At 32.2% G+C, this 144,179-nt stretch overlaps 3 protein-coding genes across 3 annotated transcripts in view; 2 read left to right on the top strand and 1 right to left on the bottom strand.

Annotated features, from left to right (window-relative positions):
- The window catches only part of LOC129230443 (UPF0602 protein C4orf47 homolog), a 12,446-nt gene extending 6,612 nt beyond the window's left edge, over positions 1-5,834 (top strand). Inside the window, exons 5-6 of the mRNA XM_054864842.1 lie at positions 446-622; positions 5,646-5,834. Of these exons, the coding sequence (XP_054720817.1) occupies positions 446-622; positions 5,646-5,834 (366 nt within the window). The remainder of the gene's footprint in view (positions 1-445; positions 623-5,645) is intronic.
- A 6,948-nt stretch (positions 5,835-12,782) lies between these two features.
- LOC129230445 (repetitive organellar protein-like) lies at positions 12,783-69,751 on the bottom strand. Its single transcript, XM_054864843.1, has 21 exons — positions 69,593-69,751; positions 69,005-69,090; positions 67,822-67,956; positions 65,050-65,145; positions 50,038-50,307; positions 47,711-47,875; positions 46,330-46,660; positions 44,970-45,142; positions 43,988-44,108; positions 43,299-43,450; positions 40,793-40,879; positions 39,239-39,368; positions 31,614-34,265; positions 31,389-31,508; positions 28,216-30,443; positions 25,080-25,190; positions 24,844-24,917; positions 17,929-18,088; positions 14,795-14,858; positions 14,658-14,712; positions 12,783-13,233 (listed from the first exon to the last, which is right to left on the bottom strand). The coding sequence occupies exons 2-21, from the start codon at positions 69,056-69,058 to the stop codon at positions 13,131-13,133; spliced, it is 7,281 nt and encodes a 2,426-aa protein (XP_054720818.1). The 5' UTR covers positions 69,059-69,090; positions 69,593-69,751; the 3' UTR covers positions 12,783-13,130.
- Positions 69,752-70,089: 338 nt separating this feature from the next.
- On the top strand, positions 70,090-79,830 carry LOC129230113 (BLOC-1-related complex subunit 5-like). The gene is made up of 4 exons (XM_054864516.1): positions 70,090-70,252; positions 74,043-74,239; positions 76,298-76,486; positions 79,439-79,830. The coding sequence occupies exons 1-4, from the start codon at positions 70,090-70,092 to the stop codon at positions 79,652-79,654; spliced, it is 765 nt and encodes a 254-aa protein (XP_054720491.1). The 3' UTR covers positions 79,655-79,830.
- The last annotated feature ends 64,349 nt before the right edge of the window (positions 79,831-144,179 follow it).

The raw sequence follows: 144,179 nt of genomic DNA on the forward strand, positions 1-144,179 counted from the left end.
TCATTTTGAACTCAGCTGCAGATAGCACTTTTGCGCTTAGCACGGCAGTGTAGTTTTATTTTGATTGTTGTTTTCTAACTATGATATATATATATATATTATAGTTTCAGTACAGTACTACTGGAGCTAATATTCTAGTTTATTGTTGAATTTTGAAGTTTTGAGAACGGTTTTTTTCATTTTATTATTGAAAAATAATGAAAAGATAAACGAAGAGTAAAATGGAATGAATTTGTATTAAAAGTATTTGTAGTTTCTTTCTTCAAAACTTTTTTGCTGCATGCTAACATCAATTAGTGCATTCAATTGCTTCTGGCAGCTCATATGTCTCTGATGTCGCTTTTAAATCGCTGATAATTTTTGTTCAACCGCTCTTTCAGCTACAAGAACTTGCGCAAATGAAATATAGTTTTAAAAAATATGTAGCATCTATTTTTCTTTACAGGCAACGCCAAAGAAAGTAGAACCTAGACCTTTCCCGCCTTATAGAGCCGGATTGTTCCAACAAGGTTTCTTTGACACTAACCCTTGGAAATGCATTGAAGAACAAGAAATAAAAGAACCCGCAGAGAAAGAAGAAAAAACATTCCGACCTTATATTCCTCCTGGTCCGTCCAAAAAGGTATCTAACTTGCTTTTTACGTTAAGTAGAAAAAAAAAATGAAATTTAGATGTAAGAAAAAGGTTACTAGAACCTCAACTTTGGATGTTTACGGGACTATTGTTATTTTTATTAAAACAAAATCCAATTTTATCAAAAAAGAATGTTTTACAAGAAACAGCTTCATTTTCTTTTATAATAAACATAATTCCTAGTGGCATGGGGAAATTCAAGAATATTCAACAATAACAAACATATACAAGGAGGGGCGGGGGGTGCATTTACATGAACATAAGATTTGCGAAGCTAGAATTTAGATTTCTCCATTTCTCATGCAGCTAGAATTTTATTCTATCTTGTGTCAGTATTTATTTCCTCAAAGCTTATTTAATAAAAAAGTCGAAGTAAAATCGGGAAAATGTTCTTATTTTCGATTGAGGAAAATCAAAATTCAATTCTTCCATTTTGAACTTTTTGAGCAATCACGAATTGCTTATTGTTTTCATTTGACTGTTGAATGATATCTCTCGATTTTTCCCCCGCTTTCCTCTGCAGCACCACCGTCGACCGACCCCTCCCGATGCTGCTCCTCTAGTGAACAAAGTCTCCAGGTTGCGTCCATACTCCATATCATACTCACACACAGTGGCGGATCCACGGGGAGGATTGGGGAGATCGCCCCCCCCCCCCCAAAAAAAAGGTTTGAGTTCGAAAAATTTCTGGGAGAAGGTCCCCAAACCCTACGCTCCCTCCTCCGAATACATTACAAAAAATCGCCTACAACGGTATTTTGCGACTTTAATACCAAAAAATTTCCAGGGGAGAGTCCTTGAATCCCTTCTTGCCAATGTCATCGAAGATCGTCAAAAATTTTGAATTTTTGTAGCTTGAATTTCGAAAAAATTGCAGAGGAAGATTTCTTTGAATCCCATACGTTTTTAAGACTCCAGTTCCAAAAAACTTCCGCAGGAGAACAACAAAACTTCACATTTTCCTAACGTCAATAAAAAAATTTAAGCAATGTTTTTGGAAATTGAATATTAACATATTCCCGGGAAGTGGCGCATCCAAAAAAAGTTTCTGGGAAGGTTTTTCCAAATTGAAAAATATTTTTTGCTTTCTTTCTCCTTCATTTAATAATGCGAAAATATTCTACAATACATTAAATCAAGTAGTTTCTGTGGCTTAATATTTATTCATTTATTTTATTTGCTCTATAATACGTAACTCGCATATTGATACAGTCGACGCTCAATATAACGACCATCTCCGACCCAGAGAAAAAGGTCTTTATAACGAGTGGTCGTTATAAGAGGTATAAATTTAAAAAATGTACACCGTCATCATGCATGCCCAAGTAAATGCCCAAATGTTTTTTATCATAGGAATTTTCAGAAAAGTAGTGTGCAAAATATTATGATAGAATATTAAACAAGTTTTAAAGTAGGAAATATAGGGAAGAAAATGTTACACACTTTCAGATCTGCTACTACTACTACTACCGCAACAATTTCTGAAGATAAAACCAGAAACAGAGGTCTGCCTTTTTAGCAGAAGTGATTTTTGCAAAACATTATTTTCTGTTTCGGATATAGGTGATAAATTGTGTTTCTCTTGCTTTCCAAAGAAACATTTAAAAGTCCCTCGAGAACCCCAAATCTTTAAAAATACTAGATTCAAACACCAAACTACCAATACATCTGTCAACTCCCTTTTCTTAGGAATCTGGAATTTTCTCGATTTTTCCTCCCATTATTTTTTCTGTGCTAGCTGTGGTGAATGGCAATTTCACCTCACCCCCTCTTAAAGTTGGATTTGACATTGAAAACTTCAGGCAGATGTCTGTAAACAATAATCAATGTCATTTTAAGCTACAAATTTGTTTTATTGGAAAGAGCACAAGAAATAGCGTCCGTTGATTCGGTCGCTGTATTGGATTAGACGATACAGAACGGTCGTTATAACGAAAGCAAATTAACATAGAGTTTATAGGAACAAAGTTGGGACTTCTACCACTGGTCGTTATAATGGGACGGTCTTTATAATGTGTGGTCGTTATAATGAGCGTCGACTGTATTACAATTACTATGAAACAAAAAAAGGGGGGATGCGTGAACATGCACAATGCAGTTTTAATTATCTTTATTGTAATTTTACATTCATTTTTCTTGAGGTCATTCAAAATATCTTTTAATAGATGAATGTCTTTATAAATGTCACATGCTAGCTAATAACTGTTTCGATCTTTCAATGAGAATTTGAAGGGAGCCACACAGAAAATATAGTGTGGTAGGGTTACTCTCTCTACGAAAAAAGTGTCTCTAAAAAAGATTTTGCAGCGCCGGAAGTGCTAATGAGTATGATCCCCTTTTGTGCTGTATTAAGACCATTGTAGTCCTCTTATAAAAGTAGGGGTGCTCATAAGAAAAATTACTCGATATTTAGAAATTGGAAGATGATTTGTGACTGTTTCCCGATCAATAAGCAGTAAAATATTTTGTTCAAACCTACCTTGCTTAAAAAAGTTTAAATACTGTTTTCCCCTCCGTGATTTTTTTGGGGCGGGTGGGGGAGAGAAATGAATGTTTTGCAGTTCTGGGAGGGGTTTTAACCCCAAACTCCTCTCGTAGCTGCGCCACTGTTTCTGAGAGAATTTTGAAGCTCATACCTCAATGTCTTTCAATAAGGCCTTCAATTACGTTTTTAGGACTTCTGGGGGAGAACCTCCGAGCCTGAGCCCTTCCCCTAACATCAATGAAAATCCACTAACATTGCGTTTTTTGTAGCTTATCGAAAAATTGAAAGATAGCTCCTGATCCCATCCCTTCCCTTAACGCTACCAAAGACGGCCAACCAACGCATTTTCAAGGCTCCTAATTCGAATAATTTCCGATGGAAAGTTCCAAACTATGTATCTTCCCCCAACGTCATAAAAGATGACTTATAACTGCGTTTTCAGGACTTCAATTTCTCATAATTTCCGGAGAGGAACCCCCATGACGTTCTTTTCTCATCTATCAACATCATTCAAAGATAATCTAAAATTGCGTTTTTCTACATCGAAACATTTTTGGGGAAAAGTTATGAACCCATGTGTTCTGCTGCGTTATCAAAGGTGGTGGTAGCCTATACAATTGCGTTTTTAAAACTTCAATTTCGAAGTTTTTTCCGGGGGAAAGCCCCAGAACCCCCTGGTTTTCAGCATGACTAAAGATATCTAAAATTACGTTTTCGAAACTGTAATTTCAAAACATGACTGAGGGGAATTCTTCAAACTGTTTGGATCATACATATTTGTCGGGGAAAAAATCATGTTTCAATTTTTAAACTTTTTTAAAATTTTATTTTCATTAGTAACACTCCCCCCCCCCTCCCTATAATGCATTACTCATTCGCACCTCCCAACAGGCTCATCTGGATCCGCCACTGCACACACAGGCCTACACGCATGAACGCTTACACACGCGTGCGTACATACACAGACACGCTTATGCACACACACACATGCCTACATACACATACACACGCGCACGTACATATATGCAAACGCGTGTAAACACACACACACGCCTCACAAACTCGTGATTGTGAAAAACAATTTGAATTCAAAATGCCAAAATTTCAAATTTCTTTTATAATTTTTCTTTGTCGTACTAAATTTCTTGACCTATACAAGACAAATGGAAGTTATGCTTTGCAACATTGACCTTCAATCACAGCTTGTCAACCTTCTTTATAGAAAGAAAGTAAATAAACATGCAGTTAGTATGTGATTGTAATAATAAGCTAATTATAATACGGAGGAATTAAATTAAAATTCTAAACATAGAATGCCCTTTTCAACGGAAATTGTACTTCTAAGAAAACGTCGCTTTAAGTGACATAAACAAAGTACTTATTTCCGCCTCACTAAACTGTATGAAAATTAAACTATCATTTAAAGAAAAAATTTTGTTGGTTACCCAACATGCGGGAGAGGGGGGGGGAGCTTGGCGGAAAATGAGTCATTGGAATTTAAAATTTTAAGGAATAGCTTGTAGGGATCTTTCTTTAGCTTTTCAAGGGGGCTTATCCGTGGGGGAGGGGGGTGTGGCGTTCCGTTGCATAAAGGGGAGGGGGGACATTGCTTTCGCGATAGACCCCCGTGTAATTAATCTAACCATTCATATTTTTTTTAATTGAGGGCCCTGAAAAAAATTTTCACCCTGGGCCCCGCAAGACCTAAGGCCACCACTGTTTTTAGGTCTTCCTCTTGATCCGCGCTTGGTAGATAAGTGCGAATACACGCCCGTCTATTGAGGGACTTCCTACCAGAATATTTTTTAATATTTCAGTTCAAAAAACTTTAGGAAAGGAAGAGTTGCTGCTCAGCCCCGGAAATGTTTTGAAATTAAAATTCTAAAAACACAACTGCAGTCTATCTTAGACAACGTTAGGGAAAAGCCTTGTATCCGGAAACTCTTTCTCAAAGATTTTTCGTAACTAAAGTTTCAAAAATGCAGCAAGCTATTTTCGGTGATGTTAGGGAGGGTAGCGGTTTGGGCCATCCTCCTGACTTTTTTCAAAATTGAAGTCATAAAAACGCAGTCGTAGACCAGTTTTTGTATCAAGAGAGAAAAATCAGGTTCAGGGCCTTTCTTCTGCCCTGGCAATATTTCAATGCAATTTTAGGCGATCTTCGATGATCTTATTTTATTTTTTATTTTTATTTTAAACCAATGATACCTTCGTACCTGCCATTTCTAGCTTAACCGGTGAAGGGTACCAAGAGTAGGATTCAGAGGTTTACTACAAAAATGTTTTGGAACTGAAGACCGAAAAATCATAATCAACATGTGTAAACTAGGATTCATAGTAAAGGATAAGCAAAAGAAGTCAATAGCCCCTATCTTAACAAATTTCTGTATCCATTTTTGTCATGTACCAACCGGAGTTACATTATATACCTTCAGGACTGTTCTCTCGACCTCTACAATCGCCATGGCACATTAATTTTGTCCTTTTAGTACTTATATTTATAGCAATTCATTAATGCATTTTAAAGGATGGTGGCATGAAAGCTGGTTGCTTTAGCCCTTTTCCAGAATGGGTTGGTGACCCCGTGCCTACGGTTGAAGGAGTACCTCGTGGAGTACGACATTACCTGAACGCTCAGAACCAGATGTTTCGTCCTGTTCCAGGTCCAAAGCCATACCCAGTCAAGTCCATTATTACCAAAAACATACAAAAGTAAGGTGGAAATTTCATTACATTTCAAAAGTTGACTAATTAGATGAGTATTTAAAGTAATGTTTTTCTTTTATTCCTACAGATCAATGAACTCGAAAAATTTTGCTACCACTAAAGGAGTGGTTTATTGTATAGAAAATCCAAGTAAAAGAAAAATCAGAAATGTATGAGTATAAACTTTTTTGCGAAATAAAATGAATGCATTTATACGAGTATGTTCTGGTTTTTGAGGCAGAACAACATATTGATCTCATTTTTATTCTCAGTGGACGATGCGTGAGTAAAGGAAATAATGATTCAATTCATAAGGATTGATTCACTAAAATTATTAACTATTTATCAACAAAAAAGCTCATCATTACATGTTGAATAAAATCTTTTTGTTTGAACATACATGATTATAACATTCAAGTTCTTTTTTGGGGAAAAGAGGGAATTAGATAGAGGTTTTGGGTACTTAAAAAAACAAAAAGAAAATGTTTTGAAGATGCGTTTTGCACACGTGAAATCAATTGCAAAATGAAAATTCATGTCAGAAGATGATCAATAGAAATGCAATTGGTTGATAGTTATTTGAATATGAAAAACATTAATAAATAAATAATAAAATAAATAAGCAGGCTTGAAGCAAAAACACTTTTTTATGATAGTACAATGTTTTAGAGACATAAAACTAGCACTGGAAGTATCCAATTTTGATCAACCAATGATTAAAAACTGCAACATGTACTTTAATGTAATAAAAATGTTTTAAATTTAGATAATTTAGCAAAAGTATAGAATACAAGTTCAATACAATTCATAAAAAAGCTCTTTATTTCTCTTTTAAGGCATTTTTATGCTTAAAAAGGTGTGCTGCATTTAAAATAAAGCTCAAAACAAGCAAAATGACAGCTTGATAAATGAACTACATCAGAAATTTTATACTCAAGCTTATTAAATTATTCTTTATGTATTGATAAATTTAGCATTGTAAGCTACAACTTTTTAATGAAAATTTCATACATAAGTTCTGGAATTACCAGAGGCGAAAAGACGAACCAAGTGCACGACATGGGGAACGTGTTTGAGAGTTGTCCAGAACACTTGCTGTTGTCCAGAAAAACCTGTTGTAAACAGTTTTACCATAGGTAGAAGACTGTGGAGATAAGTTCTTTCCTCTCCAGCCTCATATCCAGATTGTGTAAGTGGGGGTGACTGGTGGCACCATCTCTTGATAGTTAAGCAAGTCATCATAAGTTGGGGATAGCGATAGCCTACCTACTAGGTGTCCTTTTAGAAATTACTCAATCTGAGATATTGAAAGGATTAATACATAGCTAGCATTTATAAGCTTTCACATTATAGGGAGAAAGTGTTTTGTAATTGGAAAGAAACATTTCTTCACAGTAATGCGAGAGCAAGCTCCATTTTTAGCATCAATTTGTCTTTTCTGGTTCTAAAACACATGTAAGAAATGCTCATTGCAAATTTGAGCCAAACAATGTTGGATTTGTGCATGTATTTATCTTTCACAGAGCTAGTTATTTCAATTTCAAATATTACTTTACTGCATGCACATTGAAATACAAATAAAATGCAACTCGTTGTAGACTAAGAAGCAAGCAATCTTAAGAAGTAACTTTTAGAATAAAGACATGTTGTCAGGCAATATTTGCATGTTTATTAAATTTTATTGCAAGCAAGAAGCTTCTCTTTCATGCCTTTCTTCTCCTTACAAATACACAACTTCATTTTTGATTTTTAAAAATGTTTAACTCATAAGATTCATCCGTTTAATCATCTATTTTCTTTTTATTTATCAGACATGTGACTCAAATACAGTGAAAAATACTGAAATTGAAGGGCTCTTCGAGCAAACACAGCATCGTTAGTACATTGTACTACACCTGCAAGTTCACACATGGCTTTGTTCCAACATAGCCAACTATTTTAAATAAATACAAGTCATTCCATTTCAAATCAGGCAGGCAGGTATGAAAAGTGTCATATGACCATCACCGATTTTTTTGAAAAAAATACAGTAGTTACAACTAAAGGACATATGAAATATCCCAAAAGTATTTTGCACGAAAAATTTTTTTTCTTCAGTTACAGCCTATTAAAATTCTGCACAAAATCCGCCATTTTGGAAAAAAACGGCAAAACACTCCATTTCAAATGGACATTATTTCAAAAGTATTTAACCTATTTGAATAATTCTTTTTTCTAAAAATAAATAAGGACCCATATATCCTATAGACATCGTTTTTGAAAGTTTAGTTAGGTTTTTTGATAAAGAAAAAAAATCATTTTTGTCGCAAAAAAACTGCATTTTTACCGATTTTATGATTTTTTTTCTCCATGAAAAAAACGTTTTTTTTACTAAACGGAGATGGCAGTCTAAAGCCCTTATATGATAGTTTCATAACATATTTTATTACAATCCTTGGATGCATACAGCCTCGGAAATAAAATTTGAAATTTTGAAAATTTTCAAAAATTAGCGATTTTTGAAGTGATTTTACTCAAAAAACCCATTTTTTAAAAATCTAAAAATTGGCTCACTTGAACCCCATATAATGCTTAACAAGTGGGTAGACACCGCATCCCGTATTTTTTCCCATAAAATGTTTTATGATTTTTTGAAAGTGACCTTATCGCCCATGGCATGCATGTAAAATACAAATGTCTAATCATTTCAGTAACTAAAATTCTGGTTATATTAATGCCTATTAACTACAATAAAGGTGCCCTTTATCAGGAACAACTAAAATCTTACTAACTTTTCATACTATATCAGTAACAAACCGCTGTTGATGACGTAGTCAATTCGTCTTTTTGTAAGACTCTGTGTGTAGCCTTTAGGTAGAAGAAGAGCCTTTGGTGATTATATTAATGACTAATAGCTACGATAATGATGTACTTTATCAGTAACAGTAAAAATCTATATTTATATATTTTTTTTATAAATATTACTTTATTTTGTCTCCAAAGCTATGCATTCACCGTTACTTTCATATGCAGCAACGAATCATATTTTTTCTCTTTCAATTATCTTTCTCTTCAACTCAATTACGCGACAGGGGAAACCATCAAAGGGAAGAACAATACAATGCATTTAAAACGATTAATTTTAATTTCGTGCTTTGGTTTGACATTGGCGAATGTTGTCACATAATTTTTGGATCCTACCTAGTATGATTACTTTTATACGTGAAAATATGTATACTAAAGTCATACCGCAAAACTCACTTGTAGTTTAAGAATTTAAAAAGCCCACTGTTTTATGAGAGAAATAATTAATTGAACATGGTTGTAAGTTGAGGTAACCAAACAGATCACTAAAGGTAGCTATTATAGCCAGGGATCCAATTTCTAACAAAAGAAGGTCGGGATCCCTATAGTCTTCAGAACTTATTTTAATGCTTAAGTGGCCTGAATTCGGTCAAAAATACAAAAATTTGAATGAAACAAATATGGAAGTATGGGATCTCAGCTCGCATAACAATTAGGCGCTGATCAGCAGAAAAATATATTCATATAACGAAGTACAAAAAGACGAATTGACTGGGTCATCAGAAGCGGTTTGATACTGCTACATTATTAAAAGTCAGTAAAATTTTATTTGTTGCTGATAAAGTGCACCATTATTGTAGCTATTAGGTATTAATTTCATCAGAATTTCAGTGACTGAAATTATTAGAAATTTTTATTTTACATGCATGCCATGGGCGATAAGGTCACTTTCAAAAAATCATAAAACATTTTATGGGAAAAAATACGGGATGCGGTGTCTACCCACTTGTTAAGCATTATATGGGGTTCAAATGAGCCAATTTTTTGATTTTTAAAAAATGGGTTTTTTGAGTAAAATCACTTCAAAAATCGCTAATTTTTGAAAATTTTTAAAATTTCAAATTATATTTCCGAGGCTGTATGCATCCAAGGATTATAATAAAATATGTTATGAAACTATCATATAAGGGTTTTAGACTGCCATCTCCGTTTAGTAAAAAAAACTTTTTTTTCATGGAGAAAAAAAATCATAAAATCGGTAAAAATGCAGTTTTTTCGCGACAAAAATGATTTTTTTTCTTTATCAAAAAACCTAACTAAACTTTTAAAAATGATGTCTGGAGGATATAGGGGTCCTTATTTATTTTTAGAAAAAAGAATTATTCAAATAGGTTAAATACTTTTGAAATAATGTCCATTTGAAATGGAGTGTTTTGCCGGTTTTTTCCAAAATGGCGGATTTTGTGCAGAATTTTAATAGGCTGTAACTGAAGAAAAAAATTTTTTTTTGCAAAATCCTTTTGGGATATTTGATATGTCCCTTAGTTGTAACTACTGTAATTTTTTCAAAAAAATCGGTGATGGTCATGTGACAGACCCTGCCTGATCTGAAATGGAATGGCTCATACGTGAAATTAATCGATAGATCTTGAATTAAGCCTGCAAACTCTTTCCTGCATACAGTACTTCATTGTATGAAAAAATACTAAATTCGGTAAAAATACTGAAAAATCATGTCCGCTTTATTTACTTTTATGTGGAAAAAAAGCTCAATAAAATTAGCATATGAATACAGAGAAGGAAAAAAACATGGAAGATGTGCAGTACAACCTTCCAAGGGTGCATTGATGGAAGTTCATGGGAGGTCACTGTGAGCTCCCAAAAAAATTCTGATTCAGTATTTTGTCTGAGGAGTCGGCAAATTTGGAGATAGCATTACAATGCTGCATTGTTTTGAAAATGCATTTATAATTATTTATAATGTTATTATCATTAGATGTAGGCTTGTTACCATGCCCACACTTTAACATTGGTTAAAATTCGGCACTTTATTCGAAAAATCGAAAATTCTCCCTCTCAAAAATTAGAGTTAGGGGCGTCCCTGAGAAACTCATTATTTTGTACCTTAGTATATTGTGGAATTGTTAGACCAAGTATGCATGCCATTATGGCTTCCATTATTCTGAGGAATACAATTAAATATGCAACAAGAATTCAAAAAAAAAAATAGAATACTTATCTTTTTGGGAAAAAACTTAATATAAAAAAATATAAGTACAAAGTAGGTACTTTAAATGAACCACCTGTCTTAGACTTTAAAGTGACACTAAACAATTCATCTAAAGTCAGACCAAACAACGTAAGTAGAAGCACAAATTTGTAAATTACAGCAGACACGTGTTTCGGCGTTACAGGGAACGCCTTTTTCAATGCAAAAAATAATGAGCTTATGGATGAAAAGACATCCGACAAAAGCCTAGCTTTTGCTTTTGTCGGATGTCTTTTCATCCATAAGCTCATTATTTTTTGCATCGAAAAAGGCGTTCCCTGTAACGCCGAAACACGTGTCTGCTGTAATTTACAAATTTGTGCTTCTACTTACGTTGTTTGGTCTGACTTTACTATTCAGCACAAAGGTATTTATTTATCTTAATTCATCTAAAGTCAAGACTAAGTAGTGTAATTGGCTAGGGACTTCGGCTGGGAACCAAAACGTTGCTGATTCAAGCCCTTCCAGCTGAGTAATTTGTTTTTTTAGCATTAAAAAACAAAACTAAGGTAGTCGCGGGACTGGCCAATAGAAGCTTTGCTTTTTCTAAGGGTTAATTGGATGCCTCAGTTGCCAAATCGATTAACCCCACTTTTTAAAAAAATCTGCTTAAATACTGCTTAATCAATGCTTAGAATGTGAATTCATATTAAACTTTTGGTTCAGTACATTTCTGATCCTGCGATGGCAGAAAATGTAACACGAGGGCCTATTCACTTCTATGTTACGCTATCTTCTTTCATACGCTATCTTCTTTCATACGCTATCTTCTTCATCACTTTTCTTGACTTTTTGTTTTATGGAGTTAAATCTTTCAGCAAGTGAAGCATCCAATTAAAGGTGTGTCATATGATTGTGTAGCATATAATAAATAACCTTGATACATTGAACTATATTAACTGAAAATTAAATCAATTTGTTATTTCAATGCACCTGGAATATTATAAGCTTATGTTATTCAATCACCTCTAGTAAAAGCATAGTTTTTGTTGGCCAGGCCTATAATTACCATTTATTTATTTTATGTTTTACTCTGGGGGAGAGAAGGGTTACGTAACATAAGAATATAACAATTTGCATATACAGCAAGCATTTTACTTTTTCTTTTAAAGAACATCTCATCCATCATTGAATTGCATAATATGGTAAGGTTTTAATGGCATTGCACTTTCAAATGTAACAATTTTCAAAAAATTTTGACTGCGTTTAGTGAAGCTCAATAAAATGAGGGGATACTGAAATACATTTATTAATTTCAGTAGGTGGTGGAAACTGGAAAAGTTTATAGTTTATTAACTTGTAAGTAGTCAGATATTTTCCTATTAATAAAATTTCAAAATAAATAAATAAATAAATAAATAAAATAAAAATAATAATAATAATTTAAGGGGAGGGACATGGACTTATTTTTCCAAAAAAAAAAATTAATAATAATAATCTTGTACGCAGGAACATTTCTGAAACATTTGAGCAATTATTTTACTGTGAGCAGAAATTATTTACCCATTCTGGACACTTGCAACAAAATTATACTTCACTATTCTTAATTTTTCATATTTTTAGAAAAAAAAATCTGTTTCCTTAAAAGAAGCAAAGATAAATCTTGTTAACTATTAAACAATTGAGTTTTTACAGCATTCAACTTAGACACATGCAAAACTTATATACAAAAAATTAATTTAAAATAAAAACAATAAATATAAACTTAAATTCTAAACAACAACAAAAATAGTAAATAAACTAAAACAAACAAGTTGCAAAATTAGTTGCACATTTGATCATACATCACTGCAGAAAGTAAAAATTGGCATAGGTCAAAAATTCCATTTTTTTTTTCCACTATTACATTATCAAGCATTTTTGATAAGATTTTGTTTCATACATTAAAATTAGTAAGCAAAAAAAAAAAAAAAAAAAAAAACATATAATATAGGAACAAATCATAAAGAAAAAAATAGTATTTTGTTCGCCTGAAAAATTTAGCTCTTAGATGTATGAATATGATCTTTCGCACTTTCATTAACAATATGCAATGAAAGTGCAATAAAATGCACAGATATTTAAAATATTTTTCACAAAAATTACATTCATAATCAACACAAAAATAAATGCAAATTTACATGCAGAGATTAAAAATACAAGTTGCTGAATTTTTAGTTAAAAGCAATAACAAAAAATTAATTCTATCACAGAATACAAAATCGATCTTTTACCCTAGGAAAATATATTTATTTTTATGTTACAATTTGTTATCTAAAATATGCACATTAATAACCACACATGAATAAAAAATATGTAAAATAAATATATCAGCTGTGGATATTTTCTGCCTTTAATAGTTCTGTACAGGTAGTTCCTGAAATGGAAATAGGAAAAAAAATAATAAAATCATTTTTAAAAATGCATACAAATAAAAACTTTTTTCTCTTAAATGTAAAATATATTTAACACATCTGAAGCAAATAAATTTTTAAGTAATGAAGAAATTTGGTTTTGAATTTAATTAAAACCAAAAGTGTGCAATAAAAACTGCCTCACATATGTGCACACTACTTTTAATAAATGGCATAATATTTAACAGAAGATATAACCGTGGACGGAAACTAAAATGCAGTAAAAATGCATAAATGTAAGTGATAAAATCCTGAAAATGAATAGAGAAAAAAGTAAGCAGAAACTTCTAATCAATGATGGGGAAAATCTTAGTAATAACAAAAAATTCTAAAAGTGTAGAAGTTAAAAATTCTATTTATTGAAGATTACTTCCTTTAGATGATAAACATAGCTTGAACATAATAAAAAGGAGGTCTAGGTGAAGTTTTTTTAAAAATGAGGGTTCTCTTAAGGGGAAAACCAGTTTGGGAGGCTGAAATTTTAGTGTTTCTTATGGATTTTGTTAACAGGAAAGAAAGAATTGAAATTTGTTTAAACTTGGAGGATTATTTTTTCGTCTTTTGAAGTACACCTTGTTATATTTTCAAGTCAGTTCCACCAGAAATACTGTAGTAAGAAGCTGCTGTCATTGGGCGGTCACCATCAGAGCTTGTTGCTGGTGGGCATTAACGAAGCCACAGTTTTTATTTGTAATCATTACAATTTTTCTTCCTTATAAACAACATATTTCCTAAGAATATAAACCTAATTGCAATCAAAAAAGTTTAAAATTGCATGTTTTTGAGATGTTTGAATACAATGTCATGCTTTACCCTTTTCTTTTCACATTTCTTGCAATAAAAAAATATTTTTATTAATAATATCATCCCAGAGTTAGGTTCATATTGAGCTTAATTGAATAAAGAATATTCAGACAATTTTCCAGAACGATTGGTCAATACCACTTTGCGCTAGAATGTCCACCAGTTGAAAAAAGTTGTTTTGAGAAAAACGCGTTAGAAAAAAACTGCTGTGAACGTTTTCGAATCTCCAGTCACTTAAGTGCTCATAGCATCGGAACTAATTGGATTTTTTCACCGAAAGTTTGCCAGCACATTCTTAAAAAGTTTTACTAACATTTTATGACATTAAAAAAAGTAGATTTTTTGAGCTGCCTAAACTGGTGACGCCCCTTAAGATAATTTATGAATAAAGATCATTTCTCATGGCATTTTGATAAAATATATAATAATTTTAAAAAAAAATTTTGATTTCATGAAAATAAAATATGAAAAATTATGCATAGTATAATACATTATAATACAAAAATTATGCTCTAAATAGCATTTCAGTCTAATCATAACAAGTTATAAAAAATTTTAATTGCGTTCCAGCATATTTCCTTACTTTCGACCATTCAGCCATCTTCGAAATTTGTAGGCATGTGTTTTCACATTTCGACCTAGAAAATACAGAATTATTTTTTGAAGAATGCATGATGGAAATAAATCAAAAAATTCAAGTGTATTAGAAAAATAACTTACTTATAGAGAAGTTTGTTTCAGCAAATAACTCTGGTTCATCAAGATCTCCAAGTAAAATTTGATACTAAAAAAGCAAAATTACTTATTAAAAATTTAAATAATAATATTTTTAAAAAGCAATCTGCCTATGCAACAAAAACAACTTTTAACTGATTACTAGTGATGGCTGTTTCAATCAAAAAAAAAACACTATTATTAATTAATTCTGTAGTAACACTACAATCAGAAATGTAGTGGGACATTCATGGATATTCCCTGACAATGGCTGCTCTCAACTCAATGAATGTAGCTGGTTTTGGATTCTAACAACACACCCATAATACGAAATGCCTCAAAAAATGAGCTCTCCTCAAAGCTTGCGTTGACTTCTTGTGCTCTTGTGCTTGTGCTGTTGTGGTATGGAGGACAGCATCACCTAGTGACAATCCGACAAAGGCTTTGCTACGGCGATGGATCCAAACAATTCAAATTTAATTGGTAATTTCAAAATTAAAATTTAGAAATTAACCAATTGATTTCCAATCTCTATTAGTTTCTAATATTTTTGATAGATGGCAGTGGCCTTTGTACCAACATTGACTGGTCCTCGTTCCCGCATTTTGAGTTCATTTTTCCTCTGTGTTAAAGTGAGAAAGCGATAGGCATTCAGCATTACAGAGGCGTTGAATTTAAAGTGTTTGACATGTCTCCACAGAAAAACCCATCGAGGTCAAAACCAAAGACCTTAGGTGGGTTCATAGGAATTCATTGTCCTATGCAGATTTGGCTTGGCTAAACAAAATTCAATTCTCAAGTCATGATCATCTTCATTAAGAGTGTGCACAATTTTGGGAATAATATTTTTTATTGAGCATGCTTTGCACCGTGATGGACACTTGACCGACTCACCAGCGGCTTGCTGAATAGATTTCTAAGAGAACGAAGGAGCAATTCAAGGACTTTTTTTTCTCTTGTGAGGCCTTAGGATGATCATAGTTATCTGAACTGGTTCTTATTGACCTTCTTAAGTTCCTTTCTGCCTAAATTTTTTTCAGCAAATGAATAATTGTGGGATTTGTTGGTACATTTCCTTGAAAGTCTCTTCTGAATCGTTTTAGTCTTTTTCTTATATTCTCAGTTTTTCATTAGCACTTAAAAATGAATTTTCTTAACTCAAAGTTTAGTCTGATTTCAGACATTATTTTAAGCCTAACAATTGAAAAGAAGACAAAATAGTGCAGCCATTATAAATATTCAAAGAAGATATACTTTTTTTTGGGGGGGGGGGGACATTATGCTTAGCGAACCAACAAACAATTACCCTTCTTGAGCACTTGACACCGTGCATGGTAGAAATAAAACAAATGTACTACTATGAAAGATTTTTTACAGTGAAAAGTTTTTGAAAAGCCTCATCTTACAGGATAAAACTTTGAGCAGATTGGGATCTTCATAAAATGCAAGAAAAAAAGATGACAAGAACTGATAAAAGCTGAGATTATCATAAATTTTTCATGCATCATTTTGATTTAATTTCTACATTTCAAATGTAAAATATTAGAGGAAGGTTTCATAAAGTAGTATTTGATTATTTTAGCCTTAAAAGCATTTTATTTGTTCAAACCCTCATTGATTATTATATAAAGCTATATTTTTTTGAAAAAGAAAGAATTTTTAATATCTTTACTAATAATAAAGCTGAAAGTCTGGATCTCAGAGACAAGCATAGCGCTTAGACCACTTGGCTGATTTTCAGGAAATTTAGCACAAAATTAGTTTGTAACATGGGGGCGTGCACCTCAAAGTAATTTTTTGAAATTTTGATTTTATTCCCTTCCTATTCCAATTTTTAGAACAGTTTACTGAGCAAATTATCAAAACAAAGACGTGCAAATTACCATAACATGGGTGAGTAAATGAACATAGCAAATTGAAGAGAAATTCATCATCCATTATTTGTAAATATACAGGCGAACCAAATGACATTTTAATTTTCTGCTACGGGCAAAGCCGTGCAGGTACTGCTAGTGCATACTAAAAGTAAAAGCACCCAATAATGGAGTGTTATGGGCAGTCCCATTTGATTAAAAACATAAAAGTTTATAAAAGCTGTACAGGTATTGGGGATGAACTCAATGTTATAAGCATTCTTAATAATGGTACTAAGAATTTGATAAAGTGCCTTTATGAAGAGGGGCATGCCTACAAAGAGGACTTGTGCAGGGACAGTCCTGAATCTGCAATTTATTAAGGTCAAAACCAACAAAACTCAGAACAGGCAACTAGAGGAGCACTGAACTAATTTCTCCCTTCGTTTCTTAACAAGGCATGTGCAGGGAGTAGTTGGAAACTTATGCCTTCCAATATTATCCCTTTATTACCAATTCTAATTTCAACATTGCAATATGTTTAAATAATTTTCAACCAATAGGGTTGTTTCCTTCAGTCAAAAGTACAACTTTTAGACACTGAAATTGAAAGAATAAGCAAAAAAAAAAAAAAAAACATGGACTGGAGCTTGAAAAAAAACTTTCATTTTCCTAATGCTTAATTTTTTAAAATGTCCATTTTTGAAAATAAGGTATGGTCTATATGATGCCACAAATGATGTACTTTGGCGCATCTGTCTACCACGTTTCCATGTCATGATAATCAAGTAACGAATTAAATATTGAGCTCTACGCTTGCTATCAACCATATTGTTGCCAACACGTGAGTAAAGAAGCAAATTAAATATTGGCCTCGGCTAATGCCATCAGTGAATGGCATTTCATCATTTGTGATGTCATCGGCAGAAGCGTAAACAATGAAAACACACTGATTAAAGTTTTTTTTTTTAAATATTAAACTTAGTCAAATTATTTAAAAAATGGTCAGATCCTATGGTTTTAAACATGCTCTTTCAGAAAAAATACTTTTAAATTTCGGAAACGATCCCATTCGAAATCAATATTTAAATTAATGTAATTTGTAGTTAAGGAAAAAAACTTTTCATTTATAAATTTATAAGTCACGTTAAAACAAAAAACAACTTAACAGATGAAACAAATAACGCAAGCTTATATAATCCATTTTTCTTGAAAGGAAAATAAGCTATTCATATAAAAATTAAATCCCCCCTCCCGTGAATACATGTGGACAAAAGCACTTAATACCTCATCTGATGCTTTTGCTTCAATGTTTAAATGCTCTTGTGCATAGCCAAGCTCTTCTTCGATTTGTCTCTTTTGGTCTCTTTCATGAATGAGTGCTTGGTCTAAGGCTTCATTTGCTCTACGCAACTCCTGACATGTCTTCTCACTTTGCTGTAATCTACTTAAAAATACATAAGTCTAATTTCATTATCAAATAAAACGAAAATGAAAATATTATTACAAACATCCCATACAGTCAAGTCAGGGTAACTTTGAGCCTCGAGGGTTACTTTTACACCACTTCAAATTGTTTAGTATCTTCGACTTCAAAAAAAAGCTACTGCCCACTACTGCACTCTCCTGGGAAGGTTACAAAATAAATTATCTACTCTATTTTACAAAAAAAAAAGGAAATATTGTACACGGATAAGTGTTTGTTCATAAATGATGTCACACTTTTTGACCCCCCTCCTCTTGGTCACAAAGCGTCACACTTCATCAGACCTACCCCCTCCCCTTGTTACTTGTCACGCTACTTTTTATAACAACCCTTTTATAACCCCCCTTAACCCTTTTAAACATAGGGTTGATCAACCAGTGCATGAGCACTTAAGCGGAATCTCATTTTAAAAAATTCATAATACCGTTAAAAACTGCAGCATTTTACAAATATATAACAGCAAAAGCAAAAATAAGAAATAACAACAACAAAAATTGCAGATTACTACATGCACGTGTTTTGGGATTACAAGGAACCCCCTTTTCATTGCAAAATTCGCCAGCTTATGAATTAAAAGACATCCGACAAAAACATTTTAGGTGACATATGTAATTATAGTTTTAAAATTCAGAGAACTTTTATGGTTCTGTACTAGTTTTTTGTTTTTTGTTTTTTCTTTGAGGGCTTGGGTTAAATGAAAAAAAAATGTCCCGATCCAGTGAATGAACACCGCAACCAATTGACAAACACTACCTTTTCTAGTCGTTTTCTTTCCGGAAATGGGCAGAAGGAAGTGACTACTGCCAATTCAACTGAGAAAAAAGTCTTAAAACCTTATTTTTTTTTCCTCTTTTTAACGCATAAGAGGTGAGCTCATGGATTAATAAATATCCAACAAAAACTTTTTGTGAGATGTTTTTTAATACGTATCCTTACCTCTTTTGCATTTAAAAATGGAATTCCTTGCAATCCCGGAAGCGAATTTAGAAACACGACCGCGTACGCAGGTCGTACAGATGGCGCTACTATCGCATTTCATTTGGCGCGGTTCGACTCCTCGCGTAAATGCGCCAAGGAAGCGATATCGCTTTTGAGGTACTTGCGCGTGCGCAATGATGTGATGTCTGTTTATTTACATTTGTTGCTGGTATTTCATTGATTATGTGATATGAATGGGTGTGTGGTCAAAATCGGTTGTTTTGCTACAAACTTTGATGTTTTTCAACCAGCGAACAAAACTTTATTTACATCGTATTTCTGAAATATTCTTTTGTGAATTTCTTCTTTGCATCTGAAAGTTCTGGGTTGGATTGCCGTTGCGATGAAAATCAACGATGTTTCAGTTTTTAAACTGGAAATTGCTTAACATTAGAAATTAATTCTTCAAAGCCACGTTTTAAACTGCATGTATGCAAGAAAAAAATATTTGCAGATTTTTCATTAATTTAATTACTGATTCTTGCTTGGTTTATCAAAAGTAGTGATTTTATTCGTTTAAAGTGTCAACTGAAAGTAGAAGTTTCGGCAATTGAAGTATAATTGAGGTGTCAACAAAAAAAAAAAAAAGAAAGAAAAAATCTTAATCTAGTTTGTAGACATATTTCATTGGTATTTAAAGGTACTCAGCTGGTTATGTATATTGTGTACATTTCAGCAACAGCCTCAAATGATTTTGAATTAAAACCCTTAGTTGTATTTTAACTGCTTTCTTTTTTTACTGTTTTTTTGTTTGTGTATTTTTTAAGTAAAGTCAAATCTCGATAACTCGAAGTCCCAAGAGACCGGTAGAAAGCTTCGAGTTATTGGTAGCTTAAGCTATAAGAGGTTCCTACAGTATTCTCAAGAGTTTGGGGTCCGGTGAAAAGTTTGAGGTGAAGGGTATATTCAGGGGTTCCCATCCCCTAAGAGCAGGGGCGCACTCCCCTAAATATCGGGAAGACCCCTCTCCCCAAAAAAAGTGAAAACTATCCCTCAAAATAGCCCCCACCCCTAAAAATTTTAATGTCACACTTTGCGCCATGACCACACCCAAAACCCCCGCCCTAGGCAGACACCCCTGGTATATTCGGGTTATAACACTGCAAGTTATCGAGACTCAACTGTGAATAACTTCAATAGGACAATGAACAAGCATAGTGACAGTAAATAAAATGAAAATCGTTTGGTCAAGGTTAGAAATGGGCTGAAAGAATATCATATACAGTCTCGATAACTCGAAACTTATTACTCGAATATTCTTTTATCTCGAAGTCTTGAATGAAGTGTGAAGTGAAAAAAAGGGGGACAAGCACGAGCACTGAGAACACTGCACAATAAAAAGCATGTTGCAAGGACAAATGTTTCAAGGGAGGGGTGATTGATTTCATTACGTATCCTTTACTACACATCTTGGTAATCTCCCTCCTGTTAGCATCAAAGATAGCCTAAAAAGGCCTTTTTTGAACTTTTTTGAATATTAAAAATTTACCAGTGGGGATGTACCCCCTCCCTTGTATTTTTCTGTGGTGTGCTGGGACAGGCTGAAAGTTGTAGAGGGTACTTTGCTGGGTAGTCGAAGAAATATACTGAGAAGCTGTCTGCATCGAGATTTTACAAAGCACCTAGTGCTCTAATACTGCTAAAGAAATCCAGAACATGTTGTTTATGCTGATGCGGATTGCACTCTATTGAACAGTAATGAGATGTTTATGCTATAGTACAGCATGCTCTATGAATCCACAGCAACGAAAAGCCTTTGCTCTTTTAACTGTCCTACACAATGTCGCCCGCTACCTCTTTCATATGGCATATCTGGACTGTGATGCTGTTATATATGCCCTTCTGACCCTTTTCGAAACTTTTCCATATTCTTTGTTCACCTTGTATGTCGCATATCTTGTACCGTAACTTTACACCTCAGAGCCAGACTAACATGATTCCAAAAATTTGCAATCTTCACTTTATTACTGCATTGAATGTAGAATATCATTCCGTGTTAACATATGAGATCCTTATTCTATGAAAGATATTCCTTCACAAATATTTAGTTGCGTTAAAAGAGCGCAAGTCCCATCCTTTCTATGCCTTAAACAAACGTTTTCGCTCTCTCTTGAAAAGTAACGAAAATGGACTAACGCTAATCTGGCTCAGAGGAACAGATATTATCACCCTAAATTTGATTTGGTTGCATCAATACATAAATATCAAAACATTTTATTATTTTAGCATAAGCAGAACAGGTCACCAAATTAATTTTGTGTTCATTGTCTTTGGAAAGCATAGTCGAGGGTGTACACACACAAATATCATTAGCAGTTAACCTTGAACAAAATTAGCAAGTTGTTTTTTGCATCTTATGATATGAGGATCCCATTCTTTCCTTCTGTGCATCTGAGATGAAATAGTTTTTTTTTTTTAACTTCTCTACTCTCAAATAATAGATATCAATTAGAAACCTACTGCAAGTAGAATTTACACTTAAAACAATATTCCTTTTATCTCATACAAAATGGTTCTAAGAGAGGAAGGAAAAATAACTGTCTTAGAATGTATTAAAAATAAAGTAATAATAATAATAAAAATAAAGGGAGAAATGTGTTGTTTAATTTATATGCTAATCTTATAATTCCATTGAATTTTTCATTGAAATCCGTGTAATAATTGCACATAAAAGATTTAAATGCTGCATATATCTTGTATGATTATTAAAAAGTGCTTTTAGTAAATGTTAATTATGATTTAGAAAATTCTTCTTACCTTGCTTGCTTTTTGTATCTAATATATTTGTTTACGTTTTAAGTAATAACACATGTGTAGTTTTGCTTTTATTATGATCTGTAGCTCTAAAAGGGAAAAAATGTTTGAAAAATGTTCTATTCAGTGCACAAGCTAGTGTTTTGCAAAATTACTAAAAAAAAGAAACAAATAATAGTATTACTACATGCTTTTATTTAAAAATAATAATAATAATACAAAATGCTATGGATTTTTGCATTAGCTCTATTAAAATTTATTTTTTGAGTTAGATTACGATTTCTTTTGGCTTTATATTGTGCTTTGCACCTAAAGGGTCTCCCTGCGGGGATTCTGTTTGACCCTTTGGGCATTCCACTTCTTGAAATAGATGTCAGTTGTAGTTTTAATTTTCTACCTTTCCGTCTGTGTGGGAAAATTTTACTTATTAAATTTAATTTTTGATTCAATTATGTGCCCGTTTTGATATTTATCAAATAGCCAACTTTGTTAATTTTGTTTTGTCAATATTTTCATATGACACTAGTGGTTTTAATTCGTCTACAAATAACTGCTTATCTTCAGCTGAGGTATTAATAATTTGAGAACTAGTAGATGGTGCCTGTATTTCGTTTTTGATTTCTTGATAGTCAAGAGTGTCACTGATTTCATTGACTTCACTGTCTAATATGATATTTTCAAGTTCCATCTCAGAGATGATGTTTCAGTTAAGCCAAGAAAAAAAATAGGGGCTGCACATTTGGGACCTAAGCAATTTTAGCTAATTCATGCCTATCTATATAATTAAGTTTGGTACTATTAGGCAATATAAGTTCATTTTTATCCTGCAGCAAACATTCGTAAATGAAATCATTAGTAAAATAGAAATGAATTTGTAAAAAAGTTAGAAATTTAAGCGGCAATCGCGACTTGCGCTTGCGGCTCGAAGACTGGCGATGAATCCCTTCCCAAACGTTTCTCCTCGCCAATCGATCGTAGCGCCATCTGTGCGACCTGCGTACGCGGTTGTGTTTCTAAATTCGCATACAGGAACACTTGTCAGCAATTAATTTTCAAATTTGTGTGTTTCTAACATTGCTTTATTATTGTTTACATGACCAAAAAAGAATTGTTTCTTTGGTTTATTTTTGGTGTCAATCCCAGTTTCGTCAGCATAGGTGCACTTGCACATTTAATTTATCCTTGTTTGAACATCTTTAATATGTTCTTCCATCCCCTGTTGTTCACTCTTTTTTGCTTCCAATATTTTGAAAATACACTCTGCAAAGTTAACAGGTAGTTTTTATAAGTAAATTGAGCCTCTTCTAAAATGATTGAATACTAAATGTTTGGTATACCTAAATAAAAATAACATACCTTACACATCCTACTAGTCAGTCAAAATCTTAACTCTGTACCTTAGAGCCAGAAGGATGTAAATCCAAAAATTGTGATTTTCTGTTTATTAGTGCATTCTATATAGAAACCTATTCTGCATCGAGCCATGTGAATGTAATTCTTAAATTTTTTTTTTTTTCAATTTTTACAAGGGTGAAAAGAGTGCACGTCCCATCTTTGCATGCGTCAGAAAAAAGTTTTTCCTCTCCCCTGTAAAATTATCTTAATGAGACTTACGCCCTTCTGTCTATGAGGAACAGAACTGTCTAAAATATCTGGACACTTTACTTTCATAACAAAAAAAAAAATCCAAAATGTATGCATATATCATATCATACTCCAGGGTGCCCCGTACTTACCACTATTTGTGGTTTTACCGGTTGGATGAAGTCCTGAAAACAGCTCTGTTTTTTTTTATCTAGACCAGGAGCCAAGCAATCTAATCCCTGGTCCAGCACCCCCAGAGGTATTGACTTGGAGGACATTTTGACCTTGATATATTTAACATGTCCCAGTCACCATTAACCAACACACAAGATCTTCAACCGACTGACATCGAACCTGAGACCCTTTTGTTACAAGTCCCATGCCTTACCGATCAGGCCAGGACGGTCCTATATATACATATATGTGGGGAATGGCTCCCTGAATCCAACAACAAACCCGGCAGAAAAGCTGCCACAAGCGGAGCGAGATAAACAAAAAGAGTTGGAACAGCATATGAAGTGAGATAAAACTAATTCTAATGATCAACCTAGACACCAAACTATGATGATTATTTTCGTACTTGCAGGGCTGCCACTGAGCTATGGACCTAAAAATAGTCATTTTAATAGCATCTTAAATGAAAAATAGTCTGCAAAATAGTCGCCAAATGAGAAAAATAGTATCTAAAATAGTCCTCCAATATTTTTTAAATAGGATTAATATTAAATCATGTTACTTATACTTTGATGCATAGACATACCTCAGCTGCATAGTATATAAGTGGGATCACCTGGACAAGTAGAGTTCTAACCATTTACACATAAATGGTGTTCCTGATATGGTTTCTTACCAATCTTATTTCAATGATAAGAATGTGAAAGGTGTGCATACATTAGAGATATTTATAAAACAATGAAAACATTACAGCCAGTAATTTTTTTTTTTTAAGTCTCAAAACATAAAAGTTAAAAAAACTTTTGTTTTTCCTTCCTTTTTTCAACATTTTTTATTTTTTTTACATTTTTAGTAGCTTTTAAGCTGAAATAGTAGCAGTTTTTTTACAAAATAGTCGTTTTGTCTTATTTTTCTTATTTTAGGCTAAAATAGTCGTCATAGTTCGCAACTTTTCAATATAGTCACAATAGTCGCTTTTTTAGTCAGCAGTGGCAGCCCTGTACTTGTGATGTTTTTGTGTTTGTATTGTTCCTGTTTTCTGTATGTACTGTTATTGAACCTTAAATTTGTTTTTATATAATGTTTTATGCGTTAACCAAGTTTGATTTATATATATATATATATATATATATATATATATATATATATATATATATATATATATATATATATATATATATATACGTGTGAGTGTGTGTGTGTGTATATACAAATGAATGACTTACCGCTCCTGAAGCAACTTGATATTGGAATGACTTAGTTGGTTCATTTCAAAATTGGTTCCAGAGGGAGATTCGACCTGAAAAAGATTTTCAAAAGCATACCTGTAGTTTTTTTTTTTTTTTTTACATAAAACTTAAAAACATGCATTTAGAATAAAATCAATATCTTCTTCTTAAGAGTACAAAACACTTTATCATAAAACAAGCATAAATATGCAAAATATAAGTTAAATTTTAACCTCTATCGTCAGGCATTCAGACGACTGAAGGTTACTTTCATGTGATTTCTGAAGAGTATTTTGTTGACACTGTTGTAACCTCCACTGTAAGTTATTTCTTTCTTCTAAAAGCTGAAATAAAAAGGATTGAAAAGATTTCAGTACATGATTTTCATAATGAACTCAGGAATAAAGATTCAATTTATAACTAACGCACACAAACTTTATGATTATTAACCATGGCTATACTAGATGGCGATGACGCTTAACTGGCCTTGACAATTTATGGCCCTTACTTTTTACTTTTCTGTGTTAAACCGATGCAGTTCACGCATCCACCAATCAATGTTAATGTTTCAAAGTTTTTTTTTACTGGACGTCACCCATTTTGAGCGCAAAAGGCGCTGAATGGAACCCGTGCATACACCAATCAATGGCAACGTAATGGAAACAGGGGGTCCCTGTAGCACCCTCTTTATTGCCATAAATTTCAACGATTGTCACGGCCCAGAAGAATTAAGTGGGGTCATGTACTAACTTGATGAAATGAGTTTCCTTTAGAATAAATAGTTTCATTTATTGCCTTCCTGTGCACATACGTCAAAGCTATAATTGAGACAGCCCATGCTATCCTTATTCTGGTGGTAATGTTAACAGATGTTGTTATTCTATGAGCATTTTTAGGGGTTGTTCTTGTTTTGATGCAGACTTTTGGTGACTTAATATTCTTAAGGAACAGTTGTCTTTAGTCTACGGGTAACTTGCAGGGGCTAATAACCAGAATAGAATTAGGATTTTTAGGTTCCATTGCCTTTATTCTAACAATGATCTTAAGGAACATATTCTCATACTCTACTAGGGATTTTTAAGGTCTGTCTTCTGTTAATAATGAGGATTTTAAGAGACAAACGATTTAATACCTGAGCATTGATTTTGAAAAATATTTTTTACAAGTCCCTTCAATGAACCATCAAAATGCTTTTTGCACATACTTTATGGTTTTGAAATACACCTAACCCTTTTGGACATTAATAAATTAAGAAACAAGGTTATTGTCATGATTCAGATAGATTGCACAACTTGGTTAAAAATCAGATCACTTGAATTAGTTACATTAAATTATCAAAAACTCACAATTTACAAATGATAAATAGGAAAACCTATCTTAAATTTACTGCAAGACTAAATATGTACTCAAATGTTTCATTAAACTAGTATGTTGTGGCCATCACGAAACTTTCTTCTATATTTTTCTTTTTTTTTCTGATCCCTCCCCATGCTTGACGAGGAAGCAATGTTCCCAACAAAAACAAAATTACACATGCAAAGACGACTATCCCAATGTCTGAATTATTGCAAAAGCAAAGCAAAGAGCGAAAATTGAAAGTTATTTTAAAAGCCTTGCTTGAATTAATTACAAATATTTTATTTGTTAACAAACATAAGATGGCAACAGTTAAAAATTTTAAATCATTGAGATAATATTTCCTATCATTTCCATACAATTAAAATCACGAGAAATACGCAGACGACAATCTATTACGATTTATCTTTCTTATTGTTGCATTAATAAAAATATTTTCATTCGCAAAAAAAAAAAAAAATCAACACCTCTTGGAGCGATCGGCGTCAAAATTGAACCAAAGCCTGTTTACAAATGGATTCACATATATTCCAAATTTCAACCAGAACGTAGCATTACTTCTTGAGATAGGGCACTCAAAATGGAAAAAAAGAACGGGTGATTGCGCTACCCCCTTTTCAGCTGTTGACACAAAAATAAAATCAGTTCTTATACCCACTAAGGGCTACTTGCCGATAAATTTTTCTTTCATTCCGTTCATTATTTCTTGAGATACAGCAGTCACAATTGACGACAAAAAACGTTCTATAGCTCAGCCCCCGTTTGAGTTATTGACACCAAAATTGAATCAGCACCTGTTCCTGTTAATACCAACATATGGACCAAATTTTGTTTGATTCCGCCAGTTACTTCCTGAGGAATAGCAAGCAGGCGTAACTCGAAAAACGTCCCATTGCTCCACTCCCCTTGGAGGAATTCGCGCCAAAAACTAATGGGCACAAGTTCACATAGGGGCACATACGTGTACTAAATTTCGTTCGATTTCATGCGGTAGTTTTTGTTGTAGAGCGGCCACAAAAAACTGGTCACACACAGACGTGACACACATACACACACACACACACACATACACACACACATACAGACAGACAGACATTTTCCAAAAATGGTCGAAATGGACTCAGCACACCTCAAAACGTTCGAATCCGTCAAAATTCGAAATTCAAAAATTTGCACGAATCCAATACTTTCTTCTATATATTAGATATAGAAGAAAGTAAAAAGCATACTAACATGTTCTAATTTTTCCTAGTTAAATTAATTTTATCTCTGAACTACTTGTAGAGTGAAATACATTATGACAAATTTCAAGGTATTACAAATTTTGTTTGTTGTAAAGTTAATTTCGATGCAATTGAATTCAAACAGTGTAATGGAAATTGAATTGGGATTGAAAATTTATTTTGTTAAAATGGATATTTTGTTTTATTGGTATTTGTTGTAATGGGATTTTATTGTATGTTTATATCCCAATGAAACATCTGTTTAGCTATAAAAATGAGTTAATAAAAGAATTTTACAGAATGATAAATACATTTCAAACAAAATAAAAGTTGAATGAATGAATTACTAGCGTTTTAATGCACAAAAATTGTGAATTACTGCAGACAAGTGTTCAGCACGCCTTTTTTTTAATGAAAAGAGTATGAGCTTTCTGATGAAAAGTCATCCGAGGAACGCAAGATGGTGGAACAAAAGACAGTATAAATAGCAAAAAACAGAAATTAACAAAATAAACAAGACAAAATGACACCTAGAGCCGAAATTCATTACATAATTCCATCAGGAAAAAACATTTTTTTGCTATATATACCGTCTTCTGTTCCACCGAGTTGCATTCCTCTGATGACTTTTCATCCGAAAACACACACTTCTTTGCATTGAAAAAGGGGTTTTTTGTAACCCCTAAACACCATGTCTTCAGTTATTTGCAATTTTTGTGCATTAAAACGTTGATAATTCATTCATTTAATATTAAAAGGTATTTATTCGTTAAAATAAAAGTTGGTTTACCCTGCTGACTTCCACACTGAGCTCTTCACATCTTAGGCCTTGGCGATGTAAGCTGCTCATTGCTTGCTGCAACTCATTCTGCAAGTTTGCATCATTGCTGGGAACCTGCATTTTAGTGTCAAAACTTGAACTACTTTGCTGTGAAGCAACCAGTTGTTTTTCTGCAATTGATATTTGATCCCTATACACGCTTTCTTTGTTTTGAATGTCATTTTGCAAAAACTCAAACTTCTTATTAGTTAAGTTCAGTTCTTGAGTAAGTGAATTAAGTTTTGATTTCAAGCTTCGATTTTCCTCTTTAAGGTCATTGACTTTTTCTTCATACTGCTCAATCAAATCAGTTCCAGACAGAGATGCATCCATTACTGATTGCACATTTGATTGAGATCTATTGCTCATAGCCTCTTGTAACTGACAATTTATTCTGTCAATTTCATCAACTTTTTCTAGCAATTGCTGTTGCAAATACAATTTTTCCTTCTCCAGCAAATTCTTATTTTTTAAATACGTATCTCGCTCTCTCTGAATTAATTGTCGATCAGATTTCAATTCCTCGCACAAATTTTTAAGAGAAGTATTTTCGCTTTCAAGTTCATCAAGACCCCTCAATTCAATGCCTGTTTCAGCGACTTCACTTTTTTTAAGATCTAATTTTTTCTCCAATTCTGCTTTTTCTGCTACAAACTTTTCTTTCATATCAATTATTTTCTGTTCCAGCCCACTCTTTGCAGCAGTTAACCTTTCAGTTAAGCCTTGATAAGTATCATTGTCTGATAAGAGCATCTTTGTATGTTCTTGCAAATTCTGAGTTTCTTGTCTGAGATGTATGTTTTCCTTTTCTAACTGCACCAGCTGCAAATTTAACTCTGATGCTTTCGATTTGAAGAGTTCGACTTCCTCTGCTGCTTGAGCTAGTTTAGTTCTTAACCGTTCATTATCTTCTTTCTGAAGCTCATATGAAATACTACACTGCTCCCATGTGTACCTGTAATCTTGCAATTCTTTCCTCAATTTGCTGCATTCCTCATCCAGCAACATATTGCGCTCTTTCAGCTGGGAGACAATATCATTTGATTTATCAACCATCTGAAGTTGTTTCGCTTCCATGGCTTGCAGTTTACTCAAGAGCATTTCATTTTCACCTTTCAGCAAAGATATCACAGATTGCAAATCTTTTTCATTTTTGATTGATTTATTATACAAATGCCTAATTTCTTCATTTGAATCTTTTGCTGACTTCAGATCATCAGATAATTTATCTGTTTTATCTCTAAAAAGTTTCAACTTTGTCAACATTTTAGCACTTTTCAGCTTCAGAGAGTGTATTTCCTCTTTTAAAGATTCATTTTCTTTTTGATAATCAGGAAGTACAGGCATAGAATCTAGATTTTGTTGAAGTAGCAATTCTTTGTCCAATTTTTGGCTTACACCAACAGGTAAAATAACATCCTTTTTCATTTGTATTTCTTCAGACTTTTCATCACTATGCCCAACAGTTTCATAATTTTTCAACTTGCTTTGCAAAAGCTGAAGTTCTTCATTAAGCTCGTTATTTTTAATATCACATTCATCTGCATAAGCTTGAAATTTCTCTCTTTCCTCATCATGTAAACTTTTTAGCCTCATTATTTCTGAACAAAAACTGGTTATTATTTTTAGACTATCCTTATCAAACTCTGGGGGCAGATTTGCTAAATTGAAATCAAAATCCCTAATAGAATCAATTTGTGAGAAGGTGGACCACAAATCAGTTATTGTACATTTTAAAGATGTAACACTTCGCTCCAAAGCAGTAATTTTTTGTGACTCTCGAACCTGCGAGTCAGTTTGAAGACTTTTCAGCCTTTCTAACTCCTCACACAATTCTTCAAATGCCCTTGTACTCACTTGCAATTTGTTCTCTAAAATATTAACACTTTCTTCTTTAGCTTTTAATACAAGTTGTGTCTCCTCAAATGAGTTTGACAAGTTTTTATTTGTTTCTATCAAATCATCAAACTTCTTCCTCATCTGCTCCACTACTGCTTCTAGTGCAATCTTTTCATTGACACATAACTGCAACTGTGAATTAGAATTTTCTAAATGCTGAAGTAAAGAACTCTTCTGCTCTTCAATCAATTGCAACTCCTTGCGCAAGTTGTCAATCTCAACTTGAAGTCCATTACTGACATTATGAGATGATTCAAGGACATGTGATTCTGCAGTTTCATTCTGGTATCGTTTTAGCTCTGCAATTTCATTTTGAAGGGATAAAATTATTGTCTGTGAAACATCAAACTCTGATTGAAGACTTGTTAATGAATTATTTTTATTTTGCTGATCTTGTTGCAATTTGGTAATTGTTTCTCGATTTGCTTCAACTAAGCGAGAAAGTGCTTGTATTTTTCCTTCATAATCACTTATAGCACTTGATTTATTTTCAAGGTCAGTAGATAACAGTCTACAATTACTTGTAGCTTCACTTATTGCTACTTCAAGTTCAGAGACATGCTGTTTAAGCACATTATTTTCAGATATCAGTTCAATATTAGCTTTTTCCTGCAGTTCATTGAAATTTCTAATTTTTTGTTCACAATCAAAGAGTAATTCTTTCGTTTCTACCAGTTTCTGCTCCAATGAATTTTTCTCTTCTTCCAGATTTGCAATTTTACTTGCCTGCTTGGACAAAATATTGTTTAATGTATCAATTTTCAAATTTACTTTATCTAATGCATTAGTTTCAAACTCAAGAGAAGAAAATATTTGGCTTAATCGCTTCTCGACAAATTGAGAACTGGTATCAAGATTATCAATGAAATGTTGCAAATCTGATTGCAATCCTTTGTACTGTGTGTGTGACGTCAAATTTTCTGCTTTAGATAGTTCATATTCTCGTTCTATTAATTTATAATCAGAAACTGCATTCAGTGTTGTTTGAAGTTTTTCACCTACTGAAATTATTTGCTGACGGATTTCATCAGAAACTAATTTAGAATGAGCGAAAAAGTCTGTGCTTGACTCTGCATTATCCAAGCAAGTCATATCTGTATGTAACTGTAAAGACTCAGACAAATGCTTTAAAAATAAATAATAATCCTCCTTGAAATTCTGTATACTTTTACATTCTGTCTCTCTTTCTCCTAATGCCCTTTTTAGGTCAAGTAATGTACTTTCTGTTTTGTCAATTAACTCACTTTTCTCTTTTATTACATCTTGCAACTGAATATTGTTGCATTTTAATTTTTCATTTTCTTCTACGCAATTGCTCAATTTTGTCTCCAGCTCCTTAACAGAAGCAAAAAGCATATTCTTTTCTGAAAACAAATTTTGATACAGAATTTCAATTTCTGATTTTTCTTTCACAGAAATATTTTTGCAAACTTCTAATTCACTTTGTAATTTTTTAATATTTTCCTCACTAGTTAATACATAGTTATTTAACTTTTCCTTTTGCACAATAATTTCTTTTTCTAATTGATGAACAAGATTTTGCTTTTCAACCATATCTTCTTCCTTTTTCTGAATAGTCAACGACTGCTCGTCTGAAAGGGTTTTATACACTTGCAGTTCTTGCAAAGCTTTCTCATTTTCTTCTAATATTGATTTTTCATATTGGTGGCACTTCTGGTTCAAGACATTAATTTGTTCCATAAGTCCTTTACACTGATTTTCAAATTCTTTGGCAGCCAACTCGAAAGTATTGCACTTTTCAGTAAGTTCGGCATTTAATTTATTCAAACATAAAATGCTATTATTAGAATCAGCCTCTTGCTGTTTATATTTTTCAATTTCAGCAATGAAAGATGATATTTGATCAGAATACATTGCATTTTTCTGTTCTAAGTGATTTCTTTCCTCTGATATTTTTTCAATTTCGACTTTATAATTCAGTATTTGGCATTCAAGTTCTTTCTTCATATTTGTCTCATCATCAAAAGTTTTTTGTAAACAAATATATTCTTGCTCTAATTGCTCTTTTTCCAAATCACGCTGCTTTAAATCACTTTCAACCAAGCACAGTTTATTTGAAAGTTCGTTAGAATAAGTTAATTGCTTTTCATGAGTTGACACATAATTATTTAACTTCTCCTTTTGCACAATAATTTCGTTTTCTAATTCATGAATAACCTTTTGCATTTCAAGCATTTCTGTTTCCTTTTTCTGAATATCCAACAGCTGTTCTTCTGAAAGTGTTTTTAACTTTAAAAATTCTTTCTGACTGTGTTCCAATTCAACTGAAAGGTTTTGTGCAGAATTTTCACTTACTTCAATGGATTTTGTCAACACATCAATTTTTGAATTCAGCAGTTCACACTCTTCCAATTTGGATTTCAAAGTCAGATCTTTCAACTCGCATTCTTCAGTTAATTGAAGGAAATTTGCTTCGAATTTCAGCTTTTCTTCCATATTCTTTTTGTAAATTTCTTCTTTTTCTGATAAAGACAAATTAGAATGCTTTACTTCTTGTTTTAGAATAACATTTTGTTCTTCAAGTTTCTTGATGGTTTTTTCTTTGTTAAGAGCATCAGTTTTTATAATTTCAAACTCTGCAGTCAGATTTGCCACTTCATCACTTTTTTCCACTAAACATTTTTTAGTTTCAGAAATAGTCTGATTCAATGATGATAGCTCAACAACCCTTTCACTTAAATCACATTTTAATTGGTCATTCTCTTTTTTAACTATGTCCACTTCATCTTGGCTGTTTTTATATTCGAGCTCCCATTTATCTGCCAAATCAGATTTCTTTCTCAATAGATCTTCAGTTTCTTTGAAAGTTCTAGATAGGTCAGTTTTTTCGTTTTGTAGTTGAGCTATTTCACTTCTAGCTGCTATCAAATCTTTTTCTTTAGAATCTAAGTCAACTTGAATGCGAGACAGTTCACTTTCTAAATCTTCAATTTGTTCAAGTAATGAAACCATCTTAGATTTTACTTTTTCAGTTTCAGCAATCTGATCATTTTTCAATCGCTCCAACTCGTTACTTAAACTTTCCTGTTGCTTCAGAGACTGTGTCAGGTTGTCCAGCTGTTGCTGGACAGTTTGCGTTAAAGAAATCTCAGTAGCAATTTTACCTTGCAATTCTGATTGCAGCTTTAAGATGTAATCATCTTTCTCAGAATTCATGTCAGTCAGTTCTACAGACTTAGCTTTCAATGATAACAATTCCTCAGTGAGACCCTCTTGATGCTTCAATAACTGTTCCAACTTTTCTGACTGCTTTTGAGTAGTCAGAGTCAAGGAAGACACAGAAGAAGATTTATCTTCTAACTCAGACTGAAGTTTTGTAACAAAATTGTCTTTTTCTAAAATTTGGTGTTGAAGCTCTTCATTATGTTGTTTCTGAAGCTTCAACTGATTGACAACTTTTTCTTGTTCTACTTTTAAACGATCAAAATCCAAAGCAGTTCTATGCAAGTCATCAAGCTGTTGATTAAGAGCATCTAAATCAACAGTTCTACTTTGTAATGAAGATTCAAGCTCAGATATATATAAATCTTTTCTAGAAATACTTTGCTGCAATGCAATAATCTGAGAGTTGAATTCTTGAAAAGAGTTTTCCATTTCAGAATTTGAAGACTTAAAATGTTGAATTCTTTCCTCAAACTGATTAATTTGTTCCCCTAACAGCAATTCTGAAGAAGTTTTTTCTTGTAACTCAGATTTGAGATTAGAAATTTCAGTATCTCTCAAGACAATTATTTCGTTTAATTCCGATAAGTGTTGAGTCTGAGATTTTACATTATCTGCCAGTTTTTCTACTTCGGACATCAGGTTACCCACTATTTCTTCTTTAGATAAAAGTAAATTATTCTTTTCTTCAAGTTCTTTGACACAACTATTTACTTCAAGCTCTTTCTTATTAAGCTCACTTTTTAAAACTTCTACCTCTTCACTGAGCTGTTTTATTTGGTTTTCAGAAAAACTTAAACTCTGAGTCACAGTTTGTAACAGGTCTTTCAGTTCTAAATATTCTTTTTGCATCTGAATGTCAGGTTTACTTTCATTGTTGAGCATGTCTTGCAGTTGATGAATTTGAAGCTCTAGCTCTCTTCTAATTTTTTCATCACCTAGAAAAATGAAATCCTCAAGTAAAACTTTAACTAACAAATGCAGATGATAAGTTCTTGAATTCAGAAAATATAGAAGATACAGATTACTTCAATAAAATAAAATTTAAATAATAATAATACAGTGAACTTGGGATTATCTGCATGTGGTTTATCTGCAGCCTTTCACAACTAAAACAACGTTTCTTTTATAATTTTAACTGATTTTTTTTTTCAGCAATGATTCACTGAATGTAGCTACTTGCATGCATTTTAACTAAAGTGCAAAATCTATTTTTAGATTTTCCTATTTCTTTTTCTCCCTCCCTGTCAATGATGTCAAATCTTCCATGGTGACCAAAGCCTGAGCAGTTGAAACCAGATTTTTAGATCTACACTACTAACTGCTTTAGATCTACTGAACTGATTTTTAAGCACTTTTATTATGCTTGGCCTGATTGTCACGGAAAAATCTGAGGCCTGCTTTTGCTTACATCTCAGCAACTAGACCACTTAGAGACTTCAAAATTTCACTAAATGATTTGCTTAATCTTAAGGTACAACTTAACGCTAAAAAATTCAATTCTAAAATAAAATTGATATTTCAGTTAGGATGGAAAACAGCAAATTTCAAGTAATTTCCATATTAAATGTTTTTATATAAAACCCATTGTTACAAATTTTGTTGCCTTACAACAGCAATATTAATAGTAATCATAATTAAAAAAAATTAATTTGAATTTTGACATCTTGATCTCAAATTATGTTTTTCGCAATCACGAGTGTGTGTATGTAGGCATGTGTGTTTGTGTGTGGGGGTATGTGTTTATGTGTACGGGTTATGTGTATGTGTGTGTAGGCATGTGTGTTTGTGTCTGTGTGCAGGCATGAATGTGTGGGTAGTTGTGTGTATGTGTGTGTGTATGTTTTTGTGTGTGTGTGTGTGTGGGTGTCTGTATGTATGGGTGAGTGTATGTGTTTGTGTATGTGTGTGTGTAGGTGTACATGTGTGTATGTGTTTGTGTGTGTGTGTGCGTGCGTGTGTATAGTTGTGTATGTATGCGCGTGTGTGTAGGACATGGATGCAACCAGGGGAAACAGCTTTCGCTAGAGGTGCAGCATCGTGAGGAGCCCGTCGACGGTGATGGTGCGGAGGGTGGCGGTGGGAAAAATCAAAGGAACGCAAAAAACAGTCAAGTGAAAACAATAAGCAATCGTGATTGCTCAAAAAAATTTTGAATCAAGGCTTCTCTGGAGCAAGCATGAAATGTATCCACTATCATTGCTTTCTTAGGATTTTTATCCTCATGTATGCCAATAATCAAAAACGGGGCTAAGTAAAGAGACATATTAGGAACTTTATGACAAGTGACTTGTATGTTGTGAAATATGAATCAGTTTTGCAAGCCTTTAATATTTAAATGGTTCTAATTAAATTAGAACACAAATCCTAAAGGGGAACAAGAATTTTTTTTATCAAATGCTTAAAGTTTTAGACACATTTATAGTTTTTTCCCTTTTAATATGAAACATTTATACGAAAGAAAGGGGAAATTTTGTGATGGTAACATTATTCTATTTCTGAAATACATTTACATTACAAAGAATAAAACAGATTTTTTAAAAAATACTAAGCACTTTTTATAATTTACTCAAAAGAACAAAACTTTTCTGGGTCAGAAAGGAAAATGACTCCACAACTGAGGAAAAGTGCAACTCAAGTCATTTCAAACCAAACTTTCCCAGAAAAATATACATGTTTCAACACTCAAATTTATGACAGAAACTTAGATAATGATAAGAAATTCTTTGCCTAACTTAAACAGCACTTTTCCTTGTTTGTGGAATCATTTTCTTGGAATAATTGAAAACTACAGGAATACTTAAATCTTGTCCTTTCTAACGTAGAAAAGTTATTTTGTCCTTTTGAGTGCATTATGAAAAGTGCTTAGTATTTTTCGAAAATTCTGTTTTTAGATCTATACTACTTACACTCGCAAAGGACTGACCAAACCAGTCCATATGCGAAAAAATTCCCCTCCCCAATGTGCTTGCGGCATTTTCAAGGTTGTATGTATAATTCGTTTGCAATAACAAGCATTCAATTTTTGGTTTCTCTGTATCGTTTTGTTATCATTTTAGTTATAGTTTAAGTTTCAATGTATGTGAGTGTTATTGATCTTGTTAAACTGTTACATACACTAGAAACGTCTTTTACCCATTTTTCGGGTTATTCGTGAATTTGCTTATTTGCGGTTAGCATGTCACTCTATTCACTGGATAATTCCGAATTTACTGTACATATATTACTGCAAGAAATGCAAAATTATTAATATTTATAAAAGATAAAAACCAACATTATTAGTGATCAAAGTTTTTAAATTACTTCAAACACATGTTTCACAGTTGCAAAGAATGTATTTTTCTATGCACAAAAGGGACATTCCACGGGAAAGAGTAATTTTGTTCCGCACGTGACGCTTCATACATTTCATTAAAATAATAGGTTAAAAGGGTAATGAAAAGAAAATTGTTACTTAAGAAGACAGCAATGAATGAGTGACTTCTTAAGCAAAAAGTCCCGTTATTACCTTTTAAAATTATCTTTTTTATGAAATATAGTAATCGTCATGTGCAGGACAAAAAGACCATTTTTAGTAAAACCATTATTAGACCATATACATAATTTTTTTTTTCAACAGTTTAAATTATTATTTCTCAAGAAATGAGATATGTTTCCTTTAGGTTTGAACCTTAGCTGTCAAAACCTACAACTTAAAAGAGCAAAAATATTCAGCAATGCAACAGCAAACTACAAGAGGTTGACTTTGGATGTCCCGCATGTGACGCATACAAATGAATTAAATTTTAAGTAACATACTTATTTATTAAAAATGATACTGTGTCAGGAGTATTTTTGTATTAAATGTAAAGATAAAAAATATGCTTACTCCTGCTTAATTAAAATGCTAAGATCTATAACAAAATGTTGGTGAAATTATCGAGTCGGATTGTCCCGCATGTGAGGGTGGAATGGCCCAAAAGGTTTTGATGTCCTGAAGCTGCTAAGCAAAAGGTACCAAATATTTTCAAACAAATGACCGCTGCTTAGTATTTTAAGCTGTTTTTTTTCTCTTTTGTATCGACACACAGGTTCTTTGTAGCCCTAAATGATGTATACGCAGTAATTTTTTACTTTTAACAATCGAATAAGGAAGGCATTATTATTATTTTTTTACATTTTTTAAAAAACTGCTCAGCTTTTTTGAGAAATATCCAGTGATGTTCCCATCAATTTTTCTGAGGGTTATACTCCCAGTAATCCATTATGCATGATATGTGTATGCGATCATATATATAATATGTCCAGAAAATCTTGAGGAAAACCAAAGGGTGATAAAGATCTGGGTTTTCCAGGGAGAAGAAAAAAACTGGCAAAATTAGAGCTTCATATTTTTTTACATTTTAAAAATTAACCTTAAGTAACTACCACTGTAATGATTAATAACTACTCTTTATGTGCAGCCCTTGGTAAAAATTGTAACCAGTACATAGCTAAATCATTTCATTGCTTTAGGAAAATTTAAAAATGCAATGATAAAATCTGAATAATGAATGAAAATATTTGAAGCTTGAGAGTATATGCTATATGTCTAAAAAATGTTCGAGAGTATACGGCGCTATGGTTACACTCCTGGAAATATTAACTACAGAGAAAAAAATTCTCATTTTCTCTGATAACAGCCTTAATGTAACATGAATGTTTACTGCTGATTAAACCAGAAAGCTAAACAATGTGTTATCTTTTGAATAACCTAAAAAAAAAAGAGAACATATCAGAAAAGTTCGTTTGGAAATTTAATAGGTATCTAGAAGAAGGGCATAGGTCACAGTGGAAGAAGGGCATATGTTACACATGATCTCCGTTTATATTTATTCCTTCCTGTCCTAGAAGAAGGGTATACCTTGAATAAAAGTTAAATTTTTAATTTGTAAAATCCCCCCCCCCCCGAGGGGGGCATTCTAGAGACCCATTAAATTGAGTCTGCAAAAAAACATCATTGAGAAAAAGGAATTTGAAGTATGCGATGCTAAGACAAATATATACACAGAGGTATCAAAAATACATTCTTGAAAATTATATTAAGATGAGCTACAAAATGTTTTGGTTTTAATTTTAAAAGATTTGAAAGAAAAATTGGATTGGAAGCCAAATTAAAAGCATTTTTTAAAGTTGTTGTTTATATTTACTTACATAATAATAAATTAATTTCAGTTTATGCATAGCAAAGTTTATTCTGCATACATCGCTTGAATTCATCAATTTGATTGTGTTGACATTTGTTTTTCTAACCATAAAAAATATAATGTTTATTGTACTACCCATAAATATGTAATCACTGAATTACACTTAAAAGGATTTTTAAGTTTCATTTCTTATGTAAGAGTACATAATATAAAGCATTTACAAGAAAAACATGCCCAGTTCTTATTGATTATAACATATTTACTCGAACCTAACATACGTTATTTTTTAATTACAATTGATGGTGTAAACGAGCAATGTGATTGATAGCTAAAAAATAACTTTTATATTAAAAATAAGTAACAAGGTTAAATTAACACAACTAAGTCTTTTAAGTTCCATACGCGCTTATTATTTTTCATTGAAAAAATATATATATACTTTTTTTTTGTGAAGCTGAAAAATATTTTATTTTGTTAAAAGAAATAATATTCTAGTAAATATGTGTCTATAAGTGTCGGTCTATTTTTATCCAAAATCAAATATTTTAAGAATTAAAATTTTAAAACAGTACATTGTAAATGAATCAGAAAAAATTCAATAACCGTTTTTAAAAATCCTTGACATTAAATAATATTTAAAAAGTAATATTAAACGCTCATTTGAAATTTTAGAGAACTTTTTATCAAAGAACAACAATTAAGTAACGGCAACTTAAATACAATACTTGGCTCTTTTGTTTTCTTACTTTCTCTCATTTCTTCCAATTCAATGTTCTTCAATTCAAAAGAAACTTTAATATCTCTTAGTTCATTCAGTGTCATCACTGTTTCATTATACATATTCTCAAATTCACTATGAGACGATTTCAGAATAGCCTGGAAAAACATTAAGTATGAAATAAATTAGAAACACAAGGTATGTTAGGTTAAATCAAAAAAATGAAATTTCGGAGCCACATCATCAAAAAGGACTATAACATGTAAAAGAGATATTGTCAACTAGCATTATTATTCTCCAAAAAATTAAAAACAAACTAAGTCAACAAAATTGCTTAAGTGTAGATAAGCACAATGAAATAAAGCTAAAATTCATCAGAAAGCAGATGATCAAGAAGATCCATATGAAAACATATGAATTTGACTAAACAAAAAAAAAAAAGAGAAAAAGAGAAAGCGCTTTAGTTTTCAAAAATGAAATTTTTTTACTTTTATAATCACACAAAATTAAGTTATATACACTTCTTTAAGTACTTATTTTACTTCAGAACATAATAAGCAGGGTTCAGTCAAAAGAAAACATGTTCTTATTGAATTAATGAAAAAAATATATATATTTCTCTATTTTCATCTAACAAAATGCCATAGTAAATTTCTCACAAAAGCTGTATTGAAGCTGTCATATTACTAGATAATGAATGAACAATTATAACTTGTTTTATAAGTGGGTGTTATGAGATTATTGCTTTTGTTACTTTCCCAATGTTTTTTTTTTGTAGTGATTTTTATTTATTTATTTATTTTTATTTATTTATTTACTAGCTGCATTGCCCGGCTTTGCACGGTTTACCTCGAAAATAAAAGTTCTGTCAAGTGACGCATGTACAACAATCTGGCTTCAATTAGAGAAAAAAATTATTGTGAATTTCCAGTCAAAATAATCATTCTTTAAGAAAGAAAACGGCAAATCAAAAATTCCCGAATAAATTAAATGCAACACCTAAAATCCAAACGAAAAAAGAAAGAAGATAAATCGCCAAATAATAATCAAAAGGGGAAATTTTTGCTTCAAAACAAAACAAAATTTTATTTAGTCACGACAGAGGGAAAAAAATGGCAACCTTCTGAACGCTAATTTAAAATGAGACGGCACAAATGATAGTTTTCCCTTTACATCTTTTTTTTTTTTTTTTTTTTGAAATTCAAATAAAGTGAATGAACTCTATGGGTGTTTTTCAGTAACCGGAATCAAAGAAATCAGATAATTATTTCGAGTAGAAAAAGCCATTTTCTGGTAATAAAATTAACATTTGAACAGTTAGGTTCTTTTTTGGCATTTGAAAACCCCCCTACGTTCCTTCTCAGGTGCCCAAGTACCTACCTGCCAAATTTGGTCCAAATCCGATGAAAACTGTGGATTTGTATTGGGAACATACACACACACACACACACATATATTCTCTGATTTATTTATATAGATTTCATTGTTTTTGTAATGGACGTGCTATTCAAAATTTCTTTTTGATTAGCTAGTCATAAATACAAAAATGCAGAAACAATAATGATTATAAAAATTTACTAACATAATCTCTTTCAAGCTGCTTCTTCTCCATTACTTTTCGTTCTAGATTGTGTTTTTCTTCAGATAATCTGCTGAGATGTTCTTGAAGCTAAAAGAAATCATTACAGTAAAAAAAACCAAGTGAAAGAACCATAAACACAAAAAATTGATGAACATAAGTAAATACAGCATTAGATACCTTTAAACATAGTTACTAGTCTACCAATCCAAAGTATAAAGATAATCTGAGATGTCTAATATTAGCAGATGTGCAGCATGTGCAGCGCACATGGGCGACCAAAGCAAGGGGTGGCTGTAGGCCGCATAAAGTTCTCTTGATCAAGCAAAATTTCTCACAACAAAACTTCAAATAAATCAAATAGACTTTTTAAGCTGAATTTTAAATCTTATTAAAAAATTAAAGTAAGCCCCTATTTCCCAACAGCATAGCACAGTTTAAGAAAAACAGAATGCTAGTGCACAGTGAGTTGGTCTATTGTACATTAATGCATGCGCTTTACACATATCCTTAATTCAATTTCAAAATTTGTGAAACGAGCCTGCAATCAGGCATGGATACACAGGAGGGGCGATGAGGAGAGGACAGTTGTCCTCTCCTGAAACAGTAAGGTGTACCTTCTAAAAGGGGGGCTGAGGATGACAGCCACAAATGCTTTGCCCCAATCTTATACAAAAATTAAACAATCAGGGTTTTTAAAAAATTAAGGGGAAAAGAATTTCAGGAGGGAACTTCAACATTATTGGTCCGTAAACTTTCCAAAAAGTTCCCAGAATAGTTATTTTTGAAGGTAATTTGAAAGTTTATCTGTGGAAGGCTTGAACGACTCTCCGTTTCTGGTGGAGATCCTCTCGCTTCGGTCCTTCCTCTGATGCCACCGAAGACAGACTAAAATGCGTTTTTACGACTTGTAATTTTTAGCATCCTTTCTTCAAAGCAATAAATTGCACATAAGGAGTTTCTCACAATAAAACTTTTCTAACTTTTTATACATTCATCCTTTTTTTTTCAATTGGAACTTGATACAAAAATTTGAAAGAAAATGAATGAGGCTGTTAAGTATTACAGTTAAAATATGCGAAATTCTCCAGAGGGAGGCACATTAGGTCTTTGCACATGAGTGGCCAACACCCTAGGATCGGCCCTGTAAGTTAGCAAGCAGACCAGTGGTGGATTTACCATGTTGTGTATATTGAAATTGCAAAGACCCCAAATGTGACCACAGGGGAACTGAAGGGGACTCAAAAATGAAAATGATAAATGTTTTAGATACTTCTGTGGTTGAAAAGGAGGAGGCCCCCAAAAATGCATTGCTTTTTGAATGGACCTTAATGGGAAAATTTACTTTTGTTTTGTTGTAAAATAAACCTTGAATTATCCGGTGTGCTGGTCAACCTCGCTTTTTTTCGGTATGTCAGCTAATGTGGGGTAATACAGTACTATGCAATCTGTTAAGTAGTAGGACTATTTTTTTTTTTCAAAATGTGCCTCTTAACCCCCCCCCCCCCTGCACCCCACCCACCCACCCATCTGATTTTTGCTTGCTCCCCTTGTAAAAAAATAAAAACTCTTACATAATTGTCCTAAATATCATAAAAATATTTTAAAATTCTCAAACAGAAGTGTATCCTTTACTATAGACAAATATTTTGTGAAAAGTCCACATGAAATTATATGAAATGGCAGAATTCAATGCTTGATTCTACAAGAATTCAACAAGAAATATCAGAAAATCAGAAAACATTTCTCGTTTAAATCAGTAGGATTAGAAATTGTTCGAAAAACATTAACATATTAAACATCAATGGTTAAGTAATTTTGAAATCATGTGAAATATGCAATTAAAATATTTTTTTCCCTCAAAAATTTTTCAACTTCTTAATACAGTTGATAGACAATTGTTTGTTTCACAGGAGAATGAACTTGAACAAGCTCTCATCTTATGGTATTCGCTGTTTTTGGAAGAAGGTGAGTTTTTGCCATAAAAGCAAAAGTTTTTAAATGTTAAGAATAAAAGTAACAGCAGACAAGTTAAGCAAGTGATGTAGAGGACACTAAGGATTTTTGCACATTTAACAGTGCACCAAAGTTAAGGTTGTATCATTAACAAGCATAAGAATGTGTTCACTAAACATCCCATTGCTAAACTGAACTCTGCATCATTAGAGAAGGGGTGGCGTAGTGCCATTTTGTTGTGAACGCAGGACAGTTATAGTACTTTTGGTTGTATGAAAATTTTAAATTTCATTAAATATGCACTACCAATTGTATTAAGTAAAATAATTTTTAAAAATCACTCCAATAGATCTGACAAAATTATAAATATTTATTTTGAAAAGGATATTTGTAAAACATGATTTGTTGAAACTAAAAGTAGTAATAAAAGTTTAAACATATTCTGAGCAGAATAATGTTATAAAAAAGAGAGAAAAGTTTTTTTAATTGAATAATACAATCTTTCTGTTGGTACAATAGTCAAAAAAATAAATAAAAATCTATAATTGCTTACAAGGTTCGTATTTTCTTCTAATGACTGGAATTTCTTTTTCCAAGCATCATTATCAGCTTCTAACTCAGTTATTTGTTTTGTATATTGCTCTACTTTGTTCAAAGCTTCCTTAAGATCAGAACTTAGTTTTTCATTGTCATCCTTTATTTTATCTGCAAATAAATAAAGAAATGCAAAATAGAGCATACAATTACAGTATTTATTTGTAAAATATATTCAGCATCAATTGTTTTCTTAGGTATTTTTTTTAAATTAAGGATTATTTTTAAATGGTTTTAAAAATATTAAAGGACTTAACAATGAGAAGTTTTCAGTAAAACGTTTACAATACTGTAAAAGCACCTATTTTTGCGAGGCTTTAGTTTTCAGGATTCTAACGAAAATTTTGACGTAAAAATCTGAGTCTTGCGAAATGTTACAACTTTATACCTTTATAGATATAATAAACCTTAACTTCTGTCTGTACAAATTTGTGAAATTTTCAGCTTGTTAAATCACTGATATCTTCATCTTCGCGAAAATTATGGCTCATGAAAATAAATGCTATTACAGCCCTATAAATTGTAGGTTTTGTCACTTAAACTGAACAATAAAATGTGCTTTAAAAAGTTTCATAACACATTTTAGTTATTTCAGAAAATAAAAAATAATTACTATGAATGACAATGAATAAAGAAAATTAAGCATACCTAAAAGAATGATCTGTTCTTCATAATCCATTATCTTCAGCTGAAGCGATCCCTTATCTTCCTCCAATTCAGCAATATGCTGCTGCAGCTCAAGGATTTCTTTCGGTTTTTCTTCATTACTCTGCAAAAAGAAAAAAAATAGAGGAACAAAATTAATAGATTATACAATAAATCTTTGTTGCAAAAATATCCATTACAATGATAGACCAGGCTCTATGAATTCATGAATAAATATACCTTCAGTTCCCTAACAATAGTCAATAGGGCCGTTTCCATGGACACTTTTGACCCCGGAAAAAACCAGCTTTTCACAGCAATCCGGTTATTAGCAGGGTTTATGTGGAATCTTTCTACTCCTGCTAGCTTCTGGAGTGAAACCGGTGTTTTTACCCAGAATGCATTGCGTGAAACAAGTTCGTCTACTAGCCGCTAAGGATGCTGGTTAAAAACCGCTTTCTCTGATACAATGGGAGAACCTCTTTTTACATGGAAACAGGGAATTTTTCAATCTTTTTTTGTGGAGCCAGAGCGGGGATTTACCGGGTTGAAAAGTGCGTTATGAACGCGGTTATTAAGATTTAGACAAGAATAATATACAACTTTGCTTTGCATAAATCACTTTGTTGGACACATGTATTATGTCACTAGCTGCATTGCCCGGCTTTGGCTTTGGACGACCTACCTCTAAAATAAAAGTTATGTCAAGGGATGCATGTTCAACAATCAGGCTTCAATAAGAGGGAAAAAAAATCCCGAATAAATGAAATGCAACACCTAAAATTCAAAAGAAAGACGATAAATTGTCAAATAATAATTAAAAGTGAAAATTTTTAACCCAAAATAAAAACAAAATTTGATTTAGTCACAGTCGAAAAAAAAATAGTGGCAACCTTCTGAATTGTTTTCACGCTAATTTGAAATGAGATCACATTATAAATGAAGAAAGCTACATAAAAATAGAAAGATGTAAATAGAATTATACCTTTTTCAAAGCATTGAGTTCTCTTTCTAAAGCTTTGAACTTAGTTCTTTCCTTAACCCTGGCCTTTAATACTTTATTTTCTGACTGAGTATTGAATTCATCTAAAGACACTTGAAGATCAGCAGAATGTTTCTTCTCTGCTTCAAGACTTTTTTTCAAATTCTCCAACTCTCCTAAAATGAAAATTGATAAACAAATGGAATTCACTTTTAAAGATGTTACAATGCTGATAAATGAACATTATGAGTAAAGTTTGTATTTAATAACTTGAACTATGATGAATAAAGAATTAAACAATTTAATTTATTAAAGCGCTGGGAAGCGAAAAAGCCAGTTTTACTTTACCAGTACTACTAACATACTGCAAAGGTCTTGTATCAATATAAGAATTTCCTTTTCTCTCCAAAAGTACAAATGAACGCACCCAAGGTCAGACATAAACACAAAAAATTCTCAGAAAGTTGAGTTTGCCTCGACTCTTTTAATCCTTTATTCAGAAAATAATGCATTTTCTTACTATTCTTATTTTTTTCGTTACAATATTTAAGTTGAAATTTTTGAAGATGACCAGGGGCGGATTCAGGGGAGGGTCAAAGGGTCAGCTGACCCCTCTGTGGCATGAATTTTGTCATGAACATCAATTTTTTGATCCGAAAAAATAGTACATGAAATCAATGTTAAACGTTTTTTGCTTGGTTCTATCTACAAGGTATTTCTTCTCAGCATGTCATTTTTCGAAGGATTGACTGAGTTTGGTTACTGGGCTATTGGTCTTTTGAGATTTTTGTTCAATTTCAAAAGAAATATATTAAAAGTTTACGACAATGTGTCCAGCTTGTTTAACTAAAGAAATATTACTTTAACTGAAAATCTGAGGGAATATGATACATGGCCCAAGTTTCACAAAATTTAGTGAAGGAAGGGGGGGGGGGGGGTAATTTGAAAGGATAAGAAATTTAACCTCATTTGGGGGAATTGACTCTGAAACATATGAGAAGGTGTGCCTCGTCTCCTTGTTTGTAGGGGAGGGGGCACCCCTGCTTAACTGATAATATTTTATGTTGGATTTATAACGCTGGCCATTGAAACTTGAACCCCCTTAAAAAAAATTCTGGATCCACCTCTGATGATGACGTAAAGGAAATTTAGTCAACTAAATATGAAAGGAATTAATCAAAAATGTCCTTTAAAAAATAAACAAAAAAAAGGGTTTTTTTCCTTATTAGTAATAAATATTTTTGTATCAATATACTTTGCAAATAAAATATCAAAAGATTTAATGCAAAGACTTACCTGCATTGCAAAAAAATATTTTTGTGAACTTTCGTAACTAAAGTTCAAGTACTGTAAAGATACAAACCTTCTATTTCTTTGTTGTACATTTCGCACTGCTTTGCTGCACTCTCTTGAACAACAACTATTTTCTTTTGAAGCTCAGCATTTTTTACACTGAGTTCATATCGAGCAGATTCCAAGTTTTTGGCTGATAATTCAGTATTTTTTAGTTTCTTATTTTGTTCTAACATTTCCTTTTCCAGTTCTACTATGCGTGACTTTTGCTTTTCTAATTCATTTCTCCATTCCAGCTCTGTTGAAGCAAAATTTTCTTGCATTATTTTCATCTGATCACGGGTTTCATCTAATTCACTAACAACGGTTTGACCTTTCCTGCTTAGGTCTTCAGCCATCAACTGGTATGGAAAACAATGCACGAAATAAGTTTATACAAAATGTATGAATTGAAATAAAGCATAAAAAACAATAACAGACTCATAAAAGAAAATAAAACCTTTCAAATAAATCAAAATATTCCCATTTACTTTAAACAAAAAAAGTACAATTGGTAATGTGATTTCAACAGTTTGAAAATATTAAGTGTTTTGACCTATAATTTCCTTTACACTAAAAGTACAATTAGTAATATGATTTCAATACAGTTTGAAAAGAATATGTACTTTTATCAATAATTTCCTTTAATGTAGGAATGCAAGAAAAAAGTAAGGAAGTAGGAAGTACAAGAGAAAATATTAAAGAATATGGATTTAGACCTATTACAGTAGAATACCTTTATAATGCCGACCTATATAATGCAAATTCTCTACTAATAACTGCACAACTTTTCAGATGTAAACAATAAATTTTTGCCGTTAAATAAAAAAACCTTTATTCCACCTTACAAACATCCAAGGCAAATTAAATTTTGAAATACTTTTTCATCTTCCCATCCCAATTCGAAGCTTTTAGTGAAAACAAGTATTCACAGGAGGAAGGGGGGAATGCCAGATTGCACTAGAAAATACAGCTGTTACGCAAACCATGAAGCTAGCAGGGTAATTCACTTTCTTTTGATATTAAAACCTATTTTTATATTGCATAGTTAGTGCTTTAGTGTTCATTGCAGTTAGAACTTTTTTTGAAAAGCAAATATATAGACATATTTTGAATACCAGTTTCAAAATTTTGAAAATGAGCTATATGATGCATAAACCTGTATAATGCAAAAGCTCAGGTCCCAAGGTGTGCATTATAATGGTCTTCTACTGTACTGCAATCTGCTTTTTAAAAAATATTTTACATACATTGTGCATAAGTACAAGTACAAGCGTGATAGTTGAACACGCGTCACTTGACGTAATTTTTTTTTTTTTTTTTAAGGTTCACCGTGCAAAGCCAAGTGATGCAGCTAGTGTTAAATAAAGAAAGTTGAAAATTTAAATGAAATAAGGAATTGTTTAAAGTACCTGAACAGCTCGATTTCGTTGTTGCAAAACTTCATCTTTTTCTTTAATATGCTCTTGCAAATCCATTATTTGTTTTTCATGCTCTAAAATTTGATTATTAAGTTCCAGTATTTTTGAATCCTTATACACAATTTGTGCATACATTTCTTGAACATTTGACTCTCTCTGCAAAGTAAAACAAATATCCATTTTATTTTGAAATTTAAACAATACATCAGTAGAATTAATCAATTCATTTTACTAATTATTCTAATTAAATCTTCTTGTCAGTTACAAGAAAGAGCTACTGAATATAATACAGTGAAGCACATTTTATACGCTTTGAAGGGATTGTATGAAAAAAGCGTACAAATAAAAAAACGTATAATAGGTATAGGTTAATGAGTATTAGACTCAGCAGGGACCAATTTAAAAAACGTATGATTGATAAAAACATATAAGAAAGAAACGTATAAACAATGCTTCACTGTATAAAAAAATTTAACATGAATTAGCAGAGTCCAAAATCATGTCTCCATTCATTAAAATTTCGAGACTTTTTAACCACCATATCATTGGTAGTTGAGTAAATCAAATGATCAATACATCAATGAACAATCTATTTTAACAATAGTATTTTCGTTCAAACTGAGCTATAGGCTAATCAAAAGAATTTAAAATAGTTCAAGGGAATATTTTAATGATGGTACATTTAGCACACAAATATTGATGCAGCAAAAATCTTTTAATCACTCCCCACAGAATAGTGATAATGCGTACTACCAGCTTTCGGAAAAAATTCAGAAGTGTTAGTAATTAACAGCTTCAAAAAGTTGGATTCTAGAAATGTTAGTCATAATGTTATTAAAAGAGCATTATTAAAATTTATTTTATAATTTCATCATTTAATGTTTTAAAAATTAATAACTCAGTACAAAAGTGTAAAATCAGTTGACTAAGAGGGAATTTTCTTCGGTTTTTTTTTTCCATTTTGCAAATTTTAAAAACATTTTCCTTTTTTTGTCTTTTTGGGCCAAAGTTAAGCTTATGGAAAACATATATCATACAGCAAGGGATAAAACTCTCAAAAAACAAATTCCTTTTTAACATTTTAAATTAACATTTGCATGATATGTAGTCATAAATACCAGACTCAACTACTCATGAACTAATTGAGATAAGGACTTAACGCATAATTTTTCATATTTCCATGAGCTTTATGGGCGTATGAAATTGCAAGAAGTTATCTCTATCCTTAAAGAATAATTAAATACTTTATTTTCAATAGTCAGATGGGAAATAAGAAAATATTCCTATGCAAAAGGTATTTTAAACAACTAAAAATCAATCAATTAAGATATCAACACAAAACTTTGAAGCAACACATTGAGGTTGCTCATAAAAAAAATATTTAAGCAAAATAGCTTATGTAGTAGCATCTTATTTCTAAAAATTGACAAACTTTAATGCAGTGAAAATACTTTTATCATTATTACCCTTCCCTAGATGGCATCACAGGTCTGCCTTTTAGCAATGCAAGCAGAAGTTGCAAATATACTGTTAAATTGTAAATCAGTTAGAATTCTGTTAAGATTTTTTTTTTTTTTTTTGAAAAACAGGTAAAATGTGAACTGATTACTTTTGGACGATAGCTGTGAAAAAAAATCTTATACTGATGCTTTACTTGCACAAAACATCCTTAAGAATTAAAACATACAAAGATTTTCAAAGACAAAAGAATATTTGATCACAGTTAAAACAGATTTTGATGCAGCACAAAAAGAGATAAAAAACGGGAGATTGGTACTTTGCAGGAGTCAGTGGCACAACAAAGGGGGAGGGTGAAAACAACCCCCTGAGTCTTAACCCCCCCCCCCCCCCAGAGGTCTTAACATAAATTCAAATTTTAATACAGTAGTTTTTTCAAATGAAAGGGCTGTTCTGACAGAAAACCCCCTTCAGAAGATATTTTTGATCAAAAAACCCCTCCGGAATGTATTTTTCATCAGAAAAAACCCTTTCAGAACGTATTTTTCACCAAAAAACCCTCTTCAGTAGGTATTTTTCATCAAAAACCCTCTCCAGAAGGTATTTTTGATCAGAAAAATCCCTCCGCAGGTATTTTTCATCAAAAGAAACCCCCTCAAGAAAGTATTTCTGGCTGGGGAGTCAAACATGGAGTGAGGAATTTCTGTAAGCATTAATTTTCTGTACATGATGCTCACAAGCACGTTTGTGAAGTATAAAAAGACAAAAGTGAAAATCTTCCAGTTTCCACTACAATTTCATTTCAAACACACAAAACAAAAATAAATACAAATTCTGTGAGAGAAACCAAAATACTTTACTTTAGGAGATTTATCAACATTTTCTTGCTCTTTATCAGCTATATTTTTGTCAGCAAGTGAGGAAATTAAAATATTTTTTTCATTCAGCTGGGTTTCCAAATCAAACACTCGAGTTTCAAAACTTTCTGTAATTTTCTTCAGCTCTTCATCTTTTTTTTCTAGTTGCTGCTTAACTTGCCCCAATTGTTTTTTCAAAAAAAGAAGTTTTCCACGCTGACTTTGCTCAGAAGAATCAGAACTAGATGTGTCATCAAAATCACAGTCTTCTTTCTACATGTGAAAAAAATACTTATAAGTGTCCACTAGATTTGAATTAGAGAGGGACAATTTTTTTTAAAACTATTATTACATCATTATAAACAGAGACCCTAAAATTAGTTTTCAAACAAATCAATCTTCAACCATAAATGTAATTCTTTAATTCAAACAATTACTCATTAGATTTATCTTTTAAATTTTCCTTTCCATTTTTTTTTTCAGGATTTTTTTATGCTGGCTTATTAGCCAACATTTAGAAATATTGGCTAAAAAGTCAATACAGTGAAACTTGTGTATAACAATACTATCTGCAACAATAAATCTAACTATAATACCCTTTGGTTTAAACAAAATTCTCAGTTACTTAAGGTATTTTCAACTTGCTTATAGTGATAATCACATTTCAGGTGCACCAGTCTATAACGATAATATATACCCTTATTTTAAAGCACAAAACTAATTTATTTAATTATCACCGCTTTTTTTTTTTTTTTAAACTAAAAAAATGATGGGAGTACATTCATAAGAAATTATTTCAGGACAATTGGGAGAAAAGTTGAACTATACTGGCATCCAATGGATAGTGGATCAATATAAGTAAATTCAGATAAAAAATGTGGAATTTATTTGTCAACTATTGGTACTCTTTTTTTTTAATAGAAATAGTAGTGAGAAAAAGTAAAGTGGATACCAAACGAAAGCGACTGAAAGGTGCCATTAGTGGGGATGTTTATATCTTTTTGTAGTATGTAAAGACATTATCAAGTTTTAATCATATTAATCAGAAGTGCTAATATTACAAAAAGATTAAATTACCTATTATTAAATTATTAAGTTAGTTTAATTTTTTTTAAATAAAACTCGATACATTTTATGCACTCGACATGTAGGGGCAAAATGTCCAAACTGTCTATAACAAACACCTGTCTATAACAATGTTTCTTTTAGGTCCCAACAGTATCGTTGTAGACAAGTTTTACTGTATTTCAAAATGAAGGCAAGAAAATTCAACTTTCTGCTTGTGGTAGTGAATTTGCATAGTACTATTGAAAAGTGATATTGAACAGAGAAGGTGTGTCCAAAACACTGCAAGATGAACTATGCATTTCTTCTCATTGCGTTAAATCTTGAACACTTGCAAGCACCTTTTTTGCTGACTCGGTTTACCGTACTTAGAGTCCCTCTTTGCTGGATCAATGACTTTTCACCTCTCCCTGTCTCTCTTTCTGTATTAATAGCAAAAGAATAGATTCTTTAAAATAGCTTCTTTTCACTTTAAAAAGTAAAAAACCTGAAGAAATTTCCGCACACAGAAAATATTTTGATAAAATAAGTTTTAGTTAATATAAGGAATAAAAAGATAATTGATACTATAAAATAATCTATGAAAAACATAACAATAAAGTGATAGACATGACACATAAAAAATTGATGTTTGCTCAAACTTTCATTTTAACATTAAACAAACCATTTTTTAAACATTTCTTTATATATATATATATATATATATATATATATATATATATATATATATATATATATATATATATATATATATATATATATATATATACAAGCTTTTACCCGCGGCTTCGCTCACGTTGATGTAGTTTTTTTCAATCAATTCAAGTTAACGGTCAACACAGGCAGAGGTCAAATAGTTACCAAAAAATGGTTTGTCTCCAGTTTCGCTGACATTTCAAATTGCCTGCCCCTTTAAATGTATCAAAAGGTATGATTAAAACTGAAAATCAGGGGGAAGGGGGGGGGGGGCAAATGAAATGTCGGAGAAACTGGGAAGACATCCAAAAAATCACACAAAATGAATCACGAAAACGTTCAGGAGTTCTAAAGAAGTTAGTTTGGGTAATTAATTCTCAAACAATCCAATTCGAGTGAGGTCAACTATTCTTAAATAAAGTGAAACAGTTTCCTTATAATCCCGATCTCCATCAAATAATATCCAGCGCTACACCGGCTATCTAAGTTATTGTATAATGTATAGCTTCTTCCCTCTGATGATCTCAGTCATGATTATTTCCAAAAATCTTCATCAGTACAGATCCGATAGGATAAAAAAAACAAAAACAAAATAAAAGAAAAAAGAAAGAACAATATTCTCCATTGTCGCCATTAAAATAGGGACATTAATTCTACAAAATCCTAATTAGCATCATTAACCCTTAAAAATACATGCACAAAAAAAGAAAAAGAAAATGAAAAGTTTCATAAAAAATTTTAAATAATTCGCCAATGCACATAGTCGCCTGGTAAGACTGGGGATGAAAAATGAATTTGGTGGATTAATTTACATTTTAATAGTAGTTTTAATGTTATTTAAGAGTGTTGTTTCACTAATTTGGCAGATTAATTTTAACTTCAATACCTCATAGTACTTAATGATCTTTTTACCAAAATTAATTTGGGGGAATTTTGACATTTTAATGCAACTTTTGTAATGGCTGTAGCGTCAAAATTTTTGAACACTCATCCCGAACACGTTATCATAACTCTTCCTATCAAATAAGTTGTTAAAATGTCATTTTGTTAAGTTTCATTTTATATTTTTGCAATTAAAAGCTGCATTAAAATGTAAAATAATAAATCCGAATCCATTATTAATCGCTAAAGGACCACAGTACCATACATTCGCCAGAGACTTGCCAAGTTTATGAAACTGCGTAAAATGTTTGGTTAATCTATATTCATAAGACATGATTTTAATTCCGAATAGAAGATGCTATAAAGAAAATGTTTGCATGTATTTGGCCGTTCCTGGCGAAAAATAAATCTTTGTTCGATGGTAACTGGGGGTAGGGGGGCAGATTCTATTTCATAACTTTATTTAGTTGCCAGATAATTGTTACGTAGCAAAAATACCCGCCGTTGCCTGGGTCTGTAATAATTATAAAAAACAATTGCTACTTTTATTCGTTCTCTGCTGTAACTGAAATAACTCAAAACACACCGCTTTGATGTGATTAAAAATAGAGCTTCTTCCTAACCCATAAAAGTAAAATGGCAATAAGTATGAAGAACAAAATAGTACTCTTTTAGAAACGAAAAAACAATGTTTAAGCATATACAAATTTGAGGAATTTCCAAAATATGATTTCAACTTCACTTGTTTAAAAAGATTTATCTTTTTTTTTTGAGCAATCACATTGCTTATTGTTCTCATTTGACTGTTTTGAATTCCTATGATTTTATTTTCCCCCCGGCCTCCCTCTGCAGCACCGCCGTCGACCGGCTCGTCCCGATGCTGCTTCTCTAGCGAAAACAGTCTCCAGGTTGCGTCCATATCCTACACACACACGTATACACACACACCTACACACACACACACCTACACACACACACACCTACACACACACACACCTATACACACACACCCAAACACTCATGCTTGCACACATACACAAACACACACGCCTACACACGCTCGTGATTGCGAGAAACATAATTTGAATTCGAGATGTCAAAATTCAAATTAATTTTTTTTTTTCGAACATAGTCTAAAACCTTATCTATATTGCTATTGAAGTACAAACTTTTAAAAAACGTAGGCACCCGTAATCCTTTACTGCGATTTAAAATGTTATTAAATTTGCATTAATCGTCTTGGGATATCTTAAGGGGATATCACACGAGAGAAATTACGGGACATTGCAACCGCAATAGGAACCGTCAACGCTATCTGGAACTGGTTTTTCGGAAGGGAAGTTGCCTACAGGGTTGCTGCCGGTTGCGCGGACGGTTGCTCGATTTGTTCACAATGGGGGCTACCATTTTTTAGTTTATATCCATGTGCTTGCGCTTGTTCATCGCTTTTTGTCAATTCCGCATTTGCTTGTCACACTGCGTCGCACAGTGGTTCAAGGGTGGAAAAATAGCTATTTTTAAGTTTTAAGATAAAAAATATTTCATGCCGTAATTACTTAGTCCTTGAGTTGTAGTAATTTACTTCATAAGAGTTTTTTGAAAAAAAAATTCGTTTTTACAAAAATAAGCCGAGATTGTTGAACAATTATGTTTTTACTTTTTTCGGACGTACGCCTTATACTTCAGTTTTAATTCATTCATTCAATAAGGAGGACTAAAATTTAATAAAAGTCATTTCTGATTGGTTTTTCACACTTATAGGATGCATATTACATCGTAATTAAAAATTAAAAATTCATCAAAATTAAAAACAACCTGAAATAAAAAAACATTATTTTCTTAAAAATATAATGAAAAGTATTGTGGAATATACTTTTATCGGCGACTTCCGGTGGGCTAAAATTTACCTATATCAATAGTTTAATCCTTCCTGTAAATAAACAACAACATTTTAGCTGCGACCACCTGCGACTGCAGTTGTGGCAGATGCTTTTGTTTGATCTTCGCTATTTACGAATACCAATATAGTAAGCTAGAAAATAACTCGTATTGGTATGACAGGGGTTAATTGCTTTTTTATCAAAGAAATTGGTCATCAAATTTGACATGCTCCAGACTAACGTATGTCAGTTTCACTACTTTGCAGGAGAGTCTAAAAACGTTTGTTTACTGTTTCCGAAAGTTGGGCTCTTTAAACATTCATCAATAAATATAGAGGATTTTTTAAAGTAGATTTACGTTGTTATGGCGGCTTAATGCGAAGCATTATTCTACATGCAATCCAGTAGTAACCTGAAAATAACAATTTTCGGACCCGTTTAGCTTTAAAGAAGATACATATGAGAAAGAAATTTTTTAAACTCATACATAATTCTATATAAAAAGTTAAATAACCATTCTGTTTATAAAACAGTGAAATTAGAAAATCATTAAACGTTTGAAATTTCTGATTTCTTTTTCAAAACCATTCTAGTATAAAGCTGTTCGTCAACATTGCCAGAAAATATTGTTCGAGGGTATCAATTGCAATAAATAAACCTTGCGTGAGGCAAACGACTGATTTAATTTATGTTTTTCACTTAAAACAGAAATGAATTTGAACTACAGAGAAACCCCGATTTCACGTTTCTCAGAGACCTGAATCAAACATAAAATACATAAAATATGGGAAAATGTAAAATACGAGAAATGTATAAAAAGCAAAAATCAGATAAGGAAACAAAAATAGTAATAAAGGTAGCTACGACGACGCTTATAAAATGTAAAAATGCGATATTTTACGAAAAGAACATTATTGTACACACCAGTTTAGATCATTCTAACACATTAAGTAACAAATTCGGGCGTTTAGGTTGAAAATAGTCAGTAATAATGAGTTATTGATAGACCGAGATCTGAAGGGGGTTGAGCATGCATGGAAAGGCTGACGCAATATTATTTCTGATTATTGTTAGAGGCACGATGGTGATCATGAAACCACATGTCGTCGCTCCCCTGGGTGGTCGACAACCCCGGGGGAGGGGGAAAGCAGTGGGAGGAGCCGTTTGCTAAAACACTCATAACTCGCGAACTATTTGAGATAAAACACTGAAAAAAGTGGCAATCGACGCAACAAAACAAGGGCTTCATAAAAGCTAAATATGATTATGGACCTATCTTTGTTGGTTTCTGAGTAAAATTCCATTTTTCGCAAACAAGCAAAATTTTTGAATAAAATGCGCAAAACAAACTTTTTTTGACCAAAATAAATTCCAAATCAAAATTGTTTGATTTTTTTTTCAAATAAAGTCCTAAATATCATTATTCAGTTTGTTAAAACTATTTAAGTACTGTTAACGTGCCGAAAAACAAAATGACAGTAGCAAGCTCGAAAACGATTTGCAGTATAGTTCAGGATCTAAAGGGTTTTTTGAGCATGCATGGAAGACCTGACGCAATATTATTTCTGATTAATGTCACAGGCACTATAGTGATTATGAAACCACATGTCGTTGCCCCCCTGGGTGGTTGACAACCCCAGGGAGGGGGAAAGCAGTTGGGGGAGCCGTTTGGCCGGGGAACACTCATAATTCGCGAACTATTTGAAAAAAAACACTGAAAAAAGTGGCAATCGACGCAACAGAACAAGGGCTTCATAAAAGCTAAATATGACTATGATCATATCTTTGTTAGTTTCTGAATAAAATTCTATTTTTCGCAAACAAGCAAAAATTTTGATTAAAATACGCATTTTTTTTTCAAATTATCAAAATTATTTAACTGTTTTGGGAACCAATAAAATCTGAAATATCATTATCTAGTTTGTTTAAAATTACTTAATTATTATCAAAGCGTTGAAAAGTGAAATAAAAGCAAGCTCAAAAAGCATTTGAGGTAATTCACCAAAAAAAAAAAAAAAAAAACAAAGTTTGCAGAATGCACCTTGAAGACTCAACATAAACGAAAGTAAATTTTGTGGCTCTCCTGTTTTGGCGGTTTTATTTCGTAATATTATCAAAACAATGTCCCAGTTAATTATTTAACCTTTAATGCATTATAGCTGCTTTGTACGGGTCACAATGGCACTTTTTAAAAAATTAAAACATGCAAGTTTGCAAGTACGAAGTAATTACGGAAAGGATAAACAATCAGGATAACCCTTTTGCAGATTTTACACCTGAGTTATAAAACATAGTGAGCGAGGCTATTGCCACATAAGCAGCATAAAAATTTCAGTGGAACGTCAAAGAAAATGTGAATAGTCTCTTATCCAGAGAAGTCCTGAAATGGCAATGTATTCAATAGCAACTGCAAAACAGCAAAAGAAAACCAAAAAAAAAAAAAAAACCTGGGAAACGTTAGCTCAAAAGTGATGTTAGTAAATCTAAAAATCATTCCCATACAATAAGCCCAATGCTAGGTTCGGTTCATCAGAATGGTTCACTGAAGCAAAGCGAGAGGTTCGATTTCGTGAATGTAATTGAAAACGATACTTCTTGCAGCAAAACTCTAGAAGAAGCACCCTATTTTAAGAACAAAGTTCAAGTTATCGATGGAATGACTCTGGTCCATAATGTCCCAAACACAACTTTCAAATGTAGTGGTTTCGTGTCATAGCCATTTTTGAAAATAAAAAGAACCTTTAAAAGTACATTTCATAGTATGTAATATGTAACATATCGTTCCTGCATCCAATCAGCTTCTGGCGTCTGGTAACTCTGAAAACGAAAATGAATATTATTTAAAATCTGAGAGTCAAGTAATAAATTTCTCTGAAATGCCCGAGTCCAACCAGGACGAAGCACGCAACAGAATCTATCTTCCTGCATGTGATTCAGTGCAAAATAGGGGAAAAAGTAATTAATAGTTTATAGATCAGAAACTAATGAATTCTTATTGGCAATCTTTGCTAAAGGAAACAGAGGTTGGCATTTCATATGCTGGTGTTGTGGAAAGGAAAAGAGCTTTAGGATGGCATTTATCTTCAGGAGCACTTACGGAAAAAACATCTAAAATTTTGCAAGCTTTTGATGCATTTTCCAACTGCGATTCAACAAGTAAAATAGGAACAAAAAAGTATGCTTTCACTTTACCAAAAAAGTCGGAAATTGTTTTTCGTACATTAGAGTTAGCATTAAAACAATATGAGTGCTTCAGAATTTCAACTGTTAGAAGCTGTATTATAAAAAAAATGTCAAGAAAATAGGTATTTCTTGCGAATGCAACCATTACACACAATAATTTCTTATCATTTCCATAAGAAATAAATATAATATCAGCTCTCTACCATGCTCCTGCAATTCTTTCCAACATGTGCTAGGAAGTATTGCTCAACTGTACTATTGAATCAATTCCCCTGTACCTTAGCAGTGCCTTAAGATGTAACAAAGTTTGGGTTTCACTTGGATGAAAATAAAACAATAAAGCCCCACACCTTATGATGCAGCCAGTGTTACCAGAGAGTTTTAATTCCACCCTACGCAGGCAAGAACTGTAAATAATCCTGTAAATGTTTTATTAATAATTCATCTTGCTGTAATTACTGTGCTATTAATGCTAAAGCAAAAACACATAAACTACAAAATACTCGGAAGAGAACGATTCAACAGAACAATTACAAGTCAACAAAAAAGAGTATGATCCAGATTTCAGATATATTAATGCTTTATGTATGCATATTGATATTCTGAAATTATTTTTTAATACGCATTATTTTACTATTTTATTTAATTAGTTTTTTTTAGAACTCTAGTGTATAATTTTATATTTATATTCGTTTTCATAAAAGCTCAAAAATGCTTCTCATTTTTTATATTTATTTAGAACATATTATTTCTTGTATCATTGTTTTTTGTTGGGTAAATATAAAAAACAATATCCGCAAAACAATGCCGGCAATATTTCTTTGTGCAAATTGAAAATATAAATTAATAGAAATAAATTAAAATTATATTTGAATTGAAACTACTGTGGGCCTGGTTCCCTAGTTCCTCTTAAATGTGAAGCAGTATATAACAGAATAAAAGCCATAATTGAATACTTTGCAATTAAAATAAGTTTGTAAACTGAAGAATGAATAGTTCGTCATAAGGATAATAAGACTATTTTTTTCTCCTTACCATACTGCCGTTTTATTCAATGCGCTAACTTAGGCAGTGCTTGCATTTTCTATTTCGCTTTTTAACGCTCACGTTGGTAAAAATTAAGCAGTTTTAAACAAACTGAATGATGAAGTTTCAGATTTTATTGATTCCCTAAACGGTTAAATAATTTTAAAAAAGAACTTATCTTTAAAAAAAAAAGCTTTTCGTATTTTATTCAAAATTTTTGCATGGCTGTTAAAAAAGGAATTTTACTTATAAACCAACAAAAATAGAACTATAAACATATTTGGGCTTTTCAAGCCCTTGTTCTGTTGCATCTTTTGCCACATTTTTAGTGCTTTACCTCCTACGGTTCGGGAGTTATGAGTGTTTTAATAAACGGCATCCCCCTACTGCTTTCCCCCTCCCCCGGGGATGTCGACCGCCGAGGGGGGGGGGGGACGATACGTGTTTCCGTAATCACTATAGTGCCTGTAACAATAATCAGAAATAATTTTGCATCAGGTCTTCCATGCATGCTCAAAAACCCCCTTTAGATCCTGAACTATACTACGAATAGTGTTCAAGCTTGCTACTGTCATTTTGTTTTTCAACGCGTTAACAGTACTTAAATAGTTTTAACAAACTGAATAATGATATTTAGGACTTTATTTGAAAAAAAAATCAAACGATTTTGATTTAAAATTTATTTTGGTCAAAAAAAGTGTTTTGCGCATTTTATTTAAAAATTTTGCTTGTTTGCGAAAAATGCAATTTTACTCAGAAACTAACAAAGATAGGTCCATAATCATATTTAGCTTTTATGAAGCATTTGTTTTGATGCGTCAATTACTATTTTTTTCAGTGTTTTATCTAAAATAGTTCGCGAGTTATAAGTGTTTTAGCAAACGGCTCCCCCCACTGCTTTCCCCCTCCCCCGGGATTGTCGACCACCCAGGGGGGCGACGACATGTGGTTTCATAATCACCATTGTGCCTGTAACAATAATCAGAAATAATATTCCGTCAGCCTTTCCATGCATGCTCAACCCCCTTCAGATCCTGGACTATGAATCGAAAGTAAATACAGCGTCTTCCGGGGCTGGAACACTTTGCAAAGTTTTTTCCTGGTCTTTATGATAAAGAAAATAGTTTTTAACTATTATTAAGTTCTTAAATGCAGCATTGAAAGAAGAGACGAGTTGTGTTTCCTCTTCTTCTTGTTCGTCTTCATTGGCGCCGAAAAGTCCATAAGGTCAGCTACAGATGGAGCAGAAGCGTTTCTGTTTTTGTGGATTAACTTTCAACAGAGTGGATTATGTTTAAAAATGCACAGAGGGAAACACTTTTCTTAGTTTTAAAACATTTTTTCTCTTTTTTTTTAACTGCCAAGGGAAAGCGTAAAATGCGGGAAATTCATAAATAACAAACTTTCCATCTGGGTTAAATTAATATTATTAGTGCACGGAAAAACTGGGGCCTGATGATAAAAAACGTAAAACGTGGGGAAAAAGTAGATTCGGGGGACGTAAAATTGGGGTTTCGCAGTGAGTACGATTAGCAAGCATGAAGATAAATATTACCATGCAACAATTTTAACAATTTTCCAAAGCATTTTTTGAGAATATTCAAAGTTATTGAATTTTTCCGCTTTTTTGTCATTTTGAACCACTGTGCGTCGCTTTAATTTGACACTTATGGATGAAACTAGTAATCAAATACTTAATGCAACTCTTGCAGCTTTAGTTGAATGTGGGTTTGTGAAAAGATGGTAAAAAAAAGGGGGAAATGATCAAGGCAATGATTTCAGAGCTAGAGCATCAATTATTATTTCATGCAGTCTCCAAAGCTCCTCCTGTTAAATTCATATTTGAGTTTTAACATTAATTTGTAGAACTTATGGTGAAAATTTCAGAAAAACAGAAAACTTTTATTACTATTAATTGAATGTTTGATTTAAAGTGATACTCTTGTTACATTTAAAGAAGACATACAGAATATATGACTTCTCCAGGCTTATTTTTTCCCATAACTACTAAATTAAATCTTAATTTAGATAGGAATTATTAGTCACTTATTGACAGGTAAGAAGAAATTTTAATTCTAACAAATTATACTTAAATTCATAGCTAAAAACAAACATGAAAAAATATAAATAAAAAAAAAGCCAGCAAACTCTGATCAATAGGCCTTTCATAGTTATTTTTTTTACCTTCGAGTTCATAAATATATTGGAGATGTGCTAACACTTTAACCTACACAAATATAACGCCACTAGATACATATTGCACACAGGAAAATCTGTGGCCGAGTTTATTAAAATAGTTCCAGACATTTAAAAATAAAATGACGCTTTAAAAAAATGTAATGAAACGATGAAGCGCAAAAAAGTCAGTATTATTTAATGTACAATTTTGAAACTTTTTTAAAACATTCTTTTAGTCGATTAATAAAATCATTAAAATTTCAGTTAAATATGCTATGCGTAAATAACTGGGATTGCAGATTGAACTTTCAAAATTTGAGCTGCAATTAAATATTTTGCTCTGTGAATGGCGTTTCATCATTTGTGACGTCAGATGACAGAAATGTAAACAATGAAAGCGCAACGATTTAAGTAATTTTTTTAAAATATTAAACAAAAACAAATTTTTAAAAAAATGGTCAGGTGGTTAAGCATGCTCTTTCAGAAAAAAATACGTTTAAAATTTTGGAAACGACCCCATTGTAACATTTGTGCAAAACAATTTTCAAACACCCAATGAAACGAAAAGCACCAATATAAATTAAGAAATGCATAAAATTCGCACTGATGTTAACTAGCATATAAGTAGAAATTTAAATTCAAAATCAGATGCAAAACCAAAGGTGAAATGTCGCTCATCCGTTTTTAAAAGTGTAACTGAAAATTTTTGAAACATGAAATAAATAGAACAATAAAAAGGAATTCCCACATTTCTGTCGCCACGATTGCAAAAGTATTTTACAGTGACGCTGCCTGACGTCACGAAATCCCAGCGCCCAGATTGGTTCCTTCGTAACTTGCCCAGAATTAAAGGCAATTTTTTCTAGCGGAGGAAAAAATTTGCCCCTATACAAGCAACTGCGAATTTCCATAGCACACGAGAATTTTGGAGCGATCGTTTGTGGAAGTGAGTAGAAAAACCGGTTCCAGATAGCGTTGACGGTTCCTGTTGCGGTTACGATGTCCCGTAATTTCTCTCATGTGATATCCCCTTTAAATGAGGCTCCCTCTCCCTACTTTGTAAAACTGTGTGTTGTTACTAATTTTCATCGAAGAGATAGTGTCGCGAAATACTGAGATAATTCTGGTGATTATAAAATGTTGCTACCCGAAATGTTTCCAATAAATGTTTCCACAATAGTAAAAATTTGGCAAATGTTTGAAATTGTGCGCAAAGACAAATTAATGAAAAAATTGCCAAATGCCTTAGCTATTGAAATGATTCCACAGAAAAAGTTTGGCTAGATTCCTGCTGATTGATTAAATACCCAGTCCACACAACTAAATTTAAATAAAACGTAATAATTGCCTCAAAGTTGCATTAAAATGGAAAATAATCAGCCAAATCCATGTATTATTTGTCAATCTTGTGCAAAAATCTTACTTCTAAATTTTACTTGAGAAAAGCCTTGAACAGTCACGAAAAGCAAAGATAGTCAACAATACAACAATCGTCGCTATCGACAGGGAGTTGAGATGATACACTAAATACTGTATTGAGTTGAGGAAAGCCATCGAACATGGAACTAAAAAGCTTATAACTCGTTTTTTATTCTACTTAGAAATTTCGAACAGGTGCCATCTTCAGCAGAGAAATCTGAGCTTTCGATGGACACATAATGTAAATATGTGCAAGTATTTTTTTATCCCCATATTGGAGAATTTATACGAAAATTGTGTTTTATTGCCCCCCTAAGGGGGTTTTGTCCCCCATAATGGGACGAAAACTACCCTATGTGTTATTCCGATGCATAAGCTATATTATTGTAAAGTTTCATCAAAATCCGTTCAGTAGTTTTTGCATGAAAGAGTAACAAACATCCATACATCCAGACAAACTTTCGCATATATAATAGTAGTAAGATATATAATTGCTAGACTACTAATGGTATAGTCTAATAAAAACAAAAGACTTGAACATTACTTTTCTGTAAAAGAGGCAGACACTCATTCTTTGATCCCTGCTCCTGCTTTTTTGACATGATAATTCTATGCTCAGAAGTTCATTTTTTCAGCTTACAGAGACCAAGAGAGGTATATTATGTATTACTAGCTTATTACCCGGTGTTGCTTGGATGCTCATTAATGCAGCATATCTTATAGATAAATAAATGATGAATTCTATCCTCATGATCCTATTGCCTCGTATGTACAAACCCTCAAGAAAACCTAAATAGCAAAGAAACACCCAAGCAAAAATACAGGGCGTTCCCTGTGACAGTAATAATTATGAGAAACAATAGCTACTCTATTTTGTTTTCTTTTTTGTTGGGCAGAAAGCAAAAAATACCACTTTGACTTGATTAAAATTCGAACTTCATCCTTACCCATAAAGCTAAAATAGCAATAAGTATAAAGAACAAAATAATATTCATTCAGAAACAAAAGCACGACACTTAAGCATACAAATTTGAGGAATTTCCAAAAAATGTAACTTGTTTCACTTGTTTTAAAAAATTTATCCGTCAATTTTTGTCTTGAAAATAGTGTCCGAAATCTTCTCTACATGCCTATTGAAGTACAAACTGTTTTAAAAAATTTAGCTGGAAACTTCAACTATTGTGGCGCCTTGGTGCAGTTTAAAATGTTACCAAATTCGCAGTATCATTTTGGAATAATTTAATTAGAGGATACCGTATTTTCGGGAATTAGTGGTGCGGTGCATTCAAGAAGAAAAGTTTAAAAATTGCCAGTGTGGTGCATATAACGGGTTTGGCGAATATAGTGTCTTTTTTTTTCATTTTTCAAGTAAAAAAATGTTTAACGTTTTTAAAAACGTTGAAATTGCTGCCAATAGAAGGCACCATATCGTTTTGCTGGTACCACAACATACCGATTAACATAGAAAAAGTACAGTCACGTCTAAGTATGTAAGTATTTCAATATTTTTCTCTAAAATTGAAAAACGTTTTTTGATGTTTGCAATTTTCTCTATTTTGCTTCTGATTTCTACATAAATAAGAATTTTAATAACGATTATTATAAATGATTTCAATAATGATTAACTGATTTCAAGCACCCAAATAAACAGTAAAAATTACTTTTTAAATCAAGTCGGAGAAAAAAAATACATCAATATACACCTACGTGCCAAGAACATTGTCTGTTATTGTTCGAGATTTAATGTTGAACTACTTCATTTCAATGTCGGTTTATATATTTTGTGCTACTTGGGCCAGAGATTTTGACATTGGTGAGGCATTGAGGAAAAGGGTCTGCGTCCCTCATTATCATATTTACAGTACAAAGTATATAAAGTTGAGTCAATTAAAAATATTTCTTTGAATTTGCATTTCATTCCAGCTTTCTTTAATACTAATAGTGCTTTTAAGTTGATTAATGTTGGGTGCGGCGCTTTTGGCGGGTCCGAAAATACGGTAATCATTTCATATGGTAATTAAATAGTTAAGTTTGGCGATTGTTTGAAATTGTGCAAAAAAAAAAATTAATTAATGGAAGTTTTTGTGCTGTTTAAAGATTTGTCTTATTTAGGTGGAGGATTATTTTACATATTAGCAAAAGTTTTAAAGTTTTTTTTAATGGTGATATTTGGTTACATTGTGAGCCTGAGAAAAAATAATACATAGCCTTTGACATCAAAAACAGCGACAATTGAAAAAATAGACAAGGATCCTAGCCATTGAAATCCTTTTGCAAAAAGTACGGTGAGATTCCAGGTAAATTGGATAGTAAATTAGTGTTCAATCAATGCAAAGAACTAAAAGAGACATTAAATTGCGTTAAAGCTCCCATAAAGTGGAAAATAATCAACCAAAACATTTATTATTTGCCAATCTTGAGGAAAAAATATTCGTATAAGATTTGACTTGAGAAATGCCTTGAACAATCAGGCGAAAAGCCAAATGATATAGGCAATTCTAGCTATCGATAAGGAGTTGAAATTATACACTAAATAGCTGCTACAGAATTAAACTAGTTCTGATTGTTATTTCGGTACAGGAAACTTTATGACCAAACCCATGCATGTTCCTAAAGCAACCTGAAAAAAGTCAAGTGATACCATAACATGAAGATTTTTAAATCTTTGGAAGATAATATTTCTTACTTTTGCTGACTTTTCATTCTCTTTGAGTTGATTTGTTAAATGTGAAATCTTTGCCTTTGACTGCAATTTGAATTTCTGGAACTTATTAGCAATATCCTGCAAAATGAATAGTTCATTCTTGAATATAAGTACAAAATTATTTTTTCTGGTACTTGATAAAATGCATTATTATTAAAGTAAATAAGCAAAACTCTTACTTTCTCATAGCTTAAAGCAGCAGTTCCCAACCGGTGGTTCTCGAGCCCTGGGGGTTTGCGAGAGGTTTTCAGGGGGTTGGGGGAAAAATATGGTAATGGCAAAGTTTTAACATGCCTGTTTCTAATGAAGTTTCATGTTCAAGTGGTTTCAGGCAAATTTTGCTCCTTTTTTATTCATTTGTTTCTCGCACATTCGATACTCTAAACATGAAAATATTTTCATACTTCCTGACATATTTTACATTTAAATAGCTGACTCTGTCACTACAAAGTGCTGGTTTTAGCGCTTCCATTGACAATGATAGCTCTGAAGCCATGCTAATAAAGCTCTACTTATGCATACAATGTCCTCAGGTGAACAAATTTGAAAGCTTTCGTTTCGTCAGAAAATTTTGATCAAAAAGATTGATTAAACTTGAGGAAAACATTACATGGAGCATATACGAGCATCTAAAATATTTTGATGTTTAGTTTCTTTACGATTTGGGTCCGACGAAGAGCTATTGCTCTTCTCTTGCGTTAAGTCAAAAATGCATAGGAGTGAGATAACACTGCTGTTTGTTGCTATGATTTTCACACTACATTGACTACAATTACTTACTTTGAGCTTTACTGTCGAAAAAGTGAAGGAATGGCTAGCAATCCAACAATACCAGAGGTAGTATGAAAAATTAATTACTATAGAAAACTTTTGTGGGTGAAAGTTTGGCAGTGTGAGGTTTACACGGTAAAAAGAATCAAGGGAATTCAACCATGCAACATAATTTGCAGATATATGTAATAAAGAATTAGAGAAATTTGTGTAGAAAATGCTAAGGCTTCTTGCAGTAAGTGAACTTAAAAATGTCTTGTTAAAAATTACATATTGTGTAAAATTGGAGTAAATGCGTATATTGAAAATAGGAGCTTCTATTATTTTTCAATGTACACATTTTACTCTGCACTTATAGCATAATTACAAAAAAATTCTTCAGCAATCAGAGGACTAATGCATGCAGTATAATCTTTATCAAACAGCTATAGGCTCATAGTCCTTTTCAAGGAGACTTAAACCTAGAGATCTTTCTCATTTTACTGTAAGAAAAAAAGTTCATTTAGTTAATCTGCAAGTTCCTTGAAAGGGATTTTAAAGAACATTCTTTAATTAACTTCTGATTTAGTGATTAGAGATAAATTAACCCTAATGTCAGAACAATTTCAGCCAAACTTTGAGCCTCTTTGTTCTGCAAATGTCTCATTTTCAAAATTTTTTCAAAGTTGATTGAAGCTCAACACAGAATAATCAGTGTTTATTTTTTGGTGAATTGGTTTTGGATTCATTTTTTAGCGATAATTTCAGTTCGTAGCAATATTTGTAATTCTATAATTTGCAATTGTGTTTTCGTTATAAACTACGGAGCAGCATCAAATTTAAAAAAAAAATCTTCCAAATTTTATTGTCTATGCGAGGGAATGATCAAATATCATTTCATCAAATATCATTTCATACAAAACAATACAGCACTTTCCTTCAAATTTTAAATACCTGATGCAAACAAAAACAACAAAATTCTTTATATTTAAAAGTGCCAAGCTCTATATATTTAGTGTATTTTATAAGTGTCATAAAATAATGAATTTAAGGAATGCCATTTCCAATGTGAGTGCATGCATTTATTCTTTGAGTTGTTAAAAAGCCATCAAATATTTAACAGGGATAAAGTTATGCAGTGATATTTTTTTCATTAGATATTTTCTTCTTCAGTCAATAGATATGTCATCTTTTACATTTAATCATGTTAATGTTCTTAAAGCAGCACCCCTCATTTGAATAACCTATTGTAACAAAAACCAATATAATATACAAATGAAACCAAATTTATTGATCACATAGATTCACGAGAAAAGTGCTCACAAGAAGTTCTTTTGGGTCACCACTTTTTCAAAGTAGGTTACCTGGTGGCGAGTGGCAAATGTGAATTTTGACCTTTACTCCAGGGATGAGAGGTTTGATAAAAAATAAAAAGTAAAAAATGTGATTGTAATCAATTCACTTCAAAAAGAACTGTAGTGTCCCTTGCTCAAGAAGGTAATAATGGAAATTTATTCCACTCAAATAGCTTTATTTCAACAGTATCAACCAGGACGGGCAAAAACTCTTCAAGTCCCAATTAAAGTGAGTAATTGGAAATTGGATGTTAACCACTTGCTCTCGAAAAATGTTCCTTGTAAATCAATATGCTTTTGTGGCAAAATTGCCAAGGACATGTTGCACATGTCTACATGCACGCACCTGCTTCTATAACTGCTGCATTTAAAGTTCTATAACTATATATAATGCAAACAAAAATTTCTACAACATGCAGATTAATGGGCAGAAGATTTCATGCTTAAAGTATAACCAATCGTATAAAACACTAACTTGAATAGTGAAACATGAGAATAAATTGAAAGTAGCAAAATTACAACAAAATTTAAGTTGGCTAAAAGGCCAAAAATCAGTTGAAACTAAGTCTTTCAACACAGTATCTCAGTTCAAATGGTTGCATTGAAACATGTAAATAATAATTTCAAAGCTAAATAAATGAACATTTACCTGTAATTCCTTTTCCTTATCCTGAAAACGTTTCTCATTTTCTCGTAATAAGTCTTTGAGTTGTTTAACCATGAGTTGCTGCTGTTGAAGTTGCTCATGCTCCTCACTAGCAACATTTTCTTCCTCTGCACTTTCCTGTAGAAAATAGATAAGAATCAAGATTCAAAATATCATAATATTTTTGAAAAAAATTTACATTTTCATACATATCTGATATTTTTTATCAGTGCAAACTAAAATTGTTAAAGAATAACTGCATCCTCAAATCACTGTTGTTTATTTTCTCATACTTGTATTGTACTATATAGACTTAAATAAAATGTTTTCTTCATTACTTATCTCTAAATATACACTTTGTACATTTAAACACCTCAAATGAATTTTTTATACCAACGACAATACCATCTTTACGAAATATGATAACTTAATGCTTGAAAAATGAAAAAAATAACTAATTTTGATATTGACTAGTATATTGGATATTAATTATTACATATTTTTTCTACCTAAAAATCACAGAAAAACATCACAAAATATCATAAACATACCATGCAAAATCAAATAGTGAAAAAGTTATTAAAAATCATTTGTTATATTAGTATGATTGTTTATTGATTATTGAAATTTGTTCTTCGCATTATATTATTGATATATGTGTTATTACATTTTGTTATGCTGTATTACTTTATTCATTTTTGGTTACATATAACTTTCAATAGATTGAATAAAAATGATTCATACAAAGTCGCCTCAAAGCAACACTGCCGTGCTAAGCATAAAATTCATATCTACAGTTTTTGTCAACATTGAATTATAGTCACGAGGAGGTTCATTATAACATGTTTTACCTATATGCAATGTTTTATCGTTATTTAGATACATGGGAAAAATTTTAAAAATATTCTAAAAAAAGGAATCTGAATCGAATATATGGAGGTGTAAAAATTTAAATAGCAGTTTCTCAGATTAAGCTAAGCTGCAAATATGAGTTTTATGTTTATTAAACATATCAAACTATCATGATATTTTCAAAAGAAATATTGGATTTCTCTTGATATATATGATAAATATCAATAGTGATATAAATCGGAAACCCTGATAAAAACACACAATTATCTAAAAAAAATGTGAAGCTGTAGCAATTATAGTGAATTGGTCACAACAAACTGAAAAACAAACTCACAGTTTCTGCATCAGGAGCAGATAGACCAGCAGCTTGAGAAATCTTGTTCCACATTTTATTTCATTTGCACTTTTAAGACCATATATCTGAAAAAAGAAAAATATTTTAGCATAATTATCAACCAAGATTTCTAAAGGGAAGAAATTTAGGGTATTTGAAACTTAACACGGACCAAAAATATTTATTAGTTATAAGTATTATTATTGCCGTCAAATAGAGTTGTATTTAAAAGATTAGCTTACAACTCACAAAAAAAAAAAAACATTATGATAAAAATCTATCTTTTGTTCAAATGAAAGCTGTTAAATAAATAACTGATGAAACGTAGTGCGATTTTTGTCCAAATTAAAGTAATACATCATCGAGAATAATTTCAACATCTTTCATACCTATAAAACACAAATAAAGAGAAAATGACAAAAGTTAATCTGAAAAAAAAAACTAATTACCACAAGAAACAATTTTCCTAAGTTTCCATAAAAGTGTATATGTAAACCAAACAAAAGTAGACACTGAAAAATACTTTCCAATGCACAATTGTTTGGGTTGGAAAAAATTCCAATTAAAAAAAAAACAAAAAACAAATACCTAAAATGAATCAAAAATTGTTTCATTCATACAAGAAGACGTTGAGATGAATTTCCATCAAATTAAAATTATTGTTTTTGCGTTAACAAACAATAACAATAACATAAATTGACACGACACTGCTGAATCGGAATAACATTGGATCGTCGTTTGTTGATTATTTATACTTTGATGCTGCCATAATTTTACAATAAATAGTGACAAATAATGAGTGATTAGTAAAAATCATGCTCGAATAAAGTATTTCACCTAACATGAGTCCTTAAAAAACTAATTTTGGGCTAATATTATGGATGTTAACTTTATAATCTTTGATTTTAAATTCTTTCTTTCTCTACGTTTCTCTTTGCTGACTAATAAACTGTAACTGTAAGAATAAAAAAGAAGTAGTCTGCTCTGCCTGCTCGCTGTTCACTCGCTCTTCATTCGGAATCTCTCGCGTTTTCAATCTACTTCGTTGAGTTTGTATGCTATAATTTTGATATTTCTGCCCAAAAATGGGATCTGAGCAAAGTACTCAGTCTTCAAGATCCCATATTTTAAAATCTAGTAGCAAGATAAAGGAACACCAGCATCCAAGAAGCACCTCTCCGCGTCCATCAATAAGTTCTGATTCTGATATACCATACATTTCTTATACTGTCAACAGGCCGATTGGAGGTTAGTTTTTAAAAAAAGTTTCAATCATCTCATTAACAAATTTTTCTTTCAAAAATTAGACAGTAAAAACCGAAATCATTAATGGCCGGTTTTTTTTTTTTTTTTTTTGGATGGGGATATGTAAACATAGTAAAGAACTGTTCCTTTATACTTGAGTTTGTTAGCACTGAACTTCACAGCTTTCAGTAATAACAAATGAGCACAGTTCTTTTAATTGAGGTATAGTTTTGGTAGAAAAATTTCTTTGTTAATCACGCAAAAATAATCCAAAATAAGTTTGAACAAAGTCAATCATTTTGATTTTCTTACTTATTTTGGCATCACTAATATAATTTATTGTAATAATAATTCAATTTCTATTTGGTAATATTGAAGCATAACTAAAGATATTCTGTGCTGGACCTGATTGTACATTTAATATTAAAAAACTGACTTCCATTCTACTACACTGTCTGCAGTCAATTTGGTAAAAAACATCACTAAAACAGAAAGATCAACTCTGGTGCTAGAATTCCTTTCTGGAAATCTTGGCCCATTTCCTCTTCAATTCATATCACTTATGCTTAATGTTTGCTTGTTTAGTTAAATTTGTAGTTTTGCACAGATATAGTTAGTAGGCTAATTTTAGGTATGAACACATTTTAAACTGGAGTGCCCACAAAAATCAGTTCATGGCCAACTGTATCATTGAAAATTTTAGATGGGGTGTTTTAATGGGCCTTTTCCTCTTTTTTTTTTCGGTGGTAGGGGGGGGGGGGGATACTTCTGCAGGTTTGAAGAGGTGAGCATTTTTCTTGGGGTTAAAATTTGTCATGTAGACTCTTTATGTAGATTTTAAATTTTTGTTGCTTAATTAATATTCAGAACTCTAATAGTGTGAAACAGTTCAAAATCAGACAAAAATAATCCAAATTTTGTATCTGCTTAAAAAACATCAGTTATGCCTAGACCTGCCAGACGTCCCGGTTTGACCGGGACACTCCCATTTTTTACACAAAATTCCAGCGTACCGGCCGGTTTACTTCATGTCCTGGAAAATGATAAATTTGATTATAGGTGACCAAAAAAGTCTAAAAATATTCAACTGTGAGGGATTATTTAGGATAATTACTCTGTCATTTGTAACATGAAATTGAAAGGTTTTTATAACAATATGAAAACCAAAAGAGTTCTAGCCAATGAAATGTACATGTAAATAAATATTGTTCTTCTTTTTTTTTTCTTATTCAATGTGTTTAAACAATTTGAAAATATTAACATGTGTAAGAAATAAAATTTTTAAATTTATAGACTTAGATCATGTGTTATTACTCCTGGTTTTGATTCATATAATTTAGTAATCATTTATTCTTAGCAATGAGAATGGGGGGGTGGAGGGAGTTTCTCTTCCGGGGGGTGTTCCGGTTGAACATTTCAGAAATCAGGCAAACCTAGTTATGCCCCAACAGATAGCCAAAAAAAAAATAAAAGGCTGTGTAACACATTGTCAACAGATATGAACATTTAGTTTAATGTGTTCCATATGTTTCCTTCTATACTCTTAAGTTCCTTAGGTAAATTGCACAGTGTGATCTAAAAAACATAGAATAAAATAATTTATAGAAATAGATTTGTTTCTTCCTTTTCCCGAAACAAAACTGCAGTGAAAAGAATTTTTTACGATAAGATTTCAGCCATTCAGGCAGCTGTGGCAAAGGTGATAAAGAACATTCCCAAAACCAAATTTTAAAAGTCTGTTGAGAAATTTGTTGATTGTTCAAAACTTTATATTTTGAGTAAAATTTGAGTAATTGAGTCATATCCTGAGAACATATGACGGTTCTTTTTCTAAATTTGGATTAAAGAAGCATTAGAAAATTTTATATTTATTGATGCTAAAGTGATCACTTCTGAGGTTTAAAATTCTGAAAATATTGTAGTTTAAATTCAAGCTAAGGCAGATGAAAAAAATAGACAATAACGACAACTGTTAAGGATTTGGGTCTAACCTCAACATACTCAACATGGCTTTTGATGAGCAGGAAAAATTCAAACTGTTTCCAAGTGCAAATGAAGATTTTTTTTTTTTTTTTGATTTTGAGTTATCCTAGTAGAAAAAAACAAGTAAATAATTTTAACACATTAACCAACTTTTTTAATACTGTACTGAAAGAAAAAAAAAGCTAGTACAGTGCAGAACCTTTTATCTGGGAACCAAAAAACCGGCTACCTTTTGCCGATTTTCCCGCAATTTTTTAAAAATACGCATTTTTTGCAATTTTTGAAAAACTAAGCATTTTTTTTTAAATACCTAAAAGAAAATGAGCGGTTTCTTAATAAATACCATATTACTCATCTATAACTTGGGAAAATGTTTACAATAATGAACTTCAAAGGGTTGTCTTTTAACGCAGGGGAAAATTTCCAGAATATTTTCTTGAACTAAAAAGTACGCACGTAAGTCTGAAATTTTTGTGTTTTATTCTAACTGAAAACTAAAGAAATGAATTTTGTCACATTATAATGCAATATTTTATTGAATGGCCTTTAATTAAAACCGATTAGAGCGGAAGTGACGTCACAAAAGCGCATGAAACGCCGCGATTTTCAAATTTTCCGGATAGTTGATGGTGGAATCCAGAAATAGTTAAACGCAAGATTGTAATAAGGTTGCAGGAACTCATAAAGTAAATTTCAATTGGTATTAACTTAATGCAAAACCAATAGTTATCAATAATCGCTAACGCCAAACCTGTACAAAAAAGTGGAAAAAAAACGCATTCATGAATACAAATTCTCTCATACACTATAGTAGAAAAATTGCACATTTACGTTCAAAAACTTGTTTCTTGCCCTTCCCTTCATTCTCTTTCATTTTAAAACATCGAAAATTGGTGTTTTTCTTTCCTTTTCAAAATGAGTGTGAGGGTCTCAGGTCTTATTAACTAACTTGAGGTTTTTGGTGTTTAAATAATTCTCTCACTAGTAGTTTTTAATGTTTCGATATTGATAAGCATTTCTGAACTGTTTTCTTTTTATTTTAATACGTATTACTATTTATTATAGTAATTTAAGTTTTATAAACAATCGGCCAAAAGCTCTTTTTAGCGATCCAGAAAACCGGGAAATTCATATATCCCGGATAGCTATGGTCCCTAACTTCCCGGATAATTGGTTCTCTATTGTATCTACTTAAAAAAATTTTTGATTTTTTTCAAATTCTTTTCATGAACGCTCATTTATAACGAGAAAATATCGTGTTCCCTTTGTGCTCATTATAAACAAGTTAGACTGTATTATATAACTTAGAATAGGTAGTAAAAGATAAATTTTTGTAAATTCATATATTTTTCCTAATTCTTAAAAATACCCCATTGTCTGAATTTTCACGTAACCAAAGTAGACCAGTTCTGAATTTCAGATATATTGGATTTTTCCCGCATTTATTTATCTTTTAAAAAAGAAATGAATACTTTTTAAATAAATAATATTTTACTGTTTAACTAAAAATTATTCACAGTAAAAGTTACTTTAATTTGCTTTCCTTTTTTTTCCTTCTCTTTCTATCTTTTTAAAGCAAATGTACCTTATCAACTGTTCTTCAAAGTACTTAATAGCAATGCTTTTAGCAGAACTAAATATTTATGCTTGAAAAGGCTTTAGTTGTTGATATATTTTTTAACTTTACAATGCTTTAGTTACTGAAATTCTTCACATGAGTTGATATTCTTTGGAAGAATTGGTTTCAGCTTAAAAGCTGAAATTGAAATTTTTACAACTAAATAATAAAAAATATTTCCTTTTTATTTAGATTCTCCAAAACTTTCTTCAAAAAGTCCTGCTCACAGTTTACGTGCATCGGCTACCCCATCACCTAGGTCTTCTCCTAAGGCTCCAAGACCCAAGTCATATGCAGGATCTTCCTCGGGTCATGACATTGTTGTTGTCAAAGAAGGGTCCTCCAGCATGGAATCTTTAGAGACTGACGCAGAATTGATTCGATTGCAAGTAATTGAACAACAAATTTTTTTATTAATAATTCTGTAAAATAGCAGCGAAAAGCATGCATTAACTTTTTTCTGTTGTTCAAATTAAAGGTTTTTTTTTTTTTTAATTACAGTTGTACTCTGTTAAAACTGAAATGCCAAAAATCAACGAATTTCTTTGTATTACCCGTTATTTGTAAAACAACCGTGAATAAGTGACACTGTAAAAGAAATGAAAACAATCTTGCTTATATTTTTAAAAATATTACCTTCTATTAACTGTTATTGCTAATGCACACATTATAATCTAATTAGTAGCACATTCAAAAAAATAATAATAATAACGCATTAGTTAGAATTGAATGTTTATGAGAAAAATAAGAAACACATTGTAATCCACAATGGAAGATAGACCTGCATACTGAAATGTACACTGGTTAACGAGCGTATTGATTTTATTCTTTAGGATGTAAATGATTTCACATTTTCTTCTCAGCACACATTAGGCCATCTATAAACTTCAAGAGGGATAAATAATTTCTAAACAAGAAAATTTGTTTAATCAGGAACATTTTCAGTGAAGTGAAAATATTTTTTTTTGTCTTAGCCGAGATTTTCAATTTAATATACATATTATGCATGAATTTTTTTATGTAATTGAATACGAAACCAAACTTTAAAAGAAAAATGTTTGTTTTAACCGTAATTTTGAATTAAACACAATCGTATTAAAAGAGTTAAACTGTATTTATTGGTCGTCTTTTTTTTTTTTTTTTGAAGACTATGGTGAATAACTTTCTAACATTCAGAAAGCTTACTTTTGTCAATTTGTTACTAGTCAAGTACAGGCCAAAGGGCAGGGTTGGCAAGGACTCTTGTCTTTCCAGAATTCGGGGAATCTTTTGCATGCTGCATAATCATAGGACTTAAGATGCTGACAGTTTTCTGCATCTCAAATATCCACCTACTGGCCACTTGGACCACGGGTCAGAACCAGGGTTCAACGCCTTACCACCAAGCCATCCAGCTGATCTGAACCAAAATTTGGAAAAATAGGCTTGCACAGATTTTCAGTCTTGAATGTGTTTGGCGTATCATAAAATCTTGTTCACTAAGCAATAGAATGAATAACAGCACATTAAACTTTTAAAGGAAAGACAAGTAACATGCAACATTTTTAACTGATCATTGAGAAGACTAGACATGTGTTTTATGTTACTTGAATCGGGAGCGGATACAGAATAATAATATTTAAAGGGGCTCATGCTGAGGAGCTCTCCCCCCCCCCCTCTACAAATCAACCTATGGTTTTTGGTGCGGAAAATTTCTGAAACTGCTTAGGTGTCAATGAAAAGCACCAAATCCACCATTAGAAATACACCAAATAATGCAAAAACATTACTAACTAATTTCATAAGCAATGAAAAGAGGTAGTAGTTCAAATGTTCACTTTTAAAAAATTTTAATGACATTGAAAGACTGTTGCAATAATTTGCATTTTACTCATAAATTGCTTGAGCACAATGTGGATGTATAATAATAGTGTGGACAGTTTAGGGGGTCATTTCCCCAATGACCTTCCCCCTGTATCCCCCTCCCCCTCTGCTTCCTCGGCGATCCCTGTGGTGCAAGCCACATTAGGTACTAGGACCCTCAAAGAGTGATTAATCCACCCCTGGCTGTGGTGGCCTGATCGGTAAGGCATTGGACTTGTAACCGGAGGGTCCCGGGTTAGATCCTGGCTGGATCGAAGTCCACTGTCTTCATAAATGGTGACTAGGGGAGGTTAAATATACTTTTAGTCACAAAGTCTTCTAAGTGAAACAATAACTCTGGGTGTGCTGAACCAGGGATTGCTCGGCTTCTGGTCAGGATCAAAAATCATAGTTGTCTTCTGGGCTCCAATTACAGCTCTGATCCAACTGGTTAAACCACGAATAGTGATAGGTACAGGGGACCCTAGAGTGAAAAGTGTATCCACCCCTGACTCGAATCTAAATTTTAAGGTAATTAAATATTTGTTAAATTGTACATTTGTGTGAATCTCATTTTTAAAGTTATTCTTCATTTATAATTATAGAAAATCCCAACATTTCATCCTATAATGCGTGGTGCACTGAATATTCCTACTGTGCATGACCCAGAAGTCCTTGATAAATTGGATCATCAAGTCATTTTAAATTTGTGCCAAAGATACCAAGACCATCTCAAAATGTGTGCAGAGGTTGTTAGCACAGAACAAAATGCTCTTACTCAAAGAATAAGTGAAGTAAGTAAAAGCATTTTAGAATATTTTTAATTTGATTAATTGTTTACTTTTTGTACAATAGTGGGTTGTAAATTTTTTTACCATAGAAAAACCCTTTTCCTTTTTTTAATGACATTAATTTACCAGCTAGTTATTACTATTAAAGCCTGAAAAATATTCTAATTTATTGTATCTATATTTAGAATTCCTGAGTAGACTTATTGATTACTATGAGCTTGCAAATTTTTGCTTGTTTGTAGAGCTGTAAACTATTTATGCACACACTTCTGATGTTATTTCTTTATCTTAAAACTATTACTGATATAAAAGAAAATTTAAATAAGCAAGTCCCAAGAGGATGTACAGGTTTTTTCATCAAATTCAGAACTCCCCCTCCCAGTTCAGTTTTTATATTTTCCTAACCATTAAAAGTGCTAGATTTTTTATATTTTCCAGTGAAGTTCATTGATTATTAGAAACAAATGCTGCTGTGGGTAGGAAAACTTCAGTATCTACAAATAAGAGTTTGCAGCGACGATCTGTTAATTTCCCAAATATCTGTGTAGGAAATACCACCCACGTGGACCAATGAGATGAACCAATGGGAAGTTTCCAAATGCATTCCTTCCCATGGGTATGAACCCCTTACAGTCAGTTAAGGTTCAACCTTTGTTTAAGAAGGTTACATGCCATCTTTTTTGCATTTCACGCTTTTTCACATCCATCATTTCTTTATGTGTATCCTTAATTGTATGTTTCATGTATTCAAATGTTGAGTAAAAAATAGCTTGTGCTAGATAACTTCTTCAATAACCTTAATAAAAAGGTTGTTAATGGAAAAATTTGCATGCAGTGTTCTGTTTTTTCCTTTCAACTTTCTCTCTGAAGTTTTTCTGCAGTTTACAACTGTTAGAGTTTTACCAACTGGAATAATATTTTGGAAAAACTAGTGGAAGAACTGCTGAATGATTTGTCAATGCAAAGCATTAACTGATTAATATTGCTTATTGTAAGGAAATTATGATGAATTTGGTATATGTTGCAGCTACAAAGATGCATTAGTGATAGTGTTTGGTAATGTAATTTGAACCTGCAGTAGGCTCTTATTTATTCAATGTATTAAGCATTATTTCATAATGTAAAATCTGATATAAATGCTACATTATAAAATAATTTTTGGACAGTTTTTAATATTTATTGCAATATACCGCATAGTAAACAGATTTAAATTAAAAAGAAACAAACAAGGTTTAATTAAAGTGAACCTGTACGATGAAGGAACACTTTGATCACTTGTGCAGCCAAAATTATCCTTCTGGGACTGGGGGGGGGGGTGTTACAGCAGTCCATGATGTTGTATAAACGCCATACTGGGATCAGCAATTTGACGTAAAACTAAGTTTGTGAGGGGTTGAATTCCCCCGTCCCCCCAAAGATAACATTAAAACCCCTACCTTGATGAAAATCTGGACACAGGCTTGCAAGGGTTATTACAACTTTTTGAGATATTTGAAGAAATGTCTTCTTGATTGTCCACAAACAATAGTAAAATGTGGGAATATTTTACTTTCTTTTTGTGCTTTATTTACAGCGGCTCCCAAATAAGAAAGTTAATGCAATCAAACTGAAGGAAAAAAGATGACAAAAATGCAAAAACGAAAAATTGGCAAACGTCGCTGCTCACCTGACCAATGCAGAATGCCTCACAGTATTTTGAGAGAAATTATTTGATACTGTAAGCAAACAGGATATTGCATTCTTTTTCATTGAAGCAAAACTTTTTAGCTGCTAAAATGTTATATTCAAAACAATTTAGGACTTAAGCTAAACAAGAGAAAGAGAGTAACATCTAGTGTTGCAAATAAGCTGACAGAACCCTTTTTTGCTCTTCTCTTTCTGGAGATGTTGCATCCAAAATTGAGATTTTGTTCTCTACAATTATGGTTGAAAGTTTGAAAAATCTTCGTAATTGAGGCATAGGCTACTCGTACCTTTCAAAAGTAAAGGTGTCTTGATCCCTCATTTTTCAGAATTAAAAATTAATGATTGATTGAAAAAAGATTTTTGAAAGGGTGGGTTGATTTATTTCACGAACATAAAAGGCAAAATTTTCAAATGAATGTACTTTTCTCATCTTATTTCATGTGAATGGAACTTTAAAAGGGAAGGGCAACGTCTGCGGTGGTCATCCATCCCAAGTTTTGACACCATATTTTGCCTTTTGGAAGTTTATTAATCAGTCGTACAGGGTGTACAGAAAGTCCCTATCTGTTTTATAGAAGGGGTTAAAATAAAACCAAACTTCAATGGGATATTGTTGAAGGAATATTTTAATGTGTAACTCTAACATTTTCTTCCTCTAATTGCCACAAACATGGTCAAAACTAAGCTAATTTGATTCCAAATGAGCACCAGTGATGTCTCTGCACATCTCAAAATGGTTTGCTACTTCACGGAAAACATCTTCAAGCATTCAGGGAGTAATCTGTGTCACTGCTTGTGAGATGCGATTTCTGAAATCTCGCAAATTTTCAATTCTTCGGCGATACACGAGAGATTTGATGAGGCTCTAAGCGAAAAAATCCAGTGGTGTTAAATTTGGAGATCTTGGATGCTTGGATTGTTAAATTTGGAGATGAGTTTTACAAGCAGGATATGCATTTCTATATACATCATTATTCTGTATTTGCAATATAAAAGTTTTCCACTCATTAAATCACAAAAATAGATAGGGACTTTATGTATGCCTCGTACTAAAAGCCAGTAATGTAGCCAAATTTTATTTTTAAAAAAAAATCAGCTTCAAGGGCCACACCCCCTGAACCCCCACCCTTCCTTTGACCTTCCACTTTCTTTTGCGGCAGCCGCCTATGAATAGAGGGTTTTATAAAGAGTGGAGCAGTCATTTATTTATTTTCATTTTCTTACTATATTGTTATTGTTGTTTTAATCTGTAATTTTTTATTCAAATAGATTGATTCTGCAGTCTCAACCCTGACAAAGATGTTGACAGAGAGGCAGAAAAAGTTTGTCAAATATGCCGAGCAACTGGGAAAAGTTCAAGAGGTGTCTAGTAACCTTCGTAGGTGTGAATCTGGCTTGAAAGAAGTGATTAAAAGTTTGGACACGTTAAACAACATGCTGCCTCCTGAGGAAAGGCTTGAGCCATTTGTCATGGTTACTGGATAGGATTGGGACAGTGAATGCCATGAAGCATTCACTGCTTTTTTAGAACCCAATGAATCTTAATATAATTGATGCTTAATTATTATGAGTGGCATAAGAATTCCAATATTTTGTTTCTTAGTATTTATGTTACATTTGTGTTGAATATTCATTACTTGAAATCTACAATTGTAGTTCATTACCCATTTATTTTGCTCTGTAAGTCATAAAACTTTGTTTTGTGTATGAAATGTACTTAGGATATTCAATACAGGCAGAAAACAATTAAGTAAAGTTATCGCTGTTCTGAAAAACAAATGTCTTTCATTGCTTCCACAGCTGACAGAAGTTTATTTCAAATGTCCCAAAACTGATACAAAAGTTTATTTTTCTGCTTTATGATTATTTCATTTAAAAGTTAGGTTTTTCTTCCTCATAGCTGATTGAAAAATCGAGGGATATTTTATCTGATTCAAACTACATAAGAACTGGAAACATTGCTGTTACAAAATAGAATAATTTAAAGATTTATATATAAGGTTAAACACCAGTAGTGGCCATTGCTTGAGTAGTGGCCACTTCAAGGTTTATATTTGAAGAAATAGGATTCCAGGTATCCCAATGGATTCAGAAGTGCACCAAACCAGCAATAGGTATTACCTCCTTCCCATTTGAATTCATTGGGAAATCTAGAGTTCTATTTTTTCAAATATAAATTTTGAAGTGGTCACTGCTGAAACACTGGCCACTACTAGTGTGTTTACCTTAATTGGGATAATACTTTCTACGTTTCAGGAGTTTTTTTTTCTCTCCCCCCCCCCCCTCCCTTTTTGTAGATCTAACTTACTTCATTAGTGATTTCAAGTGTGTTACATATTTTAATATCACTTAAGTAAATGTTTATAATTAACAAAAATAAAATATTTATTTCATGTTTTCTCTTTTGAAGCAGCTTTCAGAAAAAAAAGAGACTATTTTGTCAGTTTTTGACGTAAATAAAAAATAATACTGGTAATCAGAACTTAGGTGGAATATTTTTTTTTCTATAAATCTCAACCCTAGAAAAACACTGTCACAACTCAAAAAGTGATTATTTTTGTGCCGAGAAAAGAAATTAATTTTTTAATAGCAATGAGGTATGGTGTTGCTACTTAAAAGTTAGCTACAGACTTTTTTTATTTAGTTATATTTACACTGTTCCTAAAATAAATGATTCACTTTGTTTTATGAAGTCAACCCTTTCTCAATATTCCTGAACTTTCAAAACTATAAAATTTTGAGCTGTGCCACCGTTCTTCTAGGGATGTCATATGTTAGTACAGTGGGTGCCGTTTAATTGAATCAGCCTCTTTAATGAATCAAATTGTCAAAAACAGAATAAAATCCTGCTTTATTGAATCAGCCGCTTTATAGAATCAAAACTGCTTAGAACAAACGTGATTCACATAAGGGGCGGCCACTATAGTATATGATTTTTACGTTTTGTCTTTGTTCATTTTGCTGTGCATTTGTATGACATACTTAACAAATGTTGAAATGATATGTAAGAAGCTTGTTTACCTAACTTAAAGTATCTCTTTTTTTTTTTTTTTTTGTCATTTATAAAGTGTAATAAACCCGTTGTAGCTCGAGAGCAGGATTGAATGAAGATTGTGTTTTCATGCACAACTATATTTATCAGAGATGGCATCAAATTTTCTTTGTTTCTTATTGAAACAATATATATTTCTTTCTAGACTTCATTTGCAACAACTAGCGTAAAATTAGGAATTTCTTGAATTGATTTTCAAAGAGTCAATCAATTTTACATCACTTTTCATCTATGACAAGGTAATTGAATCCTTCAGATGAATCCCTAAATAGTATCTTCTGCTATTCATAATAACTAAATGCAGAGCTATTGACATTGACTTACTTTCATATTATGCTGAGAATTTCTTGCATTTTTTGCTTAACCTTTTTGGATCAGTGATGCTAGTGTCTAGTTTAATTGCTCATAGGCACATCTTCCGAAACATTTTTTCAACTTCAGAAGATTCTATGTGCTTCAAAATACTCATACTTTGACTACTCATCTCTGTGCCATCAATATCTATTTGCATAAAGACATGTCACTTTCCTATGCCGGGCTGATGAGTGCTAATAAGCACGAAACTGCAATCCTTGGCTGGAAATGACTGAGCTGGCGGTGTATTTCATGTAAAGCCCTTGTGGTTTATTAAAGTATCATTATGTGAGTCTGGTATATTTAATTGTTAAAATTTATTGAATGATTAATCTTTAAAATGAATATTAATGATTTTAAGAATATAGTTTAGTAATTTTACGTAGTAACAGGCAAACACCTACCTTCTTCCACATTCTTTACTTACCTACCGAAGTGAGGCAGCTCACCATGGCAGATATGCCACTGATATGTATTTTTGTATGTGAATTCTAGGTATACTTTCGATGCATCCATTGCAATGTATTGTGGAAAGTTTGGGAAACAGTGCTAATGCTTTTTGCATTAGCACTGTTTCCCAAACTTTCCATAAGAACTAATGAATTCATCAAGAACTGATAGTGAAAGTAAACGAAGCAACGTGACACTTGGAGATACCATTGTCTGATTGGCGATGGGATGGCAAAGACAGCGCCGAACAGATAAACAAAATGTTCGTCAGAAGAATCGCCAGTCAATGAGTAATTCATGACAGTGGCATGTATTGGTGCCAAAAAGCAACCCTCTTTGTTTATTTCCTCTATCAATTCTCCCTGGATGAACTATAGCCTTTTTTTTTCATTCAGTCGATTTAATTTTGTAAGGTTGAAAAAAAATCGATGAATCCCACCTGCTTGTCTGTCTAGGGGTGGCATAATCTGCAACTAAGAGGTGATTTGTCTGCTCTCTATTGGAGGGCTTGTGAGCTTATGTCCCAATCTCATGTAAGATGGTTACATGTTTCTTTATTGCTATGTTGATTATGTGTCATTTACATTATTTGATGTTAATTTCGTACAGTGTCTGACAAATACCAAGCTCCAGGTCATATGAGTTACTAAAAATACCTTTGCAACTAGTTCTTGTGCCACGTCACACTGAATTTTCCTGTGAACTGGGGGAATTAATTTGTCCCGTGCCCAAAAATTTCTTCAATTTTTTTGTCAGACTCTGACTATGGATCATTTGATATGGATGTAACTGCCTCAGAAATTTTCAAAATGTAAAAAAATTTTATTTTACAAACTGAACATATGTTTAAAAAAAAAAGTCATGAAGGTAATCTATATATTAATGATTCAGGACATATATCTTTTCTTTTCCTTTTATTTATTCTTTTTAACCCATCATTGCTTGCAGAAATCTAAGGCAGCATAAATGCAAATAGAAGTTTTCACTCAAAAGAAAAAAATAATATTTATGTCTTATTGCAAAACTGTGGTATGTCACATAAACAATTACAAATCGTTCAAGAAATGGATGAATTTGGTTTTTTCATAATTCAGCCTTTGATATTTGAAATGTATGCTAGTAATTTTACGTCCGTTATATTGTAATATGTATTATTCAGTAACAACTAATTGTTCAGTATCCTATTAGTTACAAAAGATAAATCATAATTGCTTGTGCATAGGTTCACCGTAAATTATTGTACCCAAGAAGCTTTTTGTCAAGAATGCGTGATATTGACTTTCACTTAACCCTTAATTGTGAAATCTACTTTTGTTTATAAATGTTTTGTATACAAAACTTGGTTCCACTTCTTTTCTGTGTACATTGATACAAGAGACCTCTGTAGTGCTTGGTCCAGTTGAATCCCTTTTTCTCTCATTTCTGTGTACATGTCCAAAAATATATATGTATGTAATTTGAACTGTATAGTTTGTAATATTTGTATTTATGTAAATATGTAAGTATCCTAAAAGTATATTAACAGATGCTACAGATATTTTTAACAATGTGCTTTATGTAGTGTTGAAATTAGTCAATAATTACTATATATTACTGTGATGTATATTCTTTAATATTTAGCTTTGTATGCAATAATTGTTCTTATTAATTTATTTTAAAACTATATGTCATTTTACTAATTTATTATTTAAAATACATTTCATATTGTCTTAAGTATTGCAGATTTTTTTTACTTCTAATTAAAAAATTATATTATCTTCCTAGCAGATTTTCAATATTCAGTATACTTCCTAAAAAATAATAAATGTAAATTTTTTAGTAGTTCTCTTTTTTATAAGGTGTTTTTAGCATATTTTTTTTAAAAGCTCATTAACCTGTACTGTTTACAGTCATCATTGCAATTAATGTGCCAGCGATACATATTTCCTCTAATGTGCTTTTAGATACAGGGCAGACTTTTATCGCATTCTAATTCTAAAACAAAATCTATTCCAGTATAGTATCATACCAGCAAAAAAACCTGTGTTGAAACACTACTTTTGGAGTTAACAAAGTAACTCCAAAGTACAACTTCCTATTTTTATACTTGAATGAAAAAAAATAATGTAAAATAATGAATTGTTTGGCACAGTATAGCCCCCAAGGGCTCTTGTGCCATTAAAATCAAATAAACCAACCAACCAACCAATAAAAACAATCTAAATTTTCTCTGCACACAACCAGTTATATCAGTGCTGTTACAAAATGTTGATGAATTTTTCCATTAAAAATCTATTCTTCTGTGTTTTACTTGTTATATCCTCAGAGTATTTGGTATCTTAAGTATTGGTGTCATAAATTCTTAAATCATTTGCAGTTTCCTATGTTTACTCAATCCCCCTCCGCCCACTTTTATAAAGGTTTTACTCCATAAATTATTATTATTTTGCATGGTATGCATTTTTACTTTTTCCCAAATAATTGATGAATGGGAATTATTTTTCAGAAATAAGTTCTGCAACAGGGTTTTTTTTTTCATTCATGTGTAAGATGGTTGATATTAAAAAGAATTTACATAACTTGAAGTAACTATTATTGTTTGTTAGAACTTTGCAGTATTAACTAGTCATTTGGTTACTACAAATTTTATTCATAGATTTTTTTTCTCTCTTGCACTTTAGAAAGGAATTTATTTATTTATTTTTCATATTTTTTTCTGCTAAATTGAGTACTTAAGAAAAAGAATAATCATTTTTTCCCTCTTGTATGAAGTAACATCTATCATATGCTATTTTCAGAAAACATTTTCACAAAATGAAGTTAAAATTTAGATGTTGTTCCATAAAGAGCCCAATTCATTAACAGCTGTGAACTGTTTTGTAAATACATTAGTTGCATTAAAGAAGTTCAAGCAGTTCATGACTTCTTCATTAAAAAACATTTTTTTCTTCTGATAATTTAAGTGCATAAAATCGTACTTTCGTATGAAAGTACATAAAATGTATGTGTTTGATCAAAGTAAGCAGTACTTGATAAACATACAAATTTCCTTTAAAAATTATCATATAATAAATTTGTGAATACATTTTCACATTAAAGCACTTGTGTTTCATTTTTTAGTAAAACTCTAGATTTCAGTGTAATCAGAATGTGATATCTTGATCTCAAGTATCAATTTTCAGTAAATTGCCATGGAACTCGAAAGTATTATAAAGTTAAATGAAATACTAGTAAAATGCTGTAGATATTTTTTAACTTCTTCCTCCACTGATTAAAATACAGTTGGCTCTCTGTTTAACGACACTCTATTTAACAACTTTCTCTATTTAACGACGGCTTTTCACGGTCCCAGATGGTCCACTGTAATGTTAAAGCATTCTATTTAAGAACGTTTTTTAAAATATTGTATAGTTGGAAACATAAATAGTTGTATCCAGAACTACTGATTCATGAACAGAACATGATGGAAAATTCTGACTTGCAACTAAACAAAAAATACTCAGTAATGCTTTAAAATACTTGTCACATTCTATTATGTCGTATGTGACATTTTAATTATGCTCAGTTCAAGAAAATGAATATACTTATGTGCTTATACTGGGTGATTCAAAAATAATTCAAACATTTCAAACATGCATATTTCTAAGAGTAAAAATGGTACAGGCATGAAATTGTTTCTACGTACTTAAATAATTCTAAAGATGTTCGATTGGCCTTCCTCCCTCTGCCTAACGGAAAGAAATCACACCCGTATTAAGACTCCTGTTGCACACGTAACAAGGCTGCAGTCATGGAAGCAATTGCTGCAGTATTCTTTTTTTTTTTAATTGTCAAAATTATCAGATAAGAGATACACAGCATCCTTTACAAACCTCCACAGGAAAAAATGACATGGTGCTAGAGCTGGTGACTTGGGGGGGGGGGACATAAAGTGCTAAATCACCTCTCTCTTGATAGCCTAGACCAGTGGTTCTAAAGCTGTGGTCTGCAAACAATTGTCATATGGTCCGCGAACTGCGAGTGAAAAATAATCTATATCTATTAGGGATGTGCCAATAAACTAATTAGTTGATTACCAATTAGTCGTCCAATTAATTGCTACAACCGATTAATGATCATAATAATTATTTTCAGCACTTCCAATTTCTCCATCATATTTTTTCTCTTATAATTTTGATTTTAGAAATAGTTAACAGTTGATTTCTGAGCGATGAATAATTTTCCTTTGCTTTCCTTATTTTTCCAAAATGATTTCAAAATTTCATCCAATTTCTTTAAGCCAATTTTCATGTTATCTTCTTTACTAATAATAAAGCAGAAAGTCTCTCTGTCCGGAGGATGTCTGGATGTCTGTAGGATATCTGTAGGATGTCTGTGACGCGCATAGCGCTTAAACCGTTTGGCCGATTTTCATGAAATTTGGCACGAAGTTAGTATGTAGCATGGGGGTGTGCACCTCGAAGCGATTTTTCGAAAATTCGATGTGGTTCTTTTTTTATTCCAATTTTAAGAAAAAAAATATCATAAATTACGAAATTATCGTAACGTGGAACCGTAACATGGGCACAAGCCAGTTGGCGAGATACGAAATTATCATAACGTGGAACCGTAACGTCGGTACAAGCCAATTGGCGAGAAAATTCACCATACATTATTTGTAAATATGCAAGCGAACCAAAAGACCTTTAATTTTTCTATTACGGGCGAAGCCGTGCGGGTGCCACTAGTTACTAATAATAAAGCTGAAAGTCTCTGTCCGGAGGATGTCTGGATGTCTGTAGGATATTTGTAGGATGTCTGTAGGATGTCTGTGACGCGCATAGCGCCTAGACCGTTCGGCCGATTTTCATGAAATTTGGCACAAAGTTAGTATGTAGCATGGGGGTGTGCACCTCGAAGCGATTTTTCGAAAATTCGATTTTGTTCTTTTTCTATTCCAATTTTAAGAACAAAACTATCACAAGATGAACGAATAAATTACGAAATTATCATAACGTGGAACCGTAACATGGGCACAAGCCAATTGGCGAGATACGAAATTATCATAACGTGGAACCGTAACGTGGGCACAAGCCAATTGGCGAGATACGAAATTATCATAACGTGGAACCGTAACGTGGGCACAAGCCAATTGGCGAGATACGAAATTATCATATCAAGAAGTTTGCGGTTTTTTACTACGCATTCCTTCAATGAATAGCTTTCGAAAAGGAAGGCGCAATTGCTAGGTTTGTTGGGGTGTCGTTCTGTTAGTCAGAATGGCGCCAATTCGAATACGTGCCAATAAATATCTCTTTAATGTTTCTTTTTTTCCCGTCAGATGCTCACATGGGCAGGACTGTATTTGCCACAACCTGTTTTTTTACATGCACAATTATTGCTTTTTCACGAGTCACTACTCAGCCACACTTTTAATGATATTTATGTTTGAATTGAAAATATGTACGACCAAAAGGTGAGCGATGATCAAATTATCACAACGTTGTATTTAACGAGGTTTTGTTACTGATGTCTTTAAATTGCATGCCTTCTCTTCTGCGCTTACTTTTTTTTAGGTTCTTCTTCATAATGTTCTTCCTTTGAAATTCTTAAAGGGCGAAATACCTTATGAAACGATTCGAAGCACAGTGCGGAGTTCCGCACGGGTCGACTAGTTTATCAAAAATGAAGTTGATTTTAGGTTATTTTTGGTAAAGTCAAAGGTTTTTCCCCCCTTACTAATTAGTTTTGGAAACGCAATTTCAGATTATCTTTGGTGATTTGTGATGTTAAGGAGATGAGGAACGTTCAGTTCCTCTCTTTCAAAACGTTTTTAGGAATGAAGTACTGGTCAGAATTTAGGACCTGTTCCAGAAATTTTTTGATATTGAAGTTTAAAAAACCCAATTATACGCTTTTATGTTGAGACGTTAAGAAAGGACGCCTCGGAAACTCTCTCCGGAAATCATTTGAAATTAAAATCACCAAAACACCATTTAAAGATATTTTTGATCTAATGATGAAAAAAGCGGCTATCCTTCAGATATTTTTTGAAATGGAAGTCTCAAAAATGCAATTTTAAATTATCTTTCGTGACTTTGAAGAGGAAAGTGAAAATTAAGACTCACTTCTCTCTCACATTCCTGTCCTCCTCTGGCTACGATCATGCTTAGTAGTGATTTTTTTAGATTTTCTTGTCTTAGTTTTCTTTTAAAGAGTGCTTAAAAAGAAATATAATGTCAAATTTTAAAAAAATATATTTTCTGTTTGTAAGTTTCCCGCGGACCGAGAAAATTATGCTCGCGCCGGCAGGCCTTAGGTTAGAGAGCCCTGCTGCATGTTATTGTAATGTTTCCAGAAAATTATTTAATAATTGTTAACAAATGTATTCATCCTAATTTTTTGTTGAAGGTATGTGTTAAAAAAAAATCCGCTGATTAACCGGCTAAATTTGTCCAATTAAAAATATCGGCAAAGCGGCCGATTAATCGGAGCATTCTTAATATCAATTTTATAGTTGCAATTAAATTTACTAAAGAAAATTTTTGGATTCATATCATTTCTATCTTACGTGGTCGGCTTAGGATTCGGAAGGGCACCAATTGGTCCTTAGTTGTGAAAAGGTTGAGAACCACAGGCCTACAAATTACTGAGGAAGTGTTGTATTTTAAAAGTTGTGGTCCTGGAAACGTCAAGTAATATATCCAATTGAAGCTTTACAACTCTCTCTTTCTTATAGCTTCACCAAAGGGGCAGTTGGCTCAATATTCCCAAATAAGTTGCCGTATGAAATCTCACCATTCTTTTTGAATCGTCCTAAACATGAACACTGAAGTATTATGCAATATAGCTGCAATAAAACTTATTTTTATGCATATCATTACAACACTTAATTTGATTGAAAATTTGATTTAAAAAAAACGTGTATGTTCTCGAAAACATATATGTTAATAAAATAGATTATTGTACTGTACTATTTTGTATGTTTCATTTAATCATTACAACGGAATTTCATAGACGTTAGGATCTAAATTCTTATTTCAGCACCTTCTGTCATCTGTTGTTAGTTAAAATCATAAAGTTCATAATTTTCCCTCTTTTATTAGTATACTATAATTTGTAGTGCAGTAATCCCTCATTGGTTATATCGCGGTTGTTCGTAGGCAAAAAAAAAATAATAGTAATAATAATAATAATAAGTAAATAAAGTAAAAAATAAAAAACGTTATATAACCCAGGAAAATAATCTTTACTAATGAAGCCAATGGCTCACTGGTAGCGCTTTGCACTCATATGCCACAGGTCCGGGTTTTATTCCTGGGTTGGGCATGGTTGACTCAGCCTTTTATGCCTTCAGTGAGTCGATAAAATGAGTGCCATGCTTGCTTGGGAACTAAACACTCGGGGTTCCGCTTTAGGCTGACTACCTAACCGGAACATCTGTTTGTACCCCAAAACCCCTGGTCAGGAAAACTGAGTTGGGCAGAGTTTGCCTTGGCCCTCACGAGCTGTCACGCCACAGGGAATAGTAAAATAATATAGTTTAAAAAACACGCTTTTGAAGCAGCATGAATTAAAAAGAAAAAATAGTCTGGATGTTATGTATGATAAAATAATTGACCAGACAATTAACTTAAATGAATAAAAATATGACAACGTGTATACATGTACAAACAAAAGCAATTAAAAGGAGTTTAAGAAACTCTGAAAACAGCTGTTTCGAGGTTTTAAAACCAAACCCCTTCATCAGTGCATAAAAGAACGATGGCACACCAAGTCCAAACGACGGACAAGTGATCGAGAAAAAGTAAGACGAGGATGAGTAAATATACCGGAAGTGGCCGGAACCGGAAACGTTACGTCAGCAGAAAGCAACAAGGACATCTGTACCAAGGAAAAACGTCGTAGACCGAAAAAAAATTATTAAAGGGAAAATTTCTAAACAGTGGGAAAAGGTGATTCATATTCCTAATCTTTAAAAATGTAGATTATTTCATAGGCTTACAAGAAAGACATGGGGGTTAAATATGTCTACAACAAAGATCGATAGAATTATGTAGTAAACTGTACGTTTATTAGCAAAACTGTAAAAAACGTGCACAAAATATTAGAATATTTAGTTACGAAAATCGTCAACAACTAGCGCTGCAATCACAATGATCTATCGATAGCCTTTGAAATGTGTTTCGAAGTATGAAGCGATCTGTACAACTGTTGGATAGTGAGAAAACCCTAGCTAAGAAAGTGAAATAATGTATTCCATTGAAGAACGTGTGTGTTTTTGGTACTGGAATTCCACCGATTACAACACAGTCCTACGGCAACATGTCACAGCTTTCAAAACCGATTCAATGTTCTACTGAACGTTACGTTAAACTTTTGGAGGAGGCAAGGCACTTAGTATGCAGTCCTCGACATAAATACAGTTGTAGTCTGTTGTGACTCTGAATAGGAATAGGAATAAACTTTTGGAACATTTTCTCAGCAATCAACTAGCGTTGGAGGATTGACCAGGTATCTGCTGGTTAAACCGACACAGGAATTGATTTGCCTCCATGTTCTCCCGATCTGATTCCTTGCGACTTCTTTCTGTGGGGTACAGTGAATGGCAGTGTATGTGGAAACAATCCTGCTGCTCTAGATGAGCTTGAATCGTTGATTGTTGTTACATGTGATTTCATTTCCGTTGAGACATTGCAAGACGTCATGTCAAATTTCATTGTTCGTCTACGCTACGTTATTGCTTCGAATGGTGAGCACTTTGAATGAAACGTATTCTGATTGCAAAGACTGTTTCATTTTACTGGTTTTTTTCCCCCGGACTCCTTTCAGAGAATGAGTTTTCAGCGCAGAGCGCCATCTGTTGACGATTTTCGTAACTAAATTTTCTAAACTTATCTGCACCATTTTTACGTTTTGCTAATAAACGTACAGTTTACCGCTTAATTTTATCGATCTTTGATGTAGAGATGTTTAATTTTGAAATCATGGTTTATCCGCTCATCACCCTGTATATATATATATATATATATATATATATATATATATATATATATATATATATATATATATATATATATATATATATATATATGTATACCGAAAAACCGTACAACTTTAGACCACTTTATGTGTATTTTTCTTCATATTTGCTTTATTCTTTACCAAAAAATATTGAGAATTTAACCATACACTTCCATACATCTCAGCTGTAGAGTGACGCTTCGAAAAAAATTTTAAATTACACACAAAGGGAGGGAGAATTTTTTGTATAGTGGCATAAAGTTTGCACATGGTGGTCACAATTTTAGACCACCTTATATTTTCCTTGATATGCACCGCTGAACCGCTCCGGTTTAAAGTTGCAATGCATAGATCGTTCTGTTCCAGTCCCGTACACTGCAAAAATTTTTAAAAAAAAATTTTTTTTGCACTTACTTTTTCCAATTTATAATTTTTTTTTTTTTAACACTTTTTGAGTCAATTTCAAGTTCTCTTAAAGAAAATAAATTGTGAAAAATGCAATATTTTATTTTGATATATAAATATGAACGTTAGATAGTATGAAAAGCAATTAGTAGATACCTACTCCTGGATTTTATAATTTTTTTTACAAGGGCATTTTTGTTTATCATTTTTTACAGGGATTTGATACAAATTTTGTCCCAATTGGGTAGGTTTCTTCGTTGTCGCAATGGTTTTTTTTTTTTTTTTTGCACTAAATGACATCGGGGGAATGAGGCCAATGAGGCCAACACCAAAATTTTACCACTTTTTGCCTTCCTTCTTGAAATTTATCACTTGCGAACCTACTGATTTTTTTAAAAAGACTTTAGCTTTGCTCCAACGACCACTACATGGCACACTACCAGATTCCTTCAAGGTCTAAAGTTGCAAGACTGGTCTAAAGTTGTACGGTTTTTACGGTATATATATATATATATACATATATATATATATATATACATATATATATATATATATATATATATATATATATATATATATATATATATATATATATATATATATATATATATATATATATATATATATATATATATATATATATATATAATATATATATATATATATATATATATATATATATATATATATATATATATATATTTCAATAGAAGGAGGGGATACAAATCAAATCGACTCTGGGAGACAGGAGCCGTTTGTAGAAACAAATAACAGAATTTTTTTAAAAATACTAAGCACTTTTCATAATGCACTCTAAAAGACAAAAGAACTTTTCTGGATCAGCAATAACAATTCAAGTATTCCTTTAGTTTTCAATGATTCCAAGAAAATGACACTACAAACGAAGAAAAGTGCGTCTCAAGTCATGTAGAGAATTTCTTATCACTATCTAGCTTTCAATCATAAATTGTTGAAACATGCATATTTTTCTTAATGGGAAATTTTCGTTTGAAATAACTTGAGCCGCACTTTTCTTCGTTGTCATTTTCTTGGAATCATTGAAAACTACAGGAATACTTGAATTGTTCTTGCTGACGCAGAAAAGTTATTATTATTATTATTTTTTTTTTTTTTGAGTGCATCATGAAAAAGTGCTTAGTATTTTTTTTTTTTTTTAATTCTGTTATTTTATTCTTTTTAGTGTAAATGTATTTCAGAAATAGAATAATGTTTCTATAACGAAACTTCACCTTATTTTTTCATTTAAATGCTTCATACTAAAAGAAAGAAAAACCTATACGCGTGCCTAAAACTTTAAGCAATTGGGTCTAAACACTAATCCATGTTCCTCTCTGGGATTTATTTGTGTGCTAATTCATTTAAATATTAGTTTCCCAAACCAATTTATGTTTCACAACATACAAGTTACTCGAGATAAAGCTCCTAATATATGTCTTTACTTAGCCCCATTTTATCGATCATTGGCTTAAGTAAGGATAAAAATCCTCCGAGAGCAATGACAGTGTACATTTCATGCTTGCTTCAGAGAAGCCTTGATTCAAAACTTTCATTATGATTACTATTAACATTACTGTTGCAAGGCAACAAAATTTGTACCAATGGGTTTTATTATTTAAACGTTTAATGGAGAAATTACATGAAAGCTGTTTTTCATCCTAACCGCAATAATTATTTTATTTTAGAATTTTAATTTTTCAGCGTTAAGTTGTATCTTAAGATTAAGCAAATCATTTAGTGAAATCCCGAAGTCTCTAAATAGTCTAGCTGTTAAGATATAAGCAAAAGCAGGCCTCAGATTTCTCCGTAACAATCAGGCCAAGTATAATAAAAGTGCTTAAAAACCCAACGAATAGGGTCCTACTCATGGGTGCAAAAAGCATAGTTTGCATTCAAAGTGCCATAATTCCTTTTTTTTTCTTCTAACAATATTTAGTTATGGTTTGTCATTTATATTCTTAAAAAGGCATATTTTAGGAAGATATTTTTTCTACTTAATTTTTTAATATTTTACGATCCATTTTCAAGAAACTAAAACATTGTTACGAACCCTTCTATGACAAATAGAACGCATGAATCTCAAAAACTACTCAACTGTTGCCCTTTCTAGTCGGTAAAAGTGTCACATCGTCTGCGCATCCGAAAGGTGAAGTTTAGCGATTGGACGGAACCTTTCAGAGGAACCTCCCGCAAGAAAGTTCGGATGCGTGCGGAGAAAATTCAATATTTACTCCTTGCGAGCCGATATCTTCGGTCAATAGAATTCGCCGCAAAAAAGCCAGAAACAGACGCTCTGAAACTTGTTGCATCTTTTGGAGAGAAAGAAGTTCCATTTCCGAAGATGGAAGGAGCGCATGGAAGAAGAATGAATTTCCAAAGTCGCCGTTGCTGTAGCACGCCTGCAATGGCTAGCTTACCTGATTTTTCTGACTCCTATCTTGAAGAGATTAAGGTAACGATTAAGTTTGAAAGTATAGATTATGAATTAAAAATTGTGATATGCCTCTACATTTTCATTTTACATGTGTAACCATAAAACCAATAATTGAAGTTAGTCCTTCCCTTTTTTAACATTATTTTTATTAGAGGAAGGAAATGAAACTTGTGGATTTTTTTAAATTCTTTTTTGTTATTTTTTAATTTAAATTTTAAGTGAAACTTTCATTTAAAACTTGATAATTAGGCGTGGGGATTCCTTCCTATTTAATTTTCATACCAACCGAAAGGTCTGGTTCTTTTAATGTAAGATGAACTGCATTCGAATTTCTGAGTTAGAACGTCTGTAATTAACTTTTAAATAACATTCAAAGCAATCCTCTGCGGCAGTTAGTTCTTTTTTTTTTAATGACTTGCTGATAAGCTGTTTTTTGTTTTTTTCCTTCATTCTTCTTCTTCTTCTTTTTTTTTTTTTTTTTTGATGAGAGAGAGGATGAATTGGTTTATTTCCCTTATGCTTCTTCCTTCACATTTATCACTTCCTTAAACTAATTATCTTCTTCCTACTAATACATTTTCGACGCATTTTTGATTACTGCCTTTGGTTTTATTAAATGTTTTAAAATTTTGGTCGTTTCGACTATTTCATTCTTTTTTTATACAGTAGAGTCGGTGAAAATTGGTGCAAAATTCATTTGTGTCATAGAATCATTAAAAGTTAAATTTTGGTCTTTTTTACTTAATTTTTAATCTAGAATTTCGCATAAATTTTGGAGCCAAAAAAATCATCATACGATGCAGTGTTTTACACCAAACGATAATGAAGCATATGTTAAAGCACTAGCCGTAATTTTCTCGGAAATAAAGGTATCGGTGATTTCGCGAGCTGAAAATTTGGCGAATTTGTTTCAACGGAACCGAAAGCGGCTATGTGTATATTAAGTTCAGACATTTTGGAAGGCTTGAATTTTCGCAATTATGATGAGCTTGCAAAAATCATAAAAGAGTTTCCAGAAATTAACCGAAGTTGAACTGAAAACCTTACCAGAAATCAAATGATGAGGTAAAACTTCCTCCGTTTAGTTAGCATAAATGAAAACATTTTTATTTTTTACGAATTTCTAATCATGATACCATAACTAAACAGTCATTTAACGTGTTTTTTTTTACTGTAATTTAACACAATAGTGCCCAACCTACGAACCACGGGCCGCATCAGGCCCACGAAGCTAATCCATGTGGCCCGTTGTTTTGTTTAATATTACAAATCGAAAAGCACGATTGATGACAATTTTTACAAATTTAGAGCCAAATACTCAGAAATAGATTGCTGAAAAGCATATCCATTTAATAAAAAAAGCATACTAATGATAATACAAAATTGATTTTTAATTTTCTTTCCTTTTCTATAGTTGTCATTGTTATTCTGAATTTTTTTAAAAATATTTTGAAATGTTATACGTGTTCTGGCCTGCGAGAATCATTTTAATATGAGATGCGGCCTCCGGGTAGAAAGAGGTTGAGTGCCACTGATTTAACGGATACAAAGGTTTATTTTTTCCCCCATTACCGTAAAATGGTCCAACTATGGGACACTTTTCGATGTTTTTAATGAAAATTCCGTGCACATCTTTGATTTAGAAGTTTGAGGACTTAAAGAATGGTAGCTATACATCTCATCTTCCAAATGAAATGTTTAAAAAAAAAAAAAAAAAAACTGAGTTGGAAAGAATAGGGAGGGGAATTTTTTCCCCTTGACCCATAGTTGTACCCCTACGGAGTAGAACAAAGGGCCACCACATTTTAACCTAGAAAACACATTGAAAACTGAATCTAACCTATTGTTGTCTGAGGCTAAAAGTTGCCCTCTGCTTAAAAATGTATAAAGATTTTTTTTTAGGTCATCATTTACCCCCCCCCCCCCAACTTTTTTTTTAAATTTTTTAAGGTTTAATCATTTGTCGTCTCGAATGATTAATGAAGTTCAACATGGTAAATGCAGGTAACGCTCTTTATTATCTGCCTAGGTTTAGACATAGAAACATTTGAAAACTAGAAAAGTCTCACCAACTAAAGGCGAGGTACCTATACTTAGTTCTCAAAAAATACGTAGGTCTGACAAGTTTTAACGAGATCAACAAAAATTTTGACAGCTGAAATGTGAAATCATATTTTACATTCCAAATCTCATCAAAATAAATAATTTTTAAAAATTATCTCAGTTTATATTTGGTTCGGATTTTAGTCAGCACCTTCTGCAAAAACTCCTATGAATACGGATGGTAGGGCAACCCCCAAGCTTTCTTCTGTCTTTTCTTGCCATTATTTTCAATAAATAACACAAAATAAGACGAAAGCATCCCTACAGAAAATAAAATGAAGCATCAAGTCACTAAAAACCATGTGGCCCATTGTTGTACCCCAACATTCCCATTTTCCATGAATGTTGAGAGCTTGTGAAAACTATGAAACATTTTAAGTCAACAAGCGGCTTAATTCATAACTGACAAAATAGTAAAGCAAATCTAAACTTACCTGATCTTGGAAAACAGTATAAATGGCCTGACCAAAGGAGATTTTTGACTCTTCCACGAGTGAGTCGAATCACGCACTAAGAACGAAAAAGTTATTTAAGGTAAACAACAACACTGGCAATCTCTGATAAAGGTTCTTTAGATACCAAAATGGTTACGCTACCTGGTGAACTTTTTTTTTTTTTGAGCTCGTAAGTTCGAAAAAGAGGCTACTAGAGAACAAAATCATCACCATGGCAATAGTGACCCTGGGTTGCCCTCTTTGCACAAAGTTATACCATTTTACGGTATTATTTCTTAGGAGATTTGGCAAAATATATGTTTAATGATATAAATTTTCTAAATGCAAATTAAAATTTGTAAGCACAAAATCTCTTATTATACATGTAACAGAATAATAATTTTAAATAAAATTTAAAATTTGTAAGCACGATTTCTTAGAAAAAAAAATTGCATTTACTAAATACATGCAACTAAAATTGTTGATGTTTATTGTAGCATAAAAAATCAATTTTACGGAAGATTCTAACTTAATAGTGATTTTTGAAAATTGCTTCGAAAATAATGCCGTAATTCCTCTAAAACACGGTTCTCAACCACTGTTCTTAGGCAATTAATAGCTGTGTTAAAAAAAAAGAAGGAAAAAAAAAACGTTCTTTAAACCAATACAAATCAGACGGGAAGGAAGATTTTAATCATTTCCTGTTCATTGAAACTTCTTTTTATACATTTATATAAAGAAAATGATAAAATAAATGTATTGGCTTCGAAATAAATAAAAATTATTAACTCTGAAATAAACCAAGAAAAAAGTAAAATGAAGATATTGATCCACAAGTGAAATGTTTTTTTCGAGACTTTTCTGAAAGCCATCTTTTAATTTTAAAAATGAAATGTAGTTAATGAAATGTAGTAGAATTTTACATTTTTTTTCCAGCTACGCCAAAGTTTATAAGCACCATAACATAGGTAAGGAAATATAATTAAGGGTGAAACAAAATATGGCATTAAAAGTAAAAGTAATGATGCAAAGCGCGATTAAAATATCAGGGGGCCCTAGGCCATATACTTTTTTGGGGCTCTTGTGTTGTCAACCCTTGCAATTTTAGCCATTGCCGAAATGTTTTAGCTATTGGTTAAAAAAAATTAGCCTTTTAGGGGCCCCTAAAAAGTGGAGGCCCTAGGCCACGCCCTAGTTGGCCTATGCAGTAATCAGGCCCTGAGTATATGCAAAAATTGAGGAAATTAGGAAGTGACTAGATTTTTTCCCCCTTTTAGTTTAACTTGAAAATCTTTTGTAACTTAAGTATTATTTTTACATTTTTTCCGGTTGGTTTACTTACTCAATATATTTGGGGTATCAATCTCATTTTAGGGTAAAAGTGTCAGAGTCGGGAGTCGAAGATTTTTAATTCAAAAACTCGGAGTCGGAATCGGTCATTTTCCCTCAAAGTCCAGACCTCTGCCAATGTTTGCGGAGTCAGAGTCGGACTTATTTTGAGATAAAGGAGTCGGAGTCGAAGACTCGGAGTTTAAAATTCCAAGAGTCGAAGTCAGTCGTTTTACCTCCGTGTCTAAATTTTTGACAAAGCTACGGAGTCAGAGTCGGAGTCGGGGAGTCGGAATCTGACAAATTTTTGGGTACAAAGGTCGAAGTTAAAGTTCACTGCTCTAAAACCCTAGGAGTCGTTGTCGGGAGTTGGTCATCAAGAGCTATTTCCATCAAAATTGGTTTCTAGTAAATCCGCCTTTAAGTTCGTGATCTACATTGATTTTCAGTTTCCCCGTAGGAGCTCATGTTAAGGGATTTGAACCGTTCAAATTTGAACAGAAAATTGTTCAAATCAAAAAGAAATTTTCTAGACACGTTCTTCATCAAAAGCTTTTTCCTACAAAGTTTGTTTGAAGTAAATTCGCCTCTAAGTTCGCGGGATTTATATTTGCCTTGAATTTCGCCGTAGGCGCCATTAAGTTTTTTCTTTTTTTTACTGTTCAGCATAGAACAAAAAATTATTCAAATCAGAAAGTGAAACATGGGAATTAGATGTCCTCGTATCGATCTTTCGAACAAAAAAAAAGTTCGTTTGAATCGAAATTTAAACTCACTCAAAATTTATTGCAGGAGGGGGGAGGGGACAAACAGACAAATTTTCCCCATCGCAATACCATACTTTCCAAATTTTAATTTTTCGATATTTATTTAATTATTTTATTTATTGTTAACTTTTTTTTGTGTGTGTTTAGTTTTTAGCGATATTTTTGAGATTTATTATGCCTTCTTTTCATGCTTTTTTTTTCTTTGACTTGTACACAGAAAGTTAGTTACAAAAGTTTAAATTGTCGATCGCGATTAAAAATTATAACTTCTGGAGTCAATGAGAAACCTGATCACTTTCATCCATGGTGTGTATCCGGAAACATAAAAAACAACGTAAGCATTGCACATACGGAGTGAAGCGAGGAAAGGTTGTTTTTTCTGCGTTGACACTACATTAGCAAAGAAACAACTTTTACGGAGTGCTTTCTTTTAAAATTGAGAAACAATTTAGGGGAAACCCGGGCAACGTGAATATCTTAAGCTTTTCATGATTACTGCCGTTTAGTTATAGCTGGGGAACTTGAAACAAATGTTTATAATCAGTCTTCATTTAATGAACTTACGTAATGTAATAACAGTTGTCCTTAATATTAATTAAACTATTAGATATAAGGCCAGTTTTCAACAATGTCATGAATACCCACTTTGCCCAACACCTCGGGTAAAGTGGATTCGGTACTAATGCAAAGCGAACTAAAGCATTATTTGTCATTAAACTAAACATTAAAAATAAAATAAGCATCGAAAACTAAAGGAAAATGTTTAAAAAACATTTTTTTTTCTTTGCTACAATGCTAATAAATGTAGTTATTACAAACAACGAAATTGAACTTAAAAATTAAATAAGCGTTTAAATTTAAAGGAACATATTAAAAACCATTTCTGCGACAATACTAATTATTGCAGTAATTATTATAACAAACAAAGAAATTAAACCAAAAAAAGTCAACATAAAAAATTAAAGGAACATATTAAAAAAAAAAAAAAAAGCATTTTTCTGCTACAATACTAATCATTACAGTTAAAACCACTGAGTACAAATACGACATTGTATCCAATTTTCCGTTGGTTGATCATCTTCTTCAATGTACATTTTTTTTCATCACAGAAAATATACCTCACATCGTCAAATTTCTTTACTTTCTTCTTCTTATCATTCTCTTTTGCAGTCCTATGTTTTGTAGCAGACACTTTCGATTTTTAGACTTTTTGATAGTAGTCTTTTTAATTCTTCTAAAAAGTTTTAGTCGAAACATCAACTAGCGACTTCATGACAGTCTTTCTTGCTTTTTCAAATTTTTGTTTCTGATCTTCATTTACTGGAGTACTTGTCAGGAACGTAGATCTTTGCAGCTTTCGTTTACGTGTTGTTATTTGTTTAACAGACTGAGAAATAGGTAGAAAAACTGAAGGACTGAAGTAGTTCTTAGAACATCCAGGTTTGGGTGAAGCGGTGGGAATATCATTGCCTTGGCCTTACTGCAAATAAACCTGCACAACGTGGAACACTTTGTTTCAGAAAAAATGATCCTAATGTTTGAATGTGCACTATGAAGTGTTCCGAATATGTTCTGGATACTGAACCTCGTGTGCCAACACACGAGTCCAGACAACAGATGGTTCGTGAACACATTTGAAACATATTTGGTCACGTTTGAGCACACTTGTGAAATCATTGCTTTCTTTGCTGCAACGAGGATGACTAGATAAAGATTGGTTGGTTGTTCTATATACTGTATGTATACACTATTAAAAAAAATTCTGTTTTTTTTACTGCAAATTTTGTTACATTTTTTCCACCTCCTCACTCATAAACTTATTTGAAAGAACCTTGTGCTACGAAATGGTAACGTGTTTCATCACGTGTTCCAAATTCTGCGAAATTACGCAGAAAGTATTAGTAAACATTGATATCGATTTCAGAATTTTCATCTGTAACTGTTTTGGTCTGGTTTGGAGTATTTTTAATGCAAGTTACTTATTTCCATTACTATTCATTACATTATGCTTAAGCATCTGAAAATTAATTTAGCACTTGCATACCGTTGAGCTCCATATTTTGTGTACATTATGCGTTAGCATTTGTACATTAAGCACTTGTACATCACTGAGTTTTCACATTGTGTTTTAAATAAACTTTTATTCATAATACTGTTTAAGTTATAGAAAAACCAAAATCACTAAATTTAAAAACGATACAATTGTAATTCTGATGTTTGGCCATCTAGGAAAAAGGATCCCTAACTTTTATTATTATTTGTTACACTTTATAAATTTATGAAATTGAGTCTCACAATTGAAATTTAACAGAAATGCGTAATAAAGCAAAAAAAAAAAAAAAATGATGTTTGATTTTCTATAATCTGAGCTCGAAATATATGCAAAAAGTTATATCAGCTATCTTGGTCTGATTTCAGAAACTACTGAAGCTTATATAGGCTTGTATAAATGTATGTATGAGTCTCAGTATATATATCGGGCCTGGAATTGTTTGAAAATAGGACAGGGAAACAAAAGGTTTAAAACCACTGGGTTAGAAGATAATTCTGAGAAATTTATATTTTTTTGTCATATTTAAATCAATTTTTAAATTTGCTGTTCGACATGTTAATAAAAAATTTTATATTTTAAAAAATTACCACCTCTTATTTATTAAAGAAATTACAACTTGATGAACTCAAATTTACAAAACCTATGATGAAAATTTTGACGAAAAATGTGTAATTATTGGATAAGTAAAAAGTACATTCTGTTGCAGTTATTAAAGAAATGTTTCAATAATATACATATATTTCATGCAATCTATTTAACATTATAAAAGAGAGGCTGGAGGGGGGGGGGGGGGCACAGACTGGGATACTTGGAATTTTCAGGGCTTTAAATTAAAAACTCCGATTTTAGCTTTAATAATGCAATTTTAGGCCATGTTTTTAATGTTTGGGCAGGATACCTTCCCGAGGTATTTGTTGAAGCTGATGTTTTGAAAATAACGTTTAAGCGGCTCTACATCACAGTAGAGTCGCCATATAAATAGGCCGACACATCATCTTAAGTGTAGCCATTTTGGATCGGATTTTTCATTGTTGTACTGTGGGGGTTGCTACAAAGTTTCAGACTTCACCAAATTTGCCGAAAATAATATTTTATTTAATAAGCAATTCACGTGCCGCTAATAATTGCTCACAGTGAACAATCACCAAACGCAATAACTCGCCAGAAAGACGCTCAAACACGCGCTCCGATCCAAAATGGCAAATCTTTAGCTGATGCGTCTGCTCGCATATATGAGGGCCTTACATCACAGCAGGTAAGAAAGGTTCGCTATTATTTAAGCTGAGTCGCGCAGGCTTTGGAAGGAAACAGGTTACTAGCAAAGGTGCTTAAAATTGCAGCAAAAACGAAGTATCATAGATTAATTCCATGTCACGTAACCTGGTGGTCCCCATTCAACCATTTTCAATTTGGAGGGACGTTTTAGAGGGGTGCAGACATGATTTTGAAACTAACCTGTACAAATTCTCAGCTTCCAAGACACAAATCATAAGGATCTAGGATACTTCAGAAAGAAGGGGAAAAAATGGGCTCCAATGTTGGATCGGCCTAAACATGGCAATTCGTTTCTTAAAGCTGATCCGCCATTTTGCTGCCCTTTTTATTTATTGCTCCCAGATCCTTTTGATTTGGATCTTGAAACCTGAAAATTTGTATAGATTGTTTCAAAGGCATGCCTGCCCCTCTATAAAATTTCGTTCATGTCGAAGATGGTCGGGGTGGAGACGACAAGGCCACTTGACATGGAATGACTCAATGATGTTTAGTTTTTGACTCATCTTTTGCTGCCTGTTTCCTGCCAAAGTCTGCGCGACTCAGCTTAAATAATAGCGAACTTTTCTTACCTGCTGTGATGTGCTTACGCAGAAAAATTTTGGGCTTTAATACTGTGACGTAGATCTGGCGATCATGAGCTCTTGCTCTTTTTAGGCTACGTTCTATCCGAAACACATTAGAGCTCTTTGTCCTTAGCACCGAAGGATTTAGCGACAGTTGAAGAAATTGTCAAGACTCGTAATCATCGAAATCTTTCCGAATATTTTGATGTTACTTAACGACTTGTATTATTTATCTGGAGAACTTTAAATGTTTAAATGGAACCTTTAACGGTTTCTGATGACTGAATTTGGTACTTTTCCGAAAGAGGTACGTCCCATTTCTTGGCAAACTCTTTACTTTCTATGTTGATGAAAACTAAAAAAAAATATGCATCGTCGCAATGTTTGCACTTATTTTTCTAATTTTAAATGTAATGGAACTTTTAATGTTTATTTTTGACCCTATATTTATTTAGCGGATGATTTTAAGTGTTGATCAGGCATTTGAAGTTGATTTGGTGAATGATTTTAATGAGATATGCATTCATTTTTTCATTTTCTCATTCATTTCACCAAAACTTTTTTGATAACCAAATACTTCATTAGAAAAATATTTATTTTTCACTTTACAATATGAGAAAAGAAAGTGAATGTTTTCCTTTTTTAAGGTACAAATTTATTGACAAAAATTAAAAAAAATAAGGTTTCAATGCAAGCTTTATTATAAAATGCATTTTTCTTTTTTATGTACTGTAATTTTCAAAGCAAATTTCCAATTTGTTCATTTTAAAAAAAGGTAAGTTACCTAAACTATTCACTTTGCCCCACATTATCTTACATCAACAAATTCTAAACTTTATTTCTGTTAGAATATTTAATGTAACAACTTACCCCTTCCTGTGTGGGAACACGCCCCATGGTTGGTTAAGTTGTTACAAAAAATATGGATTAATAAAACATTTCACAGACTGAATTGCTGTTATGACATTTCTTTTAAACTAGAAAATCGCTCGTCATGGTATGACGGGTGAAAATTGTTTCTACATTTGAACGGAGCCATTGTCTGTTTGATGATATTTTGATGGTTGAAATTTTAACCCTAACTTTAGTGGATTAACCCCTAAACTCCAGTAGATAGTGTTCATTGTTGACCATTTTTTCATTTCTTCATCCCCCTGAAATGACGCAGTTTTACCAGTAAAACAGTTAAATTACCGGATCGAGTTCAGCTTTGTCACAATTAAACCTTTCCCTGCATGTTAAACATTACCAAAACATATTATCATGCCCGTGGCGCGAGTTTCACTGTTGAAACTCGCGGGCTATTGATCATCGGCCATTATATATATGAGGATACAATACGGTTCTACAAAGTCTGTATAAAAAGTAATAAGACTGAGCTGTGTTCTTAAAATTAATTGCACATATTAATACTCATACCTAGAGATGTAAAATTTCCGGAAATTTTGAAGTGGTAGAAAAAAACCGGTTTTTTTACCGATTTTTTTCGAGAAAAATTGGAAAAAAATGGAAAATTTGATATTCTTATGAATAAAATTAGGGGTTTCTTAATAGCTCTGTGTTTTTTTGGAACAGATAAAGGGGTAAGCATTAAGAAATATATGCTATCCACACATCTGCTTGACAAATACACATAAAGGTAAGATTAATTAGAATTAAAAAAAAACTTTTTGTTTTATAACTGAGAGCTTTCATGATTAAACACCAGAAATAAGGTCAAGTCCTCATTCAACCAATAATATTGAGTAATGTGAGTCTAATCGTAACAATTAAATTTTCTATTTTAAATTGCCTTTAAAACTTGAAGTATTAATTGAAATTTTCGACTTTCAAACTTTTTTTTTTTTTTTGAAAGAAAATAATACAATGTAACTTTATTGTCTGAAAATGAAGGCTATTTATTGAGTTTTTATTTTTTCCAATCCAGTCTCAAACCAAATCAAAATTAAATTGGTGTTTCTTAAGCTGAACCAAAACTTAAACTACAGTTTCAGTTTATTCACACGGGCGTACTAAGCACAGTAGTAAAAGTAGTCATACCAGCACTTTTAAACAAATTTGAGTTATTATAACCAAGTTGTTCTCTGTTTCGTATTTTACTTAATAAATAAAATGTTTTAGGGTCATTTGATCAAGATCTATTGTTTTGAAAAATTCTTTTTTTAAAAAAAATAAGGCATCTGAATCAAATATATGGAAGAGCCACACTTTAAAATACTCAGCTTGAGCCCAACTGCTCATTTCCCTTTTTTGCTTAGCACGACAGTATACAGGGTGCGGCAAAAAAAAAAAAAAAATATCGGACAAAAATTGTATCATCGAATGGAAGAAAGGTAATTTCATCTTAATGAGTGCCTAATTAATTTTTGTTTCTCACTTTATTAGAAAATAATTTACAAGACATCTCTTAGTTTATGCATTGTTTTTCGGTTTTTTTTAAGCAAAAGACCTGTTATTTTAAAGTTGTTTAACCAAGTAGAACGACAGTTCGTTTGCTTGTTTTGTCTCGACAAACAGTATTTGATGTGGTATGCTGCTTCAAGCGGTTTGGAAATGATAGTCGATGCCCGGAAAGTGTACAAAACCGAACAGTGAACATTTCAGTTAGTCGGCAGATCATCCAAAAGTGAGTTCAATGAAATCCTTATGTTTCCACGAGAGAAGTCGTTCGTAAGATGGGAATTTGTGACCGATAAATGCGACTAAGAAAAAAAACAGCTCAAGCAGAAGTTTTACGAGTTCCAAAAGTTCAGGCATTCGTGTGACTCCAAAGATGCCAGAAACGTTTGAGACGGACCGCAAGTCCACGCTGGAAGAGATACCTTTCACTGATTTACTGTTCAATCGGCTCTCATCCCCCAAAACCATAGGATTTAGTCTGTAGACACTCCAAGCACCTTAAAAAGTGTTAGATATCGCCAAAACCCGAAGTCAGGCTTGGTCTGAGATCGAATCGGCACAAGCGACAAAAAATCTCTAAATTTTTGTGGATGAGGGCCGTAAAATGAATCAAAAAGTGAACCAGAAGGACATTTTAGAAGTTATTGTACTTCTGTAGGCCTAAGAGCACTTCATCATTGTAGATTGCACATTTTTCTTTAACTCCACACCGATTCATATGGCCAAAAAGAGAAGAGTGGTGCAAGGCGCATTGTTTTCGACATGATATCATCTTTAGAATGAACGCTCTACTCGCTCAACCTCAATACCATTTATTACACTGTATGGCCTGTTTCAGAGTCAAAGGTCTACCCTAAACTACACATAAGTTAGAACTTTCTAAACCAATTGCTTTATAGGGAATAGGATTGATTAAAGGATTTGCTGCCTTTGAATGAAAATTTCAATAAGCAGTTGCATCTCTGTATCACTGCAAAAGGCTGCTAGTTTGAAACTAATTAAATTTATTGATTGCTAAAGGTCTTCTCATGTTATTATTTTTTGTGTTTTGTTAATTTATTTGATTTTAATAGAGTTTCCTGGGAAATTGCTTGCCTTTTTTTTTTTGGTCGCACCCTGTACATTTGGTTCGCACAGTCAGCGGAAACATAGTTTTGTGATTAAAGTTATGCTTGTTTGTTTTATGAAGAAGGAAAATAAATTCTTCACTAAGGTTATTGGTTTAAGCTTTTTTGCAAAAAGTATTATTAAACATTTTTTGATCTATATGCAAATTTTATTGTCATACAACACTTCCATTAATGTTAGACAGTATTTTAACATAAAACGGGAGGGGGGAGGAAATTGCTTCAGAATTTAAGCGTGAGAAATTTCTAATCACTTTTTGCTTAAAATTTCAATTAAAACCCTGAAAAGTTGAAAAAATTCATTTTTTTTTTCAATTTTTCCGAAATGGAAATTTACTTCTTCGGGAAAAAAAGGTTTTTTTCCGTTTTTTTTTTCCGACTGTTTTCATCTCTACTCATACCTAAAATTCTTTAAAATAAGACCCTTGTCATAGCACACATTTATCCCAACGAGTCTTCTAAGCTTCGGAGGCTGCTTTGTAGTCTGCTTCCAGAATATCCTACAAAAGTCTTTTACCAGCACTTTCACGGCCTCCAGAGTTCCATGGGGATGCCCTTTTAGTGATGTTTTCATCTTCGGGAATAGAAAGAAGTCGGCTGTAGCTAAATAATAGCTGTAGACGGGCTGTGGAAGAATAGAGATACCATTATTGACCAGGAAGTCTTGGAGGATGAAGCAGGTGCTTCCATCATTTCTCAAGTTTTCAGCGATGATGCTGTGAAGCGTCATTTTATCAAAGCCAACTACATCTGCAATCATTCTCACACTTAACCGGGGGTCCGAATTTAGCACAACATGCATACGATCCACTTTTGCGTCCGTTCTGCTGGTTGACGGACACCCTGCTGGAGATTCATCCTCGACGCTCTATTGGATATCTTTGAAACACTTGTGCCACCGAAATACATGTGCCTTTACAAGACAATTATCTCCGAACACTTGCTTACACATCTGTAAAGCCTCTGAGACCAATTTACCAAGTTCCACACAAAACATAATCGCGTAAAGCTGCTCAAATGTTTTCTGCATTTTGGAGCTGGAACCGACGTTTGCAACAGAGGTACACAATAACGACGATGCTGCTCGAACAAAGACTCCCAGGCGACTGCAGACTGGAGTGAGTCTCCCCACTAACCCCTACCACCGATATAACAAGTTTTTGCGCACTTGAGAGGTACAGTAGCATCAGAAAAAATTAGTCTCATTACTTATTATGCACGCTTTGTACAATAGAGTGATAGACAAATTTCCAGACTCAAAAATGTTTTTTTTTTAACCATAACCTAACTCAGCATAACGTTTTTCATTAAAATAAGAACGGATAATTTCAAAAATAGTTTTACATTCAGTACAACTCATCAATTAAATTTAAAAATCAACCTTATGAAGAAAACTGTTAATTGAATATTTTACACAAGATTCCTCTTTCACACAATAAATATCGGTTTCAATTGCAAATTATTTCTCTAATCAACGAAAAAAAAAACATAGTTTGAAACGATACGGAACAAAATAATCATGATAACTATTCGCAACTCCAGTAAACTATAGGGGGCGCTGCAGCCACTGTCTAATGGTGGATAAAAAAGGTAAAACAAACAAATGCCGTAACTTGTAGCTTTCTTCTTTAAAGCTTAGTCAATGACAGTAATTTTTTTTATCATATTTGTAGGAAGTTTTCTTTTTGTTTCTTCTGAAATCACATTACACCACAAACTGCCTGAAGCCTGTAATTCCCCCCCCCCCTCCCCCCCCCAAAAAAAAAACACACGTGGAATGGAATGTTTTACCTTTTTCGGTAGCATTGTTAATCACCACAAGGTAGCGTATTCGAGCTCTGGAGTTGCGAATTGTTAAAATACGATAAAGTATTATCTTTAGTTTTCTAATAAACTATTATAGCTGTTTCCCACTAAGAAAATAAAGAAATCAATTCTAAATATTGTAAAATCGCAAGGCTTGAAAGTGGAATGGAAAGTTACAAATGAGCTTGTTTCAAAAGCAAATAGAAAACTATATTGCAAACGATTAACACCATCATTTCCTTCTATGTATTGAGTGAATCATTTTAATTTTTCTACAATGAAAGCTTTTGGTTTGGCGTAAAAATAGGTTTTTTATTTTTCCAAATAAAATTATTTAAATATACTAGTTCTTAAAATTACAACAGCTATAGTCGTTAACTTTTTCTTAATTTTAGAATGCATAATGTTTGGATTTAATGTATTTCGTCCCACCTTTTTTCAGTACTTGCTTTTATTTCTATGGCTCTTTTTTATTGAGTGAAAAAAGGAAATATTTGAAGAACTGAAATAAAATGAAAAAAGGGTGAAAAGAGAAAAAAAAAATATCGAGAATGTCGCGAAATGCAAAAACAAGTCGGGTTGAAATTAAATTCCTGAGCATTCAAATGCGAGTGGCGAGATATTTATTCTTTTTTAGAAAGTACATTCTAAAACCGCTGTTCTTGTCATGCAAAAACGCTCCAAAAAATAAATAAATAAATATGTTGCACTGTATATCTATATGAATAGGGACTTGAAATTTTATACTAAATCTTGATAAGTTTTCTTTTTCTTTGCTGTTCAAGAAATGAATTTCGTTTTAATGTGAATATTTAAAGTATTTCTTAATTCATATATGTTCGAGGAAAGCTCACTGTTATTTAAAATTTTTAAATCAAGCAATACCACACTCTAAAATGTGTCGAAACCAGTAAAAATGCTGAATACACACACACACACGCGTACATTATATATACATTATGTGTGTGTATATAGCCCCGTTGGGTTACTAATGAATCTAAAGGCCGTAACCTGAATTTTGTTTTGGGGAGGGTTCTACAAGCACAATTCTTGTGAAATCTATATGACCAATAAAGCTTGATTTCAATGACATATTCTACCGATTTTTGTTGCAACAGGTTATTTAAATGAGCCTGGTGGAGGGGGATGAAGTAACTTTACGGGATTTAACACCAGCAGATGTAAAAAGTGACGTTTCTATTAAATGAAGAAGGAAAAATGAGATATTCATATTTTGTGACGCGTATAAAATTTGTTAAGTATAAAACTTAGCATTTTTTTTATTTAAATAATTTTGATGTTTTTGTTCTAAGTTATTTAAAATCTGAACGAAAACGCTGCATTGTTTTGTAAAATGATTCTCGCAATAACTACAATAAAAATGAATACTGGAGATAAGGTACTAAGTTAGTACAGTTCGTAAACAATAATAATTTTATTTTTTAAATGAAACTGAAAAAAAAAGTAAATATAAAATAACTTAGTAATAAGTTTTTCAGAAAAAAAAATGTTTAATAAAAAGCGTAATTTGGAACAGTTTAAAAAGCTATGGAGGGAGCCATGCTGAATAGTATATGCAGTATTCATTCAGTAGTACGCGGTTGGGAGTTGGTCCACCCCGGTCGTCATCCGTCTGGGAGATAACACCCAAAATGACATTCCACTCTGATATTTGTGCTTGAATTGGTGTACGGAAAAAAAATGCTAAGCTTTTTTTTAAAACTTGTTTTTTGATGTTTTTCTCTACCTGTTACGCTTTGTTAAACCCCGCTTCATGATTCTTCTTTATCATTCATTGATTTACAATGTACTCGTAGTTTGTATTTTCTTGATACCATATCATCCGATATTTTTTATTACTTATTTTTGAATCATATTTGTGGCTAAATGTTCTTTGACTGAAATTCCTATTTGGGATTGTATTGTTAGGAAAACACACGGGGGAAACTTAAAGCCACTAAAACATCAACTACTTTTGTGGATTTTACGGTGCCATTTGTACAAAAATATTATCAAACTTGTGTTACATAAATTTTTAACTTTGTAGAAAATTATAGTACAATGATTCTAAAACTAGATCACGACTTACGGTTGTGTCGTTAACAAAATATTTTGGTGGGTCACGGCTTTATAACAACGTTATAAGATTAGTCTTTCCTTTAGATTATACGTTTTTTTTAAGCCTAGCCCAGTCCGAGGTGCGGTTTTCGAAAGTCTCCAAAATGCTTGCGTGGGGTGGGGGGAGTTGCTAAGCACTCCTTCCGGTAATTATCAATTCATTTTATTTATTTATTTATATTAATTAATTAATTAATTAATTAATTTTTGTTAATTAATGAATGAATTAATTAATTAATTTTTATTAATTAATTAATTTATTTATTTATTTTTCTTAGCAAGTTACACTAATCAAGCACTTTCACTGAATCAACAAACTTTTAACTTTCAGCCCTTATTAATTTGCACAAAAAAGAAATTATAGGGAAAATGTATTTCAAGTTGTTCCACACGTGAATGAAAAATCACCCGAAAAAGGATTGTCACCGATTAGTTGTCAAGCCTTAGTTGTCAAGATTAGTAGTATGTTAGGAGAAACCCGGGTAAAGTGAATACCGGGAAAAGCGAATATTGCCTATGACTCCCAAATTATTCGTTGGACGGCAGCAGCGTTGTCATACAACCGCGACGAGTTCGCGTCACGCGGCGCCAGTGATCGGATAGAGTTTGTTTTAGGGAAAATAATATTATTTTGCAGAGGTAAGTGTTACGTTTATAACTTTTACACTATTTGTGGCATGTTCTTTGTTATGAGTAAAATTTGAGGTATGATTTTGTAGCTTTCAACTATCCGTAGACGACGAGTTTAGATGCTCTGGTGTTTTAGTAATTTGGGATAACCTCAAAAATGTACCTGAAGGGCAAAGCAAATCGGGCAAAGTGGATACCATATTCAATTTACCCGGCTATGACACGTCACTTCATCCCAACCTGGAAGTCCTTCAATTTTAAGATCTCAAGATAATGCTATCATTGAAGACCGTCCTTATACTCCCATGAGATCTGAAACAATAAAAGAAGCACTGCAAATAATCAAACACTTTTTGCACGCGTACACTTGTCTCCTTTTTCAGAACACTATTTTTGTAATAGTTATTAGAACCGTTTTGAGAACACATGTCATAATACTTTTTGAACAAGTACACTTGTCTCCTTTTTTAGAACACTTTTTTCGGTCAGTTTTCAAAACTGTTCGGAACATGCATTTCCTTTTTAGCGCATTTTAGAAACTCCATGGATAGTGTAAAATAATGGTTTTTGAACACTTGCACTAAACATTTCGTGGCACATGTTTTGGTACAGTTTGTAGGATATTTTTCGGAGCAATTACGGATGACTAATGTCCTCCCGGAATGCGTGCTACACAAGTATAAAAGCAGCTTATAAAGAGAAATAATACGCACTAAATTCACTTTTGTTGAGACTGCAGGCTTGATGATGGGTTTAGGGTTTGATTGAATATGATTATTAATATGCATTATTACTATGAAAATTTAAAATCTAAAGGCATCTCAAAATCAATTGAATAGTTTACAGCGAAATGACAAACGAGCAAAAACTGTAGCAGGAAATTGTGGTACAAAATAATATTTACTACACAAATGACATCTAAATTTGAAATATAAATTTCCATAATTACGTTTTCGAAGCCAATCAATGATGTAAAAAGTGAACAAAAATGTGTCAAAAACAAATGGTTACATAAATTAATTTAAAAAAAATTCCTCAAAAACAAAAACTTTTTTATTACTGTCTATAAATTTTATTTGTTTACGTTCCTACTTCTTAGCTACGCAGTACAGTCTACTACTCGGTTTATGAGCAATGACCATGAAAGTAAGAAGTGTTTTAAACCATTAAAATGCAATGAAATTCTTTAATAAATAATCATCTCTGGGAAAGTTCACTGCAAAGATGGAATTATCAATTAATTAGCATTTAGTTTTCTTGAATAGAAGTATGTTCATTTCTTTTCAATAAAAGGAAATCTTAAAACGCATCTGCAGGAATCGTTCACAGTTTTCTTACTAAACAGTCATTAAACTCAATATTTTTTAAGTTAATTTATTTGACACATATATAGATTTTAAAATTTGCATCACATTGCTGGAGATTTGTATTGCAGAATCCTCGTTTTTACATGCAGGTTGTTTCTATTGCAAAATTCCTTAAAAATTTAATTTATAAAAGCTATTTTTTACATTTATAAACTTTATTAGTTGAACACAAATAATATGTGTCACCTTTTATACACTAAATTCTCTTGGAAAATATTTTTCTAGAATGAGACCCTCCCCCTCCCCCCTCCTCCCTTCTTTTTTATTATCTATACATATAATAAAATAAGATGTTTGTGTGTGTGTGTGTGGCGCGCATCTCGGGAAAACGGTAAGGCCTAGAAAGATGAAATTTGGTATACAGGTGTAGTTTTTGCTGAAGTTGTGCACATCGGGCTTCGATTTTTTATATTTTAATTAGAAAAAAAGTTATTTAATGTTTTATGTGATTTTTAGCACTTTTTAGTACTTTTAACCTCACAGACCCCGAACCAATCGCGCCAGACAAATATTTTTTGTACTATAGGGTTGAAAATTTAATTTTAAATATGATGAACAAAAAAATTTTGAAAATAGAGCAATTTTTGTATTTTTTATAAATTTTTGAAAAAACCTTTATTTTGCATTTTTTTCTGGGTTTTATATTTTTCTAATATCATCCTACGAGAAGTATCAAAGCCTCATTTCTAAAATTTAAGTTGGTAATAATAAAAACATTTTGCCCTCTTCAGAAGAAAAAAGTTCTTAAAAATACGCAATATTTTTTTTTTTTTACCATTTTTTTAATGCTGAACACATTATGTCTTTCCACGCATCAGTCGAAAAAAGCGTTCTTCAATCTTCTATGGCTCTGACATCACTACTTGGATTTCGATTCGATATTTACGACGGGATCTTAATCGCAAACAATGTTTTTTTTTTTTTTTTTTTTTTTTTTTTTTTTTTTTTTTTTTTACTATATAGCTTATTTCTAATTTTATGATGTGATGACCACGTGTTTTTCCGGCAGCGCTTGTTTTTTTTTTTCTTTCCTTTTTTTTTGTTTTATTTAGGGATTGCATTTATTTCTTTTTTCATTCTCCCCCCCCCCCCCCCAAGCTGGACGTTTTGTTGTATCTATATTACGTTACATTTCATAGTTGTGCGCATTTAAGTCACTAAAAACAGCGAGATTTTTTTTCTTTGTCAATTACTTTACTATGTTACTTTTGGCACACTACGGGGAATTTTGGAGATAACTTTATTTTTTTGCTCTACTTAAATAAAAAAGCGGTTTTTTGAGTGATCTTTGTTTTTATTAGGAAATGAGCTGGGAGGTTAAAATAAATAGAGATGGATAAGAGATTTTAGAGATAGATCGTAAAGGTAGATAACCGCTGAAGGCGTCAATCTTGGCGTAAAAATGTGAATGGAACAGAAAAATATAGAGATGGATTGATTAATACTGCTGCCAAATTTATTTAAACAGCCGCCAAAGGCGGCAAACTTGAATTAAAATGGTAAATGACAAGTTAGCCAAACAGCCGCCGTAGGTGGTTGCTTGCATAGAAAGGTGAATGGCGAACCAGCTGGTCGCCGCAGGCGGCTAGTCAAGAATAGAAATGTTTTTGAGATATCAGTTTTTTTTTTTAATTTTTTTTTAATTTACGGCGAAATTCTCCAAGTCTCTATCCTCTAACGTCTTCAAATACAGCATAAAACTGTACTTTTAAAATTAAATTTTAAAACATTAAGGTTGGATATCCCCTAAAGTTCCATAAAGATGTTCTTAATTTTACACCTCTGATTCATTTTCGGAAGGGATCATTTATGGAACCTCTTACCCTTATAGTTTACTAAAGACGCTCGAAAAGTTTAATTTATTTTTCTAGAAAGCCCCCCCTCCCCTTGTTTTCTCATTTTTACATCACCCAAAGACAACATAAACGTTATTTTCAAAACATCAGCTTCAACAAATATCTCGGGAAGGTATCCCCTACACCTTTGCCCGATCATTAAAAACATGATCCTGAAATTGCTTTATTAAGGCTAAAATCGGAGTTTTTAATTTAAAGCCCCGAAAATTCCAAGTATCCCAGTCTGTGGCTTCCTGAGCCTCTCTTTTATAATGTTAAATAGATTGCATGAAATATATGCATATTATTGAAACATTTCTTTAATAACTGCAACAGAATGCACTTTTTACTTATGCAATAATACACGTTTTTCGTCAAAATTTTCATCATATGTTTTTTAATTTTAGTTCATCAAGTTGTAAATTTTTTTATAAATAAGACGTGGTCATTTTTCAAAACATAAATTTTTTTTATTAACATGTCGTACAGCAAATTGAAAAATTTATTTAAATAAGACAAAAAAAGATAAATTTCTCAGAATTATCTTCTAATCCAGTGGTTTTAAACCTTTTGTTTCCCTGTCCTATTTTCGAACAATTCCAGGCCCGATATATATACTGAGACACATACATACATTTATACTAACCTATATAAGCTTTAGTAGTTTCTAAAATCAGAGCAAAATAGCTGATATTACTTTTTGCATATATTTCGAGCTCAGATTATGGCCAAGATAATGATGTTCCCGTCGCTTCAACCAAACCTCGATGTTCTAAGAACTACTTCAGTCCTTCAGTATTTCTACCAATTCCTCAGCCTGTTAAATAAATAACAACACGTAAACGAAAGCTGCAAAGATCTACACTTATGACAAGGACTCCAGTAAAGGAAGATCAGAAACAAAAATTTGAAAAAAGCAAGAAAGAGAACGAAGGTCTGTCATGAAGTCGCTAGATGATGTTTCGACTGAAGCTTTTCAGAAGACTGTTAAAAAGACTACTACCAAAAAGACTGTAAATCAAAAGTGTCTGCTACAAAATATAGGACTGCCAAAGAGAAGGATAAGAAGAAGAAAGTAAAGAATTTTGATAATGTGAGGTACATTTTCTGTGATGAAAAAAAAAGTACATTGAAGAAGATGATCAGCCAATGGAAACTTGGATACATTGTCGTATTTGTACTCAGTGGTTTCATGAAAAATGTTCAGCATTTGAAAATGATGATTTTTTTTTTTTTTTTTTTTTGTGATAACTGCAATAATTAGTATTGTAGCAGAAAAATGTTTTTTTTTTTTTTAATATGTTCCTATAATTTTTGATGTTGACTTTTTTTAGGTTAATTCCTTTGTTTGTTATAATAATTACAATCATCAATAATTAGTATCTTTTCAAAAATGGTGGTAATATGTTCCTTAAATTTTCGACGCTTATTTAATTTTTAAGTTCAACTTCGTTGTTTGTAATAACTACAATTATTAGCATTGTAGCAAAAAAAAATGTTTGTTTAACATTTTCCTTTAGTTTTCGATGGTTATTTTATTTTTAATGTTTAGTTTAATGACAAATAATGCTGTAGTTCGCTTTGCCCTAGTATTGAATCCACTTTACCCGAGGTGTGGGGCAAAGTGGATATTCATGCCATTGTTGAAAACTGGCCTTATATCTAATAGTTTAATTAATATTGACAACTGTCATTGCATTACGTAAGTTCATTAAATGAAGACTGATTATAAACATCTGTTTCAAGTTCCCCAGCTATAACTAAACGGCAGTAATCAAGAAAAGCTTAAGGTATTCACGTTGCCCGTGTTTCCCCTATATTGTTTCTCAATTTAAAAGGAAGCACTCCGTAAAAGTTGTTTCTTTGCTAATGTAGTGTCGACGCAGAAAAAACAACCTTCCCTTGCTTCACTCCGTATGTGCGATACTTGCGTTGCTTTTAATGTTTCCGGGTTCACACTATGGATGGAGGTGATGAAGTTTCTCATTGCCTCGAGAAGTTAGAACTTTTAATCGCGATCGACAATTTAAACTGAATGCGTAATTAAAAAGTAAGTAATGATATGGATAACAACCCAAACTCACATTTTATTACATGCGATATACCGACAGCTCGGTTAGGCCATCCAGAGAGAGGTCCCGGTTAGGCGATCAATTTCGTCCTTTTTATAGACTCATCGGTCAGGAATATACAATAACCGAGCTGGAAGCAGATGTCATCTCACTGAAACTGTGATAAAATCTGCCACAATTTACTGTTTTATTTTAGTTACTTTTGGGCTTTTGTAACCAACTTTCTGAGTACCAGTCAAAGAAAAAGTAAAAAGCATGAAAGAAGGCTTAATGCATCTTAAAAACATCGCTAAAACTAAACACAAAAAAAGTTAATAAATGAAATAATTAAATAAGTATCAAAAAAATAAAATTTGGAAATAGGGTATTGCGATGGGTAAAATTTGTCTGTTTGACGCCCTCCCCCCTAATGAATTTTGAGTGAATAGTTCGATTCAAACGAACTTTTTTTGTTCGAAAGGTCTCGGCGAGGACACTTAAGTAACATATTTCACTTTTTGATTTGAATAATTTTTCGTTTAATTCTGAACAGTTCAAAAAAACTTAACAATGGGGCGTACGGGGAAATTTAAGGCAAATATAAATCCCGCACTTAGAGACAAATTTACTGCAAATAAACTTTGTTGGAAAAAATTCTTCAGTCTTCTTCTTTCAATTTTGAACATTTCAAACCCCTTAACATTAGCGCCTACAAGAAAACTGTAGATCCCGAACTTAAATTTAGATTTGCTTCAAACAAAAATTGTTGGAAAAAGCTCTTGATAACCAATTCCCGACTCCTACTCCTAGATTTTTAGGGCCATCGACTCCGACTCCGACTCTTGTATCGCAAAATTATTTGAACTCTGACTAACTCCTTAGCTTTGGCAAAAATTAAGGCAGAGAGGGAAAATGATTGACTTCGATTCTTGGAATTTTACAGTCGTCTACTCCAGCTCCGTCTCTTTTATTTCAAAATAAGACTGATTCTGATTCCGCAAACATTGGCAGAGTTACTGACTTAGAACGAAAATGACCGACTCTGACTCCAAGTCTTTGATTTTAAAACCTTTGACTCCCGACTCTGACTCATTTACCCCAAAATCAGATCGCCTCTGAAACCGCATTCCTCGTTTTTACTATGAAATAATTATTATTGATACGATTTGTTTTTATTTTCACCCTAACGTTTTAATTTATGTATTCTGTTTTCGGCAGGTTTTTTTTTTTTTTTTTTTTTTTTTTTTTTTTTTTTTTTTGAGGATGATGAAAATAATTTCTTTAAGTTTTCTTTTTATTTTGTTTAATGAGCTTATTATTTTTTATTCTTTTTTTTTTCTTTTCTTTCCTTTTCGAAAACGATTAAAGATTTTTTTTTTTTTTTTAACAGAAAAAATATATTAGCTGCTTTTTTTTTTAAATACGTCAATACTTTTTTTTTTGTTCGTTTATTTATTTTTTACGCATCTTTTTCTTTAGATGACCGAGGCATATTTTGTTTCTAGAAATCAGCTTAAAATATTAAAAAGGTATGTTTGACATAATTTGCAGTCTTAGCCAATTTGGAGACTATTAATTAGATACCAGGAGGTCGATTTCGGTATACAAAATCGTTTTTTGTTAATTTTCTTGATAAGACTTCGAAATATTCTAGCAAAAGTCCAGCATTTTCTCAATTTTTTGCTTAACCTCTAGGTCATGATGATCGCTGTTTTGAAAATCCTCATCACTAACCAATTTTCTTTTAAAAAGTAATTATTAGCATAAATTTAGCAAAAAGCAACCTTGAAAAAAAAATCTGCCTTGAATAAAAAAGAAAATATTTATATCGATGCATTTAGGATGAAGGCAGGTAGAGTCGACTTAAAAGTGAATAAACTCTAAAAATCGTCTATATTATACTTCCGTAAAAATACATTTCGGTTTTAATCACGAACCTTTTTTATAGTTCTCAAACACCAACACCTAAAATATATTTCGAATATCAGCACTTCAGTTTTACAATATTTCGATTATGGGATGATTTTTTTTCGTGTTATTTGTCTTTTTGTCAAACAGATTTGAATTTCTTCCGCAAGTGATAATGTTAAAAAATTAATAATAATTATTCCCTCAAAATTACCAATTTGAAAGATTCCATTTTGCTATTCTTTACATCAAGAGCTCTTTCGAATAAAGTTTGCTAAAATTAAAACTGCCTTTCAGTTCAGAACTTTGGCAAGCTTCAAACTTCCTTGTTTTCATTGATGTTACCCTTTTTTAAAAAACATTTCCAAAGGTTTTACCTTCAAGTACCTAAAAAAACTCTTAACATTCTTATGTCTGCATGCCAAAGAAGTAAAATTCTCTCTCGCCAATGAAAGGTTTTGAGATAATAATGATCCGCAGAAGAGAACAAATAAAACTTCAAGGTTTTGAACTGGTTGCACAAGTTTCACTCTGTAATTGCTCTGTAACTAATCACATACAATTTCCAATGGCATCGTTTCCAAAATTTTAAAAGTATTTTTTTCTGAAAGAGCATGCTTAAAAACATAGGATCTGACCATTTTTTAAATAATTTGTCTACGTTTAATATTTTTAAAAAATTACTTAAATCGGAGCGCTTTCATTGTTTACGGCTTCTGCCGATGACATCACAAATGATGAAATGCCATTCAGTGTTGCCATTCACAGTGAAAAATATTTAATTTGCATCTTTACTCACGTTTATTGGCAACGATATGATTGATAACAAGCGTAGATTGCAATATTTAATTCGCTGCTTGATTATCATACAGTGGAAACGTAGTAGAAAGATGCGGCACAAAGTGCATCATTTGTGACGTCATCAAGACCACACCTTGTTCGAAAAATCGGACATTTTAAAAAGTACATTTAAAAAAAACTGTTGGAAAAATAAAATTATTTTCTGGTCCAAGTTTTTTTTTTTTTTTTTTGCTCATTCTATCCATTTCAATGACTAAAAGTAGTACTTTTGACTGAAGGAAACCATCCCATTACCAATCTTAACGTCAAATATTTCTATTTTCCTAGTTTTAATAGAAGTTTTATGACCTTAGAAACGATTTCGAATCTAAATTTGTTTCTGTGAACACTAAGTTGAACATGTATGAAACTTTAATATTGTACTGTATGGCAGTGAATGTTGAACCTTAAATACAGCAATCAAACAAAAGTTGCTCATTTTTGAAAGAAAAATCTTAAAGGAAACTTTTGGACCAATTCAGGAGATTAATGAGTCTAAAATTCTGTACAACCTTGAAATTTGCAGAAAATACGGCAAATTTGGTGGAACTCATATTGTGATAATTATAAAAGCATCACATATTAGGTTGCTGGGCCAATTTTTTTCCCGAAAATTGAAGGAATTAGACCAGGGATTCTCAAACGGTGGGTCGCGACTCAAAGGGGGGTCATGAGACCAGGGGTTGTCACGGGATGCGTCCAGGGGGGGGGGGTCCTGAGGTGTGGAAGAAAAGGCTTGCTCACAAAACTGTCATAAAATTACTGCAAGATTATAAAATCTGTAAAGTCTACTATAGTAAAACCTGTGAAGTTGACCACCCTTGTAAGTTGACCGCTTTTTTCAGGCACGGAATTAGTCCTTGTCATATAAATCACCCTTTGTAAGTTGACCACCTGTTTAAGTTGACCACTAAAGTAGTGCTTAGCAAGTGGTCAACTTGCACAGGTTTCACTGTAGTTTCTTATTAAAAAATAATTCAATAGACAGAAATTCATATTTATTTTACTAGTTACTTGTGTTTCTTATGATAAAACTAAATCATTTGCGTAGTATTTAATTATTGTTTGTGGGTTTGCAGAGTTAAAATTTTAGGGGGGGTCACCAAAATACTTAGTCTAAAAAGGGGGTCGCAACGTCTAAACATTTGAGAATCCCTAGATTAGACGTAGTGGACGACCACCTACACAATAGTTAGACGATGTTGAAAATAACCCCAAACTAATAGAGTCGACTGGAAGAGAGTCAGCGAGTCATCCCTTGCCTGCATAAGACTGTTGTGCTTTTCAAGAAGTTTTGATGGCACCCGCACACCATCGAACTTTATTTCTCTTCGCTCACAAGAGTGGATTCTTTAACATAATCTAATAAATTGAATTTTTATAAATTGTTATTAATTATATGCTAATTTCCTGCTAAATTTTCATTAAAACTTAAAAATATTTATATCGTGAGGATTTGTAATTTTGCTTCACTACTATATGAAATTTATTTTTTTTCACTCGTGTTTTGCTCCATTACGCGTACAGTAAAACCTGTAAAGTTGACCACCCTTGTAAGTTGACCACCTGTCTAAGTTGATCGCTTTTTTCAGGCACGAAATTAGCCCTTACCATATAAATCAACCTCTGTAAGCTGACCACCTGTTTAAGTTGACCACTAATAGTGCACCGCAGGTGTTCAACTTACACAGGTTTCACTGTATTTGGTTACAGTGCCGTGCGGTTCGCCTAAGCAAACCAAGCAGAGCTTGGGCACTTCAACAACAAATTTTCGTTTCTCATCTGTATGCTTATAAAGGACAGGAAGTATGAATTATAAGTTTTTTTAAAGCTTGATTTTCACTGAAAATAAGTCAAAGAAAATATTTATTAGTCGCTCAAATGGCAATTTCCCGGAAAAACGTATTCTCAGGAAAGGAAAGTGAAATCCACACTGTAGCCCATGCACGGCAAGAAATGAAGGGGTGTTGCCCTGACAACACCATGAAGCCGTCGCTCCCATCCAATGATAAGAGACCTATGTTGGCTCTTCTTCAGACTGGAAACCAAGCAAGCAGTTCCCCGCATGGTGAAGCAGGGTTGTCAGATTGCCTTTTTGAGACGAATTCGAGAAATTTGGCGTTTTTTTTAAATCAGCTGTCTTGAAAAAAAAATTGTCTGTCGTCTTGGCTTTTTTTTGTTTTCGCGTTTTTTGAATTTCGAAAAATTTTAAACAATCTTTTGACAAAAGATGAAGTTTTTTGAACTGAGATTTGTTTTAAATTTTTCATAACTTTCAGAAAAAATTATTTGGTCTTTTTAACCGTGCTACAGCTTGCTGTTGTCATTTTGATGACGAATGTTTTTGTCTTCACGATGGTAATAGGCGATGGCTTTTGGTCGATGGAGTATTTATTATTTCAAGATGGTCGATAGCTGTTTTCTGTCGCAGAATGCTGATCTTTGTTCTTAACATGCAAATATTTTAGAAGGGTTTCCCACCCCTATAAGTGGTAGCGCAAACGCTCTTTCCGAATGAGAGTAAAGGCTTTTAAGGGGAGAAACCAGTTTAGGAGGCAGAAGTTTTGGTGTTTTTCGTGAATTTTTCAACAAGGAAGGAATAAACAGAATTTTCTCAAACTTGAAGGACATTTATTCATATTTTGAAGTACACTTTTTAATTTTTTCAAGTCATTCCTGTCAGAAGTAGAAGAGTTAGAAACTGATGTCCATGGATGGTCGCCATCAGAGCTTGGAGTTGATCTGCGTTTCTGAAGTTGCAATTTTTATCTGTAATTATCACAATTATTTTTATCGTTAACAACATATTTCCTCAAAATATGAACCTAATTCTGGCTGTAAAAATTAAAAAATTCAAGCTTTTGAGGTGTTTAATCACAAAATTCACGTTTTTCTACCATTTTTGTTCACCTTTTTCGCATTAACAAAATTTTTTAATAATAATATCATCCCAGAATTAACTTCATATAGAGTGTAATTGAATAAAGAATATGTACACAAAAAATTTCAGAACGATTGGCCTATAACGTTTTGTGCTAGAATGCACACCATTTGAAAAAAAAAAAGTCGTTTCGAGAAAAACGCGATTAAAAAAAATGAGCATTTTCGAATCTTCAGTTTTTTAAGTGCTCATTGCATTTGGACTAAACGGAATTTTGAGTTGAAATTTTGGCAACATATTCTTGAATAGTTCTATTAACATTTTATGACATTAAAAGAAATGGATTTTTTGACTCTATAAACTGATTTCCCCCCTTAAAGCACCACGCCGATTTTTAAATAGTTCTACTAACAATTTATGACATTAAAAAAATGGATTTTTTGACCCGTCTAAACTGGTTCGCCGATAAAAATTTCAATCTCAGAGTCGGCGTCACATGTGTTCCCCTCCCTCCCGCTGTTTACTTATGCTTTAACTACGAGTATTGTTATTAGAAATACGTCCGTTCTTTTAAAAACAACTCAACCAACACGTTTTTCGATTCTGTTATGGAATATTTTTCTGCTAATGAACGAGGAATTGAATTCATTAATAAATGAACTGTTAAATTAAATGCAGTATTTGCTTTTAAAAACTCTGAACTTGGTGGTTGTAGTATTTTTTAACGCTGCATATTTTCGAGATCAGTTTCAGCCATTATTTTTGTTTTCTTAACGAGTTGCTTATTATTACAGGTTTGTTTTTGCTGCATAAAAATGTTCTATTCAACATGACAATTCCTAGAATTAACACGCTTTACTCAGAAAACGGAGATATACTATAAACAAATATTATAAAGCAAAAGTAATAATGTGAAGACAGTTGGACATTACAGCTGCTTGGGCACTCGCTTGGGTCGCCTCAAGTGCATGAGTACAGTGAAGTCCAGTCAGGCTCTTTAAACAATAAAAACCAGACAAATAACGAGATAATGTCACTTTGCGGAAGATTATAAAAATCATTTAACAATATTATGTTCATCGATAGTAATGAAGTTAGGAATGCAATTATGTGTCGCCTTGTGGGCGTGACTTTTCTTTTTGAGCGTAGTCGCCTTTTGCTGAGACTAATTGCAAAAAAAAAAAAAAAAAAAAAAAAAAAACAGCCGGATAACGGAAAAGCCACACAATTTCAATCATCAGCAACTCACGGAAAGAAAAAAAAAGGATGAAAACTTGTATTATTAGCAGCCTTCCGCGAGCAATTTTGTCATTTTATCAAACGTCCTCTGCTAGAAAAATGTCAAAATTAAAAATAGAAGAACCAGCAGTAACTAAATGGATCTATACAAAATTAATTTCATTCACATATCACTTTATAATGCAAAACTGACATTCAAAATTCTTAATGCAAGGAAATTGCTCGTTTTCTTCATAGTGAATAAAAGAAGACTCGTTAATTTACAAAGATACAGTAGATGGAGAAGGAGAATAAATTAAGGACTATAAAATAATAATAATAAGCAGAACGCTCTAGTGTTGTTCCTAAGAAAATTAAATTGCGTTTAAGTTTAATAACATAATGTACTATTTAACTGCCAAAACAGCTACAAAATCCTCCATAAACTTTCAAAAAACAATTATTATTATTTTTTAAACGCCTCCACTTATTTTTTAAACAGTCAGTTGAAGTTTGAACTTTCGTGCGAAAATGCTCAACTTTTGAAATAAAAGATCTTATATAGTGAAATGTAATGGTTACAATGTATGACAACTTGTAAAAACACAAAAGAAACTAATTTTTTTCTTTTCTTTTTTTCTAATTGATAGGAATTATCAAATAATATAAAGGCTTAACTCAATCTTGGTAACTTAGTTCATCTTAGCTCAAAACCTAAATAATTAGCAGTAATTCTGTTATGCAATTATTTACATAACTGTTTGAAAAAATTTCATCTCATGTAGTCTTTTCAGCCTTATTGATGGATTTTTTTTTCTTTTTCAATTAGCGGAAGAAGGCAAAGTAAGGGGGAGGGAGTTGGAGGGTGAATGCCCAAGGACCTCTTAGTTTTAACATTTTATTTCCGAGGTAGACCGTGCAACGCCGGACAACACAGCTAGTATATAGATAAGAATGTTTTGACTAAAACTTTCCCCAAAAGATGAATTCTGACTGCGCTAGTGAGCTAATCTCATGAGTTGATGAAGTGCAGTTTTTTCCTCCCTCATTTATTTGGAAACTTGAATAAACTCGATTTTAATTTGTACTTAAGAAAAGAAGTAAATGGAACGTCCGTCATGTTCCTTGCTGAAGGAAGCACTTCTTTTCTAAACTAGGTCGAAGATACCGTTATATATATAGCTTTAGAAGATGGCAACATCTCAAAAGATAGAATAAATTTTAAATGATTTAATAATGTAGGGAAATGTGGGGCAAAGTGAAGTAATTAAGATACTTACCTTTTTCAAATTAAACAAATTGTAAAATTTGTTTGTGTGTGTATAATGTAATGTAAATATTTTATAATAAAACCAGCATTGAAATATTATTTTACACTATGGCAGTAAATTTTTAAAATTTAAAAAAAAAGGGAAATTTTACTTTTTTCCAATGTATGAAGCAAAGTGAAAAATAAAATATTTTTCTCATTAAATAGTTCTATTTAATTTTAAAAAATACTTTTCATTCATCAAAGGAATGAATGAATAAATCAATAAGCAATTAGAACAAAAAACAAAATAATGCGTTAATTAATTAATACATGAGAAAATAAATTAAAATAAATGATTGACTAAAATAGTAAATGAACAAGAAAATAAGTAAATAAATGAATAAATAACTGAATTAATGAATGAAGAAATATAAATTAATTAACGATTAAGTAAGTGATTTAAATGAATGAACAAGCAAACGTCTAATTAATGCAAAATCACCAGCAAAACTTTAAAGATAAATTATAGATTGAAAAATGTCGAAACTTATAAATATTTTTTAAGGTGATGCAAGCTTAATAAATATTATTTCTTTTTTAAAACCAGTGCAATCTTTCTCATCAATGCAGCTCTTTTTAATAGATACACTAGCTGCGTGCCCGGCGTTGCACGGGCTACTTAAAAAATGAAAGAGATGTCCAATTGATGTTTTTGTATTACTCTGACATCAGTTTCTAAAGCGCTAAGGAGTAAATAAATACGCGTAATGCAAGGTTTGCAAAACACCAGTAGAGCATATTTTTGGCAAAAATCTCTTTAAAGTTAATCATAGTTATCAATAATGCAAGTTATGAGCATTTTCAGTTAGCACAAAAGATGAAAATATATGCATTATCAATTATAATCTGTGCTCACTTTAAACTGAATGAAATCTGATAGACTATACCTGAAACATTTGTATAGACAATTAAGGTCAGCTTTTTACATAAAATGACACATACTTTTTGGCTGCTTACGTGAAACTAAAGCACCAAGACTTTATAAATACCAATCAGCATTAATTTAATACCAAGTCATCAGATTCAAATTAAGCTTTAGTTAAAATCCTTAAAAACAATATTTTTGTTCAACTCTGTTTCACTTAAAGAAATCCAAACAATCTTAATTTAACATGTTCTTTTAACGATACAAACTGTATTTCAAAAATAGAAACAGGAAGGAAAAAGAGAGTTATTACAATTCGAAAACTCACCCATGTGACGGGAAAAAGTCCAACAAAATAAACATAATTAGTCACATCTCCTAAATGTACCAAAATATGAAGCCGGCGAATGATAAACTTACACTACAATCAATAAAGATAGCTAAAGAAACAACTTTCCTGTGCTGAAAAAAGTTAAGAACGTTGAATGTAAAAATTAAAAAAAAAGACAGACGATAAAATAAAGACTATGTCCGAATAGTGCAACCAATTTTAAACTAATTTAAAATAAAAATTCTAGATGGAAACGTTGTTTTAAGATTTGGATAGCAGCCAAAAAATCTCTTTTAAAAGAATGATTAGAATTTTACTTGCTTACCAATATGCAAAATGGCAACAGGAAAGAAATAAAAATTCCTGAATAACGTTATGTTAATTAACGTTTTAATTAATATCTCCACTAATTAAAGTCGCACAATTACGAGAGTGGTCCTATTGTTTTCTTTGGAAAATTTCGAATTGATCGGTACCTCATTTGACTCTCGATTCGCAGCGGTTCTCGAGAAGATAGATCTTCAGACAGACAGACAGACGCGAACAGATTTTAATATTATAGTGGATGAATATACAAGACAGACCAAATTGGTTTTCCTAAAATTATACGAAGAAAAAGTCTAAGTTTTTTTTTTTTAAATTTTTTCCAATTATTATTATTGTTCCGTCTTTTTCATTTCAAAATAGTCCAAAAAGCATATTTTAACCAAGATTCCATTTACTACCTAATTTGCTAGACTACATAAGATATATTGTGATAGACTATGTACCATTGAAGACAATCGATGCATAGTGCATATAAATCTTAACTCTAGAATATTTGAATGACAGGAGAAAAAATGTATAAAAAAAGTCCCGGAGCACTTACAGTAGGCATACAACGACTAATACCTGCACACTGTGGTCATCCCCAATAGACGATGCATAGCAAGAAAAAGAAAGATGCAGGGGAAAAGGGGGCACATGTGAACATTTTTTTTTTATTTCTTAATTTCTCAGATAATATTATCAATTTCTCGTAGGAAAAAGGTCCCCATGACTGAATAGTCTTTTCTATGTGGCATGGACTTTTTTCAGATTTTTTATAAAAATATTTCTTTGCTTTATGGAATTTTTAAAAAATGTCTTTAATTGTTAACATATGCCCCTATATGGGGGCACATGTGAACAATCTTGGAGCACGTGTCAACACGATTGAAAAACGCAGGAGTAGCATCATATTTCAACGAAAAACTTGTTATAATGAAGCATACACGTGTATACCAATTACATTCAAGGGTCTGTAACCTATACTGTGTCTGTTTGAATTGTACAATAACTGTCATTAAGAAAATATTTTTTCTGAATTATATAACTCTGCTCACTGTCAAATTTTAAAGTTTCATAGCATGTTTTAATCACTGGATCAACAAGAAAAAAGCTTAGAAGACTAAACAATACAAAGAATATTTTATTTTGTAAAGTTTATTCTTGTATAGTGCATTTAATCTTCATACAGGATATGATGATGAATTTTAAAATTATTCTAAACTTCAGTTTTTAGTTGAAGGAAAATATTTTATTTTTATTTTCCTTGCAAACATTATATAACAGTAAATTTTTGACCACCTATTTAATAATTAAAGAATTAAAAAGAAATAAAAAATAATAAAATAAATAATTAATAATTATGTAATAATAAATAACAATAAATTTACAAATTGATTGCAGTGAAATAAGTTATAAATCTTTACATCTATTTTATCACTAAAAATAAGCCTACACTAATATTTATATTGCGGTGAGGATATTGGAACTGTTCCCATGTGCCCCTATATGTTGTGTTCACAAGTGCCCCGTTATCTACTTTAGAACTAATTTTCAGAAATAAATAATTTTTAATTTAATTTAAAAAAAATTGGCATAAATATACGTGAATGTTTGTATAATGGTTTGCAATAACTAAATTTATCTTATTAAGTAGTTTAAAACATGTTTTTACACGAAGAAGACAGTAATAAAAGTACATCAGCATTCGCTAAAACAAAGCTGTGGTCACAGAAACATAAACTGGCTCCTTGCTCTGAAAGTTTGGTGAAGAAGTAGGGCTGGTACTACTATTACTTGAGAATTGTTGTAATACCATGTTCGCATGTGCCTCGTGCTCGCATGTGCCCTTTTTTCCCCTATAAAATTTTGAAAACAGAAAATATCTATGTGACTGTGTACTCTCACAATAAAAGTTAATGCGAAAATTTTCATCTTTAAAAGAACTTTTTTGATTCTAATATAATAAAAAGTAGTCCCTGTATGAATGGTGGAAGAACCAAACATTGATTTTTATGACAGCCTTCATTATTGAAATGTGTTAACAGAATATTTTCATTTAAGTTTGTACTGTCAAAAATTAGGAATACATTAGGATTGGGTCTTTTTTAATTGAGGCTTTTAATTAAGGGTTTTTTTTTTTTTTTTTGTTAAAAAAATAGTATTTCTAAACGCATTAAATTATGAGAAATAATGTCTACAATGGGAAACAAATGATTTTTTTTTAACCTATGTGACCCTATTTTAAAAGTTTTCTCACTGATATTATATCAGGCAAATTATTACATGATCTGCAGCCTTTTTTAAATCTTTAAACAAAATGTGCGTTCATCCTTGGATTTTTAAAGCTGTACAACGTATATCAGACTTGTCATTCATTTATAGATATTGAGAAATACTTTCCATGTTTAAGAAAACATGATTTCCATTTTACTTTTACTTATTTCTTTAGCGTAGAAAGCTATAAGTATGAGGGAATCAATTTACTAGATTTTATTCTTCGTTGTTTATGATTAGTAATACCTGAACTATCACAGCACATTATTTCATTGATTATTTATGCCGAGGTCAATTTACGTATTGTAGTTTAATAGTCAAAGATTTTTAAACAATATTCCCTTGATGAACGCTTTACGTATGAGGAAATTAAATTACAAGATTTCATTCTTAATTGGTTCATTAACTATGAAGAAATTAGGTACAAATATAAACATAAATTATTTTTGATTTAAACATTTTTTTGCTCCCTCCCCCTCCAAAAAAAAAAACGGTTTTTAACTGATCCTGATTTGAGTTAAATTCTTTTTTCCCACGGAGAGCAAGATATTCCTTTTGATTTGTAATGCGGATTTTAATTTAAAACTAAATTTTTTCTAGGTGGAGCGGAATGATAATTTTATGTAAATTGTGTTGCGTATTTGAGTAAATTTCTTTTTGCACGATTTAAAGGGTTTTTCCTACTATTCTAGGAAAAATGTGTTTTTAGTTACGTTCATTTTCCACGAAGGAAAATGGAGAGAGCGAGGTTCCTTTTTAAACGTTTTCATTAAGATGTAATTGCTAATTGATTGGAGTTCGCTTCACTCGCTCATCGGCTCTGTTTCGGTAGCTTGGTCGCTTGGCGAGATAGGTAATAACCAATGGCATTAGTGGATTATTTGATATTTTGAACCAACTATTAATGTAGTTTAATGTTTTTTTTTTCTTAAGAGAAATATTTTAAATTTCAACGCTGTGCGCGGGTATGGGGGATTTTCATTTATTCAAAGGAAATCCTTTAAATTCTTAGCACAAGCATCACCGTGCGGATACAGCTAGTGACTAATAAACAAAGAACTCAAACATTATACATAAATTAAATCGTAGAATTGTGTGCCGAATGCAAACCATCTTTCCCAAAAATTAGAAAAGAATACAAATGAACTAAAATCAGTTAAGTCGAATATTTTTTTCTTTTTTTTTATAAATATTACTTCTTATCTGTGGCACTGCGAGGGGGGAGGGAGAGTTCTCCCTCAAGAGCCTTTGGTCTTAAAGCATATGCCCTATCCTAATATTCATGTAAGAATTGTTATGACACTTCCCCACCAGAAGGTAAATTCTGGCTGCTGCTTCCCATAACTAATTATTTTCAAACTGAATGAATCTATTACACTTGTATAAAAATACATTGCACAACAAGTCAAGAACCCAGGGAACATAAAAAAAAAAATAAACAATTTTATCAGTTAACGTACAAAAATAGATTATTTACTGAGTCAAGAATCCAGGAACTGTTGAAAATAAACATTTTTAACAGTTCCTGGATTTTTGTCTAATAGGCAGAAAGCTATTGGTGCCTTTTGTCATGACTAAATTTTCTCCCGAAAGTTGCAATTACGAGTGATTAGAGGGCGGCATTCGAACACGACGATTTTGTTCGCAATCGTTGTCATGGAGAGTAAAAGGAATCTTTTGCTCCATTCTATGAATACGAAATTTAATGGGTTGCATAGAAGATTCCTTTACCTTTTCTTCTGGACTTTTTATTGAAAAATATTTTTAGTGTCTACGGAGCGACTGGTCTCTGATAATTACTATGAAGCCAAGAAGGAAAGTCATTTTCAGTATCGCGGTTGCTATCAAGAAATAATCATAATTGATTCTAAATAAAGAACAAAGGAATTATGAAAGTGATTTCAGTATCTTTAATTTAATGACTTAAAGGTCTGGTGTTAATTTCCAGTGTTTTGATTAAAATATCAAGTTGATAACTTTGGCTTTGTTGCAATTTCTAGAATATTAGAAAATGTGCACCAAATAAAAAATTAGTTAGAATTTTTACATAATTAATACAATAATTTTTTCAAGCATAGCAGGGCTACAAATTTAAAATGATTTTGAACAGCCTTATTTCCCTGAACAATCAAAAAGTTTTCTTTTCGACAAAATGTGTCGTACCGCTCCGTCTTTAAACCGGTTATCAAAGGCATCCAGGTCCGCTTCGTTTCATGAACGTTTTAAGCAAGTTAGAGATCGATTGAGTATCAAAAAAACGAGCTGATGTGTGCATCACATGACTTCCTTTTCCTTTATTTTAATGTGATTCAATTGTTTACTCTCTAAATGTCACCAACAGTGGCCAAACTAAAACCAAATTTAAAAAAAAAAAAATCGCCAATTTGTCGCCAAGTTGGCGACAAATCTTGGCGACCAAAAAAAGCGATGTATCGCCAATTGTCCGACAAATTATAACACCACTTGAGTTTACATCGAAATTAACAATGATTTCCCTCCAAAAAGGGGCAAAAGATTCCCTTAGGAACATCCGAATGCAACCAAAAGGGAAGGTGCACAACCAGGCCCCACTAAGAGTCTGCGTACCAAATTTCGACTTTCTAGAACGTACCTTTTTTGAGTTATGCGAGATACATACACACATACACACATACGCACATACATACGTACATACGGTCGTCACGAGAAAATTCGTTGTAATTAACTCGGGAGGCGTCGAAATGGATATTTCGGGTGTCTGTAGGTTCCTATTCATATACCGACGTGTATTCGGGTCGAAAAAAAACTCAGTATTCATTCGGGGGTGAGAAAAATAGAAATTAAGGCCGATTTTTTAGTGAAAATTTTTTCGCGAATATACAATACTTCCTTTTTTGTAAAAGGAAGTAAAAATCGAAAACTTCTGAACATGATATTTAGTCTCATCGTTATGATACAGGGTATCCCAAAAATCCTCGATACATTTTAAAAATTCATATAAAAGCAACAAATTTCCGTATCAATGTGCAGTTTGCGCCACAGTGCTTCACAGGTTCAAGAATTTTTATGACATCGTAAAAAAAAGGAAAAATGAAAAAACAGAAACAATTAATTATATAAGTAATTTTCATTGACTGCTGTATCGTCACAATGAGGAAAACAAATTATTACTGTGACGATGCAGCGATTACGTATGGTTATGATTTTTTCTTTTTTTTTTTTTCTTTTTCCTTTTTACGATGTCATTGAAAATTCTTGAACCTATTCTAACCCCAGAAGTATTCTGGCGCAAATACATATTGATACGACAATTTGTTACTTTTCTATGAATTTTTTTAAATGTGTCAAGAACTTTTCGGATTTCTTGTACTTTTATTAGCCGGGACATTACAGTTAAAATCCATAATAACGAGCATAAAGGGATCGCAATATTTGCTTGTTGTAACCGTGTGCTCATAAAAATTCTCACAAACTTTTTTTTTTTTTTAATTTCTCTACAGTACCAATGAAGTTGGTTGATTTGCTTTGAACTGCCTCATGATCTCATTCCGTTATTGTTTTTCGAAGAATGTTAATGACCAGAAAATCATCGTCATTTGCAACGCATAGTTTGAAAAAAGTTTAGATTACTTTCTCTTATTATGAGCGCTTTTGATGTTTCAGCTCTTAAATTCTTCATATTCGTCGTTATCCTTGTCGCCTTCTTTATTATTATTTTTTTTTTTTCATCCTCTTTTACATAGGCAGCTCGTATGAGAGGGGGGGGGGAGAAACTGCCCTTCACTCCCAAAAGTAAAGAGGGCTGCTTGTTAAAACTTAATGATAGATTTAAAAAAATGATTTTTAGATGAAGAACTAATTATATTTCTCGAAAATAAAAACTAAAAATTCCAAAAAAAAATGTGGACTTTTCTTTTCATAGGAATGGAACTTTGAGTTGGAAGGAAGAAGTCTACGGTGACCATCCATCCCGATTTTGGAGGTCAAATTCAGCATTTTTTAGAGGTGGTTTCATCAGTAATGTTAAAATCCAAAAATATAGCCCAATTGTGCTAAATAAATAAATAAATAAATCAGTTTCATTGGAGCTTCCCTCTAACTCCCGAACTTCTTTTTACCCCCATGTTTTTCGCGTACCAGCAGCCTATGTTTTTTAGCTCCAATTTCAGGAAGTACTGCATTCCACCGATTTGAAAAAAGAGTCATAAACCCTTATTTTTCTTGGTAGTTCTTCTCAAATTTTCATTTTTGTTACTTTGATTCAAAGTACCTCAATTATTTCCGTCATAATAAACATAAGAAGAAATTTCAGTATACAAGGTGATTTTAAATCCTTGCACTCATTAAGTTTTTTCTCTATTACAGGGAAACTTCGATAAGTCGAACTTCGATAAGCCGAAAACTTCGATAACCCGAAATGAATATTTGTTCCCGTCTTACTGTATGGGGAACTAATGTTATTTATTTTCGATAAGACGAATTTCGTTGTGTCGAAATATTCGATAAGTCAGATTTTATTTCATGACTGTCGTCAAAGTTTCCTTGTTAACGTAACTCTATAAGTCGAAATTTTTTCTTCTTTTTTTTTTCTTTCTTCCCAAAAAATGTGAACAAAAAGAAATCGGCGCCATTGCATTGCATCAAAAAGCGTCTACACAAAGTGGATCAAATAAATCTCTGAAACCGATTATTAGCGCATAAATTGGCAAGGGTTTTTTTTTTTTTTCGTTTTAAATTATTGTTTACTTCATTTCCTTCCATAGAAAAGAAAAACCTGCTCATAAGGGAAACCAAGGCCTTGATTAAGGACAGCCCGAAAATGGGACTTAATAAACGATCAAGAGGGGTGCGTATATTTGGGGTTGTGGAATAATTCCACTTTTAGTGGAAACGGGGAAGGGAGGGTTATGAACTATTTTTGGTGATTTTTCGGGTATAGAAAGTTAATGTTTGTTGCGCCGTTTCATTGATTCCTGAACGCTTAGAATTGAACTTTAAAACAGATGAAGAGAATATTTAATATTTTAAGCTATCAAGAAAAGGTTGAATTTATTCGATTGTAGCGTATCAAAAAAAGGAAAATTTCATTCAAGTTTGATGTGCCTATAAATTTTCAACAATTTTAAAAAATCGAAAAAATTGTTTCGATTGACGGTGCTCCCTCTTTGATGCTTTTCCTCCCTCTCTGGTGCTTTAAAAGTATCCCAGGACTATTTAACGAAAGAACAAATTTTTGCAAAAAGCAATGCTTAATAGATTTTTTTTTTAATATGTTTTTTCCTGGTAAGTAAAAATTGTTTTATTCAACATTAAGTTATAAATTTGTTTTCAAACCTATTCAAACTCTTGAATTCATATTCTATATTAATTATGTCAAGTATGTGTTGTCGCCTCAGAACAACAGTAAGACATCTAATCCCAGGAATAACAGTAATATATCCTATACGGTTGCATTGAGGTGACGATTTTTTATCTTTGATACATTGTTCTATTACTATTTTGCTCATATTATAAATTTAACGAGTGTCAGTGGTGGTATTTAATTCTATAAAACGAATTTCCGATAACTCGATTTCTTTTGCATCTTTTGCAACTTCGACTTATCGAAGTTCCACACAATTTTTGCCAAAATGATGTAAGTGACGCTAACATCGAAAACTGAAAATGGCGTCTAAACGTTTATGAAAGAATAAATGTATTGCATACTTTTACCTGTGGGTTTTTCTAATAACAAAGTGTTTGCACACTAGTCCCCAATGTTGATACATTGAAAGAAATAATAATAAATGCGATACCTGGATTAATATACTATAATTGGGGCAGATATACATAACTATTGTTCAGACCTTGTATCAAGAGAACCTTGAGGGGTATTTTGGGTCTCAACCCCCCCCCCCCCCCAAACCTTTAGTTTTAACCCATATTTCCAACCCTAATACGAGAGCTTATACTCGTGTAAGGACTGCTATGGTCAAACCTCAGCCCAAAGAGTGAATTTTGGCTGCGCTAGCGACTGGTGAGAAGTTGAAAATCGTCGAAATCTTCTCAGAGCTATGAAAGATGCACATTGAGTGTATTACGTAGAGAAAAAACTATTTGAGATTAAGTTTAAAAGAAAATAAGAATTACGTTTTAATCAGAATTATTATTATTATTTATTTATTTATTTATTTTTTTTGAGAAATTTTTTTTATCAGTGCAAGACTTTATAAACACCCTTTCTATTTATGCATACATTTATATAATGTATATGCAATCTTTACTGGTTTTCTGGAAGTTATACCAGTTTTTTGATAATCTCGGACGAAGTCTCTTTGTTTAGGGTATTTTGAAAAACATATCCTTCCTGTAAGGTTTTCACAAAGATTGTCTCTCATTTTATTTACAATGCTTACCTTTCTTTAAAAAAGTTTTTATTATACAGGGTGTCCCAAAACTCTTGATAAGTTAGAAAAATTTATAGAAAAGCAAAAACTTGTCGTGTGCGGTTTGCTCCATAATGCTTCGAAGGTTTAAGAATTTTTATGACATCGTGAAAAAAAAGGAAGAGAAAAAAGTGTAATTATAAGTAATTTACATTGACGGCTGTATCTTCACAGTACGAAAAACAAATTCTTATTGTGACGATAAAACCGTTCAATGTGGGGTCTAAAGGTATTGCTGGGAATTATAGACCTGTAAGTTTGACTTCGGTGATTTGTAAGATTTTCGAAACTTTGATCAAAATTAAGATCATGATGTTCTTAGAGACTAATAGTCTGCTGACTAGTTTGCAGTATGGTTTCAGGAAAGGTAAATCCTGTACTACTAATTTATTGCATTTCTACGACAAGGTTACCTCAGCTTTAGATAACAAAAAATGTGTGGATGTTGTTTATATTGATTTTCAAAAAGCTTTTGACAAGGTACCGCATGTTGCTCTTCTCAGCAAGTTAGCTGACATTGGAATAGGAGGAAAAACTTTACTTTGGGTTAGAAATTGGCTTACTGGTAGGAAGCAAAGAGTAGTTGTGAGAGGAAATCATTCTAATTGGAGTGATGTTTTAAGTGGGGTTCCTCAGGGATCAGTTTTAGGGCCTCTTTTGTTTATTATATTTATGAATGACATCAATGATAATATTTCTGGAAGCATGAATTGTTTTGCTGACGATGTAAAAGTTATGGGGATTGTCGAAAATGAAGAACAAGTAAAACAGCTGCAAGAGGATTTAGATCATATTACTAAGTGGGCAGATAAATGGGGTATGGCAGTTAATGTAGGGAAATGTCAAGTGCTACACTTAGGTCATGGAAATAAGCGTATGAGATATCGTTTACAGGGTTCAGTCATAAATCAGGCAGAAAATGTTATGGATCTGGGTGTCTTTATAAATCAGGACTTCAAGTTTAGTCAACAGTGCAGTATTGCTAGTAACAAAGCCAACAATATGCTTGGGTTCATCAATAGATCTATTTCAAACAAATCTAAGAAAGTTCTTCTGCCTTTATATAGGAGTTTAGTAAGACCTCATTTGGAGTATGCTGTTCAGTTTTGGTCGCCTTATCTGAAGAAAGATATTTTTGTATTGGAAAGGGTTCAAAGAAGGGTAACTAAATTAGTAAGGGGACTCTCAGATTTAGATTATGATACCAGACTTAATAGGCTTAACATGTATAGCCTGGAGCAAAGGAGAGTCAGAGGGGACATGATTCAGTTATTTAAATTTATCAAAATGAAAGATGTAAATGGATTAAATTTTTGCGGGGAAAGCAGGACAAGGGGTCATTGTTTTAAGCTATTTAAATCTCAGGCTAACTTGGAAATCAGGAAAAACTACTACTTTAGCAGGGTCGTGGGCACTTGGAATAGCTTACCGGAAGAGGTGGTAATGAGCAAGGGAGTGGATAGCTTTAAGAGGGCCATTGATCTTCATTGGGGACTAATTAATTGACTAGGACCAGCCTAGCTGGGCCCAGTGCCTGTTGCTGGTCGTCACATTTGTATTTGTATTTGTATTTGTAAATTACTTATTTATGTTCTTTCTTTTTTTTTTCTTTTTTTTACGATGTCAAAAAAACTTCCTGAAGTATTATGGCGCAAACTGCACATTGACACGACAATGTTTGGATATTCTATGAATTTTTAAAATGTGTCAAGGACCTTTCGGACACCCTGCATGTCAAGCATTAATTTAAGTTTTGTTTTTGTGTTTCATGCTTCAATTAATTGTTCGATTTGCAAAAGACATACAAAACTTGCATGTGGTTTTAAATATATGATCTTGAGGGACAGTAAAATATCTCCCTTTTTCCCCTGAATAACAATGAAAAATGCGATATTGCTTGCTCTGCATTTCAATAATCTATTGGATTTTTTCTTGAAATATTGATAAGTGTGTAAGGATTTTTCTAGAAACAGTAGTCAATTTAAATGAAAAAAATAGTTTATTAAACCCTACAAAAGTATAGTTATCATTACCAATAAGTCCATCGTACAGTGTAAATCAGAAAGAACCGAGTTCAGGGCAGGATTCCTTGTTACCAGATCATAAAAGACCAGTGAAGAGCAATGGCGCTAATCACGGTTAGTCTCGATGTTCTGGTCGTTACGGTTACGGTGACAACGGCACGCTCAATCATCATCGTAGAAAAGTCAGCTTTTTTTTAGGTATCGTCTGCTCTTAAAATATCTCCTAGATTTAAAGTTTCGTCATTCCTATTGTTTAGGCAGAAAAAATTCGCGGCTTATACCTATCAGATATGATTATTTTTTCAATCTATGTTCTTTTATTTATTTAGAGTCAAGTTTTTTTTTGGTATAGAATTTTGGGTCACTTCGACTAGCAGAAAAGACATCCTAACACTAATAAAAACTGAGCTCCACATGCGACGCAAATATCTTCGAGCGAAACAGAAGCGAGAAAAAAAAAATATTTTGGGCCATTATATTTGGCTATTTGAGCATAGGTACATAAGATTTTATTGAAATCCTAGTGAAAAAGCTCTCACTTTCAAGGTAAGTAATAATATCGAGGCAAGTATAATAAGTCAGACCCAGATATTAAATTTTGGTAGAAAACTAAAGCTAACAGCTTGCAACAATTGAAATGTATGACTGGTACAAAAGTCTCTTAATCATTTGTGTAAAACCGTAATGGGAAAGTTCTATTCGCAGTTCTAAAGCTTTGATGCACTGCCTTCTTGTGATTTAAGAAACTAGTCAAAGAGGTAAAACATTTAAGTTTTGTGTGAACAAGGCTCACCTCTGCTTGGACAGGTATAAGTGGGTGGGTCTATGTTTTACCTGTTTCAACAGCCATTGGCCAGAGACTGCAGTTTATTTGAGACCTGAATAAAAATAAAATCAAAAACTTTATGTGGTTCGGTTCAAGTAGAGTTACCGGTTAAAACAGGCGGCTTATCTCTTTACGTTTGATAACGGCAGTGGTTAGTGCGATGAATGTCTGTAGAATGTTTTCGTAAACGATAAGCAAACCGGTGACTCCATTAGAACGCTTCTAGTTAGTCTCCAGAGAGCCTGAGTTAAACGATTGCTATATTCTAACACCTCTCGTAGTTTAATAGTCGAAAACGAGCTGATGTGTGCATCACATGACTTCCTTTCACTCCAATTTAATGTCATTTCCCCATTATTGGCAATTTTAATATGATTCATTGTTTACTCTCTAAATATTACCAACAGTGGCCAAATTGAAACCAAATTTAAAATTAAAAAAAAAAAAAAACATCACGAAATTTGTCGCCAATCTGGCGACAAAACTTGGCGAGCAAAAAAGACTGGCGATATATTGCCAAGTGTCCGACAAATTATAACACCACTTGAGTTTACATCGAAATTAACAATGATTTCCCCCCAAAAAGGGCAAAAGACCCCCTTAGGAACACCCGAATGCAACCAAAAGGGAAGGTGCACAACTAGGCTCCACTAGGAGTCTACGTCCTAAATCTCAACTTTCTAGAACATACCGTTTTTGAGTTATGCGAGATACATACACACATACGCACATACATATGTACATACGGACGTCACGAGAAAATTCATTGTAATTTATTCGGGGGTCGTCAAAATGGATATTTCGGGTGTCTGTAGGTTCTTAGGCATATATCCACGTGTGGTCGGGTTGAAAAAAAACTCAACATTCATTTGGGGGTGAGAAAAATAGAAATAAAGGCCGATTATTGAGTGAAATTTTTTTTGCGAATACAATACTTCCTTTATTGTAAAAGGAAGTAAAAATACGAATCTTATAATAAGAAATCAAATCTTTAAAAATATAATCGAAATGCATTAAAAGACGAGAACAAAACATAGTAGTCTGCATAGCTGTCAATTCTTCAAATTCATTCGAGAGACATACGAATTTGATTCCGAACTCACTAATGAAGTAAATATCTCCCAAATTTTCATCAGAATAACAAAATTTCCTCCAAAAGGGATTTTTCAGTCGTACATTTCAAAGTTCGTGGATTTTTGACAAACTGACTATTTCCCCCTCTTGTTTCATTTTTCTAACTCTGTGAAAGGCCTTCAAATCACTTTTCTTTTAAGCTCGAACTCTAATTCAAAATTTACGAACATTGAAATTGTGTATCTCGACAAGTCCTACACTAACACACACACACACAGCTACCATAAAAATAATTCGCAACTCCAGGGCTCGAATACGCTACCCTGCGGTGATCAAAAATACTAAAGAAAAAGGTAAAACATTCCATTCCACGTGTTTTCTTTGGGGAAAATTACAGGCTTCACACAGTTTGCGATGTAATGTAATTTCAGAGAAATAGAAATGAAAGTTTCCCACAAACACGATGAAAAATTACTGTCATTCATTAAGCTTCAAAGCAAGTTAAAAGTTACGGCATTTGTTTGTTTTACCTTTTTCATCCGCCATTAGACAGTGGCTGCATCGCCCTCTATAGTTTATTAAAGTTGCGAATAACACCTTTTTAAAATTAATTCTATGCTCTTTATTTTATCTATGAATAGTTTTAATCGCAATTGACTTTTTTTTTTTTTTTTTTTGAGAAACTAAACGAAAACTGTAAAAAAAACGAACTTAAAATCCAAAATGACAGCACGATTCCCCCCTCCCAACATACGACCATATTTTGGTAGGCCAACCGGTAGAAGTATATTTCTTTAATCATAATAATGTAAGAAATTGTTTGTTAAAACAAAAAAAAAGCAGATAGGGGCAGAAACTTGCAGTGGAATCTTGAACTATTAGGGATGGAAAGGAGGCCCGTTAAGTTCCCTACGAACAATCTGTTTCACTTTGTAAAGAAGAATATCTTCAATCCAACTGACCTTATTACCAAGACGATGGTTCTAAGAAAAAAAATCTAGTTTTTGCACGCAATGTTGAACAGGACAGTCAATCAAAGAGTGACTTGTCCTATCAAAATACAGTGAACTCCCGATCATCCGCGAGCGTATTATCCGCGGAGGCGGATTATCCGCTAGTCAATCGACAATCACGAACATGTTTTTTCGCAGCAAAACGCGAATACCAATAGCTTTTTTTATGTGGAAAAATTGTAAATTTATACTCAGTTGTTTTTGTTTTATTTATTTATTTATTTATTTATTGTGCTTTCTTCATTGTGCATACTTGTTTTTTACTGATTTTAAGTTCTGTTCTGAAAAAACACAAAACATTTTTAATGTTTGTAAAAATTATTATGCAATACAGCTATGTTTTTGAGAAAGAAGAATTTTTTCCTTATTTGTCCCTCATTTTAGCCTTTTTGCGGTTTATCCGTATTTTTATTATATGCGGCACTTGTGCTATCCAATTTTGCGGATAATCAGTAGTTTACAGTGAAATCCCGTTACAACGAACTTGAAGGGACCACAAATTTTGTTCGCAGTAACGGGAATTTCGTTTTATTGGAATTCAAGTAACGTAATGGAAATCAGATTGGGACTGATAATTTATTTCGTTGAAACAGAAATTTCGTTGTATTGGTTTTCGTTGTAACGAGATTTCACTATATCATCATTTGATCCAATAAACGTGGTAGCTGTTCCTCAGCACTAATTAAATCCGCTAAACATTATTCAGAAAAAAAAACACTAACTTTATATTTTTATTAGTTAATTCCTTCTTGGGAGTTTGCACTTAATTACGTAAGATTCACTGTTTGCACTTCAAGTTTAGATTCCTTTTCGCCCACCTCACTGCTTTTTGTTTACTGTAAACTAATGATTTTCTTATTTCTCTTTAAAGCTTCAGTAGGGCTATTTGTTTACCCACAATGTTGCTTACAAAGTTTTGAAGGGTTGATCGGTGTTTATCAAATATTATGTACTATAAAGTAGGTCCAAGAAAATTCTTTTCGTTTTCAGTAGTCATTCAGGATAACTTCGAATTCCAATTTCAGTATTTTAAATTCTTCCTCAAGATTTTGATAGTTTTATTGTATTTGTTGAAAAACGAAAAAAAAGTGCTCCTAATTATTGTATTGTAATACGCAATTAAGAATAATAATTATTAAGGGCCTTGGCATAAATGATGTTACACTCTTTTTAAACATTTTTTATCACCTCCTCCTCGGGCTAGGTTTACCCCAACTATTTCTTTTATTTCACATTTTAATCACGCATCTTATGCATTATCATAAAAATTGTTACAAATTTTGTAAATAGTAATTATTTTTATGATTAATTTGCTGTAATCCGGCTAAATTTGGCGTTTATTCCATAATTTTTCATCTAAAATTATCTTAGTAACGTAACCTGTAAATAGTTTCTTGCAATGTACATACAACCCCCTAACATTCGACTAAAGTATACGGTCCCCCCATTTCTGAATGACAAGATTTGTGAATGAAATAAAAAGAAAATATGAGAAATTGGTAGAACATTATAGGATTTTCTGGATGTTTCTTCGCTGGGTATATATCGCTGGACGTCTTGTGAAGGGGGGAGTCAGTTTGATTTCTAACTGTGGAGTTTCGTTTCTCGTTGTGCTTCGAAAGTGTGTATTAGCCTTTGAGCTGTGTTTTTGCGTATTTTGATGTAAATACGTGTTTTACTGTTGAGTTTTCGGTGTTAATTGATATTTGCGTAATTGCAATGGTTAATTTAGCTGTTGTTAACGATATTTCTTGTACATAGTTGTAAATAAATCTCCTGTGTTTCTCAAGAACTGTGTCGTCATTTAAAGAAGTTTGACGTTGCACTGAACTCGTAACAATATAAATTTACAGGATTTACCACAATCAAGTTGAAATCACCAAAAATCTCTGCTCATTTTATTAACAATAGAATAAGTTATATTAGGCAATATTTTAAATTCTTTTAGTTTATCTTTTATTCACATTCATGTACAGTGGCTCCCAAAAGTGTTCGTACCCTTGCGGTTTTCAATGAAATACACCCCTATCCATTGGTGAAAATTAATACTTTGGAATGGGTATTAAATTATAAGATCTATGATCTATTTTCTACAAAACTATATGAAAATAATTAACAACACAATAAACTTGATTTTTAAGAAATAAATTATCAAAAAGTGCCAGAAACTTTATCTCACAAAAGTCTTCGTACACTTTGAAAAAATATCCAAAAATTAGTAAATAATCAAATTTCTACTAAAGTTATTATTTAGTAGAGTATAATGGAGTATCAACAACACCTTTTAAACATCTGAGAATATAGATTTCATTGCGCTTTTTCTTTCTTTTTTTGTGCAATTTCTGAGTAAGTGTCCAACCGCACTTCGAGTCTTCCTGTTTCTAGCTCGCTTTTCGTTCCAATGCTGTATTTTCGTAATCTAGTCTCCCGATTTCTCTAAGTGTGTTACATTAAGTTTAAATTTGGCGATTGAGGAGATATTTTTCAGCTTAATGACAATTTTTGAGGCACCAGAAGCAGACGTTGAATACTTTGTGCTTTTTATCGCTATCTTGATTAAAAAAAAAAAAAAACACAGAATTGCTTCAGAAAAAAAAATTGGGGCGAAAAGTTTAAAATTGTTTTTGAAAATATTTAAATAAACAGCACGATTCATTATTTTATCAAAAAATTCCAAACTTCCAAGTCCTGATGTTGATATGCACCAAAACACCTTCACCGTCCTGACTACTGATCCAACTAAGTTCTAAAGATTAAATTCCTCATTTTTTCTTCTATTTACTATTATACAACAATTTAAACAAAAATGTTGAATTTATTTTCATCTGTAAGAAAGATGTTATTCCAAAACGTTTTGGAGCTTATTTATCACTGATTTTGCGACGAAAAGCGTGAGCTTTCTGTTTTTCGCACGAGCAAGAAAATTTCTGCGGGAGGAGGTTCCATTTAATCCAGCTAATGAAAGAGCTTTGCGAACATCTTTAGGTGAAAATTAAACGTAAAATGTTTCATCAAATTCTACAGAAACTTTCACAGCACTCAAATGTGTATTTTTCATAATTTTTTTAACTGTAAATCTCCGATCATGCTTTGTTAATTTTGCCATTTGACCTTTTTTTTTACCTCGTTTTCGGTCTGATTTTTTTCTTTAAAGCATTTTATCAAGCACTTTACTATAGAATGGAACAAACTAACTAATTTAGAGACATTTCAAATCAATTTACCGCTACTGTGGGGGGGGAGAATTCAAATTTTGAATGGTGTTTGTGGTTTTTTACGAATAAAAGCCATTTTAAAGTAATAAGCACAATATTAAGAAATAAATAAACAAAAAAGTTAAAGCCAAATAGCTTTTAAGGGTCAACACAATGCAAAAATAATAAAAAAAATGACACATGATAATTTTAATCATTAATTTATTCGAAAATATTGCAGTGTACGATGACTTTTGTGGCGTATTATTTCTCCGTCTCCCCGTTTTTTGACAAATTTCAAAAATAAAATCAGGCAATATTTTGACAACACTACTGGGTTTTATTTAGAATGGCATAGGAATGATGTGAAAAAAAAATTGAACTTCATATTCGAATTCATTTTTGCGTTATTTTGATTTTAATACAAAATTTCAAGGTGTACGAACACTATTAGGAGCCACTGTATGTTATGCATTTTCTTTAATGTCAATTTACAGAAGTTGCCAAAATCAAGTTGAAATCACCAAAACCTCTGCTCATTTAATTAACCATAGAAAGGGTTGTATTAGGCAATATTCTAAATTCTTTTATTTTATATTTTATTAACGTTCACGTATGTTTTGCATTTTCATAGATGTCAATTTACAGAAATTGTCAGAATCGAGTTGAAATCATCAAAAACTCTACCCATTCAATTAACGATATTAAAATATATTTTGCCTCAGCAAAGTGTTATCCCATTCCAAAAAAATAAACTTTAGCCATTTACACAGCAGACCTGCAGTAGGTAAGTGTTGCCATTTATCTTCAGAAATTTCTTGTATGGGTTTTTGACAGCAATGGCTTCGCCTTATGAATTTTATCTGACTTTTATTCATGGAAGTCCTCGGAGAGGCAGAAATTTCTTCTTAATCTGGCAACCTCGCTAAGGCTGCGTCTTTTATCAAAGCAAGAGGAGGAATATTGTTTTCTTTATATGAATATCCTTTTCAGAATTTATTAATAATGAAGACTTTGACAGCAATGTTTCTTCTGTCTAGAGTTTACAAAAACCCACGCATATTAGATAAGTACTTTTACACCTGAAATCTTGAAATTAAGTCTATTTCAAGTTCTATTTTCACGTACCCTCGCCCACATATAGCTATTTATCACATTATGCTGATATGAACGATGTATAAACGTAAAGTTAACTTAGTTCCTGACTCCAACTTGAACTTGCAAAAACTTGTAACTGCCCCGTCTTTACCCGTCTTCCTTCTAGTTTTAATATTGAGTTTCAACGGGAAAAAACATCACAGAAATAGAGGGAATTTGTCGCAACTCAGAAGTTGCCGCCCGGGTCACGGACCCTGGCTTGCTCCCTTCTAAAGCCAACACTGGGTTCTAATTATTGTGAATGAAGTTTAACCTAAAGTAAAAGATACTACCTGAAGTTTAACCTAAATAATATCTACATAATATAAAATGAAGTCCCCAAAAAGCGTCTGTGTGTTTGAACTCGCAAAACCCGAGTTCCCGGCCGATTGCGCTGAAAGTTTCAAGGTTTGCAGACCAGTTCGAATAAAATTCTATGAACAGTTCTTTTTTATTCCAATTTACGTCCAATTTTCACATAAATTCTCATATATGGGGTGAAAAATGACTTGCACATATTAAAATTACATATCGTTAGAAAGGGTAAAATTTTACGCGTTCTACGCAATTTGTTTCAATGCTCTAACTTTATTACGGCGGGAGTTATTTGCATTTTTAGCTCGAATTTTTTTAGGCTTTTTGCTGAAATTTAGGCACAACTTTCTTCATTAACTAAATCAATAAAAAGTGAAGGAATTGTCCGACAGCTTTCTTTTTGACGCCATTGAAAAAAGCGACCTTTTTTACTCCAGATTTAACTCGACCTATGGTCGAAAAAATAAGTTTTTATCTCAAAAGGAAAAAAAGTTACATGCCTTTTTAAATCAAGTTGAAGAAATATCGATTC

The sequence above is a fragment of the Uloborus diversus genome, chromosome 9, assembly GCF_026930045.1.
Source record: "Uloborus diversus isolate 005 chromosome 9, Udiv.v.3.1, whole genome shotgun sequence".
In the NCBI taxonomy this organism is placed as follows: Eukaryota; Metazoa; Arthropoda; class Arachnida; order Araneae; family Uloboridae; genus Uloborus; species Uloborus diversus.

Bases quoted from the DNA above. Each gene is read 5' to 3' on its own strand.
- LOC129230445 (XM_054864843.1), bottom strand. From the start codon at position 69,058: ATGTGGAACAAGATTTCTCAAGCTGCTGGTCTATCTGCTCCTGATGCA. The intron at 43,451-43,987 runs GTATGCTTAATT...ATTTATTTGCAG, and splicing joins AGAACAGATCATTCTTTTAG to ATAAAATAAAGGATGACAAT. The intron at 31,509-31,613 runs GTGAGGAAAATA...ATTTGTTTTCAG, and splicing joins AAATAACTATGTATTAACTA to AAAAGAATATGCTTTTTGCT.
- LOC129230113 (XM_054864516.1), top strand. From the start codon at position 70,090: ATGGGATCTGAGCAAAGTACTCAGTCTTCAAGATCCCATATTTTAAAA. The intron at 70,253-74,042 runs GTTAGTTTTTAA...CTTTTTATTTAG, and splicing joins TGTCAACAGGCCGATTGGAG to ATTCTCCAAAACTTTCTTCA. The intron at 76,487-79,438 runs GTAAGTAAAAGC...TTATTCAAATAG, and splicing joins TTACTCAAAGAATAAGTGAA to ATTGATTCTGCAGTCTCAAC.